This window comes from Molossus molossus, unplaced genomic scaffold, assembly GCF_014108415.1.
Source record: "Molossus molossus isolate mMolMol1 unplaced genomic scaffold, mMolMol1.p scaffold_m16_p_16, whole genome shotgun sequence".
Classification (NCBI taxonomy): domain Eukaryota; kingdom Metazoa; phylum Chordata; class Mammalia; order Chiroptera; family Molossidae; genus Molossus; species Molossus molossus.
Window position 1 is genome coordinate 37942214 of NW_023425351.1, and position 138854 is coordinate 38081067.

Genomic DNA, 138854 nt, shown 5'->3' on the forward strand with positions numbered 1-138854 from the left:
ACTTTGGGCTATAAAAACTACCCAGGATTGTGGCTGAATGACTTGGAGGTTGCTGAAGTCCCAGGCAGTTCCTCTTAAGGGCCCATGCACGAACTCACTCCCTCTGAGCTTGGGCGGAAGCTTGAAAGGAATCAGGGACATATGGGGAGGACCTAAAATATCTATGGCATCAGGGCAAAAGGGGGGGTAGCTTTCTGCCAGACAAAAGTGCTGGCAGAGGCCATTATTCCTTCACCAAGACCTTCCCCCTATAGAGCTAAGAGGAGCGCTGTGTCTGAGTCTCCATCAACATGGCTCACACTATTCCCCAACCCTGGTGACTTTCTGAGAGCTCAGCCCACCGAACTTGCAGGCTCATCCAAGCAGTTTGCAGTGGATTTTCCATACAACTGGACTCTTTTACCTCATGCTTCAAACTTTGCTAAAATCTCTCAAATGAGCAGCATCTGGCCTCTGTATACCCCCTACTTCTCTCCTGCTAAGTGGGCCCAGGCCTGGCACTAGTGGCAGCCCACCTTGGTTCACAGTTTGGCCTCTCCTGGGCACCTCCAAACCCAATACAAGTAGCAGCCATCTGCAGATTGCTCTGTAGCTTGTGCTGGGTGACCCCAGACAGAGAAAAGGTAGTGGTTGCTTTGTACCTCCCAGGAGGCCCCAGAGCCAGTGCACATGGTGGATAGCTTCAGACCATGCCAGAATACAACTCTACCACCTCCATGAGCAACACTCAAGGGGCGGACTCAGAGAACCCCAAAGCACCACTGAAGTAAGTCCTGCTCTGAAGAATTGACTCCTACACAACTGCTCCTCCACTGTAGTTGCAGCTGGTCCTCACAGCCAATTGGTTGAGGGTCAATCCCTCCCAGTGATGCCAACAATAATCAAGTCTCAACTACAACAAAACAGTGCACACACTACAACAGGACAGTGTACACAGCCCACAGAATGTTGTATCTAAAATTCCCAGCTCAGATGACTGGGGGATGCGCCACTGGGCCCTACAGGACACCTACTACACAAGGCCACTCTACCAAGTCAGGAGACATAACAGGTATACCTATTACATAGATACAAACACAGGGAAGCAGCCAAAATACAGAGACAAAGAAACATGTCCCAAATGAAAGAACAGGAGAAATCTCTAGAAAAAACAAAATAAATGAAATGGAGGCAAGCAAACTGCCAGACACAGAGTTCAAAACAACGGTCATATGGATTCTCAAGCAACTTAGTGAGAACTTTAACAGCATGAAAAAAAGAGATGGGAACCATAAATGAGAATCAGTTGGAAATGAAGACTACACTAAATGAAATGAAGAATAATTTGCAAGGAATCAACAGTAGAGTATGTGAAACTGAGAAACAAAACAGCTATTTGGAATATAAGGAAGAAAAAACACCCAATCAGAACAAACAGCAAAAAAATTTAAAAATCCAAAAATATGAAGGTAGTGTAAGAAGACTCTGGGACAACTTCAGGTATATCGACATTCACATCGTGGGGGTGCTGGTAGGAGAAGAGGAGCAAGAAATTGAAAACTTATTTGGGAAAAAAAAAATGACAGAAAACTTCCCTTATCTTGTGAAAGAACTAGACATACAAGTCCAGGAAGAACAGAGAGTCCCAAACAAGATGAACCTAAAGAGACCCACATCAATACACATCATAATTAAAATGCCAAAGGTTAAAGACAAAGAGAGAATCTTAAAAGCAGCATGAGAAAAGCAGTGAGTTACCTAAAAGGGAGCTCCCATAAGGCTGTCAGCTGATTTCTCAAAAGAAACTTTGGAGGCCAGAAGGAACTGGCAAGAAACATTCAAAGTGATGAAAAATGAGAACCTACAAGCAAGATTACTCTGCTCAGCAAAGCTATCTTTTAGAATTGAAGGTCAGATAAAGAGCTTCCCGGACAAGAAAAGGCTAAAGGAGTTCATCACCACCAAACCAGTATTACATGAAATATTAAAGGGTCTTCTCTAAGAATAAGAAGAAAAAGAAAGATCAAATATATGAACAATAAAATGTCAATAAATACATGTCCATCAACAATTGAATCTAAAAATCAAAATAAACTAACAAGCAGAACAGAAACAAGCTCATAGATACAGAGAACATTTTGACAGTTGCCAGAGGGCCTAACATAGGTACTCAGAACATATTAGGTAGCCACAGTCTTGAATGAAGCCCACCTCAGTCACTCTTTCTCACACTACACAGTTAATTTTCTTCACAGTATCTATTATTACCTACAATTATGTAATTTGTGTATTTGTGTGTTCATTGTCTGTTTGTTCCACTAGAACATAAACTCCATGAGATTGCAGACCTTGTCCATCTTTATTCCACATTATGTTCAACACCAAGAATAATGTGCGCTGGCCAGTTTGGCTCAGCAGTTAGAGTGTTGCCTGGGACCAAAGAGTCACGGGTTTGATTCCCAGTCTATGGAACATACCTCGGTTGCAGGTTTGATCCCTGGCCCCAGTCAGGTTGTACAGGAGGCAACAAAGCAATGTGTTTCTCTCATATTGATGTTTCTCTCCCATCCCTTTCACTCTCTCTAAAATCAATCCTCAGGTGAGGATTAACAACAACAACAACAACAACAACAGAAAAAGACTCCAGAGCCATCTCTGTTCTCCATCATGTGAGGGTACAATGAGAAGTCTGTAGTTTGCAACCTCAAAACTGATGCTGCTGTCACCCTGCAGACTTCTAGCCTCCAGAACTGTGAGAAATGATTTTCTGTTGTTTATAAGCCACCCAGTCTATGGCACTTTGTTATAGCAGCCTGAACAGACTCAGAGGTTTGTTAATGCTAAGAGCTGGAAAGGATGTGGAACATTAAGAGTTCTCATACTTTGCTGGGATTCACGCACTCTGCAGAGCAATTCAGCAACATTTAATAAAGAGGAAGTTGTGTGGTCAATCCACTTCTAATATATACTAATATTTTCAATGCAGCAATGTATATAATTACAAAAGAATTGGAAAAAACCTAATATTCAAATAGAAAAATTAGAAGTACATACATCAGCATGGGTAAATCTCTAAAATATTACACTGAGTGAAAGAAAACAATTTGCAAACATACGTACATGTGCACACTAACATATATACATATATTTACTTATTTACATATATATACATTTACTTATTCTTATATACACATTTCTATGAAATTTAAAAATAAGAGCAAACAATACTATATAGTGTTTATGTTACATAAGTATGCAGTAAAAGCATATGAATGCTTATAAAAAGTGTTAAACTTTGGAATTATGACTCTAAGGGAGACAAGGGAAAATAGAATTGGGGCTAGATACAGAACAGACTTTAACTGTATCTGCATTGTTTTCTTTCTTCTAAAAAATATCTATAACAAATATGGCAAAATACTAAGATTTGAAAGAGATGGCTGGTGAGTACAATTGACCCAACAAATATTCATGGTAAATGTGCTGACCACTGTTAGGGGCTCAGAATATAGCAATTAACAGGACAGCCAAGTCTTTATCCACACAAAGCTTGCATTCTACTGGGGCAGACAGACCACATAAATATAAAACCAATACTTATGTCAATTAGTAAGCACTATAAAAAAATAAATCAAAGTAAAAAGTTATGGAAGTGAGGGTATTTAAATAGGTTTGGCTCAGTGAATTGAGAATCGTCCCATGGACTGAGAGGTCCCAGTTCAATTCCTGGTTAGGGCATATGCAGGTTGCGGGCTCAATCTCTGGTAGGGGGCATGCAGGAAGCAGCCGATTGATGTTTCTCTCACATAGATGTTTCTCTCACTCTCTCTAAAAAATCAATAAAAACATATTTAAATAGGTTGGGAATTCTACTCTGAAGAGGCAATTACTGAACAGAGATATGAACTAATTAAGAGAGCCAGAAAAGTTTAATGTTTTTTTCCACATAAAGAAAAACAATAGATATAGACAAATGGCAGCAGAGTGGATGGAAGCTACACAGACAATCTCCCAGGACCAAACAGGAATTACAACTAAAATAAAGACAAATTGTTGGGGAAAAAAGCAACAAAAAAGCAGTGGGACAGGACCATATAACCAGGAACACTGGTAGGATCTGTGGAGGCACAAGAGGGTGGCGGGCTGGGACCCCACAGACAGCAATGGTCTTAGTTGTGAGCAGCGTCCTCGGGGTTAAATAATCAAGCCTGCTCCACAGCGCAGGGGGCCGGAACAGAGCACTGAATTGGCTACAGCCACTCACTGGGGACTCCGGCAGAGGGAGGGTGGACTGGACTGGAACTCCGGGATTTGAAGGGCACTCAGAGTTTTTGCTGAATCGTGGCCACATAGGACGGTGGCCAGCTTGCTTCTTCCCAGAGTTGTGGAGAAAAGCAGCGCCCCTCCCTTAGAGATTCAGCCCCTACCAGGTAAGGCAAAGAAATGCAAATTAAGACTCATTAAAAACCAGCATCTGTCCCACCCTCTGGAAATCCTCTTATGCAGAACACCAGGGCTACATTCCAAGGCCCTGAGTAACTGAGACTAATAGCCTCCAGGCTAAAAGCCAGAGGATAACTGAACCTTTCCAGGGCTTGCAAATCTACCAAGGAAAGTAAAAATTGACAGTGGTGTTTAATGTGGACCCTTCCATGCTCATCTAGACACAGTAGAGGGAGCCACAAAGAGCAGACACCAACACCCATAGGGAAAATTTGGCAGGCTCCAAAACCCACTGAGATAGCCAAAATGGTGAAACAAAGAAACAAATTCCAAGTGAAAAAACAAGAGAACTCTATCAAAGATCAGATCAATGAAGTGCAGTTAAGCAAGTATCAGAGGTAGAGTTCAGAGCCATGATCTTAAGGAAGCTCAATAGTATGAGTAAGGACATCAACACCATGACTAAAGCTATAGAAACCTTGAAAACCAACAAAGTGAAAATAAAGAATGACATAGCAGAAATAAGAACATATTGGAAGGACTAAACAGCACAGTAGAGGAAGCTGAGGACCGGATCAGTGAATTAGAAGACAGGGTAGAAAAAAATCAACCAATCAGAAAACCAAAAGGAAAAAACAATTAAAAAACAGAAAGACAGCTTAAGAGAACTGTGGGACAACTGGAAATGTAATAACATTTGCTTCTTAGGAGTCCCCAAAGAAGAATAGAATGAGCAAGAGTTAGAGAATATATTTGAAGAAATAGTGACAGAAAACTTTCCTAACTTGGTGAAGAAAGAAGGCATTCAAGTTCAAGAAACACAGAGAGACCCAAGTAAGAAGAACCCAAACAGGCCCACACCAAGACACATAATAATTAAAATTCCAAAAATTAAAGACAAAGAGAGAATCTTAAAGGCAGCAAGAGATAAGCAACAGGTTACTTTACAAAGGAACCCCCCATACGGCTATCATCTGACTTCTCAACAGAAACACTACAGGCCAGAAGGGAATGGCATGAAGTAATCAAAGTCATGAAAAACAAGGATCTGAATCCAAGACTACTCTATCCAGCAAGGCTATCGTTCAAAATAGAAGGTCAAATAAAGAGCGTCCCAGACAAAAAAAAAGGCTAAGGGAATACATTAGCACCAAACCAGCACTGCAAGAAATGTTAAAAGGACTGCTGTAATTAGCAGGAGAAATAGGAAGAAAAATAGAACCACACTAAACAAAAATGGCAATAAATAAGTAAATATCAATAATCACCATAAATGTAAATGGTTTGAATACTCTGATAAAAAGATATAGAGTGGCTGACTGGATAAGAAAGCATGACTCACATATATGTTGTTTACAAGAGACCTATCTCACAACAAAAGACTCACATAGGTTGAAAGTGAAGGGATGGGAAAAAATCTTCCAAGCAAACAGAAAGGAAAAAAAGCTGGGGTAGCAATACTTATTTTCAATAAATTACATTTCAAAGTGAAGGCCCTAACTATAAAGAAAGAAGGCCACTACATAATATTGAAAGGATCTATCCAACAGGAAAATATAACCTTGGTAAACATATTTACACCCAATATAAGAGCACCAAAATATATTAAAGATCTTCTGGAGAAAGTCATAGGAGAAATCGACAGCAATACAATCATAGCAAGGGACTTCAACACCCCATTGACACCACTGGATAGATCCTCTAGACAAAAAATTAGCAAGGAAACAGAGACTCTAAATGAAGCACTAGACCAAATGGATTTAGTAGATATCTACAGAGAATTACACCCCAAAACTACAGAATTCACATTCTTCTCAAGTGCACATGGGACATTCTCAAAGACAGAACACATGATAGGACACAAACTAAATCTCTACAGGTTCAGGAAGATTGAAATCATATCAAGAATCTTCTCAGATCATAATGGCATGAAACTAGAAATCAATTGCAACAAAAACATGCAAAGACATTTGAACGCATGGAAGCTAAATAGCATGTTTTTAAACAATGAATGGGTTACTGAGGAGATCAAGGAAGAAATTAAAAACTTCCTGGAAACCAATGAAAATGAACACACAACAACACAAAATCTATGGGATGCAGTGAAAGCAGTTCTGAGAGGGAAGTTCATAGCATTACAGGCCTACCTCAAGAAACAAACGAAAATTTTAATTGACTATCTAACCTCACAACTTAAAGAACTAGAAAGCAAACAAAAAGAAAATCCCAGAGCAAGTAGAAGGAAGGAAATAGTAAAGATCAGAGCAGAAATAAATGACATGGAGACCAAAAAAACAATTCAAAGGATCAATAAAACAAAGAGCTGGTTCTTTGAAAAGATAAACAAGATTGATGGACCTCAGCTAGACTCATCAAGAAACAAAGAGAGAGAACCCAAATACACAAAATCAGAAATGAAAGAGGAGAAATAATAACGGACACCACAGAAATACAACGGAATGTTAACAAATATTATGAACAATTATACGGCAACAAATTTGACAATCTAAGCAAAATGGATAAATTTATAGAAACACATAGTCTCCCAAAAATAAACCGGGAAGAGATAGAAAACTTGAACAGACCAATAACAACAAGGAAAATTGAAGATGTAATTAAGACACTCCCAGCAAACAAAAGCCCAGGCCCGGATGGCTTCACAGGAGAGTTTTACAGAGCATTCAAAGAAGAACAAACACCCATTCTCCTCAAACTATTTCAAAAAATTCAAGAAGAAGGAAGACTTCCAAACTCGTTTTACGAGGTTAGCATAATTCTAATTCCAAAACCAGAAAAAGATACTGCAAAGAAAGAAAACTACAGGCCAATATCCCTGATGAATACAGAAGCCAAAATCCTGAACAAAATACTAGCAAATCAGATCCAGCAACACATCAAAAAAATTATTCGTACCCTGGCCGGTTTGGCTCAGCAGTTAGAGTGTCGGCCTGTGGTCTGGAGAGACCCGGGTTCAGTTCCCACTAAGGGCATATACCTCGGTTGCAGTTTGTCCCCGGCCCTGGTTGGGTCATGTGGGTGGCAACCACTTGATGTGCCCCTTTCACGTCGATGTTTCTCTCTCTCTCCCACTCTATCTGAACAAAATATCAAAAAATGTCCCCGGGTGAGGATAAAAATATAATTATTCACTATGATCAAGTGAGATTCATCCCAGGGATGCAAAGCTAGTACAATATTTGCAAATCAATAAATGTGATACACCACATAAACAAAATGAAAGATAAAAACTATATGATCATATCAATAGATGCGGAAAAAGCATTCAACAAAATCCTGCACCCATTTCTGATAAAAATGCTCAGCAATGTGGGAATAGAGGGATCATATCTCAACATAATAAAGGCCATATATGAAAGACCTACAGCCAACATCATACTCAATGGCCAGAAACTAAAAGCATTTCCCTTAAGAATAGGAACAAGACAAGGATGCCCACTTTCGCCACTCTTATTTAACATAGTACTGGAAGTCTTAGCCACAGCAATTAGAAAGGAAGAAAAAATAAAAGGGATCCAAATTGGAAAAGAGGAAGTGAAATTGTCATTATTCGCAAATGAGATGATATTATGTATAGAAAACCCTAAAGACTCCATCAAAAATCTACTAGACTTAATAAATGAATTTGACAAAACAACAGGATACAAACTTAACATCAAGAAATCAACGTCATTCTTATACACCAATGATGAACTCACAGAAAGAGTAACTGAAAAAACAATTTTATTTACCATCACAGCAAAAAAATTAAGTTACCTAGGAATAAACTTAACCAAAGAAGTAAAGGACCTTTTTGCAGAAAACTACAGGACATTGAAAAAAGAAATAGAGGAAGACATAAAAAAGTGGAAGTATATACCTCGTTCATGGATTGGAAGAATTAACAACATTAAAATGTCCATACTACCCAAAGCAAACAATAGATTCAATGCAATCCCCATCAAAATACCAACAACATACTTCACAGAACAAATTCTTCAAAAGTTCATATGAAACCAAAAAGACCCTGAATAGCCACAGCAATCTTGAAAAAGAAGAACAAAGTAGGCGGGATCACAATACCGGATATCAGGTTATACTACAAAGCTACTGTAATCAAAACAGCTTGGTACTGGCACAAGAACAGGTACATAGATCAATGGAATAGAAGAGAGAACGTAGAAATAGACCCAAAACATTATGCTCAATTAATATTTGACAAAGGGGGCAAGAGCATACAGTGGAGTAAAGACAACCTCTTTAATAAATGGTGTTGAGGAAATTGGACAGCTACATGCAAAAAAAGACCATCAACTTACACCATATACAAGAATAAACTCAAAATGGATAAAAAAACTTAAATGTGACTTGTGAATCCATAAAAATCCAGAAGAAAATGCAGGCAATAAAACTTCAGAAATCATACTCAGCAGAATTTTCACTGATACATCACCTAAGGCAACAGAAACAAAGGGAAAAATTAATACATGGGACTACATCAAACTCAAAAGCTTCTGCACAGCAAATGAAACAACCACCAAAATGGAAAGGCAATCCACTGTATGGGAGAGCATAATTGCCAATGATACATCAGATAATTTCCAAAATATATGAAGTGCTCATACAACAAAGAATCCTATTTAAAAATGGGCAGAGAAGCCCTGGCCGGTTTGGCTCAGCGGTTAGAACGTCGGCCTGCAGTCCAGAGAGACAGAGGTTCGGTTACCGCTAAGGACACATACCTCAGTTGCAGTTTGTCCCCGGCCCTGGTTGGGTCGTGCAGGTAGCAGCTACTTGATGTGTCCCTTTCACATCGAGGTTTCTCTCTCTCTCTTTTCCTCTCTCTCTCTGCCATTCTATCTGAACAAAAAATGTCCTCGGGTGAGGATAAAAAAAAAAAAAAAAATGGGCAGAGGAGCTAAATAGACACCTCTCCAAACAGGACATACATATGGCCAAGAGACATTTGAAGAAATGCTCAACATCACTAATCATCAGAGAGATGCAAATTAAAACAACAATGAGGTATCACCGCACACCTATCAACAAATGGCCGCCATCAACAAATCATCAAACAAGTGCCGGCGAGGGTGTGGAGAAAAGGGGACTCTAGTACACTGCTGGTGGGAATGTAGACTGGTGCAGCCACTGTGGAAAACACTATGGTGTTACATCAAAAAACTAAAAATTGAATTGCCATTTGACCCAGTGATCCCACTTCTAGGAATATAACCTAAGAAGCCTGAAACACCAATCAGAAAGAATATATGTACCCCCATGTTCATAGCAGCACTATTTACAGTAGCTAAGATCCGGAAACAGCCCAAATGTCCATCAGTAGATGAATGGATAAAAAAGCAGTGGTACATATACACAGTGGAGTACTATGCAGCTGTAAGAAAGAAAAATCTCTTATCCTTTGAGAAGACATGGAGGGACCTGGAGAGTATTATCCTAAGCAAAACCAGCCAAGCAGAGAAAGACAAATATCACATGATCTCACTTATTTGTGGAATATAATGAATATAACAGTCTGAAGAACAGAGTAGTCCCAGAGACGTGGAAGTAGGATACAGACTGACAATCCCCAGAAAAAGGGGTTGGGGGAGATAAGCCACAGAACTTATATTCATATACGCATAACCAATGGACATGGACAACAAAGCTGGGGACAGGGCAGGGAGGGAGGGGGAGGAGGGTGTCAATTGGGGAAAAAGGAGAAACATTTGTAACAAAAATAAATTTAAAAAAAAGAAAAACAATATAACATTTCCTAGGAACATAAGAGAAGATATGAATATCTAGAGACATCTCATAACCCTGATGAATACTGTACACCATTTTTTCCCAAAATCAATTGACAAATAATTTTAGGACTATCTAATTGATATAGAAAAATTATTGACATAGAATAATAATAAAATATTGAGAAAGAAGAGTAAGAAGTAGGATATTGATCTACTAAATATTAATAAATCTTGTAAATCCATAGTAATTAAATATTGTATCTAAGTTCAAGAGCGTACAAATCAATAGTAATACATAAAACATCGAGAAATAAACATATAGGATAAATAGGTTTATGATATCAATGGGGGAAAAGGAGATTATTTAAGTGTTGTTACACCTGGCCAACTATTTTCTAAAACTTATACTTCTGACTCATTCCTCAGACCAAAATTACAGATGACGGAACCCACAGAATGAAAATAAGCATCTCTGAATGTAGGTGTTTAACAAAAATACCTAAAATATTATAAGTTCTCAAACAGTGCTTAGCAAATGCATGAATAAAAGATTGAGATGAGACATAGAGCTCCTTACTGAAGAAACAAAATACGTTCTCTTGCATTATATTTTTTGTTTTATTCATTCTTTTCTTCAATTCACATATATTGAGCATTTGCTTGGTGTCATCAACATCTCAGGGTACAGAAATGATTGAAGGCTCAACATGTCCTTCCAGGTCGATCCTATTTCTCCTTTAAAGAACTCCATCCAGATCCAATTCATGGGCAGGTCTCTTTTACTTACAAGGTACTCAGCATCCTTTAAGCCTCAGTATTCGGTCCTTCCATTAGGATTCTGAATGTTAATAAAGAGGGTGGCTCTTCTATCTCCTCTTCCTCAGCAACACTCGAGAATCAGAAACCAAGCTCCAAGGTAGGGAGACTATGGGGCTAAGCCACCCAGAGAGAAAGCAACAGCCAGGTAAAAGCATCGCTTTATGACATGTGACCCTTCTACACCTGGGCCTTCAAGGACACCAGTGGACATGAGACAGCTCCTGCCAGGGACCTGAGGCTGGCCTTCACCAAAGCTCAGAAACTGCAGAAATTCTTAGTTTTCTTCTTATGAGCACCTCCTTAGGCATACATAGAACAACCAAAAGAGTCATTCACTTTTTTCTACTTATGGAATAAACATCAGTGTTTCCAAGTTTTCAAATCTATCCGACAGTCGAAGAGTTTCTTAATAATGTTTATGGAAGGAAAATGAATAATTGTTACTGAAGATCTCTCAGAACATTCTCAGTAAAACAGCAAATCTTTTGTTCTGTGCAAAAGTCGGTTAATTAAACCTATCTTCATCCTACAACAAAATTAGAAGAACTAAGGTGTTACTGCTCTCAGCAGCCTAGTCATTCCATCAGTTTTTAAAAGGTTTGCTCACTTTTTATTCAATTTATAATGTAATACCTACCCCCACAACCCGGGGGGGGGGGGGGGCGGGAATAACTGTAAAACTCTGGTAATATAAAATGTTCTTTAAAAAAAAAAAAAAAACTGTCAGTCATATTGATAGCTAGAATGATTTGCCCGTTTTTATAGCCATCATAACAGCGGCCTGTGGTTTGAATTCGAACGAAAACAGAAAGCGCTCTGCTTTAAACAGGCCTGGAATGCCTATCGCGATAAGACGATTGTTATCCGCTGCTGCCACCTGCAGGTCATTCACACAAAATGATGTTTTCCCCTTTGCTTTTGTTTCCTTTCCTTTCCAACTCATCCAGACATTATTTCTTACCCACCAAATTCTTAGATGAAATAACAAATCTCTTTTCATAGGTATTCTCAGGAACAATTACTTTTTTAATATATACTATACATATGCTTTTCTATCTTTTGAGAAATAGAACTAATCTTTTCCTTGTCCATTTTTCTTCATTAGCCCCATAAGTCTTGCTTTTTTAAGATAATTTTTCTGGCTCTGGCCGGTTTGGCTCAGTGGTTAGAGCGTCGGCCTGCGGTCCAGAGAGACCCGGGTTCGGTTCCCGCTAAGGGCACGTACTTCGGTTGCAGTTTGTCCCGGGCCCTGGTCGGTCGTGTGGGTGGCAGCCACTCGATGTGTCCCTTTCACGTCGATGTTTCTCTCTCTCTCTCTCTCCCTCCCACTCTATCTGTACAAAAATTGCAAAAATGTCCTCGGGTGAGGATAAAAAAAAAAAAAAAAAAAAAAAAAATAATTTTTCTGGTAAATGTATCTTAATTTGGGAACAAGCAACTTTGGCGTAAAAGCTGGAGAACCACAGTCCATCACACTGATGACTACAAGATATTCCTTAAATTTTAATCTGTTTTACACGTTTATGGCTGGCGAGTTCTAAAGCCACATCGAACAGAATTAGTTCCAGCTTCTACCACTAACCAGCATTGTGCTCTTGGGAAGCAGCTAACTTTTCTAGGCCTAACTAAGTTTTATCCCTGTAAAATGGGGATAATAAAATGTACATCTCAGGATTATCAAGAGGAATAAATGAAATAATAAATATAAAGCATTTAGCAAATGACTGGCACATAGTAAGCAATCAATAATTGATTCATTATTATCAGAAAATGCAAAAATTGAGCAACTTCCATACACATTGAAAGCCAAGTCAATGGGAGAATTCTGGCTAGAACTTTTAGATCACTGATTCCCAAGCCAGAGCTTCGGCGGTCTCATTTTGTTCAATTAATATCAAGGCTGTGGTTCCCTTGCAATAGACACAGAAGTGCTTCCAACATCATTTTTAAAAAGTGAAGTCATTCATAAGCCCAGAGTTATACACACCATTAGGTCTACTGGACATCCTGCGAACACCTGATAGCAGCGTTCTCTTTTATTTGTTTCTGTCAGTTATAGTTGACATTCAGTATTATTTTATATGAGTTTCAGGTGTACAGCATAGTGGTTCCCAATGGATGACAGACGTGGTGTTTCCATAATTATATTTCTCCTAAGAATCAAGTATATGTGATTTCTCTTTAAGCTCTGAAATGTCTCTTTTGTGGAGATTCAAAGAAATAAACCAACTGTCCATTATCTGCTCCTGCCAGGTAACACCATTAAATATATTTATGATGGAGTGAGGTTGTTCTCCAGTGCAATTAGTGGAAATCATTTCTAATCTAGGTCAAGACAGTAACCAACGCCACAGAGCCTCTGTGCTTGATGCTGGTTGGGACCGATTCCTTGGGTGTCTCGCTGAGGAGCTTCCTTGCAGCACAAGACAGGACAGAGTGAATTCCCATCTAGCCTTGCTGCTAAAGATTCATGGATTCAGGAGCCGGGAAGACCAGAATGTCAACAAGGTCTACTTTGCTTCAAAGAGTGATGTGTTTGTCCCTCAATGATATCTCACATAGGTATCTTTAAATTATTATCCTATATTTAGATTCTCATTATATCTCCTTTTTTTATTTGAACATTAATCATTCATGATTTGCTGTCTGATCAAATTTTAAATTATGTTAATTATTCCTGTGTCTGCAAATGCTACCTAACCAAAGATCTCCAAAGGTTTTTCCATACTTTGGAGGTTAATTTACCGCATGGAAATTAAATACTGGAGGTAAGCAAGTTCCAGAACTAGGGAGGAAATGGAGGGTTTACATCTCAAACTAACTTTATTAAACCAGAGAGTTTTATAAAGAGTCATGGACAGTTACGTGGTAGAAAACTCTGGCTATTGATCTCAATCCCATCTCAGTACACAGACACCAGAGCCTTCTTTATTGCTCATGATTTTTGTTTGTTTTTGCTTTAAGAATAGTTTATTGATTTTTAGAGAGAGAGGAAGGGAGAGAAACATTGATGTGAGAGCTCAACATAAATCAGCTGCCTCCCGCACACCCCAACCGGGAATGGAGCTGAAACCCAGGTATGTGCCTTGATGGGGAATCCAACCAGCAACACTGCCCTGCACAGGACGATGCCCAACCAACTAGACCACACTGGCCAGGGCCTCATTATATTTTTTAAAGGCTCTGGTTCTCCACTGTTAACAGTGGTCCAAGTGTATGTGGGAGGGGAGCATGGACATCAATGCTCTTTGGCATCCGGTCAACCCTCTCAATTGAGTAATTTTTTTCTAATTGCCTTTCAAGGGTTTAATCACACCTATGAATTTTGTCACCAGAGGCAATATGACAATATGTGTAACTAATAACAAAAGCCATTTTTAGTGCCTTTACTTCAAATAAAACTTGGTACTCACCCAATTGTCTTTTCCTGTGCCACATTCCTCTTTGTTTCTCTAGAAATATTAGACGACATTGGCCACTCCTTCATTCAAGTTCCCAACCAGTTGCTGAGTATCTACTCACTGCATGCTCGACATTCAAGGAACAGCAAGGGGAGCAGAGAGAACAGAGTATACGTAGTAAAGGGAAGATGAGGTTATACAAATAATGGGGCCAGATCATGTTGACCTGTCGTGCGTTGTCAGGATTTTGACTAACACTCTCAGTGAGGGGAAAATGGGGTTCGGAGGGAAAAGTTGGAAGTTTTCTCCTTTTGGTGGTAAAGAGCAAAATTACCAAATAACTGTAAATGAATACCCCAGTATTAGGTATTATGGCTCCGTCACTCTGAACATTGTCACGGCTTCCACAGACACCCCAAGCACCCCCAGACTGAGCCAGCGGTTCAGAGCGCCCAGGGCCTGGTCTTATAAAGTAGCCCGTGGACTAGAGGCTGAACAAGGGTTTTGGCCTCAAGCCAATCACCTCCCTGTCGCTTTCTTACACTTGCCCACTCCTCCTTTTCCTTATCTCGTCTTCAGAAACTCCTCATCGCCTTTGAGAGGGAGCACGACAGGGGCCGTTCTGTGGGATGAGCCACGTCCCTTATTCCAGCTGGGATACCAGAGCCATGGGCCCCTCCTCACAGCCTTGGACCTGGTGCACCTGGGAGCTGTCCGAACTTAGCTTTGCCCCTAGGTGGACGAGAGCTTAAAGGTGAGAAAGGAAGAAAAGAGTGTCACTCACAGCAACCATTTTTGCTGGTACCCGAATTAGAACCTGATCTCAAAAGCCAACACTGGGGAAAATATGCCTGCATTTCCATCCCGACCATGTTTAATGAGGACTCATGATGAAAATGTGAGGCTTCTCCTTAATGGTTGATGAGAGCAGCTGGTTTCGTATAATAAGCTGGCAATGTCTACTTGGCCAGCGATTGAATTCTAAAGTATGAACAGGACTAAGAGAATAAAGGTTAATGTGGTACCCTACGGCAAAGCTTATTACTAACAATAGAAAATAGTCATTACGTGCTGTGTTAACATTTTCAAGGGTTGATAGAAGCCACAGTCTATCAGCACTACGGCTGCTCTCATGTACGTTATGACAGATTACATAGCAGTCGTATAAACAATCAGACTCCATCCACAACTTGGAAATAAATTCAACAATACCTTTTAAAGAATCTTAACCTATATGTACAGCAGCCTTCTTTACGAAGCCCTCATAATCTACTTTTTAAAAGCTTATTGGGGCCCTGGCCGGTTTGGCTCCGCGGTTAGAACGTCGGCCTGCGAACTCGAGAGTCCCAGGTTCAGTTCCTGCTAAGGGCACGTACCTCAGTTGCAGTTTGTCCCCAGCCCTGGTTGGGGTCGTGCGGGTGGCAGCCACTTGATGTGTCCCTGTCACGCCAGTGTTTCTCTCTCTCTCCTCCTCCCTCTCTACCTCCCGCTCTAGAAGATAAATGCAAAAATGCCCTCAGGTGAGGATAATATATATGTATATGTGTGTGTGTGTGTGTGTGTGTAAAACTTATTGGGTACCGCACTCCCCATCATCCCCAGTTGTCCAGGGAACGGTCTACATCTGTTGATGCTTACTAAGCCTGTGCTGACTGCCCCTCCTAGAGGCATGCGCCTCTTCCACCGCTCCAGTGAAGAGAGCTCAAGTCATGTAACTCCCGGCCTCCCTTTGCTCCTTTATTCACCACAGCCCTTGGGAGAAGGAGCAACTTATCTGATTGGTACATTTGTCAAGAATAGCTCCACCCTGGCACGTGACTAGTTCTGGCCAATGGGATGTAATTTAGAGTGGGGTGTGCAATGTCAAGAACAGGCCCTTAAGCAAAGGGCTTGTCCTTCTTGTCTGCTGAAATGCAGAGATGATGGCTAGAGCCAGCCTGGCCTGCAAGGTGAAAACTGCACAGTAAGGACAGAGCAGCACCGAGCTGGGAGCTGGGTCCCTGATGACTGAAATAAGCACACCAGCCTCGACTGCCAATCCAGATATTTACTTCAGTAATAAACCTCTGCTTCATTTCTGCCCCTGTTATTTTGGATTCGCTGACACTCCCAGTCACAGAATGGTAGCCAATAGGCTGGGAATACAGGGGCGGGGGAAGTACAGCCCAGGAAAAACACACTCAGGTGGATACATCCAAAAAAAGAATGAATTAATTAAAGATGCATAGAACAGAAAGTAGAGATTGAGGGGTGGGGGGACATGAATTTAGGGAACAACCTAACAAGTTATTATCTATATTCATACACTAAGATTTGTGTTCATGTACATATATAATGCATCCTCATGAATAAACAAAAATACATTAAATGAATTAAGGACTTAGAAAAGTTCTTGGCACACAGTAAATAAAACATGGGTGTTATTAACTATAAACAAATAAGAATGAATGGCGTAATGGTTAATTTTGTGTCAATTTGTTAGGCTATGGTGCTCAGTAGTTTAGTCAAACACTAGTCTAGAAGTTGCTGTGAAGGTATTTTTTCGATATGATTAACATTTACAATCAGTTGACTTTAAGTAAATACCCTCCATACTCCGGGTGGACGAATGAAGAACAAAAATGGAGGTTCTCTAAAGAAGGAATTCTGCCTCAAAATTACAACAGAAATTCTGCCTGCTTCTCCATGCTCTGGCTTGCCCTACAGAACTCAGACCTGCCAGCTCCCACAATCACGAGTCAATTCCTTAAAATAAGATAGATTACATAAATAAATGCTAAGGTAGAAAGAAGATAGATAGATAGATAGATAGATAGATAGATAGATAGATAGATAGATAGATAGATATAGATGAGAGAGAGAGAGAGAGAGAGAGAGAGAGAGAGAGAGAGAGAGAGAGAGGGAGAGAGACACTGATCCCCTATTTGTTCTGCCTCTCTGGAGAACCCTAACACAAATGGAGAGTTAAAACAGACATACATTAGAAACTGCTGGAATTTCTGTTTGTTGACAGCTGGGAGGTGGGAAGTCACCAGAGGCAAGTCAGACTGGAAGCCTTGCTCAGCACAACATCACTCCCCAGTCCTGACTTTCCTCCCACAGCCCCGAAGAATGACCTCTTCTGCACCCTAAATGTTCAGTCACCTTCCTTCCCTTGCCTGTAGTTTTGAGCAGATGATGAAAGGGACCAAGATGGTAAAATTCTATCCCAGCATTGGAAGTAAGTGTTTACAGGAGTGAAATTTTTCTGGGGTGATAAAAATGTTCTAGAATAAGATAGTGATGATGGCTAGGCAACACTGTGAATATATTAAATGCCACCGAATTGTTCACTTTAAAATGAATGATTTTTTTTCAATTTATCTTTATTATTGAAAGTATTACAGATGTCCCTCCTTGTTTCCCCCTTGACACCCTCCTCCCTGCTCTTGCCCCGTCCCCCGCCTTCACTGCCCTGTTGTAGGTGTCCCTTGGTTGTGCATATATGCGTGTAAGTTTTTTGTTTATCTCTTCCCATCACCACCCCACCATCCCTTTCCTTTGAGGTTTGTCAGTCTGTTTCCTACTTCCAGGTCTCTAGATCTAGTTTGTTCATCAGCTTATTTTGTTCATTATATTCCACAAATAAGTGAGATCATGTGATACTTGTCTTTCGCTTACTGGCTTATTTCACTTAGCATAATACTCTCCAGGTCTCTACATGTCATCTCAAAAGGGTGAGATCGTTCTTTCTAACAGCTGCATAGTATTCCATTGTGTACCACAATTTTCTTATCCACTCATCTAATGATGGACACTTGGGCTGTTTCCAGTTCTTAGCTATTGTAAATAGTGCTGCTATGAACATAGGGGTGCAAATATTCTTTCTGATTGGTGTTTCAGGCTTCTTAGGGTATATTCCTAGCAATGGGATCACTGGGTCAAATGGCAGTTTCATTTTTAATTCTTTGAGGAAACACCATACTGTTTTCCATAGTGGCTGCACCAGTCTGCATTCCCACCAGGTGTACTAGAGTCCCCTTTTCTCCACACCTTCGCCAGCACTGGTTGTTTGATGACTTGCTGACGGCAGCCATTCTGGCAAGTGTGAGGTGATACCCTAGAGTCGTTTTAATTTGCATCTCTCTGATAATTAGAACCGGTGAGCATTTTTCCATATGTCTCTTGGTCATTTGTATGTCCTCTTTGGAGAAGTGTCAATTCAGGTCCTCTACCCATTTTTTAATAGGATTTTTGTCTTCTTTTTGTTGAATAGTATGAGTCCTTTATATATTTTGGATATTAACCCCTTATCCAATGTATTACTGGCAAATATGTTCTCCCATACAGTGGATTCTTTTTTTCATTTTGATGCTGGTATCTTTTGCTGTGCAGAAACTTTTTAGCTTTAGTTTTAGTAGTCTCATTTATTTTTTTCCTTTGTTCCTCTTGCCCTAGGCGACATATCAGTGAAAATTTTGCCATGTGTAATGTCTGAGATTTTGCTGCCTACATTTTTTTCTAGGCTGTTTATGGTTTCACAAGTTACATTTAGGTCTTATCCATTTTGAGTTTATTCTTGCGTATGGTGTAAGTTGGTGGTCTAGTTTCTTTTTCTTTTTCTTTTTGCATGGAGCTGTCCAATTTTCCCAACACCATTTATTTATTTATTTATTTATTTATTTATTTATTTATTTAATCCTCACCCTAGGACATTTTTTGCATGTATCTTCAGATAGAGCAGGAGGGAGAGGAGGGGACGAGAGAGAAAGAAACATCGATGTGAGAGAGACACATTGACTGGTTGCCACCCACAGGACCCCAATTGGGGCCGGAGACAAACTGCAACCGAGGTATGTGCCCTTAGTGGGAACCGAACCCGGGACACTCTGGTCTACAGGCTGATGCTCTAACCGCTGAGCCAAACTAGCCAGGGCCCAACACCATTTATTGAAGAGACTGTCTTTACTTCATTGTATGCTCTTGCCTTCTTTGTCGAATATTAATTGAGCATAATATCTTGGGCCGATTGCTGGGTTCTCTGTTCTGTTTCATTTATTTATATGCCTGTTCTTGTGTTAGTACCAGACTGTTTTTTATTACAATGGCTTTGTAGTATAACCTGATGTCCAGTATTGTGATCCCTGCAACTTGTTCTATTTTCAAGATTGCTCTGGCTATTCGAGGTCTTTTTAGAGTCTATATAAACTTTTGGAGTATTTGTTCTAGATCTGTGAAATATGCTGTTGGTATTTTAATAGGGATTGCATTGAATCTGTACATTTTTTGGTAGTGTGGACATCTTAATAATTTTGATTCTTCTAATCCATGAACATGATATATTCTTCCACTTTTTTATGTCTTCCTCTTTCTTTTCTCAGTGTCCTATAGTTTTCTGAGAACAGGTTAAGTATATTCCTAGGTATCTTAATTTTTTTTGTTGCAATGGTAAACAGGATTTTTTTAGTTTCTCTCTGAGTGTTTCTCTGAGTGTTCAAAAATGTCGTCGATTTTTGGATGTTAATTTTGTATCCTGCTACTTTGTTGAATTTATTTATTAAATATAGTAGATTTGGGGGGAGTCTTTAGGGTTTTCTATGTAGAATATCATGTCATCCGTGAGTTTCATTTCCTCCTTTCCAATTAAAATGATTGACTTCATGCATGTGATTTCATGCCTCAATAAATTATTCTTTAATAGTTAACTTTATTTTAAACTTTACCTCATTAAAAATATGCAAAAAAAAAAAAAAAAAAGGAAATATCTGCACCTCCTTGCTCCTGGGAAGGAGCCCTGAACCTGCATATAGAAAGCACAAACTCTCCTCTGTGCCTCCACATCATAAAGCTTACCAGGGAAGCATTTCCTGGTGGACTGGACAGAGTTCAGTGTTAAGCACACTTTGATAACAGACCACAAGCCAAGTACATTAACTAGTTATCAATAATAAAAGATATCATGGCCTCCATATTCACTTTGTTTTATTTCCCAATATTAAAATGTTTTATTTCTCAATGACCCCTGGCCAGGTTGGCTCAGCAGTTAGAGTGTCAGCCTGTGGACCAAAGATTCGTGGGTTCGATTCTGGTCAAGGGCACATGCCTTGGTTGCAGTTCAGTCCCCAGCCCTGGTCGGGACCATGTGAGAGGCAATCAGTCGATGTGTCTCTCTCACATCGAGGTTTCTCTCTCTCTCCTACTATGTCTAAAAATAGGTGGGAAAATATTGAGTGAAGATTAAAAAAAAAAAGATTCAAGAAATCTAGAGCTGATGACTCAGTTTTTTTCTGCCATAAACACATGTATCCCAAATGCAGAACAAGTGGGACATTTGAAAGCCTTCCCTGAACTCATAAAAATTCTACTCTGCTTTTGCAATATATGCTTTCTAGTTGCCTGTCCTGTATGCTTCTTTAAAGATAAGTAAACTAAAGCTGGATGCAGCCTATTATGTCTTGAGAGTTTGATGGTTAATCTGAGCAATCTGGGCAGAATGGGTAGTGCAATGAAATCGACTGCATCAATTATAAAATGTTATTTCTATTGTTCTGTGAAAATATACACACCTATGTGTATGAAATATTTTCATAAAGATAACAGCAAGTATGAGGGATAAGATGTTGAAATGTGTTTCAACTCGCACTCAGTGCTATGTTATACACATTTAACCTGTGATGTTACACTGTTTATTTTTATTCAATTTATCAGGTGACATTGGTTAATAGAATGAAATAGGTTTTAGGTATGTGGATTTCTATGTTACAAGATCTGTACATTGCACTGTGTGCCCACCATCCAGAGTCAGATCATCTTCTATCAAAATATATTAGGCCTCCTTCACCCCTACCCCTCACCCGCCTCCTTCTGGTGACCACCACATGCTGTTTGTGTCGACAAGTTTTTGTTTTATATCTCATATGTGAGTGAAATCATGCAGTTCTTTTCTTTTTCTGCCTTATTTCTCTTAGCATAATACTCTCCAGGTCTCTCCATGCTCTTTCAAAACTCTTAATGTCAAAAATTACTACAGACACCCTCAAAATAATAGTTGAAAATTTATTCACTGTACAATGTTTGGTGAATATAGCTTTATAGACTTCATGTCAGTGCCCCATGAGTCTGAGGTCTCAGATGAGGAATTAGCGCTCTAAAGCGTCCCATCATCCTTCATCTCCTGCTGACCAACTCACTGACCATCACACTCAATCTGCCCTGTAGCAACTATTACCTCCAACTTCTTCAGCATCTGCAATTCCAGTCTGGGTCTCTTACTCCCTTGAGCTACAGTTTAAATTTATCAAGATCTGAAACGTCTGTATCTAACATTCCTAATCAGACTAGATTTCCCCAAGACAGGTATTTTACCTTTTTTAATATTCCTTAGTGGATACTTGATAAAAGTACATTAATTATGAAATTATTAATAAACAATCAGATGATAGATGTCTTTAATGTTTCAACACTTAAGTGTACAAAAAAATTAAACAACAGCTGACTGTGTATCAAAACAATGATACATTTTGCAACAAATTTTTAATTGGAATGTAAAGAATTCTATTAGTTTTCAAAATTTATATTTAATTACTGTTATTTTGTAAAGGGGGCAAAAAAATGTCATGAAGTGATCTTTCATTATAGAGTAGTAGTTTGATTGGTTATATTCTGAAAAAAGAATGACACATTTTCTCTTATTCTTTCAAGAAAAGGATCTTGAAGATTGCAATGATCTCCAGGAAAATGTTTCCATTGCTTCAGCTGTGACATGGAGAGAGGTTTCAGGGAGTCAGACTTCTTGTGATGAGGACCAAGCTGACACTTTCTAGACAGAGGGAATTCTTCCAAGGAATCACCTGCAGTAAAAGAATGGGAAAATCCTTAAGCCAATCAATATTCTATTATATACAATACTTTTTTATTTTATGATATAACAAACTTATGCAATTTATTACACTTCATTCTCTGATTTCAAGGACCTTATGGTCCAGTGGAGACATACACATTAAACAAATAATCATCCAAAGAGATATGCTACAGGTCTGCAATCCCTTTTCTAAAACCTTTGAGACTAGATATATTTCCATATTCAGAATATAATTGGAACAATCTGGGACAGCACTCCATAATCAAGTCCATTAATATTCTGCAGCAGCTCAATGACTAGTACTATGAAATGGGTTAAAGATTATTGATAAATTCACATCAATTTCAGTAAAGTTTTGGCCACCAAATGAGTTTGTTGCAAATTTATAAAGATAAAACAAGTTTTAGTCTTGCAAGTTTTCTAGATTTCAAAATTGAACATAATGAACTAGGGACCTGTATTATAAACAGAGGTAAAGGTATATAAACAGGGGATATATAAGATACAGGGATCTGAGAACATATAACAAGATAAACTGACTTTTTGTTTTTTAATTTTTTTATCTTTATTGTTGAAAGTATTACAGACATCCCTCCATTTTTTCACTGCACTACTGTCTGTGTCCGTTGGTTATGCCTATATGCATATAAGTTTTTTGGTTTATCTCTTCCCGCCCCAATTTGTTTTATTAAGACTGAAAAATGAGAAGGCAAGAACTAGATAAGGAAAGAAGGTAAAGCATTCCAGGAAAGGGAGATTTTAGGCTATGAAAAAGAGGAACATACAGCACAACTGAGGGACTGATAGGAACCTAATGCAATTAGAGCCTAGAGAGCAAAGGCAGAAAATAATGCAAGAAAAGAAGTTGGGTAATGCAAGGTGAAGCACACATTCGAGGGCTGGAGTATGCGAAATGCTATAATCAAATCATGACTGGAAGAGGCCTGCAGTTATTCATTAAATCCATTTCTCTTTGCTAGGGCACTAGCTACATTTCCCAGCCTCCATTACAGTTAGATGCAATCACTGAGTCTAGCCTATGGAATTTGGATGGAAGTGATCTATGGCAGTTCTAGGCTTGGCCTATAAAAATCTCCTCCACCACATGGTTTTCTACTTTCTCTCCTCTCACCTGCTGGCGGGCAGATGCAGGGATCCCGGAAGAGAACTCTAATACCTAAGGAGATGGTAGAGCCTGAAATGGAAGAAGCCTGGATCACTAAATAACCTTACAGAGGGCTGTCTGTCCATTATGTTACTACTATGTGACCTGTTACATTAGAGTGAAAAATATACTTCTGTTGTAGTAGGCCACTGTGCTCTTTTAGTTTCTTAAGTTACAGAACTTAACCCTACTCTAACTTGCCACTTCAAAGATTTTAGTCTTTAGCCTAAAAGCAATGAAAGCTATTGAAGGTTTAATTTCCTTACCATTTCATAAGAAATTTCAAATATATGACAAGACAGAAAACATAACCTATAGGTTTATATCCCCTACCTTCAGTAACTATCAACTAAGAACCAATCCTGTTTTACTTAGATCCCACTTTCTGCACTTCCTTATTATTAAATATACAGCATATATCACTTCACTGTAAATATTTCACTCTGCATTTATAAAAGATTAAGACTACACATTAAACTCTATCACATCTAAGAAAATTGAGTTTCCTTAATATCATCAAAATTCTGTCAATGTTCAAATAATAAGTTTTAAGAAAAGACAAGATTGCTTTGAGAATCTAGCAAACAATACTTTCAAAATATTAAGAAAAAATCCTATCAACTAGTATTGTAAACCTAGCAAACATTGCACTTGAGAGAAGAAAAAAAACAAATACAATTTGAAAAATCAAAGACTGAGAAAGTTTACCAATAATAGGCCCTTGTTAGAAAAAAAAATTAAAAGACAGAAATGAATCAAAATATGTCAATAATTATAATAAATGTAAATGATTAAATGCTGTAGTTTAAAAGAACATCAGACTGGTCCTGGCCAGTTTGGCTCAGCAGTCAGAGTGTCAGCCCATGGACCAGAGAGTCCCGATGTACGCTAAGGGCACATAAATTGGTTGCAGTTTGTCCCCGGCCCCGGTTGGGGTCAAGTGGGTGGCAACCAGTTGATGTGTTTCTCTCACACTGATGTTTCTCTCTCTCTCTCTCTTCTTCCCTCTCTACCTCCTGCTCTATCTGAAGATAAATGCAAAAATGTCCTCGGGTGAGGATAAAAAAAAAAAAAAAAAAAAAGAACATCAGACTAGATAAAAAAGAAAATCCAGCTTTATGTTATTAACAAAAGATATACCTAAAACATAAGAACACAGAAATATTTATGTTAAAAGAATGAGAAAAGACACATCAGACAAGTACTATAAGAAAGCCAATATATACTTCCGATCAAGATGGCTTTGTAGGTAAATAAGGTCTCACCTCCTCCCACAACCACATCAAAATTACAACTAAACTACAGAACAACCATCATTCAGAACCACCTGACATCAAGCTGAATGGAAGTCCTACAACTACAAAATTAAAGAAGCCACATCGAGGCTGGTAGGAGGGGTGGAGGTGCGATGGGCTGGTTCCACACCCAAGTGTGGTGGATAATAATCAGGACACCTTGGCTGGGAAGGTCCTCCTTGAGGAGCAAGGGGTCCCTGTCCCACACCAGGCACCCAGCCCAGGGTCCCAGCGCCAGGAAGAGAATCCCCATCACTTCTGGCTGTAAAACCAGCGGAAACTGAGGCTCAGGGAGGCTGACGCTGCTAGAGCCCCAGGCAGCTCCTCTTAAAGGGCCCGTACACAGACTTACTCAGACTCACTCCTTCTGGGCTCCAGTGCGAAGGGGAGGCAGCTTGAAAGGCACCAAAGATATACAGGGAAGAATTGAATTGTTCAGCATTGGGGCGAGAGCTGGGGCGAGAGCTGGAGCGGCAGCTTTCTCCTGGACAGACTTGCTGTGGGAGGCCATTGTTCCTTTGGTGAGCCCTTCCCCATGAGGCTGGCAAATGGCTACCATATCTGGGACTCTAGCAACCTGGCTCACACTGTTTGCCCCACTCTGGTGATTCCCTGAGGCCCTGCCCCACCCAATCTTCAGGCCTACCTAAGCTGTTTCCGGTGGTTTTACCATAGGATTGGCCCGTCTCGGAACCTGCTTCAGATTTTCCTACAATCTCTCAAACGAGCAGCATCTGGTCTCAGCGAGCCCTATACCTCTCATTAAGTAATACACTGAAACAAACACAGGGAGGCAGCCAAAATGAGGAGACAAAGAAACAGGTCCCAAATGAAAGAACAGAACAAAACCCCAAGAAAAGAACTAAGCGAAATGGAGATAAGCAACCTAACAGATACTGAGTTCAAAATACTGCTTATAAGGATGCTCAATGAACTTAGTGAGAACCTCAGTGAACTTAGGGAGTGCCTCAAGAGCATAAAAAAGGACCAGTTAGAAATCATGGATACAAAGTTAGAATTGAAGGAGGCATTAACTGAAATAAAGAATAATTTACACAGCTTCAATAATAGAGTACGTAAATCCAAGGAGCAAACCATTGATTTGGAATATAAGGAAGCAAAAAATGCCCAATCAGAACAGCAAAAAGAAAAAAGAATCCAAAAAAATGAGGATAATGTAAGGAGCCTCTGGGACAACTTCAAGCGTGCCAACATTCGCATCTTGGGGGTGCCAGAAGGAGAAGAGCGAGAACAAGAAATCGAAAGCCTGTTTGAAACAATAATGGCAGAAAACTTTCCTAACTTGGTGAAGGAAACAGACATACAAGTCCAAAAAGCACAGAGAGTCCCAAACAAGATGAACCCCAAGAGGCCCACACCAAGACACATCATCATCAAAATGCAAAAGATTCAAGACAAAGAGAGAATCTTAAAAGCAGCAAGAGAAAGGCAGCTAGTTACCTACAAGGGAGTTCCCATTAGGCTGTCAGCTAATTTCTCAAAAGAAACTTTGCAGGCCAGAAGGGAGTGGCAAGAAATATTCAGAGTGATGAAAAGCAAGAACCTACAACCAAGATTACTCTATCCTGCAAAGCTGTCATTTAGAATCGATGGCCATATAAAGACTTTCCCAGACAAGAAAAAGTTAAAGGAGTTCATCACTACCAAACCGTTATTATATGAAATGATAAAGGGTCTTTTTGAAGAAAAAGATAAAATGTATGAACAAACAAAATGGCAATGAATACATATCTATCAACAATGGAATCTACAAACAAAATGAACAGGTAGAACAGAAACATTCTCATAGATACAGAGAACATTTTGTTGGTTGCCAGTTGGGAGAGGGGTTGGGGGAATGGGTGAAAAAGGTGAAGGGATTAAGAAGTACAAATTCATTGCTAGACTGATAAACCTCAAAGGGAAAGGGGTTGGGGGGATGGGAAGAAATAAACCAAAGGTCTTATATGCATAACCAATGGACACAGACAATAGTGTGGGAAAAGGTGAGAGGGGGGTGGGACTGGGGAGAAGGGGGTCAATGGTGGAAAAATGTGGAACATCTGTAATACATTTTACATCCAACAATAAACATTAAAAAAAAAAAGAATTGAAAACCTATTTGAAAACAAAATAAAGACAGAAAACTTCCCTGGTGAAGTTTTGGTGAAGGAAATAGATATACAAGTCCAGGAAGCACAAAGGGTCCCAAACAGGAAGAACCCGAAGAGGTCCATACCAAGACAAAGTGCCAAAGTTTAAAGACAAAGACAGAATATTAAAAGCAACAAAAGAAAATCAGTTAGTTACCTACAAAGGAGCTCCCATAAAACTATTAGCTGATTTCTCAAAAGAAACTTTGCAGGCCAGAAGGGAGTGGCAAGATATTCAAAGTGATGAAAAGCAACAACCTACAACCAAGATTACATTATCCTGCAAAGCTATAATTTATAATCAATAGACATATCAAGTTTCCCAGACAAGAAAAAGCTAAAGGAGTTCATCACCAACAAACCAGTATTATATAAAATGTTGAAGGGTCTTCTTGAAGGAGAAGAACAAAAATATGAATAAAATGGCAAATCATACATATCTATCAACAATTGAATCTACAAACCAAATGAGCAAGCAGAACAGAAACAGACTCGTAGATACAGAGAACTTTTTGGTGCTTGCAGGATGGGTGGGGACTGGAGGGATGGGTGAAAAAGATGAAAGAATTAAGAAGTACAAATTGGCTGTTAGACTGATGAACCTCAAAGGGAAGGAGGAAGGGAGGGCGGGATGAGATAAACCAAAGAACTTCTATGCATATATGCATAATCAAGGAACACCGACAATAGTGTGGGGAAGACAGGAGGGGGTGGGATTGGGGAGGAGGGGGATCAATGGGGATAAAAAGGGGGACATCTGTAACACATTCAACAATACAAATGAGTTTAAAAAAAAAGAAAAGCATTAAGCTAAGCATTCAATTTGAAAAATACGAAAAAGGAGAGAGTAAATACAATGAAAAAGTAAGAGAAGATAAAATAAAAGCAGAAATTGTTAAAATAGAAACCATACAACAGGGAATCAAATATTAATTTATATGAAATATAAAGTTTCCATGTCAGTCTTGTAAAGTCTAACCTCCTAAACCTAGTCAATATATCAAGCGACGTGAAACTCTCGAACATTGCTTGCTCAAGTCCTATTTATGATCCATTTTCTACTTGAATGATGTTGATTATAGAAGACTGACATTTCTAGCTTCACTTAACCAGCAGTAGCAATTCATCAAGTGCTGGGAAGTATGGTGGCCCATGCTAACCACCTCAGAAAGTATGTCCCCTTTATGATTAAGGTCTAAACAAAATAAACAAAGAGTAAGATTATTCTGTCAAGTGTGCTTTTAGTGAAATAGAAATAAGGACTAAAAACATTTTTCTAATTTTGAAGCCATTATACCAGGATTTGAAAGATTTCTCTATTCTATATTTAAATATTTTCAACTGCTGAAGAGAGACAAATTAATTTTACCATCAAAACAGAATTAAAATACAACAAACCTGTATGATCTTGTTCTCTTGTACATTCACAGTCAAGCAGGTCATGAGTGACACAATGTGAACTTTCATGTAATGTAAACAAATCTTTAAGTTCCTCTACTGAAAACTGGATGTGTTCACTTGTCTTGGTTAGGTCTACAACTGCCCCAGAAAGACCTTGCTTACTGATCTGCCTTTGATAGATTTTTTCTTCTATTGTACCTGAAGAGAAAACATACATTAGATTTACTCCAGATCTTTATGCCTGTTATTTCTGTAGGGTAAAATATTTCTAGCATACTAGTTAACAAAAGAACAATTCCTCACACTGAAGCACAAATTAACAACAATAAAAATTTAATTATTCAAAGGGAATACATTGTTTGGCACATTGAAAGTTTATTACCTGTGGTTAGAAGTCTGTAAATATGTACAGGATGTTTCTGACCATCTCTCCACACTCTAGACATTGCCTTAGAAAATAAATGAGAATTCTGAGAGTACAGTTGAAACCAATAGCCTTTTCCACATAAGCAATTTGCATTAATACATTTAAGATTAGCAATTCTAGATTTTATTTATAGCTTCAAAAAAAAACAAAGCCCAGGCATGCCAAAGCATTCTCCATTTCATATCTTTTTCCTGAGAAAAAGAAAGGGATGGATACCCACTGTGGTACTGTAAAATAACTACAAGAGTGTCAGCAAAGTGAGAGGGTCTATCTGCATCAATGAATGGCACAGTGAGTTTAGACAGCAAGAAGGCAAAGAATCACATGTAGCATGAGCATGGAGGGTTTATTCCCAGTCCAAGCAGCTCATTATTCATCCCTAAGGAATCCTGAGAAGACCTGCAATCAGTTCAGGTTCTAGGCAGTTCCTTGTGGTTTTAAGATCAGTGATACTATACAGTAAAGAGTTGATGTTCAAACTCCATACATTTCAAAGAAAGTCTGGCCTTCCAACCAGCTCCTAGGAGATAGCCTCTAAGCCCTTGAAACATCCTGCCTGTTTACCTGGGGCCTTGTGCCACACTAGTTTATGCTAACAATGTGATTAAGGTGAGGACCTTGGGCCATGGCCAGTTAGTTTGACCTCTGGTGGGATTGGAGACTGAATACCTAAGGTCGTCACTCAAGAACTTCATACCTACATAACCAACCTCCAAGAGAAACTCTGGACACCACGATACAAATGAGCTTCTCTGTTTGACAATGCTCCATATGTACTGTCACTCACTGGTGCTAGGAGAATTGAGTGTTGGCCATTATAACTCACAACTCCAGTAGGAAAACTAGAAGTTTGTGCCTGGTCTCTTCTGGACTCTGCCCTATATACTTTTTACCTTTACTGATTTTAGTCTGTATCTTTTCACTATAGTAACAACTGAGGTGCAAATCTGTAAGTAGAAATCTCAAAATACATAAAGATGTACTATATTCTGAAGAAAACCAAAGGCTTCTTCTGAAATTTTACTAAATAAGCTAATTTTATATCTTCACTGTACTCTGCACATTGATCATAGCATCTATAATACTTTATTGTCTTCCCCTGATGGTCATAAACATCCTGAAGTCCCAACTGTGCAGTAAATTTGAGCCTAGAGACATAGGGTTTGAATCCTGGCTCTGCCTCTTATAAGCTTTGGGACCTAGAACAAGCTTCCATATCTTCATCTGCAGCAAAACAGGGTTATCTAAACTTACAAGGATTAGTGTGAAGACAGAAAAGATGTAAAGCACTTAGCAGAGTGCCCAATACAAAATACGGGCTCAAAACGCAGCAGTTATCATACATCATCATCTTTGTATCCCCCGCAGGTATATCCCCAGTAGGCATTCTATAATGTTTATTTAATGCATAAAAAATAGTCCTACCTGGATATCAGTGGCTGGATTCCAATCAATGTCATAGAGAACTAAGTGAGATCCTCCAATAAGGTTAAGTCCCACACCACCAGCTTTTGAACTTAATAAAAAAATAAAATCAGAAGAGTATTTACTATTGAAGCCATCAACAATCTGCTGCCTTTGAGAGATTGGTGTTTGTCCATCAAGTCTTGTATAAGCATATCCATGACGCTTGCATACTTCTTGTAAAATGTTCAAGGTTTGTGTGTAGTTGGATACCAATACCACCCTGTCAATCAAAAAGAAAGACTTGATATATATAATTTAAAGACAATATTAGATTATTTTAATTAAAGGAAAATAACAAACAATATTATCACTGATATTTATAGAACATGCAACAATGACTATATACATCAAAACACAGGTTCTCCTTCAAATTCAATTTTAAAATCAATACCTAAGAGACTTCCAGTTTTAAGACAGTGAAGTAAATACTTTTCAGCCTTCTTCACCTCTATGAAGTCACCCTAAAAACAGCAGGAGAATGAAAAACAGAAAAACAAACTCTATCTTTGACTTTTTTTTTTTAATCCTCACCTGAGGACATTTTTCCATTTTTTGTTCAGATAGAGTGGGAGGGAGAGAGAGAAAAACATCAATGTGAAAGGGACACATCAAGTGGTTGCCACCCACATGACCCAGCCAGGGCCGGGGACAAACTGCAACCGAGGTACGTGACCTTAGCGGGAACCGAACCCAGGTCTCTCTGGACCGCGGGCTGACGCTCTAACCACTGAGCCAAACCGGCCAGGGCATGACTTTTTTTTTTTTAAAGAGACGTTTATATACAAAAACAGAGAATGATGAAATAGTGACCTACTTATGAGTACAGAGGAGGTGAAACTTAAGTGCCAGAAGAGAGAGATCCCAATAAGAAACAATTGCAAGTTCATTCACCCCACAATCTTCTTAAGGTACCTCAGGAGGAGACTGGAGCTCTCATAAGAGCACTGGTAAGTAGAACCCAGGCCCTACCCCATGTAACCAGTTGACTTTTCTTTCTCAAATGCTATAATGTTTATTGTCTGAAGAAAGTAAACCAAAGAAACTTAGACTAGGAAACTTTAGAAAACAGGAATATAATGACTAACCAAAATGAAAGTATGCATAGTGGATGATAAGATCCCCATTCCCTTTTCCTGCCAACTCCCAGAACACCAGCAGCCAGGCATCCATTCCTCTTATACCCCTCCCCCCAGGACAGATACTATTGGAATATTCATCTCTGAGATGACATGAAAGACCCCAGAGAAAAGATCCACAGAGATAGGGAGTTCCTAAGTAAAAAAGCCAACTCACTGCCTAATTACCCAATGAGGGTGACCAGTCAACAAGACCTATCCATGCACACAGAACATTCAATGTTTTACTACCTCACTCTTAAATATAAATGAACACCATAGATCACCAGATATTTGAGGTGAGCCTTCCAACATTAAAAATAAAAACAAACAGCCCTGGCCGGTTTGGCTCAGCGGTTAGAGCGTCGGCCTGCGGTCCAGAGAGACCCGGGTTTGGTTCCCGCTAAGGGCACATACCTCGGTTGCAGTTTGTCCCCAGCCCTGGTCGGTTGTGTGGGTGACAGCCACTTGATGTGTTCCTTTCACATCGATGTTTCTCTCTCCTCTCCCTCCCTCCCACTCTACCTGAACAAAAAAATGGAAAAATGTCCTTGGGTGAGGATTAAAAAAAATAAAAATAAAAAGAATCCTGAATAAAACAGAGCAATGAGGAAACAGAAAACAACTTTAGAGAAAACAATATCCTTGAGTAAGAGATAACATTCAAAAGGAGAGGGGGCAATAAAAAAAAAAATCAAGAATAAGAGAAATATCTTATAAATTTAAAATGATAGCCAAAATATAATTTTCACTGGAAATTTGGAAGGTAATAACAAGAGAGTCTGCCCAGAAATACTGATTAAAAAGGAATGTAATGACCAATAGGAGAGAAAAGATAAAAATATTAGAGAATAAATCCATAAGGTCCAATATCTGACTGATAAAAATTATCCCCAAAAAAGAAATAAAATGTTTAGGTAAAAGGAGAGATGGGGAGAGAAAAAAGGAGTGGGGACACAGACATTAGGCTGGGAATGAGGGAGACAAGGAGACAGGGAGGGGGGGAGGGGGCAGGGGGGAGGAGAGAGAGAGAAAGACAAACAGAAATTTCCCAGACATGAGGATCTTCAGATTAAAAAGACCTACTAAAAAGTTCCCAACTCAGTAAATGAAAAAATGATCCATATTAAAGATTTTAATTCAAATTATGAGGAATAAAGAAAAGCTGCTAGAGCTTTCATGAAGAAAACACAAGTTACTTGCAAAGAATGGAAATCAGAAAGGCACCAGACTTCTCCAAACAACTCTGAAAGCTAGAATACATATAAAGCAATCCTTCAAAATCCTAAGAGAACACTATTTCAATCTAGAACCTTATAACCAGGCTAGTTGTCAAGTGCTAGGGTAGAATAAAGAGAGTTTCAGACAGGAAATAAGTCTAAAGTATTTACCTCCTATCATCTCTTTCTTAGGAAGCTACTACAGAATGTGCTCCAGCAAAACGTGACACAGGAATCAGGAGATCCAACACAGAAAAGAAAAAAAGAAATTTATAGGTGACTGTTAAGCAAAGTTCCAGGAAGGCGGCCATGAAGGAAGATCAGAGAATAACCAGTTCAAATGGCAGCAGGAGGGCAGAGGACTGCAAGGGGAAAGACAAAGAAAATACAAAGAAACTTAGAGACTGACAACTTAGAAACTTAGTACTGAAAGGTACTAACAAGCATAGGAAAACTTTTTAATACAAAGAATAAAGCAAATGGGGAGATGGGTAAAAGGCAATAATGGCTCCAGGAGAGGAAGTTGTTCAAGAAAGGAAATGTAATCATGAAAGCTATCTGTCCGAGCAGTAAAAACAACTTAGTTGTAACACCATAAGTATTAAATATTAATTTAACCAGAAGTTATGTAACTGTCTTGGAAAGATGGAAGATGAAGGGAGGACATAAGAGTGCTAAATTCTCATGAATCATAAGAGGTGGTCATTAGATAATGTCAAAAATCATAAGACAAGTGATATCAGCAAGATGTCACTGGACTAAGACACTCCAGGTCAACACCTGGAAACTGACGAAAAGAACTTTGTAGGAGCTCTGGAAATCTAAGATCTACAGGAACCCAGTGAAGGCCCAATTAAGAAAAAGCCATAATTTCATGGTGTTTTTAGCTGCTTTGGGACATATGAAGCTTAAAGTCTGACAGGACATCAGGATAGATTTAGATGTCCATTAAACAGTTAGAAAGAAGGATGTGGAAACTAGACAGACTTGGAATATATGGGTGATGGTTAAAACTATGAGGAGTACAGATGACCCAGGGAGGGTGCTCAGAGTAGGAAGGAAGCTACAGAGAAAACCTTAAGAAGTATCAACAGTTAAGGGACAGTAAAAGGAGGATTCTGAAAGAGAGTAAGGCACAAGTGAGATGTTATATACCAAAAGACATCTCTAGGGGTTTTTTGTTTTTTTAATGTATGTATTTACATTTAGTTTCTTCTTAAATAGAAACTTATAGACGCATTGTTGATGGTAAGTTTAACAAATATTTGGAGCTGATTATGTCCCCAAAGAAAACAAGTTATTTTCAATGTTTTCTTCTTTTGAAAGATAGGAGGGATGGGGGAGTAAAGACACACTCTAGGCCAAAATTCCACAAGCACTTACAAGAAGTTTATGAAACTGATCACTTACCTTTCAGTAGGACGAAGTTCTAGGATAACAGCTAAGAGCTTGGTCAGCACTTGTAGTTTTCCTGACTCCTTCTCAGCAAACATGAGAGGGTCATAATTAGCAGGGAACACATTTATCAAGCCTTCATATAAACTCCTCTCTTCATTTTCATCCCAAGTTGAGCTACATTCTTTTTCCTGTTCAAAAAAATAATTAACACTGGTTCATGTTTGTTTGTTGGAAGAGAAAAATGCAAAAATTATGGCGGGGAGGGGGGTGAATATTAATAGCTACCTGAAAAGACCAAGCTATCACATAAATCTTTTTTTCAATGTTAATCCTCATCCGAGGACATTTTCTCCATTGATTTTTAGAGACAGTGGAAGAAAGTGGGTGGAGGGGGAGAGAAGGAGAGGGAGAGGGAGAGGGAGGGAGGGAGGGAGGGAGAGAGAGAGAGAGAGAGAGAGAGAGAGAGAGAGAGAGAGAGATATCAATCGGTTGCCTCCTGAAGCGGATCAAACCTGCAACCCAGGCATGTGCCTTTGACCGGTAATCGAACTTGTGACCCTTCAGTCCAACGGTCGATGCTCTAACCGCTGAGCAAAACCGGCCAAGGCTCACAGATTTTCTTTTGTTTTCAAATTATTTTACTGTTTAAAGAAAAATATGTAAGAATAAAAATTTTTCATAACCAATGGACACAGACATTAGGTTGGGAAAAGCAGAAGGGTGATGGGAGCAGAGAGATGGGGGGGTTAATGGGGGAAAAAAGGGGGGCATATGTAATACTTTCAACAGTAAAAAAAATAAGAATAAAAATTGTTAAGGGCAAGCTAAAGATAACAGCCTATTAATAGTTGCTGTGAACTCTACATACTATTTCATCAAACTGCCCAATAACATCAGCAGGAAATTACTATTGTTTGCTTTCCAGTTAAGAAAGCTAAGGCTCCCAGATACTTGACCATGATTAAAAAACTAGTAAGTAGTAGTGGGAACTGGTACACAGGTCCAACTCTAAAACAGAAACCTCTTACTATACTTCAAACTGCCTATGTTCATTAAATATCCAAATTTCAACTACATAGCCATTAAAAACCATACTTGTAGAAGGTGTCTAATTAGGGAAAATGTTCATAATTTATTGAGTGGAATAATTTTAGATAATAAGCACAGTATCATTTTAGATGATAATAAGCACAGTATCATTAAAATTAAGTTTCTTTTTAAAAAGATTATATATACATATCTCTGAGCCCCTATTTCCTCAACAAAAAATTGAGAATAGTAATAATAGTACCTATTACATAGAATTTTATCAAGAATAAATAAAATAATTCTAGAAAAGTACTTCATGTTTGGTATATGATAAGTGTTTAATAAGTGTTAGCTAAGATTATTATTAATATCAAAATGTGGTTTTCTCTGGTTAGAGAACTTTATTTATAATAAATTTCAAAAAGTGGTATTCCCACCCTGACCGGTTTGGCTCAGCGGTTAGAGCGTCGGCCTGCGGTCCAGAGAGACCCAGGTTTGGTTCCCGCTACGGGCGTGTACCTTGGTTGCAGTTTGTCCCCAGCCCTGGTTGGTCGTGCACGTGGCAGCCACTCAATGTGTCCCTTTCACATTGATGTTTCTCTCTTTCTTTCTTTCTCTCTCTCTCTCTCTCTCTCTCTTCCTCTCTCTCCCTCCACTCTATCTGAACAAAAAATGAAAAAATGTCCTCGGGTGAGGATAAAAAAATAGAAAAGTGGTATTCCAAGCCACAAAATATACAAAATTATAAGGCTTCTGATAGATATTACCAAACTATCGTTCAGTTATAGCAATTTACACTTTAACAAGTATATCATTTTTACTTTCTTTGTGATCTTCTGAATTTCACACAAAAATCCTATTTTACTTTTATAATGAAGAAAAAAATAAATGATTTTTAATGGTAAATTGTATTTGTTAGCACCAAACAAAACTGATTGGCTATATTAATAAAAAGGGAAGGGAAACCATGACAAAGTACTAGACAAGGTACCAAAGGGCAAGGCACACACACTCTAGAAGGCAGAACCTCAAACCAATTTCATCCCTAGTTAAGCTCCATGACTGTGGACATGTTCTGAAGGACAAATAGGAGGCTGGATCTGTTCTACAGCAGAACCATACTAAAGACACTAGAATCTTGAGGGAAACCCACAAATACAGTCCCAGGGATTTGTCCAGTTTTCCCTCTTAGATTCACAAGACTGAGAACCCTCAGCTTACACCCTGCCACAGTCTCACAGTCTCTTACCTTCACAGAGTTGAACAAAAGGCAGGGGTGGTTGCATAGTTTTTTAAGAGCACCTATGCATATTAGATGAGGACTGTTTTCCAACGACCCTTGAAGACAGAACCTGACAGCCTGAGAATTCAGCAGTTTTTTATAAAGTTCAATCTGTAGTGCCCCTGGTCGGCAAAAGACTACATTCTCTATTTTAGGTGGAAGATATTTATTTATGACTTCTTGGGTTCTTCTAAGGAAAAAGAGTCCAGTGACGCAAATAAGTTCAGCTGCTCTTTTCTCTCCTAACTCTTTCTCTTCCTATGAGAAAAAATAGCAGATTTAAAGTATTATAGACAAAAATACTTGCAGTTAAAATGAACATTAAATATTTTGTAATGATAAACTAGTTACTTCCACTCAGATTTTTGATTTAACAGAATAAATGGGGAAAGAAAAACCAACTATCATCTCTTTAAATGTTCAGCATAATCATTTAATTCAGTGAAGCCACAGTCTCCTACATTTTTGTTTTGGCTATTTGGCACCAAGGAGAGCCATCAGAAATCAATAATCTAAAAATTAAATTACTCTGAAAGTAAGCTTTTATGTGAATACTGTAATGGTACATAGTTTTAAAATTAAAGCAAAGAACTGATACACAGCAAATTCTTTTTTTTTTTTTTTTTATCCTCACCCGAGGATATTTTTCCATTTTTTGTACAGATAGAGTGGGAGGGAGAGAGAGAGAGAAACATCGACGTGAAGGGACACATCGAGTGGCTGCCACCCGCACGACCAACCAGGGCCGGGGACAAACTGCAACCGAAGTATGTGCCCTTAGCGGGAACCGAACCTGAGTCTCTCCGGACTACAGGCCGACGCTATAACCGCTGAGCCAAACTGGCCAGGGCCACAGCAAATTCTTATAAGCAAATATTTTGACAAGTTATTGTTACTAAAATTAGGCCTACAGGAAATTATTGGCACAAAGCACTGCTGATTCTTTCTAAATTATTACACATTACTCATTAAATAATAGTACAGTTTTAAAATAAAAAAATAATGAGAAAAATAGATATTCAAATTCTCTATACAGAATCTTTAGACTATATAGAACCTCACAATTAAGTTTAAAATAAATCCCATATGTATATATTTGTTTATATATAAATAAGAAAACTTCCCTTATATTTTAAAACTATTTTCAATTTGTATTAAAAAAAATAGGTTCAGTGAAGAAAAGTCTTTAAATACAACTAGGTAAATATAAGAAAATTAAAACCAGCTTTCAACCAGAATAAAACACTGCTGTCAAGACTTCTATCAGCTGGACGGAGGTACTCTGGTAGGAGCCAGGTAAAGGGCCAGGCTGTTCATCCTGCCTGGAGACAGCAGGTGTCTGGGATTAAAGCAGGCCCAGAAAGATCTATGAGGTCTTCTAATATAGTAGCTGCTATATTAGAATGTAAATCAAGATGGCAGAGTAAATAAATGTGACACTGGCATCCTCCCAGGACCACTTCAAAATTACAACTAAACTACAGAAAAACCATCATTAAGAACTGCCTGAAATCTAGCTGAACAGAAGTCCCACAACTAAGTGTATACAGAAGAAGCCATGTCAAGACTAGTGGGATGGGTGGAGACCAGGAACAGACTGGTCCCACACCCACATGTAGTGGTTAAAAATCAGGAGGAATATCTCAGCTTTGGAGGTCCCCCTGAGCAGCAAAAAGTCCCAGCCCCACGCCAGGCTCCTCAGCAGAGGGTTCCAGTTCCAGGAACAGAAGTCCCCAAAGCTCCTAAATTTGAAAACACACAGAGATTAATGCTCAGTGACACAGAGAGCTGCTGAACTCCCAGGGTTTCCTCTAAAAGGGCCCGCTTACGCCCACTTCCTCTGAGTCACTTGCTATCAGCACCAGTGTCAGAGTGGCAGCTCTAAAGGCACCAAGGATACGTGGGGAGGAACTGAATTTTCTGGCTTCAGGGTGAGGGCTGGAAGGGCAGCTTTCTTGCAGACCAAAGTGCTGGCAGAAGCCATTTTTCCTTTGTTGAGCCCTCCCCTTGCAGGTGTACGGAGAGGTCACATTTAAGTTTCCATCAACCTGGCTGTTTGACTAGCCCAAACCACCCAAACCTCTCCCCTTGGCCTGTCTTGCTTGTCTCATGAGTCAGGCTTTCCTAAAATCTCACAAAAGTTCACAAACACCAAACAAATAACATCTGGTCTCAGTGTGCCCCTTACCTTTTGCTAAGAAGCCCCAAGCCCAGCACTAGCAGCAGCCAGCTTTGGTTCACAGCTTAGCCTCTCCCAGGCACCTCCAAGCACAGCACAAGTGGCAACATCTGCAGACCACTTTGTAGCTTATACCAGGTGGCTTTGGACAGGACACAGGGAACATCCTGCACCTCTGAACACACCCTGTGACCAGCTTCAGACACAAGAGCACGACACAACCACCTCCACAAACAACACATACCAAAGGCAGAGTCAGCAGGCACCAGAGTCCTGTGAAAGCAAATCGTGCTCTGTAGAGTGAGCCCCTGCACAACAGCTCCTCCACTGTTGTCAAGGCTGGTCCTCACAACCATCAGTCTGAGGGTCAATCCCTCCCACTGATGTAACAACAGCAATCAAGACTCAAATACAGCCCGGCCAGTGTGGCTCAGTGGTTGGGCATCGACCCATGCACCAAGAAGTCGCCAGTTCGATTCCCAGTCAGAGCACATGGCCAGGTTGTGGGCCAAATCCCCAGTGGGGGGCATGCAGGAGGCGGCCAACTGATATTCTCTCCATTGATGTTTTCATTTCTCCCTCTTCTTTCCTCTCTCTCTAAAAAATATCAATAAAGAAAAAAAAATTGTTTAAAGGCTCAAATACAACAGAAGGGCATACACAACCCTCACAACTGACAAACCTGGAGAACCCACTTCAGGTAACCAAGGAGAATACAAAGGCCACTGGGCCCCACAGGACATCTACTACATAAAGCCACTCTACTGAGACTGGGAAACATAACAGCTCTATCTAATACACAGAAACAAACACAGAGAGGCTGCCAAAATGAGGAGGCAAAAAAACATGTCCTAAATGAAAAAACATAACAAAACTGAAGAAAAAGAACTAAACAAAATGGAGACAAGCAATCTACCAGATGCAGAGTTCAAAACACTAGTTTATAAGTAAGCTTAATGATCTCAATGAGAACTTCAATAAAAAGATAGAAAACATAAAAATGGAAATAGAAAACAAAACAAAAATAAATGAAGAATACAATAACTGAAATAAGAACATAATACAGGAATCAACAGTAGATTAGATTAAGCAGAGAATCAAAACAGCAATTTGGAAGATAAGGTAGCAGAAAATACCCAATTAAAACAGCAAAAGAAAAGAATCCAAAAAGATAAGGCTACTTTAAGGAGCCTCTGGAATACCAATATTCACATCATAGGGTTACCAAAAAAGCAGAGAGAGAAAGCAAGAAACTGAAAACATATTTGAAGTAGTAGTAATGAAAAAGTTTCCTAACCTGTTAAAAGAAATAACAAGTCCAGGAAGCACAGAGAGGGTCTCAAATGAGATAAACCCAAAGAGGCTCACACTAAGACACATCATAATTAAAATGCAAGGTTGCCCTGGCTGGCTTGGCTCAGCAGTTAGAGCGTTGGCCTGCGGTCTGGAGAGACCCGGGTTCAGTGCCCGCTAAGGGTACGTACCTTGGTTGCAGTTTGTCCCTGGCCCTGGTTGGGCTGTGTGGGTGGCAACCACTCGATGTGTCCCTTTCATGTCAATGTTTCTCTCTCTCTCTCTCTCTCTCTCTCTCTCTCTCTCTCCCTCCCTCCCTCCCTCCCTCCCTCCCTCCTACTCTATCTGAACAAAATAATGAAAAATGTTCTCCGGTGACAAAAATGCAAAGGTTAAAGATAAAGAGAGCAGCAAGAGAAAAGCAGTTAATTACCTACAAGGGAGCTCCCATAAGACTGTCAGCTGATTTTTCAACAGAAACTTGAATTGCAGGCCAGAGGGACTGGCAAGAAATATTCAAAGTATTGAAAACCAAAAACCTACAATCAAGATTACTCTACCCAGAAAGGCTATCATTTAGAATAGAAGGACAGATAAACAGCTCCCCAGACAAGAAAAAGCTAAAGGAGTTCATCACCACCAAACCAATTTTTTAAGAAATATTAAAGGGTCTTCTTAAAGGAGAGAGGGGGAGATATATATATATATACATATATATATATATATGTATATATATATGGTTATAACTATGTATTTATCAATAATCACTTTAAATGTGAATAGTTAAATGTTCAAATCAAAAGACCAAGGGTAGCTAAATGGATAAGAAAACAAGACCCATACCACTTCAGATCAAAAGACATACACAGACCACAAGTAAAAGGATGGAAAAAGATATTTCATGAAAATGGAAAAAAAAAAAAAAAAGCTGGGGTAGCAATACTTAATTCCAGACAAAAAGAACTTTAAAACAAGAAACAAAGAAGGACCCAACAATTCTACTTCTTGGAATTTCTCCAAAGAAATCCAAAGCACTAATTCAAAAAGACATATGCATCCCTATGTTCATTAGAACACTGTTTACAACAGCCAAGATATGGAAGCAACCTAAGTATCCATCAACAGATAAACGGATAAAGTGGTGCAGCCCAGCTAGTGTGGCTCAGTGGTTGAGCATCAACCCATGCACCAAAAAACTGCCGGTTCGATTCGCGGTCAGGGCACATACCCATGTTATGGGCCTGATCCCCAGTGGGGGGCATGCAGGAGGCGGCCAATCAGTGTTCTCTCTCATTGATGTTTCTCTCTCTCTCTCCCTCTCCCTACATCTCTCTAATATTAATAAAGAAAACAGAAAAAAAAATTTTTATTTTTTTATTTTTTAATCCTCACCCGAGGACATTTTTCCATTTTTTTGTTCAGATAGAGTAGGAGGGAGAGAGAAGAAGAGAGAGAGAGAGAAACATCGACGTTAAAGGTACACATCAAGTGGCTGCCACCATTGCCGGGGACAAACTGTAACCGAGATATGTGCCCTTAACAGGAACCGAACCCAAGTCTCTCTGGACTGCAGGCTGATGTTCTAACCGCTGAGCCAAACCGGCCAGAGCGAAAAAAAATTTTTTTAAAAAGAAGTGGTGCATGTATACAATGGACTAAGACTCAGCCATAAAAGAGAATAAAACGTTGTCAACTGCAACAACATGGTTGACACTAGAGGGTATTTTGTTGAGGTAAATAAGTCAAACAGGGAAAGACTAATGCCATATGATTTCACTTATATGTGGAATTTAAAAAACAAAACAGAAACAGACTCATAGATACAGAGAACATTTTGATGGTTGCCAGATGGGAGGGGTTTGGGGGCTTGGGTAAGAAGTGGGAAAGTATTAAGAAGTACTGTCAATTATAATTATTTATATAAGTACCTATTTATGAATTTTTTAAAAGTGTAATGTTGTTTTCTAAAATAAAGAATACAGGAGTTGAAGGATTATGAGGGGAAAAATTCATTATACTAAATTTTTCCTAAATTAAAATTACTCAAGTGATATATGATTTTCCCAGACATACTGTTCTTATTTTATTCATACTGTTAATTTTAAACTTAAATTTATTAAAATAAATTATACCTCAGAAGCAGAAGGTTGTCTTGATATAATGATGGGTTCTTCATATATTTTTCTATAAGATGACAAAGAGCCTAATATTCCTGGATTTACAAAATCAATTAATGCAAAAAATTCTTGCAGATCATTCTGAACTGGAGTACCTAAAAAAGTAAAAGTGATGAGGTCATGTTTGTATTTTACAATCACAGGTCTACATAGAAATTTGTACTTTCTTCCTTAAGAGGATTAAATGTAAGCAAAGTCCCTAAAACTGAGGACAAAAGAACAGCCAAATCAAGTTGAAAAAAACAGATTCATAATTATATAAATTTTTAACTCTGGTTTTAAACTCTTATTTCGTACAGCACAATGGCTGAATGCAGGTTCTGGAGTCTGTTTGGGTTCAGCTCTTACCTACATCACTTATTCTCTGACCCTGAGCAAGTTACTCACCCAGTTTTATTATTTGTAAAATGGGGATAACAATAGTAGCTCCTAGGGTTGTATGGATCAAAAGAAATGATCCATATACTATACTTAGAATAGGGCCTAGAGCACAATAAATGTTCCATAACCCTTAGTAATTCTTATTATTATACCTGTGTGACTTTGGACAAATTGCCTTAGCTCTTTAAGTTAAACTCAGGATTTTTTTGTTTTCACTTATAAAAGTGAGAAGCTAATTTCCCAGTGGTATTACCAAAAAAAAAAAAAAAAGACAATACATGTGAAGTAACCAGCACAGTGCCTGACACTTAGTAAACACTTGGTAAATGGCATCTATAATTATTATTACCTTTCAAAGTTACCAGATCAAATTGGGATATTCACTAATCCTAAAAGTTGGCACAGACTGGAATGAATTAATAAACCCTGCATATATTACATACTCAATTACTTTGGCTAATTAATTTTCAAAAAAACATTAGCATGCTTTGCCCTAGCTGATTTGGCTCAGCGGTTAGAGCATTGGCCTGCGGTCCAGAGACCCGGGTTCGGTTCTTGCTAAGGGCATGTACCTCGGTTGCAGTTTGTCCCCAGCCCTGGTTGGGTCATGCGGGTGGCAGCCACTCAATGTGTACCTTTCATGTCAATGTTTTGCTCTCTCTCTCTCTTCCTCTCTCTCCCTCCTGCTCTATCTCAACAAAAAATGAAAAACATGTCCTCGGGTGAGGATTAAAAAAAAAAACATTAGCATGCTTCAATAATTATAATATCAAAAGAACATATAAGTCAGCATAGTCCAACAGTATAATGTCAGATGACTTAAATAACAGACTAGAAAAGGTTGTCCAAAGATATAAACAATAAAATTAGTTTTTTTTTAAAAAAGCACTCATTTCATTAACGTAAATGATATGAATTTTACAATGTCAGAGAGTTTAATGATTACTTCCCTCAAAACTAAACAGATCAACCCCAGGTTGGAGCAATGCTTACTAATTTTTTTAACACATCTAATCAATTCTACATGTTTAAACACATCATAAAAAGGCTAGAGAAAATATATTTATGTTGGTATGCATTTTGTTAAGCTTTTAAAAGAAAATACAAGACAATGACTAATAACAATAGGGAGAATGGGAAAAGCAAGAAGGGGAGGGAAAGGTATAAGGATGACTGTGGTTGGCTTCCAGACATTCATCTAACCCCAACTGATGAATCCAAGCCAATCATGATAGTTCCACCCTTTGTCAATGATTGATGTAGTAGCAAGGGTTTGTGTCTCATAGTGGGTTCCCCACAAGCAGAGCCTGAGATAAGTAATTGGCTGCACATGATTTATAGAGGAAGTGCTCTCAGAAGAAAGGGAATAATGGAATCAGAAAACAGCAGGGGAGAAAATGAACAAGGAAAGCCACCAGCTAAATTATAGGGAGGCTTAGAGTGTAAATTGTACCATAAAGTTGGTCCAGAAATTACTCTGAAGCAAGGAGGCTGGCATTTTTCACTTACCCCTTTTTATGAGTCAATCACTGACCAAGCTATAGGTGAGAGAGTAAGCTCTTATTCAACCAGGGATAATTCTTCAGAAAAGACAGGAGACATGAGTTGTTTAACCAATAGTCCTAGCAGCTAAGAGATGAGTGCAACCAGAAAAGGGGAGCTAGGAACAGCACCAACAGTTTCCACCAATGTCATGTAACCCACCCTGTCCAATGAGACATGAGAGGAAGTGAGGGGGGGGGGGGCTTCTGGGAAAGCTTCCTCACTCTTGAAAATAGAAAAACAGGAAGAGCCTGACTCTTTTCTTCTTTGGATATCACCACACCACTGGATGTGATGTCTGGAACTGCTGCAGTCACCTGCTTCCAATTGAGGATGAAGCCAACTCTGGCATAGCAGAGGACAAAAAGAACCATAATCCTTGATGATATTGTTGAGCTGCTGTCACCACCCCTGAGCCTGTACTAGCTCTAGACTTCCAGTTAAGTGGGAGAATAAACACATAAGATGTCTGTTACTTGTACCTGAAATCACCCTACCTGACATACGAGAAAGAGGCAAAAGCAAAACTACAAAAAGGAAAAAAGGCAGAATACAAAAAGCGGAAAAGAAAAAAGGATTTAGGGAAGAAAAAAGAGGAAGGATGGAAAAACAGAAGAGAAGGGTATGTGGCTAAAAGAGAAAGCAGTATACTAACACAGTATCATTCTATAACGTCACAGAGGCTGTCAAGACGTAGTTTAGTCCTAATTCACTGCTTTTAGTCCTCTTCTCTAATTCTAGACCAGATACAATTCGTAGAAGCAGCTAAATAACTTAATGTTAATAAAAGTCGAGCATCAATGTTCTGTGACAAGAAAAAAAGGAAACACTAATGATTTTCAAATCAAGTTGGCAATGTTTACTAAAACTATATTCAGAGCTCTGGAAGAGAAACTTCTAGGGAAATAAAAGACCCCTTTCTCTTTCCCTACTTTCATCCCAACACACACAAAAAGTACTTTTTTTTTGGTTTTACTGTTAGTTTCTAAGACATAAATCTACCACTCAACCCAAGTACTGCCATTCTATCAATAACCTACACCTATGGCTTCCTCTATAACCCCCATAAAAAGCTCTAAGAGTTCTTTATACATATTCATATATATGTTTTTCCTTTGGATCCTGTAGTTTGTTACCCTTCTAGAAAAATATATAGAGAACATATATGCTTATAGTCATTCATCACCATATTAGTTTTCAATATAATCCAATATCTAAACATGTTTACATTAAGTATATTTTGATATGCATGTGTGTATATGAATAAATATATACTTCATATGTATATATAAAGAATAAAGAAATATGCACGTATATTCTGTGTGTGAGAGTATGGGGGGTTATTTTTAACTTTCAGTCTTTAATAAGAATTTTGCTTCAAATCTCAGATTATTCTTTTTTATAAAATAATAAAAGGACATCTAACATCTTGTAATAATCATTTGCCTCTTGTTCGGGACTGAATTGTATCCCCCAAAATTTATGTTGAAGCCCTAACTCCCAATGTATTTGGAGACAGAATATTTAAGGAGGTAATTAAGGTCAGATGAGGTCATAAGGGTGGGGGCTGACGTCCTTTTCAGAAGAGAAAGAGAAAGGCACCAGAGATATGCACACACAAAGGATAGGCCATGAGAGGACATAGTGAGAAGATGGCCATCTACAAGCCAAGGACATAGGCCTCAGGAGAAATCAAACTCCTGACACCTTAATCTTGAACTTCCAGCCTCCAGAACTGTGAAAAAATAAGTTTCTGTTGTTTAAGTCACACAGTCTAGTATTTTATTTATGGTAGCCCTAGCAACCTAACACACCTCTATTCATCAAAGTGAATCCTAGCCATTTTCCAATAACTGTTAACAAAATGTGCTACACAGCACTAAGCAAGACAATACCAGGAAACAAAATCAAAATTATTTTCATTTGATTTTTAGATAGTTTTGAGCACCTAATATGCATGTAGCACTGTACATACTCATACAGAAATGTTACTTCCACAAAGAGAAACAAATCGCCTTGGGAGTAAAATATCCTGCCTTTATAAAAAATTTTTAAAAATCATTCAGGCAAGTCTAGGGAGATAAAAGCCAACGCTCTAACTGCTGAGCCAAACCGGCCAGGGTAGGATATTCCTTTTGAATAAAGTCCCAGAATCAATTTTCTACTGCGCATATTAAATTTAATTTGGAATGCTGGTTGAATTAGTATTTGCTTATCACTGAGAATATTAGTAAAACTGTCCATGTTTGCTAAAGAAAAGTATCTAATTTTCAAATGGGGGAGAATTCAATTTTTTTCCTTGCCTCGATTTCTCAATTTTCTTTTTTCTCTCTTTCTTCCCCTTCTAATGCCATTTTAACTACATAGCTGCTACTATTCTTCCAACAAGCAATACTGACTCCACATTGAGCAGTAAAAAGGAATAGTCTCCATTTTTCTCTTCCAACACAGCATAACTTCATTTCTTTAATATGACCTTTTCTCCTTGCTTTCCTTTTGATTCAAACTGGCCTCATCCATCACCCTGACTTACCTGCTTCCTCTTCCCTTGCTGATCTACTCCCTTAATCACTAAGCCCTCAGGACAATTAAGTTCTGATCAGCATCAAATAATCTTAGGGACAAATCCTCAGGTCTGTTGACTCCAGAGACAGAGTTTCAGTCAAACTAGAGATAACATTTAGGCCTCAGTGGTTTCTCAGCTCTAGGCCCAGAAAAGAAACAAAACCGGAGGCAGCAACACTATGGCTGACATCAGGACCAGATGCACTGATCCACTACCCCCTACCTTAGCGAGGAACAGTAGACTCTGACCATGACTCTGACTCCCTTAGTCACCATGATTAATGATTTTTCTCCTATAAACCCGTTCTCTGGAAACCATCGAGGAGCCAGGTCTTTGGGCATTAGATCACCTGTCTCCAGGCGTGGAACACTTCCTAAAAATAAGCCCTTACTTTCTTTGCTGCAAACTCCTGTTCATGTCGTTTTAGGCTTGGATGCATGCAGGCAAACGTACCCTTTTTAGTCCAGTAACATAACTAAATTCAACTAAATCTTTTTTCCTTTACTTTTCTAGCCTTGTAGTTTCAAAATCAAAGGGCAGCCAAGAAGTTTAACTGCAACTTGAAGTATCAAATAGAAAGAATCCACTCAGTTCTTCAAACAATCAAAGACACATAAACCACTAGACTAAGTGTTCCATTTCCTCAACTCATTTTTTTCTTTAAAATAGCCTTTTATAGCCCTGGCCAGTTTGGCTCAGCGGTTAGAGCGTCCACCTGCGGTCCGGAGAGACCCGGGTTCGGTTCCCGCTAAGGGCATGTACCTCGGTTGCAGTTTGTCCCCAGCCCTGGTTGGTCGTGCGGGTGGCAGCCACTCGATGTGTCCCTTTCACATCGATGTTTCCCTCTCTCTCTCTTCCTCTCTCTCCTTCCCACACTGTCTGTACAAAAAATGGAAAAATGTCCTCGGATGAGGATTAAAAAAAAAAAAAATAGCCTTTTATAAATACACAACACTAGTTTTTCTCTTCTCTGGGTTCCACGTTACTATTATCAATGGCAAACATTTGTTGAGCATCTACTAAATCTTGGAGATATAAATAATTAAGAGATTCCATCCTTGTCCTTTTTATGTTTATAATCTTTAAATGACTAAATCTGAAGAACATAAAGGTCATTCAACGTTTCTCAAAATCATTTTTTAAAAAGCATAGTTTTATTTATTTTTTTTAAAAGCTAGCTTTTTTTTCTTTAATTCCTGTTTTCTTTATTCATTTTAGAGAGAGAGGAAATGAGAGAAGAGACAGATAGAAACATTGATAAGAGAGAACATCGACTGGCCGCCTCCTGCATGCCCCCCACTGGGGATCAGGCCCAGAACCTGGGCATGTGTCCTAACCGGGAATCGAACAGGCGACCTCTTGGTGCATAGGCTGATGCTCAACCACTGAGCCACACTGGCTGGACAAAAGCATAGATAGTTTTAAAAGTCACTTTTGGTAATGGTTAATACAATCCTTCTACACAAAGTCAAATGACCATGAATTACTTAAAGATAGGTTACCCTCCCCACCCCAACTCAGAAAGAACAAAAGAGGGGAAGTTTTCTCTGTTGCTCCAGGGCACACTTCTACTCTAAAGATGCTGAGTGGAGGAATAAGCTATTGGTCACACACCCTTCCCTCTCCTCATTTTAACTTCAAAGAGTACTGATGGTGCATAAAGGACACAAGAGGGACAAAATGATACAAGAGATCATGACAGGGACTGCCATGCCCTGACCATTACTTCCAAAAGAACTGAGATGACAGGGAAACGAAGCCTTGAGTAGAAAATGGAAGGCTGTAAATATTAGTCATAAACAGAACCCTCTTTCTTCTGCCAGAACAGCCACTGAAAAGGCCACACAAGATCAAAGTGAGGTGTGGAATAAAAGCTACATTGGCCCTGGCCAGTTTGGCTCAGCAGTTAGAGCGTTGGCCTGCGGTCCAGAGAGGCCCGGTTCGGTTTCCACTAAGGGCATTGTACCTCAGTTGCAGTTTGTCCCTGGCCCTGGATGGGTCATGTGGGTAGCGACCACTCGATGTGTCCCTTTCACATCAATGTTTCTTTCTCTCTCTCTCTTCCCCTCCCACTCTATCTGAACAAAAAATGGATAATAAAAAAAAAAGCTACACTGATCTACTCAGGCCTGATTCTAGTGTAAGCCTTAAGCTAAAAAGGAGTGGGTAGCAAAGGACAGTCCATCCCACCTTTCTCAACAGTGTAGACCAGAAACCTTGGCTAGCAGTAAACTATATGTGTATGTAGCACATACATAATATAAAAATAACAGATATTTTATAAAACACCATGTGTCAGGTAGTCTTCCAAGAATTTTTTTACATGGATTAACTTCTTTACCTTCACAACTCTATGAAGTAGATGGTATTATTATCCCTATTTCACAGATGAGAAAACTGAGGCACAGAGAAGATAAATAACTTGCCCTAAGTTGTACAGCTGTAAATATAAGACCTGGGAATTAAGCACATACAGTCCAACCCCATCTCCTACAATCCTCAAAATCCTAAAATCTGAGTTGCAGAAAATTACATACGAATTTGAACGTTCAATCCTATCAAGGCTCAATTATCACAGGTTTATTAGTATGACCTCCGTCCAACACCATGGATTCTTTGGATGCCAAGCATCATAAGACAAGTCTTACATGTTCAATAGGCAACAATTCTATCAAATCTACCCAAAAGTAAACACTGACCAGTTAGAATTATTCTTTTCTCACAAGTGAGGCTAATGAGGGCTGTAGTTGTCTTAATGGCACTATTCTTCAAACGATGCCCTTCATCACAGATTAGAAGATCAAATTTTACATTCTTAATTTGATCCAGGGAACGAAGTAACATTTCATAACTGATAATCATAACAGAATAAAGTGGAGATTTGATGAATTCTTCTACTTTGTGGTCCTATGGGGGGAGGGGAAGGAAAATATAACATTTAACAAATCATGGGCAGAAACTGTGTGAAATGAAATTTAAGCAGTATATTTCTCACAGCCACTAATTAAGTATTAGAATACGTTAACTCAAAACCAAATTGTATGCCACGATTCCATTTTTCTGCAAAACAGATGGAGAATTACATACACTTGAAAAACTGCTACATAGAGAGTGAAAAACTGCAGAACTGATTTGAAAAACTACAGATTTAGAAAATGACCAAGGTTAAACTTTTAAGTCTCTTACCTGATCAACAGTAAATATCTTGATTCTTTCACTTCCTAGCCATATTTTAAATTCTTTTCTCCAGTTATTCACCAAGCTTCCAGGTGTGACAATAAGTGTCTTCTTTATTACTGGCTTGCCTCCATAGGGTCCCTGACACTGTAGAGTCCAGATGAGTGAAATACATTGCAATGTTTTCCCTAAACCCATTTCATCAGCAAGAATAGCTCCACATCTGCCATTCACTCTGTTAGAAATAATTATACTTCTTTAATCACAATAGGAAAACATTGTATGCCCCAGAATCACCACTTGTTAGTCAAACACCAGAAGCTGGTATTTTGTAATTAAAACAAACTCTACCCCCAAAATACTTTCTCTAGTTTTTCATTCAGCTGATTTACAACATATCTCTTTTGCATCTTTGATACTTGTATTCATTATATATTTATTGCCTAATTAATTACTAAAACAAATCTGAAATTAGAGAGTTGAATCTAAATCATCTGTTACTAATATGTATGTATGTAGAGTGACTAGAAATGAATCCCAGTTTTACATCTACATTTGAATACTTTAACTGTGCTTCTCATCACTAACAGCAATTTTCATCAGTTTTGGTATTGGGTATCAAAACAGTTTAAAATATATTGTAATCTTAACCATCAAGAGCTATCAAGCTGTATTTATGATTCTCTGATAGTAAATAAAAACCTCAACCAAAATATCTCCTTGCACTATAAGAAATATTAAAGACTAAATACTTAATCTAATACACATAATTTAATATGAGTCTGTTATCCTACAGATGTACTAGATTAATACAATTTAAAATTAAATTGAGAAATATTATAAGTGGTATTTCATGCCACTTTATAGTTTTTAAAGCCCTTTGACATATATTTGGTATATATTTAAAAAGTCACAAAGTCCAGGGGAATTAAAGTTATTACCAAAACCTAAGTATAGTGTATTAGTCATTCTATTCCTTAATGCTAGAATACCAACCAAAAAGCTATTTTAAATGTTTTCCATTATTAAGTACAGAGATAAAACTACAAACATGGCCCTGGCCAGTTTGGCTCAGCGGTTAGAGCGTTGGCCTGCGGTCCAGAGAGACCCGTGTTCGGTTCCCGCTAAGGGCACGTACCTTGGTTGCAGTTTGTCCCCAGCCCTGGTTGGTCGTGCGGGTGGCAGCCACTCGATGTGTCCCTTCACGTCGATGTTTCTCTCTCTCTCTCCCTTCCTCTCTCTCCCTCCCACTCTATCTGTACAAAAAATGGAAAAATATCCTCAGGTGAGGATAAAAAAAAAAAACTACAAACATGAATTATAGTCACTATTATCACTTTTGATCAACAATTTGCAAAGGCAAGACCAAATGCCAGTTGAGATATATTGAGTGGTAGAGAGAAAATAGTAATCCATCCTGCCATGGTGAAAGGAAGAGAGCAAGAAAAGCTTCACTGCGAAGATGCACCATGAGCAGAGTTCTCAAAGGTGAATATGAATTCACTACACAAATTGAAATGAATTCCAAGCAGGGAAATACAAGGCTATGAACCTGGCAAGACAGCCAGAAGACAAAAGGATACTATCCTCTTGTGAGTATCTTATAGGTCAGTGTCCCCCAAACACCAGTCTTTCATGACTACCATCGCAATTTTTGCTATATGTGTTTTTTTTTCTTTAAATAGGCATACTTTTTTTTTTTATCCTCACCCGAGGATATTTTTCCATTTTTTGTACAGATAGAGTGGGAGGGAGAGAGAGGAAGGAGAGAGAGAGAGAAACATCAACGTGAAGGGACACATCGAGTGGCTGCCACCCGCACGACCAACCAGGGCCGGGGACAAACTGCAACCGAAGTACGTGCCCTTAGCGGGAACCGAACCCGGGTCTCTCCGGACCGCAGGCCGACGCTCTGACCGCTGAGCCAAACTGGCCAGGGCTAAATAGGCATACTTTTTATTTAGATTTATTTGAAAAGAAAACTCCATGCATAATTTATTTGTGAAACCAAAGTAAAATGTGCTATTTTTTTCTAATAATTCACTGGCTAAAATATGCTACTATTAAAATTTTAAAAAACAACAAGACTTGTACATGTATACCTAAAATTACCCAACACACAGCAGTGGAGTGCGTACCACAGATTAGGAGACACCGCTCTAAGTTCTGAGAGTCTGAATGATATTAAGCAAGGGAATGCTATATTCAGAGCTGTTTTTACAGAAATATCAAACTGGTGGAGATAAGCAGAATAGATTTAAGGAGCATGAGAAGCAGATATATGAGTTAGAAGTCACTGCCAATAGTCCAGATAAAATGTAATTTTATGACATTGGTTACCACAGCTACTACAGTGGAGTGGCAGAAAAGTTAGGAATCAAATGATATTAGGAGGTCAAAATAATTAAAAGCTTGGTTTGATTAGATTGAGAAGGTGAAAGAGAAGAAATCAAAGATGATTCCCAGGCCAAATGAGATAAGATCTCCAAAGAGAAGAGCAAATCTGAGAGAGAACAGGAGTCTGGACAATTTCTTGGAGATAGCATTCCCTTAACTTGTCACCATTCGAGGGGTTCCCAGAGTTTGGGGCAACTGACATTTCCAACTCCCGATTAAATGACCAATTTAAAAATCAAGGGCCTATGCACTAAAAAAAAAAGAAGAACTAGAAGGAAATAAAGAAATATACCAAGATGTTAGCAGGGACCTTTGATTCTTTTTTATTTCCTTTGTCTGAATTGGGGGGTGGGGGGGGTTGGAGGGATGGTCTTCTACCATATCTTTAAGAAAAGATACTACAATTCTTTAATCAAAAATTCAATTTAAAACGAAGGGGGAAATCCAGGGTTTTGTGAGAGTTTTTTTGTTTTTGTTGTTGTTGTTTTTTTAAGTAGAGGTGAGATAAGAAGAAAACCTTTTACTAAAATTCTCATAAGGAGAATTAAGGCTTCTTCCATTTTGCACCCGTACCCCTTTATCATACTAGTGAACTCTTATTGTATCACATTAAGGCTGACTGTATTTATTTGTTTCTTCAAATAAAGAGTGAGGACCATGGTCCTGACTTTTGTGTGCCCAGCTCCTAGGGCTATGATCCTGATGCCTGTATGCCCAGCTTCTAGCAAAATGGCTAGTATATGGTATCTATCAAGAACCACTTTTGAAATAAATGTACACATTAAGTATCACTCATCATTCCAACTAAATTCATAACGGACCCTCTGAGAATCATTCTATCAGACTCGTCCTAGAAAACCACTATGTTACAGGCTAAATCAAAACTCAGATTAGACTCAACAACTAATTTATTTTCCTACCTCATTCCCATCACACATTCATAAAGGAATATGATTCCTTCTTTCTGATGTGGTCGAAGATGGCATACAAGGTGAGGATCTATTACAACATCCACAACAGGGAAACAGTTCTTATTGAACATCCACTGATGATTATTATCTGGTCGTGGCATAACAAGGGAATCTTAAGAAAAAGGTAAAACAATAATTATAAATGAATTGCAATTTCTCTTTGTTAGCAACTACATTATCGTGCTTTAATTATTCATAAGATAGAACTGCTTGCCATCATTTGTGGAAAAAACAAAACTTCAAATTTAGTAACACTAATGCTAAGCAAAGGTACCAAATTTAAAAATAAAATCTTATGCCTTATTGATGTAAGGTTTCATGCAAAGAATTACAAAGAGTTCTCCAAACTTCATATATTCAAAATGCTCTAAACCAGTGAAATTCACTACTATCTAATAAGAAATTCACTAAGCCACAAAATTTAATAGTTCAGCCCTGGCCGGTTTGGCTCAGCAGTTAGCGCGTAGGCCCACGGATCAGAGAGACCGGGTTTGGTTCCCGCTAAGGGCACGTACCTCAGTTGCAGTTTGTCCCCAGTCCCCATTGAGGTCACGTGGGTGGCAACCAGTCAATGTGACTCTCTCACATCGATGCTTCTCTCTCTCTCTTCCTCCCTCTCTCCCTCCCGCTCTATCTAAAGATAAATGCAAAAATGTCCTCGGGTGAGGATAAAAAAAAAATTAATAGTTCAGTACTCAAAGCAAAGAGAACGATTTCCAGCAGAAAGCATAGGTTGGAATTTTGCCAAGATACACTTGCTAATGCTCACAGCTTCTTATTCTGGAAAGGTTCCCTAAAGTTAACATAAAGGATCCCTTTATTTTCAGTACTGTACTTACTAACAATGACCACTACTTCCTATTAATCAGAAGAATTAAGAATTTTCCATTGACTTCACCCCCACTATTTACTTCAAATTAATTACTACATTCATGAATGTCAAAAATCTTCAGAAAGCAGCATGAAGTAACCATAAAATAATAATGTAATTCTTTAGATATATGCTAATACAATTTTAAAGATTTATTAAAATACCACCAAAATACAAAATCAAATATAACTAGATAGGAGGACTCAAATGATAAGTCTGAAGTCATTTAATAAACTCATCAAAATTAATTTTTGAATATATTTATATATTATACACCATAGTTAAAAATGAAATATTTTAAATATAGAGAAATGAGCCCTGGCCGGTTTGGTTCAGTGATTAGAGCATCGGCCTGCAGTCCAGAGAGACCCGGGTTTGGTTCCCGCTAAGGGTATGCATTTCAGTTGCAGTTTGTCCCCAGCCCTGGTTGGGTCGTGCGGGTGGCAATCACTCGATGTGTCCCTTTCACATCAATGTTTCTCTTTCTCTCTCTCTCTTCCTCTCTCCCTCCCCTTCTATCTGAAAAAATAATAATAATAATAGAGAAATGAAAAGAAAAAGACAGAAGGACAGGAGATGAAAGGGGAATATAAAAAATATGTTCCAGTAGATTAAATAAGTATCCATCAATGAGGAAATAGATGGTCACAGGAATGAAAGTTAAGTCGCATTTACCATTAGCAATTACCCTGAGAAACGTTTTCTGTAGATCTTTCTAGGTTTCTGAGCAAGTAAAAAGAACTAAACTCTCAATTTTGAGGTTAATTCCTGGCAGGTAGGGTATTAAGGCGTGAAAATGGAAAACTTAATACATGACCTTCCTCCATATCCCAGTAGCAAAAGCAAGAGTGCATTCCTTGTGCATTTCCAACCAAAAATATAGCCCCATTTTTTCTATCTTTTTAAAAGGACAAAGGGGAAAAAGAAAAGATAAAGAGCATACAGTGCTCAAGCAAGAAGGACAGAATCATCCAACAAAGTGCCCATCTTCAAGAGAGAGAAAGCCACCATGATAACGGGACACCAAATTTTAAGATGCCCCTCTACCTTCACAGTGAGGCATCATATAATGCAAACAAAATCTCTCATGCTTTGGTTTTAAGTCTACAACCCAATTTTACCCTTGGCAAGATAAAATAAATGAGAATAATCAATTATTTATCGTTTACACAATGGGTTTTCATTTATATATACATGTACAAGATAAATAAATTATCACAATAAAATTTTTCATTCACTCAGTCAGCAAATATTTATTGTATGCTGTATATACCAGGCACTCTAAGTCTTTATAGTAGTATTAGAAACCACATTTTACACTCACAAAGGTGAAAACATTAGTGAGGTAAGTAGTCAAAGAACCAGTTAGTTCAGTAACAAAACCAGGACTCTAACTCAGGTCTCTGAATAAGCACAGTGTTCTTTCCCATTCCCCAAATCCTCTATTATCTGGCAGGGGTGGGGAAACTTTTTTCTGCCAAGAGCCATTAGGATATTTATAACATTGCTCTCAGGCCATACAAAATTATCAACTTTAAAATTAACCTGCTATATTTGGTCAGGCTAATTTGGTGAGGCAAGTGATAGTAGCTGGTACTGATTTCACAGGCCGTCTAGGGCCCAAACGTTCCCCACCCCTGGTAGAGAAAGAATAAAGGAGAGAAGGAAACTTGTTAAAAGAGTTGGTAAGACAAAATATTTGGATAAAGAAAAAAATCAGAAGCATAAACTTCTACTGTCTATATTTTAATTCATTCTCAATAAGCTCATCTAGAGCTAGACATTCTTAAATTGGGGTTTTTATCCCAATTATGCCAATCATTATTTCACTTGAAGTAAGTCAGTTCATCTTTCTGGGCCTCAGCTTCCTCAAATGCAAAGAGAAGTGACTAATCTAAATGATCTCAAAGGTTCCATTTTTTTTTTTATTATTATTATTATTACTTTTTTTTTTATCCTCACCTGAGGACATTGTTTTCATTTTTTGTTCAGATAGAGTGGGAGGAAGAGAGAGAGAAAAAGAGAGAAAGAGAAACATCAACGTGAAAGGGACACGAGTGGCTGCCACCCGCACAACCAACCCGGGCCGGGGACAAACTGCAACCGAGGTACATGCCCTTAGCGGGAACTGAACCCGGGTCTCTCTGGACCACAGGCTGATGCTCTAACTGCTGAGCCAAACCGGCCAGGGCAAAGGTTCCTTTCTTTTAAAAAGTTTCCATAATATTTGCAAGAAGAGAAAATACTTAATTATGTTTTTTTATACACTTTCATTTTACTGCTATTATGAAAGAAGCCTATTCTATTCTCCAACTTTTCCACTACACTACAATTCAACTTTACATGTCTATCTCCTCACCAAATGAGAAGCTTTCTAATGAGTTTTGCCTTTGGGCCCAACACACACACACACACACACACACACACACACACACACACAAAATTCACTCAAGAAATATCTGTTGAGTGAATAATCAAGTTTAAAAAAAAAAACTGTCAAAACCACTCCAGGTTTCATTTTGTAATGTGATTTTCAAATTCATTAAAGTGACGATTATCTGATTGAACTAATTTCTCACAAGTAAAATTTAAATTCTTTTTTTTTTTACATTTATCTTCAGACAGAGTAGGAGTGGGGGAGAGAGAGAGAAACATCACTGTGAGAGAGACACATCGATTGGTTGCCACCTGCACACCACCAACTGGGGCCGAGGACTAACCGCAACTGAGGTACATGCCCTTGGCCAGAATCAAACCTGGGACTCTTCCGTCCACAGGCTGATGCTCCCACCGCTGAGCCAAATCGGCCAGGGCAAAATATGAATTCTTTACATGACATCTCATTATTCAGTATTTTAATATGATGATGCATGTAATCAAGACACAGTCTTCAAAATGGAAGTATAAAAAACATAATCCTGACTCATGAATTTACTAATATTTCTCCTTACCAAATGTCAGATTTTACCCAAAATCATACACATGGATGTATGTGTGTATACATCTAACATTTTCCTTCAATGCATGTACATTATCCCTTACATCAGGTTGTGTATCTGAAGAATAATATATACATGCTTCTACCTGAAAACTTTATTTTTTTGGTTCTCACTTGAAAACTTTAAAAGAAAATTTAAAGTTTAAATTCACATACCAAAACTATTTTGACAGGAAAAAAACAGAATATTCAAACTATTTTTTAAATCTTACTTGGTGCACATGGGTCATGCCGTGGTTTGCAATTTTGTAAACTATTCTGCCTATTTTCCTTTGAACTTGGTTTATAGATACTTTTTAAAGGGTTAGAAAAACACTTCTTGGCAGCTTGAGAAGAACTTGATATAGTAGGACTTCCTCCTCCAAGCTGAAAACATCTGCCACTGTTGAAATCATCTGGGGAGATCATATCCATGACTTCTATTTCTTTTCCACCAATCATCATTGTTTGGCCCTCTTCAATCTTTTCAAGCTCTTTCAATTTATATCCAGTGCCTTTAAATTAAGAAAAAGGAAAGTTAATTTAATGTCCTGACACTCTAAGATGACTTAATTAGTGATATCACAGTCACCTTCCCATAACTGTACCTATACTTTAAATGCAAATAGGCTGGTATAACCCATTAGCCAGAATGAAAACATAATATATCATCTTGGCAAAAAAAAAAAAAGAAAAAACATAGAAATCAGAAAAATTAAATAATAATATAGCTATAATATTAGCCAAGTTTTAGCTCTGGCTGGTGTGGCTTAGATGGTTGGAGAGTCATCCCATGCACTGGAAGGTCGCAGGTTCAATTCCCAGTGAGAGCACACATCCAGGTAGCCAGTTCGATCCCCAGTTGGGGTGCATGCAGGAAGCAACAGATCAATGTTTCTCTCTCTCTCATTGAGGTTTCTTTCTCTCTCTCTCTCTCGCTCTCCTTGTCTCTCTCTCTCTTTCCTCTCCTAAAATTAATTTAAAAGAAATTTTTTAAGTGGGATTCTTTGTTCTGGCTGGTTTGGCTCAGCGATTAGAGTGCTGGCCTGCGGACCAAAGAGTCATGGGTTTGATTCCAGCCAAGGGCATGTACCTTGGTTGCGATTCATCCCCGGCCCTGGGTTGGGGTCATGCAGGAGGCAACCAATCAATGTGTCTCTCAAACATCAATGTTTCTTTCTCTCTCTGTCTCCCTCCCTCCCTCCCTCCTTCCCACTCTATCTGAAGATAAATGGAAAAATATCCTCGGGTGAGGATTTTTTTAAAAAGTGGGATATTTTATATCAAGCCTGTTTGAATTACTATTAATTCAACAGACATTTATTAAGTGTTGCTATGTGTAAGGTGCTGATGGAATGTAAATATTAGTAACTCAGTCATAGTCTGTTCAAAATGAGCTCATTAATCAGATATATAGTGATGAAATTTTAGACTCCTATGCCTGTCTACATTAAACACATAGTTATTGAGTGATTACAAGAAGGCAAGAACTGTGTATACCATAAACTTTTTTAAGGCTCCAAAAAATAAAACACATTTTAGAAAATATGACCTTTTTAAACTAGCTGGAAATTGCTACAATTTGCACTACTAAAATTAGACTAAAACTTACTATCTGTACCAACTGGTAACATATATATATATATATATATATATATATATATATATATATATTCTTAAATGATCTTCAATGGGGCACTTATAAATTTTATTGCTCTAATATAGGAAGAAATTAGTTAGCTGGTGTTCCTAAATGCCAAAGACCAATTGCTCTATTCCCCAAACTATCTGAATTCAACAGTAGTCTTGACCTCTCCACATTAACAAAGATTACAGTTTTAGCTTCGTATATAGTATTCCCCCCTTTTCCATGGAGGTTATGTTCCAAGACCCCCACTGGTTGCCTAAAACCATGTATAGTGCCAAACCCTATATACACTATGTTTTTTCCTATACATACATGCCTATGATAAAATTTAATTTATAAATCAGGCACAGTAAGAAATTAACAATAATAAAATAAAACAACTAAAATATACTATGATAAAGATTATGTGAATGTCGTTTCTCTCTCTCCCTTCTTGTGATGATGTGAGATGATAAAATGCCTTATTAAGTCAAGAACTTCTACCATTTCACTTAAAGAAAGCACCCACACTCTTGTGCTTTGGGGCTATTGTTAAGTAAAATAAGGATTACTCAAAAACAAGGACTATGACCTAGAGGGCTACTAAGGGACTAAAGGGACAGTAGCATATACTAGTTTTAGGCCAAATCATAAACATTAAGTAATATCACAGTACCTCTTCCAATGTCTTTGCCTCCCAGGTCCTTTAATATAAGTGCATTTCCTTTGACAATAAGAACAGCATCACCTTCCCACTTTTTGTGTTTTTTCTTTGAAGCCTTACACCACACAACAGAGAAATATTTAACCATACTATCAGGTTCCACTTCTTGTCCCTTAGACACTGTTATGTCTTTAGGGGGTGAATAAACTAGAATAAAAATATAAAATAAAAACCACATTACTAAAGACCACTTTAATATTTAAAAGCAAAGCCATTCAAACAAAAAAAACACACAAGAAAATCAGACTGTATATAGAAGTATGAAAGAATATTTGACTATATCATGTTAGCATTTTATAAACTAAGAAATTCATATGTCAGATGCTAGCCGTCAGTACAATGAAAATAAATTTCTTATCTCAAAATCATATAAACACGCCCTGGACATTTTGGCTCAGCAGTTAGAGCGTCAGCCTGCAGTCCAGAAAGACCAGGGTTCGGTTCCCACTAAGGGCACGTACCTCGGTTGCAGTTTGTCCCCGGCCCTGGTTGGGTTGTGCAGGAGGCAGCCACTCGATGTGTCCCTTTCACATCAATGTTTCTCTCTCTCTCTTCCTCTCTCTCCCTCCCACTCTATCTGAACAAAAAATGGAAAAATGTCCTCAGGTGAGGATAAAAAAAAATCATATAAACACAGTTAAAGTAAAATAACATAATAATCACTGCAAACATTTTAAAACTCTAAGAAGTAAAATTTCAACATCCATGGGAAAATATCTAAAATCACATTTTGAAAAACTGATTTAATTAACAGTGATATGATATTTCAGAAAACTAAAATAAGATCACAGATTTCCCTGGAAGAAAAATCTGTAGTTTTTTCAAATAAGAACAAATGTAAAACAGCAAAGAGAAATGAGACTAAATTTTATTAAAATATTTTTGTGTCCCGTTAGAGAATAATCAATCTGGGCCACTGATTCTAAGATTCTAAGTTCCTTCTTACAAAAGCCTGTATTTTTCTCAAAAACATTTCTAGAATCACCTTATAAAACTATATCCAATGTTAACTAGACATACTGTGATGATTATTTCACTATATAAAATATTACATTGTATACTTAAAATTAGTATAATGTTATATGTCAGCAATTTTCAACCTGTATTGCAAGAATTTTTAAAACATGTAATACCTGCTGGACTCCCTCTCACCCCACACTTTGAAGCTTACCCCTGCTGAGGAGTACAATCAGAGGCTCTTCTATGACTGAGCCTGACAGGCAGTCGGCAGGCAGAGGAAGGCAGAGGCAGATTTCCAGGTGCCTTGGGACTCTTGCAGACCTGCCCCCAGGTCCAGTGCTGATAAAAACCAGCCTTGGTGCACAGCTTGGTCCTTCCCAAATGCATTAGGCCCAGCAGAGGCAGCCACAACCTACGGATTGCTTGTAGCTCCAAACAGGTTGCCGAGGGCCAGTCATAGGTAGGGTTTTAACATTGGCTTGCACAAGAATCCCTCCCAAGAGACCCAGAACCAACACACCCAGTGGTCAGCTTAAGACAAGATCAGAGCAGGATCCAATAAGCTTCGCAGCAGCATATCCAAACAAGATCTCGGCAGATACCAAATCCTGCTGAGGCAAACTACACATCATGTGGTCAGCACCTGCACAGCAGCGTGCATGCCATGGCCAAGGTTGAGCCTCACAGCCTGAGGGTCGATTCCACACAGGAATGGGGCAACTGAAATCAAAGAGGGAAGAAGCTTGGACGCATCAAGGCCACCTGGCTCACACAGACAGGTGGGCAGGGAAAGCCAGATATGCCATGCAGAAGATTTCAATGTCAACATTCTTACTCCTGGTGGCCCTCTCTTATACCCTGGCCAAAGATACCACAGTGAAAGTGGGAGCTAAGAAAGACAAAAAGGTATCTCCACCCTCTCCAGAGGTTGGGGTGATCAACTCATCTGTATGTAGACATATGAAGAAGCTTTATACAAATCCAAGACAAGCAACAAACCCCTTGATTATTCATCACTTGGATGAATACACACACAGTCAAGCTTAAAAGAAAGTGTTTGCCAAAAATAAAGAAATCCAGAAACTGGCAGAGCAGTTTGTCCTCCTTGATCTAGTTTATGAAACCACTGACAAGCACTTTTCTCCTGATGGCCAGTATGTCCCCCAGGATTATGTTTATTGACCCATCCCTGACAGTTAGAACTGACATCACTGGAAATACTCAAATGGCCTTTATGTTTACAAACCCTTGAATGCAGCTCTGCTTATTGACAACATGAAAAAAGCACTCAAGGTGTTGAAGACTGAACTGTAGGAAAAAAATAAAATTTGCAAGCTCTTCCCTACGTGTTTGGCCTGACCAGGGGACTTCAGAAGACTCTGGGGAAGGCAGAAGCACGGGTGGATATGCTCATTAGGTTATGGTTTAATGTTACAACAGCTATTTTTTTTTTACTTTGGTTTCAAGTATATATGTATGAAAACAATATTGTATACTACCATAGTGAGCCACACTTTTTAAAAAAATAAATCCTCTGAGGGTGTTAAAAAAAGAAATCAAGGAGGGCCCACATAACCAGCATGAGAGACATTCCTGGAACACCCAGCTCAGGTGATCAGGAAGACTGCACCACTGGACCCAACAGAACACCAACTACATAAGGCCACCCCAGGAAGACTGGGAATCACAGCAGTTCTATCTAATACATAGAAACAAACACAAAGAACTGGTCAAAATGGGGAGACAAAGAAACAGGCCCCAATGTGAGAATTGGAGAAACATCCAGGAAAAAAAAAAAAAAGCTAAATAACATGGAGGCAGGCAATTTATCAGATATAAAGGTCAAAGTAATGGTTATAAGAATGCTCAACAGCATGAAAAATGACATAGAAACCATAAAAAAGGACCAGTCAGAAATAAATAATAAAATATCTGAAATGAAGACTACACTGGAAAGAATAAACAACAGGTTGGATGAAGCAGAGGACTGAATCACTGATTTGAAAGACAAAGTAGGAAAAAAACACAAACAAAGCATTAAAAAGAAAAATGAATTTTTAAAAATGAGGAGAGTTTAAGGAATTTTTGGGACAACATGAAGCATAACAATATCCACCTCATAGGGGTACAAGAAGAGAAAGAACGAGAGATCAAGAACCTCTTTGAAGAAATAATGACCATATATTTTGCTAACCTGGTGAAGGAAAAACACACACAAGTCCAGGAAGTGCAGAGTCCCAAACAAGATGAACCCAAAGTGGGCCACACCAAGACACATCATAATTAAAATGGTAAAGGTTGCCCAACCAGTGTGGCTCAGTGGACTGAGCATCCTCCCATGGACTGAGAGGTCCTGGTTCAATTCTCAGTCAGGGCACATAACTGGATTGTAGATTCGAGCCCCAGTCGGGGGCATGCAAGAGGCGTCTCTCTTGCCCTGGCCAGTTTGGTTCAGCGGTTAGAACGTAGGCCTGCGGTCCTGAGAGACCCGTGTTTGGTTCCCGCTAAGGGCACGTACCTCGGTTGCAGTTTGTCCCCGGCCCTGGTCGGTTGTGCGGGTGGCAGCCACTCGATGTGTTCCTTTCACGTCGATGTTTCTCTCTCTCTCTCTGTTCTTCTCTCTCCCTCCCACTCTACCTGAACAAAAAATGGAAAAATGTCCTCGGGTGAGGATAAAAAAAAAAAAAAAAAAAGAGGCATCTCTCTTATATTAAGGTTTCTATCTCTCTCTCCTTCCCTCTCTCTCTCTCTCTAAAAAAAAAAAAAAAAAATCAATAAAAACTATTTTAAAATAAACAAATAAAAATAAAATGGTCAAGGTTAAAGAAAAAGAATCACAAAAGCTGCATGAGAAAGACAGTAACTTACAAGGGAGCTGATTTCTCAACAGAAGCATTTCAGGCCAGAGAGGAATGGCATAAAATATTCGAAGTGATGAAAAGCAAGGACCTACAACTAAGACTACTTTATCCAGCAAGGCTATCATTTAAAATTGAAGAAGACCCTGACCAGTGTGACTCAGTGGTTGAGCATCAAGCCATGCATATAGAGGTCACCGGTCCTATTTCCAGTCAGGGCACATGCCCAGGTTATGGGCCCAATCCCCAGTGGGGGGTATGCAGGAGGCGGCCAATCAATGTTCTCTCTCGTTGATATTTCTATCTTTCTCTACCTCTCCCTTCCTCTCTCTCTATAATCAATAAAGAAAAAATTAAAATAAGTAAATAAATAAAATAATTAATTTTTTTAAAAACTGAAGGAGAAACAAAGAGCTTTCCAGACAAGAAAAAGCTAAAGTAGTTTTTAACCACCAAACCAGAATTATAAGAAATGTTAAAGGCCCTGTTTTAAGAAGAAAAAAGAAACAGTAGAACATACAGCCATCTCTCGCCACTTCGTGCTTTGACTTTTACAACTTCACTCTATGACGGTTTTTTCAAATATATTCATTAAAAAGTTGATCGAGCCCTGGCCAGTTTGGCTCAGCGGTTAGAGCGTCAGCCTGCGGTCTGCAGAGACCCGGGTTCGGTTCCCGCTAAGGGCACGTACTTCGGTTGCAGTTTGTCCCCGGCCCTGGTTGGTCGTGCGGGTGGCAGCCACTCGATGTGTCCCTTCACATCGATGTTTCTCTCTCTCTCTCCCTTCCTCTCTCTCCCTCCCGCTCTATCTGTACAAAAAATGGAAAAATGTCCTCGGGTGAGGATAAAAAAAAAAAAAAAGTTGATCGAGACAGTGAAAATAATACAGCACGTGCTCGGTTGTCTGAGTCAATTATATACCCCCGTGTTACAATTAAAATTAAAATTACTGTACGTATGGACTGTAGGCTATGTATTCGAGCACCCCAGGAATCCTTCAACGCCAGGTGCAACCACTAGAGTCTGGAACAAATTAACCGCAATAAACGAAGGACAACTGTTGTTAGAAGAATAAAATGACAATAAATATGTACATATCACAATATAAATAACTTAAAATGCTCCCATCAAAAGACATAGGGTAGCTGAATGGATACGAAACAAAACCCATGACCCTGGCCAGTTTGGCTCAGCGGTTAGAGCATCAGCCCATGGACTGAAGGGTTGCAGGTTCTATTCCAGTCAAGGGCAGGTACTGGGGTTGCAGGTTCAATCCTCAGTCCTGGTTGGGTCATGCAGGATACAACCAATCGATTTGTCTCTCTCACATCAATGTTCCTCCCTCCCTTCCATTCTTTCTAAAAATCAATGGAAAACTATTCTTGGGTGAGGATTAACAAAAGAAAAAGATAAGACACATCTATATGCTGTCTACAGAGACTAAAAGTAAAGGGATGAAAAAAAGATATTTCATGCAAATAAAAATGAAAAAATAGCTTGGGTAGCAATACTTACTTCTGACCAAAAAAAAGACTTTAAAACAAAAGCATTACTAAAAGACAAAGAAGTACTCTACATAATGTTAAAAGGAGCAATCCAACAAGAAGATATAACCTTTCTAAACATTTATGCACCCAACGTAAGAGCACCTGAATATATAAAGCAAATCCTGATAGACAAAAGAAATTGACAGTAAAACAGTCATAGTAGGGAATTTTAACACCCCATTGACATCAACGGATATATCTTCAGACAAAAAAATCAACAAGAAAACAGCAGCTTTAATTCTCAGTCAGGGTTCGTAACTGGATTGTACCAAATACACCAAATTAGATGTATTTAATGGATATCTTCAGAGCATTTCACCCCAAATCAACAGAATATACATTCTTTGCAAGTGCACATGGAACATTTTCTAGGATAGACTACAGTTTAGGACACAAAACAAGTCTCAATAAATTTAAGAAGACTGAAATCATATCAAGCATCTTCTCTGACCATAATGATATGACACAAGAAATCCAATACAAAAAAAACCCTGAAAAACACACAAAGACGTGGAGGCTAAATAACATGTTACTAAACAATGAATGCGTTAACAATGAGATCAAGGAAGAAATGAAAAGATACCTTGAAACAAATGCAAATGAGAATACAACAACCCAAAATCTACGGACAAAGGGAAAGCAGTCCTAAGAGGGAAATTCATAGCATGACAAGCCTATCTCAAGAAACAAGAAAAATCTCAAATAAACAATCTAACTTTACACTCAAAGGAACTTATAAAAACCCAGCAAACAAAGCCCAAAGTGAATAGAAGAAAGGAAATAACAAAGATCAGAGCAGAAATAAATGAAATAGAGTCTAAAAAAAACAATACAAGGCAATGAAAACAAGCACTGGTTCTTTGAAAAGATAAACAACACTAATAAACTTTTAACCAGATTCCTCAAGAATAAAAGAGAGAAGACCTCCACTAGCCAGTGTGATTCAGTTGGTTTGGCATCATCCTGTTCACCAAAAGGTTGCTGGTTCAATTCCCAGTCAGAGCATGTGTCCCAGTTACCAGCTCAATCTCCAGTAGGGGGCACGCAGGAGAAAGTTGATTGATGTTACACTCTCACATCTATGTTTCTGTCTCTCTAAAAATCAATAAACTAGTCTTTCAAAAAGAAAGAGAGAGAGAATACCCAAATAAATAAAATCAGAAATGAAAGAGGAGAGGTAACAACTGACATCAAAGAAATATAAAGGACTGTATGAAAATATTACGAACAACTATACACTAAAAATTGGGAAATCTGAAAGAAATGGATAAATTTCTAGCAACATACTATCTTCCAAAACTGAATCAAGATGAATCAGAGAATCTGAATAGACAGATAACAACTAGTAAAATTGAAGCAGTAATAAAAAATTTAAAAAAAAAAACTCCCAACAAAAATCCTGGACCACATGGTTTCACAGGTGAATTTTATCAAACATTCAAAGAACTGACATCTATCCTTTTCAAACTATTCCAAAAATTCAAGAGGAGGGAAGACGCCCAAAAGTTCATTTTATGAGGCAAGCATTATCCTAATTCCAAAACTATATAAAGACATTACAAAGAAAGAAAATTACAGGCCAATATCCCTGATGAACATAGATGCCAAAATCCTCAAGAAAATATTAGCAAACCAGGTCAAACAATACCTTAAAAAAACCATACACCATAATCAAGTGGAATTTATTCCAGGGATGCAAGGTTGGTACAATATCTGCAAATCAATAAACGTGATATACCACATAAACAAAATGAAGGATTAAAAACCACATGATCGCCCTGGCCGGTTTGGCTCAGCAGTTGGCCCATGGACTGAGAGAGAGAGGTCTTGGTTCAATTCCTGGTCAGGGCACATGCCCAGGTGGGGGCTCAAACCCCAGTAGGAGATATGCAGGAGGCAGGCAATCGATGTATCTCTCTCACATTTAAAATGGGACTAAATGCCCTGGCCAGTTTTGTTCAGTGGTTAGAGCGTCGGTCTGCGGTCCAGAGAGACCCGGGTTTGGTTCCCGCTAAGGGCACGTACCTCAGTTGCAGTTTGTCCCCGGCTCTGGTTGATCGTGTGGGTGGCGGCCACAAGATGTGTCCCTTTCATGTCGATGTTTCTTTCTCTCTCTCTTCCTCTCTCCCTCCCACTCTATCTAAACAAAAAATGGAAAAATGTCCTCAGGTGAGGTTAAAAAAAAAAGGAACTAAATAAGAAAGGGACAAGGGCAAGATGATAATGACGGTAGGTAACATTTAGGGAGCACTTATTATATATGGCAAGTACTGTTCTAAGTGTTTTATATATATATTAGCTAATCTAATGCCCATAAATCTGTGGGTAGGTGTTAGCATTACACTTATTTACAGATTTATAAACTGGCATAGTGGGGTAACTTGTTCATACAATGAAATATTACTTGATCATAAAAAGGATAAAGTACTGAAACATGCTACAACATGGATAAACCTTGAAAACATTACACTAAGTAAAAGAATCCAGTCACTAAAGACCACATATTATATGATTCCATTCATATGTAATGTCCAGAACAGGGAAATCTATAGAGAACGAAAGCAGATTGATTAGTGGTTGCTTAGGGCTGGGGGTTGAGGTTAGTAGAAGGTTTGGAGGTGGGGTGTGAAAGCTATATACAGGGTTTCTTTTTGAAGTGTTGAAATTTTCTAAAATTGTGTGTAGTGTTAGATGCATATGCCTGTGAATATACTAAAAACCATGAACTGTATACTTCATATGGGAGAATTATATGGTATATGAATTATATCTCAATAAAGCTGTTAAACACACACACACAATAACACCACACACCCACTAGATTGACTAAAAGCAAAAAAACTGACCATACTAAGTGTTAGCAAAGATATAAAGACAGGAAATAATACATTCTGCTGGAAAAATGTAAACAGTACAACATATACCTACTACAACCAGCCATTCTATTGAAGGTATTTACCAAACAGAAAAAAAAAATTAAGTCCACAAAACAAAATTGCATATCTTCAAACCAGGTAAACCTATCTCCCCAAATCCTGAAAAATCCACTGAATACTAGAATTCAGATAATCTGTATCTTCATTATTGGCATTCTTGGATTTAGAGTGAGTCTTGACTATCTTCCAACAATAAATTATCCTCAGAACTATCAGTTTTTTTCCTAAGAAAACAATTGATTCATATGCAGCCTCAATCAACTGTGTCCAGAATGCATAGCCCTATGAACTCTTATCAGTCCCTGAAAGGATTCAAGCTGCTGTAGCCCTAAGCATAAGCCAAGCATCATTTCTGAACTACTGCACTATTGTAGGATCTTCCCAACAGGTCCCCTGAGATCTTCTCTTGCCACTTCTATGCCCTAATACCATTTCCATAATGGTATATTTACTATATTTATCTATATATTTACTATATATTTACTATATTTACCTATTTTTAAACGTAAATATGACCATGTATCTCTCTTGCTTAAAATCCATTAATATTTTTAATTTTTTAAAAAAATTTTCCCAATTTTTATTTATTTTTGTTACATGTTTCTCCTTCCCCCCCCAGACACCCTCCTCCCCATCTGCCCCTCCACCCCCCCTAGCATTGTTGTCTATGTCCATTATTTATGCATACATGCATATAAGTTCTTTGATTCATCTCATTCATCCCCCGTCCCCCTAATCTGAGGTTTGTCAGTCTGAATCATACTCCTTTCTATGTCTCTGGGTCCATTAATCTTAATGGTCTTAAAGAAAACATGCTACTGCCAACAAAAGGATCTTCTGCTTCTCTTCCTCCCATGTGTTATACTAAATTAACTTTTACTCACCCTTCTGAACATTTAAATTTCCCTGACAAACTGGATCAAGTTGCCGTATTTCCTCAGCAATTACTTATGTGACAAGTTCTTCAACGTCAACCTTCCCCATAAAACAGACCCTGAGGAGAGGGTCTGTTTTTGTTTTTTTCCTTTATTGATTTTTAGAAAGAGAAGAAGGGAGAGGGAGAGAGAGATGGAAACATCGATAAGAGAGAACATCAACTGGCCGTCTCCTGCATGCCCCCCACTGGGGATTTGGCCCACAACCTGGACATGTGCCCTGACTGGGAATCGAACCGGCAACCTCTTGGTGCATGGGTCGACGCTCAACCACTAAGCCACACCGGCCAGGCAGAGGGTCTGTTTTGATTGTGTTCATCACCATATTCCCAGAACAGATACTTTTCAAAACTGCCATTTTGATTCTAGGTATATTTTGATTTCATGTTTATAAAAATCCAAAGAGAATAATCTTAAAAGTAATTTTCATTAAGAAAGTAGCTTTAGAAATTAACTTTGAACTCATCTCCAATACTGTCTATTTTTATTTTCATTTTAATGAACTGTTACTTTCAAGATTATTTTTCAATTAAACTATATAACAAAGATTTAATTCATCACTTTTTTATGTGTATTTTACTGATTATGGTTTTGCCAACATGAGTTTTCTTATAAAAACTTAATTTCTACCAAATGCACTTTTGCTAAGTCATATTTCGAATACCTAAATATTATCAGAATTTATCACTCCATCAGTTTTTAGTCAAGAAAATTTACCAGTTTTTAGATAAATTGATAGTTGTCAAGCATTATTTTGGTTGTTTTACCAACCTTGATTTTCTCAAAGTTTTTGGTTTTTAGCATTAACAGAAAAGACAGATACTTGATTAGTTTTTGAATTCTAAAATACTTCGTGGTTTGCAATTTTTAGTCAATTTCAATTCATTTTCTTTTTGCATTATTTCTACTGGCAGCAATTATTGTACATATAAATGAAAGACTGACAATATCTTTCTCATTTTAAAAATTTGTTCCTGTTTTATATTAGGTTATCTAAGAGAAAATTTTAATTCCTCAAGATTGTTGTAACACAGGGGGAAAGGGGAATGTGTTCATCAAACTGCTGGAAAAAACATCCTAGAGTCAAATATCTTGTTATATTCCCAGGACCTATAAAAGTGACTCTTATGCCCAAGATCCTCCCCCTGCCAAAAAACAAACGAACAAGCAACAACAACAACAAAATGGAATACAACAAAAGACAATAAATTCTGAGATTTCAGAAATTTCCTATAATTAACTTTAAAATACCATGAGATACTCAGATTTAGATTTATCCTTTCTTTGGTAGAAGAGCAGGAGGATTAAGAGCATGAACTAATCTGGCTGGGTGTGAATCTTGGGTCTGCCACTTACTAGCCCTGTGGCCCTGGACTAGTTATCCCCCATGCCAATTTTTGAATCTGTAAATAAATGTAATACTAACCCCAACCTCACAGACTTGTTGTGGGCATTATATTAGCTAATATATATGTAAAACGCTTAGAACAGTACTTGCCATATATAATAAGGACTCCCTAAATGTTACCTACCATCATTATCATCTTGCCCTGTTCCCTTTCCTATTTAGTCTCATTTTAAATGCAGGACTTAGGGTAGGAAAGGGAGAATAAATAATTCCAAAAAGCAGAATGAAGACAGTTGGAAATTAAACATGTATCAAATATAACCTCTTATATCTACCCTACTTGTATTATATAACATATTGACTAATTTGAAACATCCCACCCCTAACAATTCCACTGTAACTCTTTTTTATTTCTAAATTTGATTCTATGTCCCCCTTGACCCTATAATGTACTTCCCAAATCAGTAACAAAAAATAGTCTACATAAACAAGAGACTTGAAGGCCTATCAGGATGATTCACAAGATAAAGCAGCTTAATACCATGCTTTGAAAAAACAAAAAGAGGTAGATAATTTCATTCTTTAATATTGATGGTGGACATCATAATCTTAATGATTCATAAGCAGAGTCACTCTAGGGTTAGATGGCTTAATTATGCATTGCATAAACCCCAGTCATTAATATTCTTTCTTTCCTTTCAAAAATTCTAAAAAAATACATTGTTTTCAATTGAGCATATGAAATTTAAAACGTTTTATATAATCAAATTCAATAAAGAATGTAAATACTCTTGCAGACTGTATTTTTTTAGTTTTAATATGCATTAACATAACTGCAATATAAATTTAAGATTTGAAGTATTTTTATTACACTAAAAATATATAAACATTAATACACAAATTCCTTTAAACTGATAATCATCCATAGTTTTCTTTAATAAGAGAGATTGAATGTCAACTAAGTACAATTATCATTTTATGTAAAATAAACCTAGAAGGTACTAATTTGCATTGAAGGTCATTTTCAGAATGATGCTTTATGAGCATAACAGGGACTATACATTTCATCATATTTCTCAATACCTCTTGTCAAAGCATATATGCAATAAGTGCTAAAATAAGAAAATTAATAAAACGATATTTCCAGATATCTAATTGCTTGCTCAGCATTTTGAATTCATTTAAATATCAGAAGTTATTCATCAATTTCAATTCTGACATTCCAATCATTGAACATGCAAAACTTTATTTTTAAAAAAATAACATATACTGCAAATGGAAGTTTAAATGGTACAATCACTCTGGGAAAAAAAATTTGTCTCTTAAAAAGTTAACTGCATAACTTCCCTAATCAAACATTATATCCACAACAAAGTTATACAAGAATATTCATATAACCTTTATACACAATAGCCAAAATCTGAAAATAGCCCAGAAGTCCATCAAAAAATAATAAACCAACTGTGGTATATTTATATAATGGATCCTACTCAGCAACAAAAAGCGATGAACTACTGACAAGATGGATGAACATGAGTGAATATTAGAAGTGTTAAGATGGATGAAAGAAAACAGAAACAAAGGGTACATACTATATGATTCTAAGTACTAAAGTTCTAGACACACAAAACTCATTTGTGATTTTTTAAAAATAAGAACAGTGGTTGCCTCTGGTGCCAGAGGAATGATTGATTAGAAAGGGACAAGAGAAAACTATCTGGGGTGACAATAAGTTCTGAATTTGAGAGGGCTTTAAGCTACACAGGTATAGGTAGTCATCTATCAACACTCATAACTTAAGTTTTGTGCATTTCACTGTTTGTAAATCTTACCTTAAAAAAAAAGCCCTGGCCGGTTTGGCTCAGCGGTTAGAGCGTCAGCCCACAGACCAGAGTCCCGGGTTCGGTTCCCGCTAAGGGCATGTACCTTGGTTGCAGTTTGTCCCTGGCCCCAGATGGGGTCGTGTAGGTGGCAACCAGTCGATGTGTCTCTCTCACACTGATGTTTCTCCCTCTCTCCCTCACGCTCTATCTGAAGATCAATGGGAAAAAAAAATGTCCTCGGGTGAGGATAAAAAACATACAGCCCAGCCAGTGTGGTTCAGTGGATTGAGCATCGGCTAATGGACTAAGAGGTCCTGGTTGGATCCCTGGTCAGGGCACATGCCTGGGTTGCAGACTCAATCCCCAATAGGGGGCGTGCAGGGGGCAGCCAATAGATGCATCTCTCTCACATCAATGCTATCTCTCCTTTCCTCTCTCTAAAAAAATCACTAAAAACATATTTTAAAAAAATACATATGCAAATACTAAACTCCAGTTCATAAAATGTTGAAGTGTTTAGAAGTATTCTAATGCTACAACTTGTTTTAAAATAAGTTTTATTTAGGATTCTCTATATACAGTGTCATGTTATCTGCAAATAGTAAGTTTTACTTTCTTTCCAATTTGGATTTCTTTTATTTCTTCTTCTTATTTGATTGCTGTGACTAGGACTTCCAGTACTATGTTGAATAAGAGTGGCAAAAGCGGACATCCCTGTCTTATTCCCAATCTTGTAGTTTTTGCCCACTGAGTATGATATTAGCTGTGGGTCTGTCACATTATGTCCTTCATTACATTGATGTATGTTCCCTCTACTCCCACTTTGCTGAGGGTTTTTATCGTATATGGGTGCTGGATTTTATCAAATGATTTTTCTGCAACTACTGATATGATCATGTAGTTTTTATCCTTCATTTTGTTTATGTAGTATTATTGATTTGCAGATATTGTAACAATTTGTAATCCCAGAATAAATCCCACTTAATCATGGTGTATAATCTTTTTTAATGTATTGCTGGATCCAGGTTGCTAGCATTTTGTTGAGGATTTTAGCATCTATGTTCATCAGGGATACTGGCCTATAGTTATGGGGAGGTGCTGAGGGGTTGAGGGGATGGAGGAACTGAACAAAAAAGAAAAAAAAGGGAAAATATTTTAAAATATAATAATAATAAAAGTTTTCTTTAAAAATGAATTGATAGCCTTTTGATTGAGTGGTGTCCCATGCTCTAAAAGGTCGCCACTTCAAGTCCCAGTCAGGGCACATGCCCGGGTTTGCAGGCTCGATCCCCGGTAGGGGGCATGCACGAGACAGCCGATGGATGTTTCTCACTCTCACCCCTCTCCTTTCCTTTTTCTCTCTAAAATCAATAAAAACATTTTAAGAAATGAATTTATGGATGGGTAAGTAGGTAGATGGATAAATATATAATGAAGGAAATACAGAAATAAATTAATAGCAGAATTTAGGCGACAGACATGTTTACTGCAAAATGCTTTTGATTTTTTCTATATGTTTAAAGACTTCCTTAATCTTTGTAATAGAAGTGAACTCACACTAAATTTTAAAATATGAAAGATCTACTAATTTAGTGTAACTCTAATGATACATACACTTTAGTTTAAACTGGGCTGACTTGGGTGATATTTTTATCTTATTTATTTTGCTTTCCACTATTTACAAAACAATTGAAAATTAAAAATAACATATTCAAATTATAGCTACTAGTTTTAATCAAATAAATCAAAATCATATGCAACAATTTAGCATAACTGTTGATGATTAGACTGCATATTTTAAGATTTTAATCTTTTGAATTAAGTACTGCAAACATATTTCATCTAATTATTTTTTAATATTTACAATCAAATTTAGTATCAAATATTTGACTTTGAGAATTTGTGGATTTTACTATTTGAAAAATAAATACATTATGATGTTTAGACAGTACATTTGGTATCTATTATAACACAATCATGTAAATACATTTACTTCAATTATGCCTCATCATAAAATTTTACCTCAACAGTACTGAATTCTTTCTTATGACACATAAAACAAGTGCAGTAATCAATACAATGTATTACCTTGTATTTAAAAGAATATGTGTTAACAAAACATTTAACCATTATCGACAGTATATATTAAATACATTTTATAACACTCTAAATAATTTAAACATGTCCATTTAAAATTTGACATTAAAAGAAGGCACATGGAAAATAATTAATATTTTAAACATTTCTGTATAAGTAAAGATGGCAACAGGATAGTGAATCTTTCAAAAATGAAATAACTCCAAGTTGATGTCTCATTATTATACATAAAAGTACTTGATTTGAGTATTTTAAGAAATTCACTGGCATCTTTAGAAATGGAAGAACTTCATTATCTTTTTCAGGATGTCATTATAAATCATACATAGTTTAGAAAAATAAGTTGTAAAAATAACAATGTACCTCCATTGGAAAATAAAGGGGAAAAAATAATTATAAAAAAATTTTAAAAATTAAATTAAAAAATAACCTTTATAAAAAGGACCATTTAAGTTCATATGCGTAAGAAAAGATATAGCAAGGCAGCAAAACTAACCTACCCACTATTCAAATGTTAGATGAAATAATATTTGACTTAGGATATTTTCAAATTTAATGTATTTCTACAGACCCAAGTCTACATTTTCAAAATAAAATCACTCTTCGCTATGTTTTCTCAGCATTACATTTCATAGGTAAAGCTCATGGCCCCCAACAGTTCTCCAATGTATGTAGGATGTCCAGTGGCTTCGGTTGTATTCCACTAGCAGAATTTGCCCTTACACATTACAACACAAACTGGAAAAAACTGCTACCGTAAACTCACTGCAATGATTGAGATTCTGGTGTTTAAAAAAATATATAAAAATAAGATTTTTTATTCTACTCAGTCCCTAAGAAGTACTAATGAATCTGCCACCTGACACAACCAAAGAAACAACAATCTTAAACAATATTGGAGAGAAATCTGACTATAGCAGACTATGTTTACAACTATTTTATGGGCAGCAAAAGAACTTTCAAGGGCAATTTTGTATATACATTTTTACTTTCAACACATTTCAGAACCTAATTACCAAAAAAGATGTATGTTGTACTTTTTCAAATACAAAACTCTTTCCGAAAAACATCTCACAGAATTAATTTCACAGAACACATTTTGGAAAATTCTGATTTAGATGCACAGAGTCAATATTCAAATTAAATATTCATCATCAATTCTGAGTAGTAGCATGCTGAGATTGTAATATGAATTACTTTATATATAGTAATTTGCTTTTAATAATCTCAGAATTAAAGTTGACTACTGTACAAATGCATTTACTAGAATTATATTATAAAGACATTACCTCAAATTAGAATTATAAAATTCATTAGACTCAAAGAAGTCATAGTACAGATTAAAGATGATGAAACTGTCAAAAGGATATATTATATTATACACTCAAGGCATTTTTATAAAATATTTAACTCTAATAGCAGATATAAAATATCAATGATATTAAATAATCAACAAGCTAAGATAATACCATAAGTCCATTTTGTTTTTATTATTTCTATTTCTACAGCCATAACCTTAAATTTCAGACTTCCTTTACTCTCACTACAATGCCCATTCCTAAAAGATGGTATTATAACACTAACTTGAGGCTCCAATTTATATGCCCCTAATCAAAAGCCTTTAATGGCTTCCCACTGTACATTCAAGTTTGATTCCTTAAAAATAGTTTGTTATTTATTGATTGATTTGAGATAGAGGAAAGGAGAGAGAAAGAGAAACATGGATCTGTTGTTCCACTTATATATGCATTCATTGGTTCATTCTTATATTGGGTGCCCTAACTGGGGATCAAAACTATAACCCTGGCTTATTTGGGGGGACATTCAAACCAACTGAGCTACCCAGCCAGGGCTAAAAATAGTTTTTAATGTAATCTATAATCTGGCACCAACCAACTTCCTCTTTCCAACAAATTTTGAGAATCTAGTATGATTTAGGCACCAAGCTAGGTTCCAAAATACTCTATTCCAGGGGTTCTCAAACTTTATAGGGTTTGTTAAAATAATTGCTGGGCTTCACCTCCAGAGTTTCTGATTCAAAAGGCTTGAATTTACATTTTTCACAAGCTCTCAAGTGATGCTGATACTACTGGTCAGGATATACTCTTGGTGAATTATTGCTCTACTCCATAAGCCACAAAGGAAGCCCACTGACTGAATAAGGCCCACTCACCTGTTTTGTCTGTATAGTGTTTTAAACATTTTGAATTATTTGCAAATATTTTTAGATTGGAGAATTTTCACATACAGTGCAGATCTCTGGCCTATTCCTGCATGTAAAAATCCTCCTGGAGCTAAACAGTAGCTATCCCATTTAGTCAAGGGAAATATCCTAGGTTCAGATTACCACTGTCCTAATCAGCCCTCTACACTCATGTAAAATCATCTGGCTTAGCACTGTATTTGTGCTTGTACAGGATGATACACTTTTCCCCATTCTCTAGGCCTTTTTTCACGCTGCTCACTTTGACTTAAACATCCTTTCTCCACTATACTGCTAAAATTCTACCTACCCCATTCTAAAGTGTGGCTTAAAATTCTTCCTCAACAAAGCCGCAGCAAAAACAGAAATCCTTTAAGTAGTATACATACTAAAAATTTAACTTAAATTTAATACATGTGCTTTAAGAATGAAGGTTTTATTTCCAAAAATACTAAAATAGCAATATTTATCTCAAAAATTACAGATTACATCATAAACCATAAACATACTTGTTGCTTTTTTTAAACTATGTAAAATTTTAATTTTGTTCATTAAAATTTTACTGAGAAATCTTTTTCAGAATAAAACATTAAAAATGAATTAAGACATTAAATCTTACAGCCAATATATACCAGCTCCAAGACAATATCTTATTTTGCTGGCCAAAAATAAATAAATGGGAGGATGGGGTAACTGATAAAATTCTCCTGATTTCATAACTTCCCAATCTTTAAATACATTTTTAATGAAATAAATACTTACAATTTTTTAAATATGGAGGGTATTTTCATGGATATTTACTTGTATGGAACAGCGTGGAGGGAAAATTACAAACAAAACTCAGTGGTCCTTGCTCTGCCATAAATAGCTTGGTTACATTAAGTAAATCACTGAGTTCTCCCTGGACCTCAGTTTTATTAGCTCCTAAATTAAAGAGGTGGAAAAACGTGATCTCTAAACACCTGCCATCACTAAAATTGTAGCATTTACTCCTTCAAAAAATGAAAGTATAAAAATCAATGTCATAAAAACAAGATTCTGTTATTAGGCTAGTATTGCTTCTAAACTAGACTGACATAAAAACCTTGAACTACAGCTTTCGAAACTCTAAGTTAAAACGTTGAAGACTCAGAGCTTTGAAAGAAAATGTATGTTTGTGTATATATTTATATTTAAATAATCAGAATATAACATCTTTTATAAAGCCAACAATTAAACTTCTTAGAAAAAAAAATTGAGGAAAGACAAAAATATATAACCATGCCATCCAATCAATAAATTAGAATATATTTGAAATGAAAATTAAATAATTAGAAAATGTCAAAAAAAATTTTTCATAATAGAGATTAACGACATTTTATAAGAATCCGTATTCTGCTTTCACAAATGAAAGACATTCACAAATGAAAGTAATTTGGCCAAAATTAAAATTATCAAATTGTGAGACTGAAAAAAATTTAGAAACTGTTATATTCAGGCAGATCATGCCGTAAGCGAATTGCTTTCAGTTTCTCCACTTCAATTTTTGCTTGTAGCAGCTCTTCTTCTAGCTGCTGCCTCCTTTTCAATCCATCCCTCTTCTCTTGAACATATAATCCAAAATTTTTTTGATTTTCTAAAATTATCTGATGTTCCTCTTTCAGCATTTGCAAAATCTGAGGATCATACCCTAAGTGTGACCTAAAGTGTCCTCCACTCTCCTGATGAAAAAAATCATCTCTCCTTGGGATGGAAGATGGAGACGATGTCATTCTCATATCAACAGAGGAAAGTGATGGCGAAACAGATCTTTCCATAACATGTACTAATTCATGGTCTTCTCCTCTTTGCTCTAAAGTATAACTCTGTTCAGAATTTAAAACCAGTGGAGGAGGGGGCTTAATGTCTTCTTCTTGCTTCACCTCCACTGTAATAGCAACTGGATGGTGATCCAACATTACCTGTAGTGAACTGGTACCAGCCTGTGCTTCCTCATCCAAGTTTGCACTACAGCACACAAAAAAGCATTATAAAATATAAATCAAATGAAGGCAAGAGTATATTTATACCATAATTTCATATTTAATATACATTAAATTATTAAGCTTTAAAGCTATAAAGAAATTATGAAACAAAAAGAAATTTAACCCTTAGAATAACAAATTAAAAGTGAGAGACTAAATTTAAGGTTTTAATAACATATACATATAGCTTTTTCCCATCCTTAACTTTAAAATCAGGCTCCAAAAAGGAGAGAATATACAAATACTACACAAGAGTAATGAGGTAAATAAAAAAGAAAAGCCATTTTTAATGGTCTCAAAGAGATACCAATTCTTCCCACAAGCCTGACATTCTTTAATGGAATAGAATGTCATTCAGTGTATTCTGGGCGTGGTTATCCCCACACCTTAGCCCTTGATCTGCTTCTGCTCTCCTGGACTGATCTAAAAATCACCAAGATCCGCCCAGCCGGTGTGGCTCAGTGGTTGAGCATCGACCAAGAAGTTGCCAGTTCAATTCCCGGTCGGGGCACATGCCCAGGTTGTGGGCCAAATCCTCAGTGGGGGGCATGCAGAAGGCAGCCAATCAATATTCTCTTTCATTGGTGTTTCTCTCTCTCTCCCTCTCCCTTCCTCTCTCTCTAATATCAATAAAGAAAAAAAAAAAAAAACTAAAAATCACCAATGTCTAAGACTTCTAGGAGGACATAGAAGGCCATCTAAGAGAAGCAATGATTTCTGCATTGGTCAAAAAAAAAAAAAAAACTCAAGATTTTTGTATAGTTTTCAGATGCCCGACTATCAGAGTTCTCCTAAATACCCAATTTCAGAAGCAATGGTGCTTAGTCTTACCTATCCTAAACCACATGACGGTTGTTCTCTCAGCCTTTTAACCACTGGTCAGGTAAACCACATATCCCCAGCACCTAGCATAAGACTGTAACTTGAAACCTAGTAGGTGCTCAGAGAGAGAAACATCTATGTGAAAGGGACACATTGAGTGGTTGCCACCCACATGACCCCAACCAGGGCCGGGACAAACTGCAACTGAGGTACATGCCCTAGTGGGAACTGAACCCGGGTCTCTCTGGACTGCAGGCCGACGCTCTAACCACTGAGCAAAACTGGCCAGGGCTGAAATGGGTTTTTGAGTGCAATGTTTTTAAATAGTCTATATATAATATATTGAAAGTTTATTAAATTTACACGTAATTTCCATAAAACCATAGAGGCATCTACAATTTTAGCATAATTTATTAATATTTTTATGATGTAAATACAATGTACCTCAAAATTCTACTTTTAAAAAAATAATTTCCTGTATAACATGAATTGAGCTTTGTCCCATGCATGGACTGAGAGGTCCAGGTTCGATTCGTGGTCAGGACACATGCCCAGATTGCAGGCTCCATCCCCAGTAGTAGGGTGTGCAGGAGGCAGCCCATCGATGTTTCTCTCTCACATTGACGTTTCTCTCTCTCTCTCCCTTCTTCTCTCTCTAAAAAAAATAAAATAAAATAAAAACAGTGAAACATTAAAAAAAAAAACACTTTTTTTTAAAGAATATATAATCTTGTGTCTTGAGAGTTATTTTTTGCCCTGGCCGGTTTGGCTCAGTGGTTAGAGCGGCGGCCTGCGGTCCTGAGAGACCCGGGTTCGGTTCCCGCTAAGGGCACGTACTTCGGTTGCAGTTTGTCCCCGGCCCTGGTTGGTCGTGCGGGTGGCAGCCACTCGATGTGTTCCTTTCACATCGATGTTTCTCTCTCTCTCTCTCTCTCTGTTCCTCTCTCTCCCTCCCACTCTACCTGAACAAAAAATGGAAAAATGTCCTCGGGTGAGAGTTATTTTTTAATTTTTGCTTCTAACTTAATAAAAGTTAGAAAGGAGAACAAGATTATTGGAATACTAATGGGAAAGTGCTATGTTAACATTATTTAGAGAACATTTTACAAATGATAAATAACATAGTTAAGATATATTCTACATAGATGATTACTATGCTGAAACAAGTTGAAGTAGAAAATAGGAAAAACTTTAAAATTGCCATGTCACTTACTAATGGCATTAAATTGCCAAAAATATCAGATATTTGTCTAACGGATACAAATGAAATAATAAGACATATAGTATGTTATGGAAAACCTATTTGTAGATTACATAAATTCATTTTCATCCTTAACTTTTTTTATCATCTTATGATTTTCAAAAGCAAAACAATAGAAATGTAATTCAAATTCGTAAGATGTGCTTTCATTAACAACTCTAAAACCTAGAATGAAAAAATATTAAAACTACAGATGAAAATTAAATTTTAAAACCTACACAATTACTATTCCAAATTAGTATGTAGAGTATAATACAAGTAGACATAAACATTATACTTTTATGTGAATAAAAAATATGCCTTATATCTGGAATATTCCATTCCATTTTAGTTGAAACATTACAAGTAAGGTTATTACATAAAAAGTGGTTTAGAGAAAGTCACAAAAATTATAAACAGAAGGACTTCTAAATTTATAAATATGGATTTTAAGGATCAAGTGGGTTACAAAAATACAAAATATAATTTGATATCAGAAAGAAGTAAAAATAAGGACATAAATCAATGTGCTATAGGGATAACCTTACCAAATAGGTGTATATTTTTAAATACATTTAAATAATATAAACACTAAGACTTTCCTGATTAAGAATGAAGAGTTTGGTGAGATTAACAGGCACATTTATATAAAAGCATAATTAAAATTATAAAATAATTATTAACTTCTGAGATTAAGACTCAAGATAATGTCAAATAAATATAAACACAATATATAAATATATTAAATGAAAACACTAATATAGAAAAATGGCAGTATAGACACTAACATAAGCAAGCATTTAAATGGCTTATTTCTAATAGTCTTCACTTTAAAATATGAAAAATTGTTATTGTTTAAATATTAGGTATAAAACTATGCAAATCAATTAATTCCTTCTATCAGAGAAATGCTGTTGTCCCAAAAGATTGTGTATGTAAAATACACACACATAAAAATGGTCAAAATATAAACAGATACTTGTATCTTATTTCTCTTCCATACTCACTATATTTTTAAAATATTCAGCTAATTAGAACTACAGTTTCTGTGTATAGTTTTCAAATTATAAAAGCCTATACTTTATTCCCAAAAAATGGTTTTATATCTGAAATGCCAAAGTCACTTTTCCCTATGGTTTGAAGAGAAAAAAAAATGTTATAAGCAACACAGTATAAAACAGTCTTACTGTGGAGTTTTTTCAACATTCAGCATTTTAAGATTTAATCATCTATCATCACAGTGAACATTTTAAGCAGTGGTCCCATGATATAATACACTGTGTATCCATGTCCCGATTCCCACTAGTGATCTTTTTTTACTATGCTATCAACTAGAAATTAGCAGTATATAGAAGAAGCTGGGCTCAAAAAATTATCTCTGTAAATTATCAAAATAACAAATATATTGGCTAAAAGGCTTTTTCCCGTTTCTCTCCTAACTTCAAAAATATTTCACAGATATCAATAATTTGCTTATAATGACTCCACTAATAGGAAAGTACATGGTAAAGTTTTGTTTGAGAGGTCCCTCAACTAACAAGAAGTTTACAACTTGTTTATATTACCCTAAACAGTTCAGAAGACTGTAGCTGCCATTTTTATCTTTTGCCAGGGGTTAAAATTTGAATTAGTAGTAAGATAGTAGATTTCCAGGCAAATAGTTATGTAGAGCATAAATTTAACCAAAAAGAAAAAAAAATTTTTTTCTAACATTTTATGAACCAGTTGCTCTTATTGGTATATTAAAATTCAGTTTGGTATCCTTGCAAAGCAATTTGTGAAAATCTGCCCTGTCCTATGTGACCCAAGATCAAAGTGAAATTATATCATTAATTAATAAAAACACAAACACTTTGAATTTTATTAAATAATCTGAATCCCTAATTAGGCATTAACTCCTTTCCTTGTATTATTTATTTTAAACATAAGTTAGAAAAATAATGCAAACTGTCTTAATATATGCAATAACACCATTAGTAAGTTTAGTTAGTTATTGATTTTAGTTTTTTAGCTAAAAAAATATTCAATAAGTGGGGACAGTGACAATTTCGTATAAAAGAAAGGGTTCCATTTCTCCTGCAACTAACTTCTTATGAAACTGAAAATTCCAATGAAATATAATCTTAAGTGAAATTTTAAAAGGTCTCTCTCTCTCAGCTAATTAAATAATTTAATTTTAAAGCCCAAAAAGTTTATGAGGTGATGTCACAAATTTCATCCCATTTATTCCTCCCTAACCTTTACTTTTTAGAAACTACAGAAGGAAGGGGGAAGGGAAGACAATAAAAAGTGGCTTAAATGAAATGCAGCAGAAAAATTCTTTATAGCCTCACTTTTCTTTTTTTAGAATGCAAAACAAAGACACTATTCATTACTCCCTCGTGGGGATGCTTACTATGCATATCTCTATCACAACTAAGCCAAAGCCCAATAGATAGGAGGCGCCATAATTTTCCACAACAAAATAAAATAAAGCTTACCTTTGTATGTGGTTCCTGTCTCTTACCAGGCAAAAACTGGAAATCTGGGGAATCATCTCCATAACTTTCTTGGTTGGCTCAGAAATATTGCTTTTAAAATCTGATTGGGTATCTTTTTGCTGCAATAGCTCCTGTTTGGCATATTCTTTGAGCCTTTTGTAAAGGGTGCGTAGGCCCTGCGCTGTTCGAGGAGGGCGGTCTACTCCAATTGCATTATAGTTAACTGCTATAATATCCCAACATCTATTCTTTTCCACTATTACTGAATGTTTATTAGTGTGTTCTTCGAGAATTTTCACATATGGCTTCACAAGCTTTAGCAAATCAAGCTTTTCAGATAAGGTAAAATTGGAAGATCTAGCCTTTCCTACCATTGTTCTTTTCAAATTAAGTAGGCAGTTTCTGAAACCACCATGCAGCCTTCAGCTCTCTGCTTCTTTTCACAAACGGAAAAAGATCAGGCTTAACTAGGCTAGCCTCATTTAGGCCCACGCCTACAGGGGAGGGTTTATTAAAATTCCTCCAGCTTAAGCTGACGCAGGTTCAGGAAATCTGCTTAAGCCAAGCCTGACCTACATAAAGCTTCTCACTGAAAAAGACAGGAAGGCACAAGCAAAACACACTTGTGTATAAAGGAGAACAGCTCAAGATAGAATTTAATACACAAAGGTCTAGAGATAAGCATGGAACACAGCTAAAAATTAGCTAATTTGGTGAGAATATCAGATTTCCATATATGTATGCCTAGCTGATAGACTGAAACTGCATTGCAGTATCACTTCAATAAAAACAAATGAGGAATTGTTTTGTCCTATTTGTTTACAAATCCAGTAGACAGGAAAAAAAAAAAACTAAAGATATGAGTGGTGAATGTAGTGATTCCTACTGAGCAGGGCCCTTAATCACTGTTTCTGAGCTGCTATTCTCTCTTACAAAATCTGCATAATGCTGGTCCTGCTGTCAATCAGGAAATGCATATCCTCTAGCTAGTTAGGTTACACCCAGACTCAGACTTCACAGTAAAGCTAAGCTTCTCCTTCATTTTACAATCTACAGTATCCACTGTGTTGGTTTTTTTTTTCAATTACTTAAGAAATTTTTGTCGAACACTGAATCTAAAAAGCAGATAAAAATATGTTTTAAAGTAACGTATTATTCTAGCTGTAACGTGTGAATAAGCGAGCCTGCTCTATCATGTGTAAAAATCACCATCCACAGTGAGAACAACATAATCTTGCCTTAAGACTACACACAACAAAATCTCATTTGCTATTATTAAGGGTTGGGATTTTTATTTAGGTATACTCACAGAATTTCAACTATGAAAGGAAACAGCTAGTCTAGTCATTTGCAAGGGTACCAGTTTGCATGCTTAGAATATATTTTCTAATCCCTGTCTGAAAATATGATAAGCAATGTAAGCAAAATAAGCCTATTTTCCCCTGATATATACATGCTTATCCAGATAGAAGAATGAATTAGAACATATTTGAACACAGTTCCATTCGACCAAACAATTACTGAATGCCCATTAAAAATGCTCCCAAGCACTACGCCAGGCCCAAGGAAAACAAATGGGAATCTAGCTGATATAGCCCCTCCCTATCCAGGAAAGTGTAATTCTGCAGAAATGCCATAAATTTTCAATTCCTTGTTTTTCATTCTTTCAATGAAGGAGAAGCAAATTAAATGTACTGAGTTCTTATCATGAGCCACACAATGTGCAAGAAACTTTAAATGTGTATCCATCAGGAAAAAATGAAAGACTGCTGGATGTTCTATAGAATGCTAGGTGTTTGTTGTCTGGCATAACCTACTGAGTAATTTGATTTGTTAGTAGTACTAGTCTTTCATCGCCTTTGGGAAATTTTATTGCTCAATAAATTGTTGCAAATAATAATGCAAATGATTCTTGTCCATACAGATGGGAATTAGAAAACTGACCCGCCTCAGCAACCTGACCACAGGTACTCAAAGAAAAACGAGAACACAATATATGTACTGTCTTTAAATAATACTTTGTTATTTTTGGAAGAAATACAGATAGTGTACTAAGAAACAAAACACTAATAAAAATATAAAAAACCATTCAACCTTACTAAATACTAAATTATCAAGAAAATGTATACCAAAAATGATTTTCATCCATAAGATTGGCAAAATTCTTAAAGACTGAAAATGTCAAGAGTGGCAGGGCAAAGAGCACTCTTCTGTACTGTTAACAAAAGTGTAATATGGCATTCTGGACATCGATCTGGGAGTATCCATTAATATTTTACATGTGTAAAACCTTCCAAAACTGTTATCCTAAAAATAAATGACCAAAGTAAGAGGCAACAAGCATTTATCTGAGAAGCACAATAGCTATTCAAGAAGCAATGATTCAGGCAGAAACCCAAAGTCTTCCAATTAGGAGGTGAGGGCGAAGAGTATTTATGAGACAGAAAAGGGGAATAATAACATGGACAGAAGCAAGGGTGCTAATAAGCTAAAGAATAAATTTCTGTTGGTGCTGATAAGCTAATATAGTGATGCTGATTCTTAAAAATGTCTTTAATTTTCAGTACAGTAGTCATAATAAATGCTTTCTTGTTATCTTTGCAAATAGTTCTTTGGAACACAATGTTGCTTTAGGCTCAGACAAAATATTATTTTGCCCAGTTTTAACATTCTAAAGGTTTGAGGAATAAGACAGGCAAGGCAGTTCCTCTGAGATGACAGCTCCAACTCCATTTTAATATGGCTCCCTTTATATTATTTTTACTGTACTATGGTCTACACTAGGCAGCATTAAAATGAAAGAGGCAGATTTCTACTTATTGACATACAAGCTCCAAAACATATGATGAAAAGAGCAAGTAAAACAAAATTAGTTGACCCTTGAACAACAGATTTGAAATGCATGGTTCCAGTTATATGCAGCTTTTTTCAATAAATACAAACAGTGTTAAAAATGTATTTTCCTTATAATTTTCTTAACATTTTATTTTCTCTGCTTATTTTATTAGAATACAGTGTATAATACATATGACATACAAAATATGTGTGAATCAACTGTGTTATCGGTAAGGCTTCCTGTCAACAGTAGGCGATAAGTAAAGTTTTGGAGAAGGCAAGTTATATGTGAACTTTCAGAGAGCTTGGCTGGCAGAAGCAGCAATGGCATCAACTCCTGCCACAGAGCAGAGCAGCCAGGGCATAACTTCCCACGCCAAGTGAACTGTGTGCACTATTCCTTAGCTATTATTTTAAGGAAGAATAATCCTGAAGTACAGATTAACCAAGAACCTGTCCAAATAGTATACAAATCTAGCCAAGAATCAAGTCCAAATCTTTGGACACACATCAATAGCTGTGAGGGAAGGCAAATGGAGGGCATGTATCTACACCACAGAACTGCATTATCGCTCTGGTCAAGGTGGTGACATAGGTAAATGCAGTACTCTCATGCTCTCATTGCCACTTCAAAATTACAATTAAACTACAGAACAACTACCATTCAGAACAACATGAAATCTTGCTGAACAGAAGTCCTGTAACTAAGAATACAGTATAAAGAAAAACCATATCAAGACTGGTAAGAGGGTCAGAGATGCAGATAGGGCTGCCCTCAAACGCAAGTGTGGTAGTTAAAAATCAGGAGGGCTATGTCAACTGCAGAGATCCCCCCACCCCCCAAGTAGCAGGGACCCCCAGCATAGGGTTCCAGTGCTGGGAAGAAAAGTCCCCATAACTCTGGCTAGAAAAACCAGTGGAGATTGTAGCTGAGTGAGACAAAGGGTTTCTGGAGTCCCAGGCATTTCTCTTAAAGGGCCCACTCACAGAATTAAACTCACTCTGAGCTCCAGCACTGGGTAAACAACCAGAAAGGCATCAGGGACATATGGGGAGGAGCTGAATTGTTTGTCTTTAAGGCAAGAGCTGAAGGAACAACAGCTTTCTCCCAGACACAAGTGCTGCCAAAGGCCATTGTTCCTTTGCTATGCCCTGCCCACATACAGCTGGCAGGTAGGTGCCATATCTGAGTCTTCATCAACCTGGCTAACACTCTTTACCCTGCCCTGCTGATTCCCTGAGGCCCTGCCACACCCAATCTGCAGGCCCACCAAAGCTGTTTCCAGTGGCTTGTCCATACAAATTGCCTATCTTGGTTCATGCTAAATAGAATTTACTAAAATTTCTCAAAGGCTCACAAACACCAAACAAGTAGTAACTGGCCTCAGACTGCCCTGTACCTCTTGTTAAGCTGCCCCAGGCCCAGACCTAGCATCAACCAACCTTGGTTCACAGCTTGACCTCTCCCAGACACATCCAGGCCTAGCACAAGTAGCAGCTATCAGTATGTAGCTCATGCCGGTTGGCTCCAGACAGGGCTGACCTTGGCCTATAATACCCAGGAGGGCCCAGAGCCAGCCTACCCATTGGACAGCTTCAGACCATGCCAGAGCACCACACAAACAACTCCAAGAGCAATACCTGCAAAAAAAAAGGTGAACGCAGTGAAAATAGAGCCCAGCTGAAGAGAGTCCTGCTTCATGAGGTCGACCCCTGCACATCAGATCCTCTGTGGTCATGGCCAGTCCTCCAAGCAGATCAGCCTGAGAAAAAAAAAATCCACCCACTGACGTGACAACAGCAATCAAGGCTCAACTATAACAGGAGGGTGCACATAGCCCACATGAGGAATGCACCTGGAGTGTCTAGCTAGAATGACTGAGGAGGCTATACCACTAGGCCCTATAGGAGAACTACCACATAAAGCTACTCTACCAAGACCAGGAGACATAGCAACTCTACCTAGAAAGAAATAAGGGAGGCAACCAAAATAAAGAGACCAAGAAACATGTCCCAAATGAAAAAATAGAACAAAACTCAAAAAAAAGAACTAAACAAAATGGAAACAAGCAATCTACTAGATGCAGAGTTCAAAACACTAGTTATAAGGATGCTCAATGGTCTTAGGGGAAGAGTAAATGAACTTACTGAGAACTTAAATGAAGAGATGGGAAGCATAAAAATGGAGATAGAAAATATAAAAAAGAACCAGTCAGAAGTGAAGAATACAATAACTGAAATAAATATATTACAGGGAATCAACAGTAGAGTAGATGAAGCAGAAGATCAAATCTGTGTCTTGGAAGACAAGGAAGCTGAAAACAACAAATCGGAACAGCAAAAAAAGAAAAGAATCCAAAATAGGAAATTAGTTTAAGTAGCCAACATCAAGCATAACAACATTCATATCATGGGATTGCCAGAAGAGAAAGAGAGAGCAATGAATTGAAACCTTGTATGAAAAAATAATGAATGAAAACTTCCCTAATCCGGTGAAGGAAATAGACACACAAGTTCAGGTACAGCAGAGTCCCAAACAAGATGAACCCAAAGAGGACCACACCAAGACACATCATAATTAAAATGCCAAATCTTAAAGACAAAGAGAATCTTAAAAGTAGCAAGAGAAAAACAGTTTGTTACCTATAAGGAGCTCCCATGAGAATGTCAGCTGATTTCTCACCAGAAACTTAGCAGGCCAGAAGGGATTGGCAGGAAATATTCAAAGTGATGAGAAGCAAGGACCCACAACCAAGATTACTCTACCCAGCAAAGCTATCATTTAGAATCAAAGAACAGCCCTGGCCGGTTTGGCTCAACGGTTAGAGCGTTGGCCTGCAGACCAGAGAGTCCAGGTTCAGTTCCCGCTAGGGGCACGTACCTCAGTTGCAGTTTATCGCCAGTCCCGGTTGGGGTCGTGTGGGTGGCAACCACTCGATGTGTCTGTCTCACATCGATGTTTCTCTCTCTCTCCTTCCCACCCTCTCTCCCTCCTGCTCTATCTAAAGATAAATGCAAAAATGTCCTTGGGTGAGGATAAAAAAAAATGAATAAGCCCTGGCCGGTTTGGCTCAGCGGTTAGAGCGTCGGCCTGCGGTCCCGAGAGACCCGGGTTCGGTTCCCGCTAAGGGCATGTACCTCGGTTGCAGTTTGTCCCCAGCTCTGGTCGGTCGTGCGGGTGGCAGCCACTCGATGTGTCCCTTCACGTCGATGTTTCTCTCTCTCTCTGTTCCTCTCTCCCCCTCCTACTCTACCTGAACAAAAAATGGAAAAATGTCCTCGGGTGAGGATGAAAAAAAAAAAATGAATAAATAGAATCAAAGAACAAATAAAGAGCTTCCCAGACAAGAAAAACCTAAAGGAGTTCATTACCACCTAATCAGTATTACAAGAAATGTTAAAGAGTCTTCTTGGAAAAAAAAAGGAAGAGAAAAGATTTTTAAAAATGTGAATAATAAAATGGCCATAAATACATATCTATCAACAATTACTTTAAATACAGATGGGTTAAATGCTTCAGTCAAATGACATAGAGTGGATGAATGGATAACAAAACAGGATACTTACATATGTTGCCTAAAAGAGACTCACTTCAGATCAAAAGATACACAGTCTGAAAGTTAAGAGATGGAAAAAGATATTGCACGAAAATGGAAATGAAAAGAAAAAAAAAAAGCTAGGGTAGCAATACTTATACCAGACGAAACTGACTTTAAAACAAAGGCTATAACAAGAGATAAAGAAGGAGCCAGGCCCTGGTCAGGAGGCTATGTTTGTTGGAGCATCATCTTCTACAATAAAAGGTTGCAGGTTCAATTCCTAGTCAGGGCACACACCTAGGTTGCAGGTTTGATCTCTGGTCAGGGCATGTAAGGGAGGCAGCCAATCAATGTTTATCTCTCACATCAATGTTTCTTTCTCCCCTCCACCCTTCCTCTTTCTCTAAAATCAATAAACATATCCTCAGTTGAGGATTTAAAAATATATATCTGAAGAAAAAAATAAAGAACTAGCAATTCCACTTCTGGGAATTTATCCAAAGAACCCAAAATACTAAATCAAAAGGACATATTTACAATAGCCAAGATTTGAAAGCAACCTAAGTGTCCATCAATGATGAATGGATAAAGAAGAAGTGATGCATATCAACAATAGAATATGACTCAGCCATAAAAAAGAATGAAATCTTACCATCTGGAAAACATGGATGGACCTAAGGGGTATTGTACTGAGCAAAATAAGTCAGACAGAGAAAGACAAACACCATATGATTTCACTTATATATGGAATCTAAAAACAAACTAAACAAGCAAAACAGAAACTGACACATAGACACAGAGACTATTTTAATGGTTGCCAGATGGAAGGGGAAAGGACAGGTGGGTGAAATAGATGAAGGGATTATGAGGTACAAATTGGTAGTTACAAAACAGTAATGGGGATGTAAAGTACAGCAGAGGAAACATAGTTAATAACATTGTAATAACTATGTACAGTGTCAGATGGGTACAAGATTTATTGTGGTGATCACTTCATAAGTTATATAAATGTCTAATCACTGGGTTGTACACCTGAAACTAATATAATATTGTATGTCAAGTGAAATTAAAAAATAAAAACTTATTTTTAAAAATTTCAAATAAGGCCCTGGCCAGTTTGGATCAGCAGTTGGAGCGTCAGCCTACAGACCAGAGAGTCCCAGGTTCGGTTCCCGCTAGGGGCACATACCAAAAAAAAAAAAAATTCAAATAGGCAAGATGGCTAAAGCTTAAGAAACTTCCATCCTCTTGCTCCTAGCACAGACCAAACTTGAGACTAAACTGCAGAGCATTCAACTTGAAAAACCACCTGAAAACAGCTGATTGGAAACACTGCAAGCCGGAGCTGGAGAGGGGACAGCTGCACAGTGCAGGTAGAAAGCTGGAGGGAAGGCGTGGCAGCATAGCCCCTGCCCCTGGGAGTGGCAGGACTCATCCCCACAGAGAGATCCCCAAACAAGAGCACAGAGAAGGGAAGGGATGCTCACAGAGCATAGCATCGGAGCATCACAGTGAGAATCAGAAGTGATTCAGCCAACTGGGGGACTCAGACAGCACTATCCCGGGCTAAAAGCGAGTGCTCCATTACACCAACCAGGGAAGCTGGTGCTGCAAAGTTCTGCAAAGCAGAACTCTGGACCTGCAGAGGTCCAGCCTTGTGCGGATCACCCAGCCATGAATCTGAGGGGCTGATTATTCGGTGAAAGAACTTACACAGGGGCTAGTCAGAGTGCCCTGGGAAAAAGGCATGATCCTCCCCCACCTCGACTGAACAGGAGACATCTCTTCCCCTACCGGTGGAACAGCTCTGGGCTGGAAATCAGCACCCAGCGGCTGGGGCAGGTAGCACTGGGGATTCAGATGTCTGGCCAGGTGGGAGCCTGGGAAGAAGCCCTGCCCAGCAATAGTGGCCCTGCTGAAAGATTAGAGAACCAAGCAGAGCAGTTTTTTGTTTTGTTTTCCTGTTTTTTTCTATACTCCCCTGCTTGGGACAGTGACCAGGGGATACCAGCAACCCAGGCAGAGCTGAGGCATTGGGAGAGGAAGCGAATGCCTGCTCCTCCTGCAAGATACAGGCACGACCTCGTATGCAAAACTGTTTAAACCACCTTAACCAGACTGTACACCCTGCATAGCCAGTGCCATGGGGGAAGGGAAAGCAGCCGAGAACAAATACCTTCAAGGGGTGAGCTCTGAAGTGGACCCAGCCTCTCAACTAGGGAAGCCCCGCCCGCTGTACTACTTGGGGTCCTGCCCTGGAGGGCTTCAGCCAGGTGGCCCAGGGCCAGGCAGGGAAAGCAATTCACATTAGCCTGTACCAGAGAACTGCCCAAGAGGACAGGGAATTAACACATCAAGGGGCCAGATCCAACATCAGAGCAAAATCCAGTGAGGTACACAAATAGTAGATCCAAGATTTTTTGTTGTTATGGTGGTGGTGTTTGTGTGTGTGTATGTTTAAAAAAAAATTTTTTTCTTTATTGATGAGAGAGTGAGAGGAAGGGAGAGGGAGAGATAGAAACATCAATGAAAGGGAACATCGATTGGCCACCTCCTGCATGCTCCCCACTGGTGATGGGCCCACAACCTGGGCATGTGCCCTGACAGGAAATCGAACCAGAGACCTCTTGGTGCATGGTTCAAGGCTCAACTGCTCAGCCACACTGGGTGAGCTGTGTGTGTGTGTTTTTTTTTTATCCTCACCCAAGGACATTTTTCCAACTTTTGTACAGATAGAGTGGGAGGGAGAGAGAGGAAGAGAGAGAGAGAGAGAGAGAGAGAGAGAGAGAAACATCGACGTGAAAGGGACACATCAAGTGGCTGCCACCCGCACGACCAACCAGGGCCGGGGACAAACTGCAACCGATGTACGTGCCCTTAGCGGAAACTGAACCCGGGTCTCTCCGTACCACAGGCCGACGCTCTAGCCGCTGAACCAAACCAGCCAGGGCAAGCTGTGTGTGTTTTTTTAATTTCATTTTTAATTCCATTTTTTTTTTTTTTTTTGCTTTTCCCATTTTATACTTTCCTATTACATACTTCATTTTATTTAGCATTATTACTTTCTAAAAGTATTATTATTTCATTGATTACTTTCTAATTTTTATTCTTTATACTTATCCTGTTTCTGATCTCTGCCTTCTTTGCTTTCATATTCTTGTTTTTCCCCTCCTTTAATTCTTTTAGTCTTGCACCTTCTTGAATTCATGTGTGTGCATGTGTGTGTTTTCTGTTTGTTTCTTTGTATTTAAATCTTTTGGTTGAGGTTGTTGTTTTTATTATTTGTTGTTGCTGATTTTTTTAGGTTCTTTTTCGTTTGGTCCGGTTTCACCTTATTTTGTTCTGTCAGCACTTATATAACAGTTGGCACGACAGGGTTGGGGTTGAGACTCACAGTCAACAACCCTGAAAGCTGAGCCCACCCATAAACAAACATCAGCAATCAAGATCCAAATTCAGTAGGAGAGCCCACATAACCAACACAAGCAATTCCTAGAGTTCCCAGCTTAGAAGAACAAGGAGACTACTCTACCAGTTCCCACAAGAAGTCCACACCGCACCAAGACTGGGAGGCATAGCAGTCTTATCTGATACACATCATATCTGCCTAGGTGTCCCAGTGTACCACACCTGGCCCCGAACAACCAGACTGCTAAAATGGTGAGACAAAGAAACAACTCCCAAATGAAAGGAGGAATCACCAGAAAAAAAAAAAAACTGAATGAAATGGAGGCAAGCTGTTTGTCAGATAAAGAATTCAAAGTAATGGTTTTAAGGATGCCCAGACAACTCAGTGAGAATTACAAGCAACTTAATGAGAATTATAAAGAACTCAGCAGAAACTACATCAGTAAGAAAAAACAAGTATAAGCTATTAATAAAAATCAAGTGGAAATGAAGAATGCCATAACTGAAATAAATAACAACCTGGAAGGATTCAATAGTAGATTAGAAGAAGCTGAAGACCACATTAGTGATTTAGAAGACAAAGTAGACAAAAACACCCAATTAGAACAGCAAATGGAAAAAAAAAGTTAAAAAGCAGGAGAGTTAAGGGAGCATTGGGACAATACAAAATGTAACAACATTTGCATCATAGGGGTACCAGAAGAAGAAGAATTGGAGAAAGAAATGATGGCAGAAAACAACCCAAAACCGGTAAAGGAAAAAGTCATACAAGTCCAGAAAACACAAAGAGTAAATCAAGATCTACCCAAAAAGGCCCACAGCTAGACACATCATAATTAAAATGGCAAACGTTAAAGACAAAGAAAGAATCTTTTTTTAAAATATGTTTTTATTGATTTTTTTAAAGAGAGAAAAGGAGAGAGAGATAGAAACACCCATGTGAGAGAGAAACATTGATCAGCTGCCTCCTGCTCACCCCCTACTGGAGATTGAGCCCACAACCCAGGCATGTGCCCTGACCAGGAATCAATCCAGGATCTCTCAGTCCATGGGACAACACTCAGTCCACTGAGGCACAAAGGATGGGACATAAAGAAAGAATCTAAAAAGCAGCAAGAGAGAGACAGAAAGTTACCCACAAGGGAGCTCCCACTAGACTGTCAGCTGATTTCTCAATAGAAACACTGCAGGCCAGAAGGAAGTGGCATGAACTATACAAAGTAATGAAAAGCAAGGGACTGAATACAATACCACTCTATTCAAAATTGAACGTGAAATAAAGAGCACAGATTTTTTTTTTTTATCCTCACCCGAGGACATTTCTCCATTTTTTTGTTCAGATAGAGTGGGAGGGAGAGAGAGGAAGAGAGAGAGAGAGAAACATCGACGTGAAAGGGACACATCGAGTGGCTGCCACCCACACGACCAACCAGGGCCGGGGACAAACTGCAACCGAGGTACATGCCCTTAGCGGGAACCGAACCCGGGTCTCTCCAGACCGCAGGCCAAGGCTCCAACCGCTGAGCCAAACCGGCCAGGGCGAGCGCAGATTTTTTTTTAACCAAAAATGTACTTATTTAATATATTCATTACAGGGGCTCAACCAGAGACTTAATTTAAAAAACAAACAAAACAAATATGACATCACAGCTGATGATACAGAGTCCTTCGCAGATTTAAAAAAAGGCTAAAGGAGTTTACTACCACCAAACCAGCACTGCAAGAAATACTAAAGGGATTGTTGTAAGAAGAAGAAATAGAGATAGAAGAACACAGGCATAAAGAATTAAAATGGCAGCCCTGGCTGGTCTGGCTCGACGGTTAGAGCATCGGTCCACAGACCAGAGAGGCCCAGGTATGGTTCCTGCTAAAGTCATGTACCTTGGTTGCAGTTTGTCCCTGGCCCATGTGGGTGGCAACCAGTCGATGTTTCTCTCTCTCTCTCTCTCTCTCTCTCTGCCTCCCTCTCTCCTTCCCACTCTATCTCAAGATAAACGCAAAAATGTCCTTAGGTGAGGGAGAAAAAAAAGAATTAAAATGGCAACAAATAACAACCTATCAATAATAACCTTAAATATAAATGGCTTAAATGCTCCAATTAAAAGACATAGGGTAGCTGAATGGATAAGAAAACATGAACCATAGCCCAGCCGGTGTGGTTCAATAGTTAAGCATCGACCCATGCACCAAGAGGTTGCCAGTTTGATTCCTGGTCAGGGCACATGCCCAGGTTGTGGGGGGCATGAAGGAAGCAGGCAATCGATGTTCTCTCTCATCAATATTTGTATCTCTCTCTCCTCTCCCTTCCTCTCTCTCTAAAAATCAATAAAGAAAAAAAAAAAAGAAGGAAAACATGACCCATATATATGTTGTCCAAGAGACCCACCTCAGAACAAAAACTCACCCAGGATAAAAGTGAAGGAATGGAAAATTTTTTTCCATGCAAATGGAAACAAAAAATACTCATATCTGATAAACTAGACTTCAAAATGAGACCATGATAAGAGATAAAGGACACTTCATAATATTAAAAGGATCAATCCAGCCCTGCCCGGTTTGGCTTAGCGGTTAGAGCATCAGCCCACAGACCAAAGAGCCACGGGTTCAATTCCAGTCAAGGGCACATACCTCAGTTATAGTTCAATCCCTGGCCCTGGTTGGGGTAATGCAGGAGGCAACCAATCAATGTGTCTCTCTCACATCAATGTCTCTCAATGTCTCTCTCTCTCTCTCCCTCCCTCCTTCCCTCCCTCCCTCTCTCTTCCTCTCTCCCTGCCTCCCACTCTATTGTAAAATTAATGGGAAAATATCCTCGGGTGAAGATTAAAAAAAAAAAAAGGATCGATCCAACAAGAGGATATAACCTGGTAAACATATAAGCACCCAATATAGGAGCACCAAAACGTATTTTAACACTTCTGGAGGACTTCTAGGGAGAGATCAACAGTAATATAATAATAGTAGGGGACTTTAATACCTCACTGACATCACTGGATAGATTTTCTAGACAAAAAATTAACAAGAAACCCTGACCAGTTTGGTTCAGCAGTTAGAGCGCTGCCTTGAAGACCAGAGTTGCAGGTTTAATTCCCAATCAAGGACATGTACCTGGGTTGCAGGTTTGATCCCTGGGCCCAGTCAGGGTCATGTAGGAAGCAACCAATCAATGTGTCTCTCTCACATCAATGTTTCTCTTTCTCTCTCTCCCTCCTTCCCTTCCACTCTATCTAAAAAAAAAAAATCAATGAGAAAATATCCTTGGGTGAGGATTAACAAGAAAAAAATTAACAAGGAAACTAAGACCCAAAATGATAAACTAGATCAGATAGATTTAACTGCTATTTACAGAACAATCCACCCCAAAGCTGCAGAATATACATTTTTCTCAAGTGCACATGAGATATTCTCAAAGATAAACCACATGTTCAGTAGGACACAAACTAAGTCTCTACAAATTCAATCATATTGAACATCTCAGATCACAATGGCATGAAACCAGAAATCAATTACTCTAAAAATACTCAAAAACATTCAAATACATGGAGGCTAAATACCATGTTACTAAACAGAGAATGGGTTAACCAATGGGATCAAAGAAGAAATTAAAAATTACCTGGAAACTAATGAAAATGGACACACAACAACACAAAATCTATGGGACACAGCAAAAGCAGTGCTGAGAGGGAAGTTCATAGCATTACAGGCCTATCTAAGGAATAAGAAAAATTTCTAATAAACTACCTAATCCTACAACTTAAAAAACTTAGAAAGAAAATAAACAGAAAAATCCAAAGTATAAGAAAGGAAATAATATCAGGGCAGAAAAAAATGACATAGAAACCAAGAAAACAATACAAAAGATCAATGAAACCAAGAGCTGGTTCTTTGAAAAGACAAACAAGATTGATCAAACTTTAGCCAGACTCACCAAGAAACAAAAAAGGCCTAAATAAAGTCAGAAATGAAAGGGGTGAAGCAAAAACTGATACCACAGAAATATAAAAGATTGTAAGAAAACACAATTAACAATTATATGTCAAAATTGGACAACCTAGGTGAAATGGACATTCCTAGATAAACCACATGATTGAGTCTTCCAAAACTCAATCAGGAAGAGTCAGAAAACCTGAAAGACCAATAACAACTAAGGAAACTAAAGCAGTAATCAATAAATGCCCAGCAAACAAAAGCCCTGATCCAAACGGCTTCACAGGGGAGTTTTACCAAACATTCAAAGAAGAACTAACACCTATCCGTCTCAAACTATTCCAAAATATTCAAGAGGAAAGAAGACTTCCAAGCTCTTTTCAGGAGGCCAACATAATCCTAAATCCAAAACCAGATAAAGATACTACAAAGAAAGAAAATTACAGGCCCATATCCCTGATGAAGATAGACACCAAAATCCTCAACATAATCTTAGCAAATTGGATCCATCAATATATTAAAAAAATTATTCACCACGACCAATATGCCCTGGCCGATTTGGCTCAGTGGTTAGTGTCAGCCTGCAGTCCAGAGAGACCTGGGTTCGGTTCCCACTAGGGGTGCGTACCTCGGTTGCAGTTTGTCCCTGGCCCTGGTTGGGTCATGCGGGTGGCAGCCACTCGATGTGTCCCTTTCACGTTGATGTTTCTCTCTCTCTTTCTCTCTCTCCCTCCCACTCTATCTGAACAAAGGGTGGAAAGATGTCCTCGGGTGAGGATAAAAAAATAAATGTGATATACCACATAAACAAAACGAAGGATAAAAATCATATGATCATATCGATAGATGGTGGAAAAGGATTTGACAAAACCAAGCACCCATTCTTGATTAAAACTCTCAGCAAAGTGGGAATAGAAAGATCATACATCAATATAATAAAGTCGATATATGACAAATCTACAACCAACATCATACTCAATGGGCAAAAACTAAAAGCATTTTCCTTAAGAACAGGAACAAAATAGGGATGTCCACTTTCACCACTCTTATTCTACATAGTACTAGAAATCTTAGTCACAGCGATTAGACAAAAATTAAAAATAAAAGACATCCAAATTAGAAAGGAGGAATTAAAACTGTCATTATTCTCAGATGACATGATATTGTACATAGAAAATCCTAAAGTCTCCACCAAAAAAATACTAGATCTAATCAATGAATTTGGCAAAGTAGCAGGATACTAAATTAATATCCAGAAATTGATAACATTTTTATATACCAATCATGAAAACTCAGAAATAGAAACTAAAGAAACAGTCACTTTTACCACTGCAACAAAAAAATTAAGATACCTAGGAATAAACTTAACCAAGGTGGTAAAAGACAAGACATTGAAAAAAGAAATAGAGGAAGACATAAAAAAGTAGAAGCATATACCTTGTTCATGTATTGGAAGAATTAACATAATTAAAAATGTCCATACTGACCCTGGCCAGTTTGGCTCAGCAGTTAGTGTCAGCCCAAGGACCATAGAGTCTTGAGTTTGAATCCCAATCAAGGGCATGTACCTGGGTTGCAGGTTCAATCCCCAGCTCTGGTAGGGGTCATGCAGGAGGCAACCAATCAATGTGTCTCTTACATCAATGTTTCTCTCTCCCTCCCTCCTTTCCACTCTAAATAAATAAGTAAAATTTTTAAATCTCAAACTCCTTTTTTCATAGTATTTACAACTAATTTTGGTCCGTTTTTGGTAGACTGGTTACAAGTGAAATTAGTAAATAATTAAATATATTTAGGATAAAGATAACCAATTTTTTCACTATCAAAGAAGTGGCTGAAACTGGAAAGAGTAAAGACTAAACTTAATTCTGTGCCAGTGAATTGGAATTGGAGTATTTGTATGAACTCATGATTTCTAATATAAATAAAGACATATAAAAAATATATGTATTACATATATGTATGTGTATACATATACATATTTCTGAGCACTGGAAGAGCTAAAAGCAGTAACACCGTAGTATCAATAAGCATAACTAGGGCTCAGATCTTGGTTTTGAATACCATTCATTCTCCACTAACAGGAATCAGGGCCCATGACTAATTTTAAGAGTTGGGACAAGGAAGATCATATTGTGGCAGAAAGTACAGAAGTGCTCAAAGATTAATGGGAATTGTCAACAGAACTCAGAAACTCTTGTAAAGGGGCATTCAATGGTCAAATCTGAGGCAATCTGAGCATCACAATAAATGACAATAACAGATTATAACCATTAAATAAAATAGAAATTTATAAATCTGTAAAAATTAACAAATAAATGGGGAGAAGAAAAGCTCTTGCTTACAGCTGAATGTCAACTAATAAATACAGATGGAATTAGAAAATCACCATTTGGCAACAACAAGCACTATAATCACATTTAGGCAATGAAAGCTGAAATTACTGGATAAAAATCTGATTAAATACAAGATATTTATATAGTTTCAAAGTATCTCCCCATAGATACTTAATAAGTACAAAGGCAAAAATGATCATTTTATAGTGAAGAAACCCAGCAGACACCAATTTATAATAATTACTAGTAAGTTTATCCAACAATAGGATAGACTGACATCATATTCCTCCTGATGATATACCAAGAATTATTCCTGCGATATTCCTGCCAAAAAATGGATAGCTTGACTCTACTCATGAGTAAACAACAAACCCAAACCAATGAATTTTCTATATATGATTAGACTGTACTCTTTCAGAACATTAAAATTCTGCACAAGCCCTGGCTGGGTGGCTCAGGTGGTTGGAGCATCGTCCCACACACCAAAAGACTACAGGTTTGATTCCTTGTCAGGGTGCATACCTAGGTTGCAGGTTTGCCACCCAGTCAAAGCGCATGTGGGAGGCAATGTTTCTCTTACATAGATGTTTCTCTCTCTCTCTCTCTTCCTTCCTCCTCTAAAATCAATAAAAACATATCCTTGAGTGAGAAATCAAAAAAAAATCTATACAAAAGAAAGAAAAGACTAAGAAATTGTTCCAAATTAAAGGAGACTAATGGAACATGACAACTAAATACAACACATAATCATGGACTAGCAGGCATCAAAGTAACATTAATCTTGGACATGGTCCATCAGAGCTCTTGGGTGACCAGGTTCATCATCAGTGAAAAGTAATATTTTGAAAGGAATCTTTTTTTTCTTAGCATGTCTCAACGGTGGGCTTAAAATACTCAATAAATCATGTTGTAAACAGATGGGTTGTCATCCAGGCATTCTTGTTCCATTTACAGAGCACAGGCAAAGAGTAGATTTCGCATACTTCTTAAGGGCCCTAGGGTTTTCAGAATGGTAAATGAGCACTGGCTTCAAATTAAAGCCACCAACTACATTAGCTCCTAACAAGAGAGTCAACCTGTCCTTTGAAGCCAGGCACTGACTTCTCCTCTCTACAGTATCTATAAAAGTCCTAGATGACACCTTCTTCCAATATAAGGCTGTTCTGTCTACAGAAAATCTGCTGTTTAGTACAGCTACCTTCATGAATTATCTTAGCTAGATCTTCTGGATAACTTGCTGTAACTTCTCCAACAGCACTTTGCTGCTTCACCTTGGAGGTGGCTTCTTTCCCTAAACCTTATGAATTAAACTCTGCTAGCTTCAAATTTTTCTTCTGAAGTTTCCTCAGGTCCCTCAGCCTTCATAGAATAGAAGATAGTCAGGGCTTTGCTCTGGATTAAGCCTTGGCTTAAGGGAATGTTGTGGCTGGTTTTTTCTTCTGTCTAGATCACTAAAACTTTGTCCGTATCAGCAAAAAGGCTGTTTCACTTTCTTTTCATTCACTGGAGTAGCACTTTTAACTTCCCTCAAGAACTTTTCCTTTGTGTTCACAAGTTGGCTAACTGGCACAAGAGGCCTAACTTTTGGCCTATTGTGGCTTTCAACATGCCTTCATCACTGTTTAATCATTTCTAGCTTTTGATTTAAAGTGAGATGTGCAACTCTTCCTTTCATTTGAACACTTAGAGAACATTGTAGGGTTATTAACGGACCTAATTTCAATATTGCTGTCAAGGAATAGAGAAGCCCAAGAAGAGGGAGAGAAATAAGGGTATGCTGTTCAATAAAGCAGCCAGAATACACACAACATTTATGGATTAAGTTTACTGTTTCTTATGGATGCAGCACGTGGAGCCCAAAACAATTTCAATAGTAGCATCACAGATCAAAACAACTATAATAATAATGAAATAGTTTGAAATATCATGAGAATTACCAAAATGTGACACAGAAACACAATGTAAGCAAAGGCTATTGAAAAGTGGAGCCAACAGAGTTGCTCAATACAGGGTTGCCAAAACCTTCAATTTGTAAAAACACATTATCTGCAAAGCCCAATAAAACAAAGTGCAACAAAAGGAGGTATGCCTATATGTACTTTCATATAGACTGAACATCACATAAATGATATATACATTGTTCATACCTTGCTGGTGGGAGTATAAACTTGCAGTATCTACAGAGGTCAATTCACCATTATCCATCAAAATGACAAATGCACATACCTTGAGACCAGCACCCTACTCCAACATATTTATCCTATGGATATAATCTCACATATGTTCATAATACAGATATTCACTCTAACTCTGGTAATAACAAGAAGCCAAACAACCTAAATATCCATTAGTAAGGCCCTGGTTAAATACCTTTGGCATATCCATACAACAGAATTATTATTATTTTTTCTTATCCTCACCCGAGGACATTTTTTCATTTTTTGTTCAGACAGAGCAGGAGGGAGAGAGAGGAAGAGAGAAACATTGACATGAAAGGGACACATCGAGTGGCTGCCACCCGCACGACCCAACCAGGGCCGGGGACAAACCGCAACCGAGGTACATGCCCTTAGTGGAAACCGAACCCAGGTCTCTCTGGACTACAGGCCGACGCTCTAATCGCTGAGCCAAACCGGCCAGGGTCAGAATATTATTTTTAAATAGAAAGAGGTAGTTCTAAATGTACTGACAAAGATTTCAATGAAAGACTATTACAGTAAAAATGTAAAGTATAGACCAGTGCAGCTAGTGAAGAATAATTTGTATGGAGAAAATATATTACATACAAATGTTTCCAAATGTATAGAATATCTCAAAGATATCCAAATACTGGTAACTGGTTGCCTCTGGGGAAAGAAACTAGATGGCTAGGGATCAGGGAAGGGGGACTTCTTACTGTGTTCTTCGTGATTCTAAATTTACCATGTGCATTCATTAGCTTTTTTTTTTTCTTTATTGATTTGAGAGAGAGAGGAAGGGAGAGGGAGAGAGATAGAAATATCAATAAGAGAGAACATCAATTGGCCACCTCCTGCATGCTCCCCATTGGGGATCTGGCCCGCAACCTGGGCATGTGCCCTGGCCGGGAATTGAACCAGAGACCTCTTGGTGCATGGATTGACGCTCAACCACTGAGCCACACCGGCCAAGCTATTCCTATCATTTTTTGAAAAAAAAATACAAATGAGGGAAAATGTTAACAACTACTGAACTTATCATAATTGGATTATTCTCATCTGTATATGAAGGATATTTTTCAAAATAAAAGGGCGATGGGGGAAACAAAGATGTATTTTAACTGGGACATATAGGCTTGAACCTCACCTCAATGTGGATTAGATCTAGGATTGAAAGGTTATCAAAAGGTGACTGTACGCTATACAGGTCTTTCATCTCCATACTTTTCTATATGCAACATCCCTCTCCAGCAATCACCAGAGAAAGAAAGATGCTTCTTACAGTGCTCTTTCCCCCAGTTAACCTCTCTCTTTGAATGACAGGCAGGAAGGTATCAGGAGGCTGGCATAGGTTCCGCAGTCTAGTGAATGTATTAAACTCAGAGAAGGATTAAGGGATTAAGGGTTGAGTAAATTAACTCCCTCTTCAATTTATCTTAACTCTTAACTCTTTTCTCATATTTAACAGGGAAGAGAATAAGAAACCATAGTAGAACACAAATGAAACCCCAAACCAGTAACACGGAATGTATCATACTGCAGAGTCTAAATAGCATTCTCTGGGGAAGAGAATAGCTACCATGATAGAAAAAAAACAGCCCGGCTGGTGTGGCTCAGTGGTTGAGCATCAACCCATGCATCAAGAGGTTGCCAGTTCAATTCCAGGTCAGGGCACATGCCCAGGTTATGGGCCAAATCCCCGGTGGGCGGCATGCAGGACTTGGCCAATCGATTTTCTCTCTCATCAATGTTTCCCTCTCTTTCCCTCTCCCTTCCTCTCTCTCTAAAATCAATAAAGAAAAAAAAGTTTTTAAAGAAAAAAAACAAAAACAGGCACACATGGATCATTATCTGCCATAGGCTTGATAGCAGAGAAGAAAGCCTGGGAAAACAGGATAGAAGGAATAAAAGAGGGAGGACAGTAAGGTAGAAAGAAATAAGGAGACAGCAAATCAGTGGAACATAGCAGCAGCTAAACTGCCATACCAAGAGCTATTTCTACAAATCTCCCTGAATTGGTACCAGCTCCAACAGTGCTTCCCAACTTTTAAATTATGAGGAGCATAAATAGTACCAAGGAGCCTGGTCAGTTGGGAAAATACAGAACTCATTTCTGTCCCAACAAGAAATGAACTCATTTGTAGGTAAAGTTAATTCACCATCACCAAGCTCAAGAACTTCCTTCAAAAGGGTTAAGTGCTTAAGGCACTTTTTGTAGATTTACACTGGTATCTTTTCATTCTTTTAATTTATCTTTATTGTTGAAAGTATTACAGATGTCCCTTTTTCCTTCATTGATCCCCTCCTCCCTCGATTCCCTACACTATTGTCTGTGTCCATTAGTTATGCATATATGCTTATAAGTTCTTTGGTTTATCTCTTCACACACCCCACCCACCCCCTTTCCCTCTGAGATTTGTAAGTCTGTTCCCTGCTTCCATGTCTCTGGATCTATTTTGTTAATCAGTTTATTTTGTTTACTGGATTCCGCATATAAGTGAGATCATGTGATACTTGTTTTTCTCTGACTGGCTTATTTTGCTTAACCTACTACTACACTGGTATCTTACAGATGGCAGTTACAATTCTATAGACCAGCAGATGGGGTTCTCTCCCTGAATATGCTTATTCAACCAAAAATTAATGAAATACAATTTGGAAAACTGTAGTCTTGATGATGGCTTTCAGAAGGCCAAATAATCATCTGTGAACAATCCTAATTATTTTTTTAATCACCAGAAAAATACTGGTCTATTACAGATACAAAAAAAAAACCCATAGCCAGAATTTTTTTTTAATTTTTAAAATATGATTTATTGATTCTTTTTTTTTTATGAGAGGAAGGGAGCCCTGGCCAGTTTTGCTCAATGGTTAGAGCATCTGCCAGTGGACCAGTGAATTGTGGGTTTAATTCTGGTCAAGGGCATGTACCTAGGTTGCAGTTCGTCCCCGGCCCTGGTTGGGGTCATTCAGGAGGCAACCAGTCGATGCGTCTCTCTCACATTGATGTTTCTCTCTCTCTCTCTCTCTCTCTCTCTCTCTCTCTCTCTCTTCTCTCTTCCTCTCTCTCCCTCCCACTCTATCTGAACAAAAAAATGGAAAAATATACTCGGGTGAGAATTTAAAGAGAGAGAGAGAGGAAGGGAGAGATAGATAGAAACACTGATATGAGAGAAAAACATTGATCGGCTGCCTCCTGCACACCCCCTACTGGGGACTGAGCCCAAAACCTGACATAAGCCCTGACCAGGAATTGAATCAGGACCTCTCAGTCCATAGGAGGATGCTCAATCCACTGAGCCACAGTGGCTCCACCATAGCCATTATTTTAACTCAGTTCAACAAGGGGAGGAGGTAAATGCTTGGTTTTCTTGCAATTATATACCTTCACAATTCCCATCTAACTGATTTGAAGTTACTCCACGGACTATAATGAATTAACAATTTCACTTATTTCAAGTTCACCTTTCCAATTTTAGTACTGTTAACATGTTTTTTTAGTGAGTTTTTTTCAAATCTTTAAACACACTTTGGTACTTGAGGCAAAGACCGTATTTGACCAGTAAGTTTACAATGAACAGTATTAGACATACACTTGTTATAAAGTACAAGATTTGAATTTTATGGGCATTAATCCAATCATTAAAGGTACATGATGACAGCAAAAATCTGAATTGCCAACAATCTAGTGGTATTACATTAATAAATTTCAAATGTAACATATTCATTCTTTTAATCATTTTAAATAATACTCTAATAAAAATGGTCAAGTGTAAACCCAGTTAATAAAAAGCACAGTCATACCTGTTTGATGTAGGTTTAATGTAGATGTTTCAAAACAGTCTTTTCCCTTGGAATTATCCCCATGACTCATTTCTCTACCACTTTCTTCAGCAGGCAAAAGATTTAAACTATGTATTCTGGGATCAGCTTGTGATTGGAAAAAAGTATTATCTGCAGCAACCTGAAAGAACAAAATATGTATTTTATGCAGAAATTCAATCTAATTTTCTACATTTTTACATAACAGATTCCTAATTTAAAACATTAGCTGCCACCCTGGCCAGTTTGGCTCAGCAGTTAGAGCGTCGGCCTGTGGACCAGAGAGTCCTGGGTTCAGTTCCCCTAAGGGCACGTACCACAGTTACAGTTTGTCCCCGGCCCCAGTTGGGGTCATGTAGGTGGCAACCAGTCGATGTGTCTCTCTCACATCGATGTTGCTTTTCTCTCTTCCTCCCTTTCTCTTTCCTGCTCTATCTGAAGATAAATGCAAAAAAAAATGTCCTTGGGTGAGTATAAAAAAAATTAAATAAATAAATAAAACATGAGCTGCCAATTTAGTTTCTCTATATGTAAACAGGAAATAGATATTTAAAAATACATTTAAAATCCAACTTTTGCTTTTTATTTTTCTTTTTTTTCAATCCTCACCCGAGGACATTTTTTTTGTTTGTTTTTTGTTCAGGTAGAGCGGGAGGGAGAGAGAGGAACAGAGAGAGAGAGAGAAACATGATGTGAAAGGGACACATCGAGTGGCTGCCACCCGCATGACCAACCAGGGCCGGGGACAAACTGCAACCGAAGTACGTGCCCTTAGCGGGAACCGAACCCGGGCCTCTCAGGACCGCAGGCTGACGCTCTAACCGCTGAGCCAAACCGGCCAGGGCCAACTTTTGCTTTTTAAAATTGGTGTTAATTATGCCAAAAAGCTGAAAGACAGGAGAATAAAAATTGTGCTTATAATTATAGTGTATATTAAAAATATTTTGATTTTTTTTTTTTTTTTTTTAGCAAGAGGGGGAAACATTAATGTGAGAAAGAAACATCAGTTAGCTGCCTCCTGCATGCTCCTACCAGGGATGGAGCCCACAAACCAGGTATGTGCCCTGACAAGAAATAAAACCGGCAACCTATACATGGGACAACATCCAACCAACTGAGCCACACCTGCCAGGGTATAGTGTATTTTTAAAAACATATCAGAAGAGCCTTTACAAGTCATACATGCTATTCTTGTAGTCAGTTGCTCTTTTTCTTGCTAAATTTCTCAATATTAAAATCAACACTTAAATATTGCTATTTTTTGTTTGTTGTTGTTTATCATGACCTGAAGATAGTTTTCCATCAATTTTTCTTTTTTAGATAAAGTGGAAGGGCGGGAGGGCGGGAGGGCGGGAGGGAGAGAGAGAAAGAGAGGGAGACAGACACTGTTATGAGAGAGAGACATTGAATGGTCGTCTCCCACATGACCCCAAACAGGCCAGGTATGGAACCTATAAGCCAGGTATGTGCCCTTGACCTGGAATCAAACCCTTCAGTCCATGGACTGATGCCCTAACTGCTAAGCCAAATTTGCCAGGGCTAAAAATCGCTAATTTTAATGATACTGTCAGTGTGTTGGATTTTGTTTTTTTAAGAGCTCTTACATTTTAGAGACAAATACCAAAATGTTTATAAATGAAAAGATATTATTGAGATTTGTATCAAAATAATGAGTCGGAAGGAATTGGGGAGGGAGCTGGAGAGGTAAAAATGAAGCAAGATTGGTCAAGAACTGACAATTGTTGAAGCTAGGTAATGGGTACATCAGGTTCTTTAAATACTATTTTCTCTCTCTCTTTCTCTCCATATATATATATATATATATATATATATATATATATATATATGTTTTCTATTGCTGCTGTAAGAAATTACACACACTTAACGGCCAGGGCTTCCTCTTTGACTTTTAAGGATGATTATATTGGGCCAACGCAGACAGTCCAGGATAACTACTCCATCCAAAGGTCCTTAACATTAATCACTTAGTCCAGGGGTGGGGAATGTCTGGCCGACAGGCCTTATCATTGGTCTGGCCCTGCCAAAGGCAACCACAGGTGGGACTCAAAAGTCAATAAATCTAGGAAATTTTTCATTGCAACATAAATTTATATTAAGTGAATCATAATAATAATAATGTACATTTGGAGGGACAAGCAAGGAATGTCCATTATAGGATAGACAGAACAAATATAAGTACAAGACAGGACAGACACATATGCTTCTTGTTGGCTGCCCCAGGCCCATCTGCCTGTATTTCAGTGACTCAGAAGACAGTCAGTGCCAGGCAGGCTGGAAATGTACACGGTGCGAAAGTGTTAACACTCTGTGGCAAAAACAGCAATCTGGTGATGATGAGACGAGATGATTCCTCATGACATTGATGACCTATCTCCTATGACTGACAACAATGCTGTCAAGTTCTTTGTCGATAAAGACCGTAACTATAGTCCAACCTTTATCCACATATCCACGATCAACAATCTTCACAAAAAACTGAATCTCAGATGAAGATTAAGGAAATCACAATACACATAAAAGACCTCAAGAGTCTATGATACAAACATTGGATATGTTCTAAATCCAAGATGCAGGATTAGAACACCAATCAAAGCAAAGTAATACTGTCACTGGTGATGTACACACTGGATAGTTATTAAAACTTAAGGGATGTAACAGCCTACAAATGGTGACTACAAGGAAAAGAAAAGTTGATACAGAGTTTCAATCTTTCCAAGAGAAATGGACAAATAATTATTTTTTGTTGAAGACAAAGGCAAACTTGTGTGCCTAATTAATGGCAATGCGTTAGCAGTAATGAAAAAGCCAATCAGGAGCATCATTACAGCTCAAAACATGCTAAACTCAATGAACTGGGAGGCCAAATGTGTCTGGATAAAATCAATGCTCTTCATCAGAGTTTGGAGTCACAACAAGCTGCTTTCACTACACCTTGTTGTGACAGATACAACATTATTCAGATGAGTTATGTTGTAAGGGAGCTAATCAAAACGAAGCCGAGGTGTCATGTAGAGGGAAAGTTTGTGAAAGAGTGCAAAGCTGTTAGCAGCAGACAAAGTAAAACTGTTCCAGAGTGTCAGTTTGTCTCAAAAAACCATCTCAAATCGGATGACTGATTTAGCACAAGATATTGAAAAAACACTGAAAGATTCTGCAGAAGATTTCCAATTTTTCTCTCTGGGTTCCGACGAGACAAAGGATATAACAAACATTACCCAACTGGCTGTTTTCATTCGTGGGATAACTGCAGTGTTTGACACACGAGAGGAACTGCTGTCACTGGAAGCCATGCATGGCACTACAAGAGGTGAGGACTTGTTTGAGATATTTGTTTTATCAATGAAAAAAACCTCAGCTAACATTTGAAAAGTTAAGTGGCCTTACTATAGATGGAGCTTCAACCATGGTTGGCCTGGAAAAAGGGTTAACTGCATTTGTCAAGAAAGAACTGAATTGCCCGGCCTTTGTGGCTCAGTAGTTGAGCGTCGACTCATGCACCAAGAGGATGCCAGTTCGATTCCCAGTCAGGGCACATGCCTAGGTTGTGGGCCCAATCCTCAGTGGGGAGCATGCAGGAAGTGGCCAATTGATGTTCTCTCTCATCAATGTTTCTATCTCTCTCTCCCTACCTCTCCTTTTCTCTCTCTAAAGTCAATAAAGAGAAAAAAAAAGAAAGAACTGAATCATCTGTCTTGAGCCAAGTGATTTAATTATGTACCACTGCATCATACAACAAGAAAGTCTCTGTGCACAGTCACTATGGTTCAACAATATGATGGCAACAGTACTGCCATACATAAATTTTTATCAAAAGCAGAGGGTTTAACAGCTGCCAGTTTAAAGAGTTACTGAATGATCTTGACTCTGAGTACGGTGATCTTGTTTATCACTGTGAAGTGCAGTGGCTGAGTTAGAGGAACATGCTCATGAGGTTTTACAAACTGCGGAATGAAGTCGTGGTTCATGGAGATGAAGGAAAAACCTGTCAGGGAACTCAATGATAGCAAGTGGCTGTGTAATTCAGTGTTCTTAGTGGACATTACCAAGTACCTCTCAGAGCTGAACATCAAGCTGTAGGGTCCCAACCAGCTTCTCAGCTCCCTGCTTTTAAATATGAAATTATTTGAAGCTAAATTAAGGCTGTGAAAAGTGCAACTCAAGCCCTGGCCGGTTTGGCTCAGCGGTTAGAGCGTTGGCCTGCGGTCTGGAGAGACCTGGGTTCGGTTCCCGCTAAGGGCGCGTACCTCGGTTGCAGTTTGTCCCCGGCCCTGGTCGGTTGTGCGGGTGGCAGCCACTCAATGTGTCCCTTTCACATCGATGTTTCTCTCTCTCTCTCTCTTTCCCTCTATCTCTCTCCCTCCCTCCCTCCCTCCCACTCTATCTGAACAAAAAATGGAAAAATGTCCTCAGGTGAGGATAAAAAAAAAAAAGAAAAGTGTAACTCAAAAAGAATAACATGGTGCATTTCCCCATTCTGGAAGGACAAAAGCTTTATACAACACTTGAGTATGCTGGTGAATGTACGAAACTAATTGAGGCATTTAATGAAAGATTCAAGGACGTGAAAAGTAAACAAATAGAACTGAACATCTTTGCTACACCATTCAATGTGGAACCAGTTGATGTGCCTGATAACCTACAACACAAAATCATTCAGCTACAAAGTGATGATGAGCTGAAAATTAGTTACAACCACCTCCCACTGCTTGAGTTCTATAAACATTTTATAAGCAATGATGAATTTCCCACTTTGAGGAGACATGCACTGAAATATGCATCTGGCCCACGCCTATGTGGCTCAGTGGTTGAGCATTGACATATGCACCAAAAGGTCACAGGTTCAATTCCCAGTCAAGACACATGCCCAGGTTGTGGGCCAAATCCCCAGTGGGAGGCATGCAGGAGGTAGCCAATTGACGTTGTCTTTCATAGATGTTTCTATCTCCCTCTCCCTCTCCCTTCCTCTTTCCCTAAAAATCAATAAAGGAAAAAATTTAAGTAAAGAAATATGCATCTGTGTTAAGAATAATTTACTGCTGTGAGCAGTTCTTTTCAAAACTTACCATCACAAAGAGTCAACTACACTCCAGACTGACCAATGCAAACCTGGAAAAGCAGTTGCAAGTAGCAATATCATCAATACCAGCTAATACCACACACCTCACCAAAGAGAAGCAGTTCCAGCAATCACATTAGAGGTGAGTTAATTAAATGTTTGACCAAACACAGCAGGTTAATTTTTAAGTTGATAATTTTGTATGACCTATAAATGTTATAAATATCCAAATGGCCCTTGGCAGAAAAAAGGTTCTTCACCTAACTTAGACAAAGAGATCCTTGTGCCATGTGAGGTAACTATGCACAGGTTCCAAGGATTAGGACATCGACATTTTTAGAAAGCCATTTTTCTGCCTACCATAATATGTTTGAATTTTTTTTTAATAATAACTCGCAATAAAAAAGAAAAAAATATTAGTAGACTTTAATCTCTAAAACATAAATGGATCAGAGAATTGTAGAGTAGCTGAAGTGTGGATTGCCCATTTTATATATTTTCTATATACCTAAGACCAAAACAATCCTTTCTCTTAGTAGTAAAGAGCATATATTAAGACTGCTTCAAGCATTTACTTTTTTTTTTAATATGTCTGTACTGATTTCAGAGAGAAGGGAGAGGGAGAGAGAGATAGAAACATCAATGTGAGAGAGAAACATCAATTGGCTACCTCCTGCACTTTCCCTATCAGGGATCGAGCCTGAACCCCAGACATGTGCCCTGAATAGGAATTGAACCTGCAAACTCCTGGTGCATGGGACGATGCTTAACCAACTGAACCACTCTGGCCAGGCAAGCATTTACTTTTTATAAATAAAATGAAATGTCCACAACAGTGATATAAATCATTATTTACATGTTTCTCTTTAAACTGCCTTATCTAAAGTTTTCATTCATTTATATGGTATCTAAAAGAAAAACACTAATCAGAATAATTTTTTTTACAAGACTCTCCACCCCTTCCCTCACAAAGGCATTTTTTACTGTTACCAAAATTTTGTGTATGGACCCAAATGCATGTCATTCCTATTTTTAAAATGTTTGTAATTATTTCTAAGATTTTGGGAAGACTTTGTTAGAAATGCTGAAAATTCCCATAGGCAGTAAGTATTGTTAACTCTTTAGATGGTATTTTTTAAATAAATACATGCTTCTCTATATTATGCTTCCTTTATTTATTTATTTTTACCTCAAATAATTGTGTATCTGGATTCAGCTTTGTAATCTCTTCATTTGGACTTAGATTACTTGTTGGTGGTATAAATTTTGGTCTTTTGAAGAGTTTCCCCAGCAACTGACTTGGTGCTGCAGATCGTCTCATATTCAGCAGTACTATTCTGAAAAACACCAAAAACAAAAATCATCCATAAATCTGATTAGAACCACCTTCAAATATAAAAATAGCTCATTACTACAACCATATTATCTTTTAAAATATGAGAGAATAAGCCTGTAGGTAGCTTTAAAAAACAAATTCAATAGCTCATAAGATTTTATTTTCTATCACAAAGGGCTTTGGAAAAGAATTTAAGATTTAAATTAAATGGTGTAAACTTGAGCATATATATATATATATATTTTTTGTCTTACAGATACATTTATTCATGCCAGCAAGGAAACGGTACTTCTACAATATACAGTGTGTCCCACGTTCCCATATAACAGAGCTGAGATTTACAGCCGGGCCACTGCAGTGCACTGCAGGTTCGGCTGATCAGTGATGACCGTGGGCAGGTGCAGGATGCGGAGCTTTTGCTGTAGCTCTTTTATAAGCACTCCTGATTTTGGAAATAATGACGCTCATCAGCCCCATTCCTACCCAGATCTTCTGGCAAACCTGGGTGTAGTAGGGCTTCATGGGGACCCAAACATTTTTAACAAGGCTCTGAAACATCTCGCCACAGGACCAACGGCTCATATTATATCAATTTTGACAATACCATAAATTAGATATGATGATATAGTCTTTAAATGGAATTTAAATAGTAGTTTCAAAATCAAAAGAAACATAATTCTTCACATACAAATTAAGCAGGTTGCTGTTTTTCTATTCCACTAATCCATAAACTGCATGATAGCAATCATGCTTGTTTCCTCCTGCATTCTATAAGCAGCATTAACCACTATGCTAGATACATTACAATAACTAACAAATATTTTTGAATGAATGAATGAAGTCCTGGCAATTCAAAAGACAAATTTACAATTCAATTTATTTTTATTATCCTATTTCCTTTCAACACAGTGGAATTTTTTAAATATATAAATCAAGAGACTAACACTAGGTTTCCTAACTTTTTTTTACCTTTTTTTTTATTGATTGATTTTATTGTTTTATTGATTTTTTTCTTTTTCTTTTTTGGTATGTGCCCCTAGTGGGAACCAAACCCGGGACTCTCTGGTCTGCAGGCCGATGCTCCAACCACTGAGCCAAACAGGCTAGGGCTCTTTATTGATTTTAGAGGGAGATATAGAAACATTGATGAGAGAGAATATCAATTAGCCACCTCCTGCATGCCCCTCACTGGGTACTGGGCCCACAACCTGGGCATGTGCCATGACCGGGAATCGAACTGGGACCTCTCAGTCCATGGGATGATTCTCAATCCACTGAGCCATACTGGCCAGGCTCCACCCAAACTCTTAAAGGCCCTTCCTATGTGTGCACTATCCTAGCACTTTTCATACTGTAATAAAATTTTCTATTATTTGGCCTAAGCTATAAAGCCTGGATCGGACATGAAGTCTTATATTCCATTCATCACTATATTGCCAGTATCAAACACAAAAAAGGCTTTCAGTATTTTATATGAATGATACTACAGCCATTAATAAGGGGGCGGGATCACGTTTTAAAAGAATGTTTAATGACATGAGAAATGTTTTTGATATAGCAAATAAAAAATTCTTACAAAAAAGGATTATACCAAGTTGTAGGATACAAGGTTAATATACAAAAGTCAATCACTTTCCCCTTTACCATCTACAAACAAGTGGAATTCAATATTAAAGGCACAATACCATACCAACTCACACCTTTTAGAATGGCAATAATCAACAAGACAAGTAATAACAAGTGTTGTAGAGGTTGTGAAGAAAAATGAACCCTCATTTATTGCTGGTAGGAGTATAAACTGGCACAGTAACTATGGAAAACAGTATGGAGGCTCATATAAAAATTAAGACTAGAATCACCATATGACCTAGCAACACTTCTTCTGAATATCTCCCTGAAAAATTTGAAAACATTTATTCATAAAGATATTTGCACCCCTATATTCACTGTAGCATTATGCAGGGTGGCCAAGACATAGAAACAACCAAAGTGTCCTTTGATAGATGATTGGATAAGAAAGATATAGTACATATATACAATCGAATACTATGCAGCCATAATAAAGATAAAATACTGCCATTTCTAAGAGCATAGATGGATTTTGAGAATATCATGCTAGGCAAAATAAGTCAAACAGAAAAAGTTAAGAACCATATGATTTCACTCATATGTCGGATATAAAACTGAAACTCATAGACATAGACAACAGTATGGTGGTTACCAGAGGGAAGGGGGATGAGGGAATAGTACAGGGGAAAAGGGGTCAAATATACAGTGACAGAAGAAAATATGACTTTGGGTGGTGGGCATACAATGCAATATACAGATGAGGTATCATAGAATTATATACTTAAAACCTATATAATTATATTAAGCAATGTCACCCTAATAAATTTAATTTAAAAATATACAATACCATTTACATTGCAACCCCAAAAAATAAAATACTTAAGTATAAATCTAACAAAATATGTATAAGACCTATATGAGGAAAACTATAAAACTACTGTATACTGAATGAAATCAAAGAATTAAATAAATGGAGAGATATATTCTATGTTCATGGACAGGAAGACTCAATATTGTCAAGATGTCAGTTCTTCTCAATTTAATCTACAGACTCAATGCAATCACAATGAAATCCCAGCAAATTATTTTGTGGATATCAACAAACTGATTCTAAAGTTTATCTGAGGAGGCAAATCACCTAGAGTAGCCAACACAATATGGAAAGAGAAGAACAAAGAGGACTGATTTCAAGACTTACTATAAAGCTACAGCAGTTATTTTCAACCCTTTTTATCTCATGGCACATATAAATTGATTACTAAAATTCTGCAGCACACCAAAAAATATATTTTTTGCCAATCTGTCAAAAAAAAAGGCATAATTTTTATTCATTCATACTGGACAGTTATGTTGTGTAGGCTGTTGTCATTTTTTTTATTTGATAATCTAAGGGAAAAGATGTCAGTGCCCCTGACTAAATAGACTAGGTATTGCATGATTTAAAAATTCTTGCAGCACATGGGTTGAAAATCACTGAGCTACTGTAATCAAGACAGTGTGGTTCCCTGGCAGGTGTGGCTCAGTTTGTTGGGCATTGTCCCATTCACCAAAAGGTTGCTGGTTCACGTCCCAGTCAAGTCACGTGCCTGGGTTGTGAGTTCAATCCTTGGTAGAGGGCATGCAGGAGGCTGCCTATCGATGTTTTACTCTCACATCAATGGTTCTCTCTCTCTCTCCCTCTCCTTTACTCTCTCTCTAAAAATCAATTAAAAATCTTAGAAAGAAAAAAAAAAGTGTGGTATTGGTGAAATAATAGACCAGTAGAACAGAATAAAGAGCCCAGAAGTAGACCCACGTGAAGACAGTCAGCTGATCTTTGACAAAGGAGCAAAGGCTGTACAATAAAGCAGATAGTCTTTTCAACAAATGGTTCTGAAACAACTGGACATTCACATGCAAAAGAAAAAAAAAGGAGAATCTAGACAGACTTTACACTCTTCAAAAAAACTAACAATAGATCCTAAATTTAACTGCAAAATACAAAACTCCTAGAAGATAACATAGGAGAAAAACTAGATGACCTTGAACATAGTGATGACTTTTTAGCTACAACATCAAAGGCACAATCCATAAAAGAAATCATTGACAAGCTACATTTAATTAAAATTAAAAACATGTGCTCTGCAGAAAGGCAATGTCAAGAGAATGAGGAGACATGCCACAGACAGGGAGAAAACATCTGCAAAAGATGTATCTGATAAAAGACTGCTATCCAAAATATACAAAGAACTCTTAAAACTCAACAATACAAAAACAACCCAACTAAAAAGTAGGCCAAAGCCCTGGCCAGTTTGGCTCAATGGTTAGAGCATCAACCCGCGGACCAGAGAGTCCTGGGTTCGCTTTCCGCTAAAGGCACGTGCCTCAGTTGCAGTTTGTCCCCAGCCCCAGGTAGGGTCGTGTGGGTGGTGACCACTTGATGTGTCTCTCTCACATCGATGTTTCTCTCTCTCTCTTCCCCCCCTCCCTCCTACTCTCTCTGAGGATAAATGCAAAAATGCCCTCAGGTGAGGATAAAAAAATAATAATAAAATAAAATAAAAAGTAGGCCAAAGACCTTAACAGACATCTTACCAAGAAGATATACAGATGGCAAATACACATATGAAAAGATGCTCCCCATCATATATCATCAAATAAAAGAAAATACAAATTAAAGCTATGAAACAGTACTACACACCTATTAGAATAGCCAAAACCTTAAACACTGACTACACCAAATGCTGGTGAGGATGTAGAGCAATAGGAACTCTCAATCATTGCTAATGGGAAGGTAAAATAAATAGTACAGCCACTTTGGAAGGCAGTTTGGCACTTTCTTACAAAATTAAATATACTTACCATACTATCACTCCTTTCAACAAGGAGTTGAAAACATGTCCACACAAAACCTGCACATGCCCTGGCCAGTTTGGCTCAGCAGTTAAAGCGCTGGCCTGTGGACCAGAGAGTCCCAGGTTTGGTTCCCGATAAGGGCACATACCTTGGTCGCAGCTTGTCCCCGGCCCTGGTTGGGTCATGTGGGTGGCAACCACTAGATGTGTCTCTCTCACATCAATGACTCTCTCTCTCTCTCTCTTTCTCCCTCTCTCCCTCCTGCTCTATCTGAAGATAAATGCAAAAATGTCCTCAGGTAAGGATTTAAAAAACAAAACAAAAACCTGCACATGATATTTATGGCAGTTTTATTCATAATTTCCAAAACCTAGAAGCAAGCAAGATGTCCTTTAGTAAATAAATGGATAAGTAAACTGTGGAACATCCAGACAACGAAATATTATTAGCACTAAAAAAATGAGCTTCCAAACCACTGAAAGAGGAAGCTTAATGCCTATTACTAAGTGAAAGAAGCCAGTCTGAAAGGGTACATACTATATAATTCCAACTATATGACATCCTAGAAAAGGAAAATTATGGAGACAGTAAAAAGATCAGTGTTGTCAGGGGTTAAAGGCAGGATGAATAGGCAGAGCACATAGGATTTTTAGGGCAGTGAAAATACTCTGTAAGATACTATAATGATGGATACATGTCATTATACATTTGTCCAAATCCATAGAATGTACAACTCTAGCTGTAAAACACAAAACTATAAAACTCCGAGAAGATAACACAGGAGAAAACCTATGTAAACCATGAACTTGGGTGACTGTAGGTTCATCAACTGTAACAAATGCAATGCTCTGGTAAGAGACGCTGATAATGAGGAAGGATATGCTTGTGAGAGGGCAGGGTGTTTATGGGAAATCTCTACCTTCCCCTCAATTTTGCTATGAACTAAAACTGCTCTCTAAAAAATAAAGTTTCAATTTAAAAATGGATACAAAACATTTTAGCATCACTTCAACTTTATAAAATAAAAAAAGACCAAATAGTATATGTATATGTTTGGTTTTTTTTAACCCTCACCCGAGGACATTTTTCCATTTTTTGTTCAGATAGAGTGGGAGGAAGAGAGATAGAGAGAAACATCGATGTGAAAGGGACACATCAAGTGGTTGCCACCCACACGACCCAACCGGAGCCAGGGATAAACTGCAACCAAGGTACGTGCCCTTAGCGGGAACCAAACCCAGGTCTCTCCAGACCGCAAGCCGATGCTCTAAACACTGAGCTAAACCGGCCAGGGCTGTATATGTATTTTTTAAAAGAGTAGAAAGCAAAGAGGTATGCAGAAAGTTTGAGGGTGATAGAAGTAATCTGTATCAGATTGTAGTGTAACTACAAATTTGTCAAAACTCAAACTAGTATACACACTGAACTATACACTGTAAATTATACTTCTATAAAAAAATTTTCTTTATTAATTTTAGAGAGAGGAAGGGAGAGGGGGAGAGACACAGAAACATCGATGAGAGTGAACAATTGGCTACCTCCTGCATGCTCCCTACTGGGCATGTGCCCTGACTGGGAATCGAACCGGCGACCTCCTTGTGCATGGGTAGACGCTCAACCACTGAGCCACACCAGCTGGACTCTATAAAGACTTTTAAAAGACTAGAAAAACAAATGCCAAAGCATTAACATTGATTATTTCTGGATGTTAAAATTATCGTAATTTTTTTAAATTTTTTTCCTGAGTTCTTTGTTGTATATTTCAACTTTTCTACAGTGAAAATGTTACCTCTATAATAGGGAAATTGTCATTACTAGATTTTTTAATTACTATATGTTATGAAACGTAAGATGCCATCAATTGTAAGATACACCAGTATTCTATGTAGCAAGAAAGAAATAAGTGCAGCAAATTAAGCTGTGCCATACCATCACTGGTGGTTTAGAAATTTCCCAATATCAGCAATGTTAAAATGATAAAACACATGAGTATTTGATAAATAATAAGCCTTTATAAGTTTGAGGGATTAGCAGTGGAAGGCATTCTCTGCTGTTTCTTATTTAAGGGCAAAACAGAGCACATTAATGGTTTTAATTAAACGTAAAAATGGTTTGGAACCATGTTTACTTTAGAAGAGGTATTTACCAATACCAGTGATCAATACAGATTTTGTCCAAATAAGTCATGCCAAAATAATCTCATTTCCTTTTTATAATAGGTCAACAAAATACTATGTCTCTAGATACATAACTGACACAAGCTAACTACAACAAGGTAAATTAAAAACACAAATATTAGGCCCTGAACTTACACTCAAATGAAATAGTTACTTAACAGTGAAATGAAATAGAACAATGGGAAGTTTAGATGAAAAACTCATGGCTTTTAGATAATACTAGTTCAACTGAAATAAAAAGATAAAGATGAGCCTCCTTAAAGTAATAAAGTCTAGATGTAATTAATAAAAATGACGTCTACATCATGAAATGTACATTTTATTTTCTGCCTTTAGTCAGATCCCACTGTAAAACTGAGAATTCTGACCAAAACCATTTTAAAAGTAACACTAGAAAAATACAGCTGCTAGAAACTTTGGGCAAACTATTTAAACCCTCTAGATAACAATTTCCTCATTTGTAAAATAAAGAGAATGAACTAAATGGTAAAGTTTCTTTCATCACCAATCACCACCTTAAACTCTGAAACCCTTCCAGTCCTAATACATGCCTATAAACTTTTTTTTTTATCCTCACCAGAGGACATTTTTGCATTTATCTTCAGGTAGAGCAGGAGAGGGAGGAAGAGAGAGAGAGACAAAGATTGATGTAAGAAAGTCACCCACAGGACCCCAAACTGGGCGGGGACAAACTGCAACCGAGGTATGCGCCCTTAGCAGAAACGAAGCCCAGAGTCTCTGGTCCGTGGGCTGACGCTCTAACTGCTGAGCCACACCTGCTCAAATAATGAATTTGAGAATGTAGGCCAGTGAGAAGCAGCACAGAGTGGCAGTGATTCAGAAAACAGACTCTGGAGCCAGCCTAAATCGGCTTGAATTCCAGCTTTGCCATTTACAACCATCAGCCATCGAATGTGTTAATACATTTAAAAGTAAACTGCAGACGCCAGTATATTTCCCCCTAAATACTTCAGCTTCCTTATTACCTCTTAAATTAGAGTCCTTTTCCCAGGCCCTAGAAATAATGCCTATTTGGCAGTCCTACTGTGCTGCTACAACTTCTGAGATGATTCTAACACCCTATCTGCTTCTGTCCTCCCAAGTAAAATGTCAAGTCCAAGCCGACAGCTGCAACACATCAGAAAGCCTACATTTTTTTGGCAATGTAGTGAATAATTAAGAACATGACTTTGAATGTAACAATGCAGTGTAATAATTAAGAACACAGCTTTAGCCCTGGCCAGTTTGGCTCAGCGGTTAAAGCGTCGGCCTGCGGTTCAGAGAGACCCGGGTTCGGTTCCCGCTAAGGGCACGTACTTCGGTTGCAGTTTGTCCCCGGCCCTGGTTGGTTGTGCGGGTGGCAGCCACTCGATGTGTCCCTTCACGTCGATGTTTCTCTCTCTCTCTCTCCCTTCCTCTCTCTCCCTCCCACTCTATCTGTACAAAAAAAAATGGAAAAATATCCTCGGGTGAGGATAAAAAAAAAAAAAAAAAAAGAACACAGCTTTAAAGGTAAATACCTGAATATAAATCTAAACTGACACTTTCTAGCGTGTGATCTTAGTTTACTTAGCTTCTCTGTCTCCATTTCTTCATCTATAAAAAGGGGTACAACAATCATCATTACTCATAGTGCTGGATTAAATGAAATACTTCAAGCACTTGGAACAAAGCTTACACATAGTAAGCACTCAATGTTATCTGTAATATTACTATGTATAATTATCATTGGATGTTTAATACATAAAGTCCTATCATGAAGGTCCCGTGAGGTGTGACAGTGAAGAATGTAGTTCGACAAAGGGGATCATGACCAACATCTACGGGTTTGGGTTTCGATGCGCGCGGGCGGGGGGGGGGGGGTGCAATCATTAAACCTCTGGGAGCAAATATGTAAATAAACCAACCAAGAACCGGCAACAGACCTCTGCTGCTGTTTCTGCATTTCGTGGCTTCAGCTGCTCCTTTGATTTTATGGCCCGACTAAGCCCGCCTACAGAACTTCCGTTAAGTACTAGCTCCACGCAGCAGAGGACACACACATAAACTAACCCTGGGGGAAAGAAACCCAAGCCGGCAGGAGTGGAGCAAGTGGAGGCATCACTGCTCCAGTCCCCGCCCGCCGAGGCCGCTCCACCGCCCGCCCTCCGCCTCCGGCCACCCCGGGACCAGCAGCGAGGGCGTCCTCCGCACTTCAGAACGCACTCGCGGGCGCGCAGGGGGCGGCCACGGCCGCTTCGCCGCCTACCTTCCCTCCTGCCTCGGAGGCCTGCTCTAGCTCCTGTCCCCGCTTACTGCCGCACGAGCCTACAGGCTCTCGCCTGGCGGTTCTCCTCCCGGACACAACGGCTAGGACCTGAAAGAGACCGAGTATTCTGAAGGAGGAACCGGGAGAGGAAGCACTTCCCTCACCACCAGAGGAGCTCAAGAGTCCCGCCTCCGCGCAGCCAATCGCGCGAGAGCCTGCCGCGCGTGCGCACTACCAGCCCGACTCTGATTGGACATCCTTACCAAACGTGTTCCTTTGCATTTCTGTGTAAGCACTGCCAAGTTTCATCAGGTTTATGGTTCCGTTCAAAAGAATATTTATGTGGTGCTTACAGAGGATGTAGATGCTGAGGCTACAGATATCATTTTAGAGCAGATAGATGAACACACATAATTCTTAAATCTGAGAACATCTACATGGATATGTTCATGCAGTTTGATGATACGCATAGCATTATTTGCTTTGAGAAAAAGTATGCAGTCCAGCTGATGTGGCTCAGTGGTTGAATCTGGACCCACGCACCAAAAGGTCCCCAGTACCATCTGGTCAGGACACATGCCCAGGTTTTGGGCCCAATCCCCAGTAGGGGGCATGCAGGAGGCAGCCAATCTATGTTCTCTGATTAATATTTCTCTCTCTCTCTTTCTCTAAAATCAAAAAAGAAAGAAAAACAATTTTTACATGATTTTACCATAAAGCTCTTAAATTATGTTGGTGTTTTAGTAATAAAATGACTTCATCAACTTTGTTAGAATAATGTATCTCTTTAAAGTACCTGGACCAGTCCTGGCTAGTTTGGCTCAGCGGTTAGAGCGTTGGCCTGCAGTCCAGAGAGACCAGGTTCTGTTCCTGTTAAGGGCATGTACCTCGGTTGCAGTTTGTCCCTGGCCCTGGTTGGGTTGTGCGAGTGGCAGCCACTCGATGTGTCCCTTTCATGTTGATCTTTCTCTCTCTCCCTCCCACTCTGTCTGAACAAAAAAATTGAAAAATGCCCTCAGGTGAGGATAAAAAAATAAAATAAATTAAAAAAATAAAGTACCTGGCCCACCCCTGGCTGGTGTGGCTCAGTTGGTTGAGCATTGTCCCATGCACCAAGAGGTCATGTGCCATTCCTGGTCAGGGCACCGGTGGAGGTTGCAGGCTCCATCCCCAGTAGGGGCGGTGCAGGAGTGGTGCAGGAGGCAACCAATGAAATTTTCGTTTGCGCATTGATGTTTCTCTCTCTCCACCTCTCTCAAATCAATTAAAACATACATATTTTTAAAAATTTTAGCCCTAGCTGGTATGGCTCAATGATCAGAGCCTCCACCCAAGCATGGAAGGGTCAGGGGTTTCTTTCCCAGTCAAGGGCACATACCTGGGTTGTAGATTTGATCCCCAGCCATGGTTGGGGTGTGTGTGGGAGGCAATCTATCTATGTGTCTCTCTCACACCCATACTTCTCTCTCTCTTCCACCCACCCCTCCCTCCCACTCTCTCTAAAAATCAGTGGAGAAAGTATCCTTGAGTGAGGATTAAATAAATAAATAAAATAAAAGTGTCCAAACCAGGCCACCGCCTGCTGTATCTAGAGAAAAAGATTCTGGTTTAAACAAAACACTTAAAAATGTGTGACTAAAATAATTTTTATCTAGCCTGATTTTCAAAACCCATTAAAACTCTAAAAATATGTGAATTGGAGAGTATTAAATTTTACTAAATTGTGGTAGAGTAGCTATCCTTTTTTTTATGTACTAAATTGTTACACTGTTTAATTTTTATTTTGGCAAAATTCATGTTTCAAATAAAGATGTTATTAGTTATAGTTTTAAAAGTTAAGGCTAATTTTCTACAACAAAAATAAGGACAAAGACTGGTGCAGCCGCTATGGAAGACAATATGGTGTTACCTCAAAAAGTTAAAAACTGAACTGCCATTTGACCCAGTGATCTCACTTTTAGGAATATATCTTTAAAAGCCTGAAACACCAATCAGAAAAAAGTATATGTACTCCTATGTTCATAGCAGCACTATTTACAATTGCTAAGATCTGGAAACAGCCCAAGTGTCCATCAGTAGATGAGTGGATAAAAATGCTATGGTACATATACACAATGGAATACTATGCAGCTGTAAGAAAGTAAGAAAGATCTCTTATCCTTTGAGATGACATGGAGAGACCTGGAGAGTTTATCCTAAGCAAAACAAGCCAAATAAAGACAGACAAATATCACATGATCTCATTTATTTGTAGAATATAATGAACAAAACAAACTGATGAACAAAATAGACTCAGAGACATAGTAGTAGGGTACAGACTGACAAACCTCAGAAGGGAGGCTAGGAAGGAGGGGAGGGAAGAAGTAAACCACAGAAGTTATATGCATGTATGCATAACCATGGACATAGAAAACAATGCTGGGGACAGGTGCAGGGGGCAGGATCAGCAGGAGGGGATCAAAGGGGAAAAAAGGAGAAACATTTGTAACAAAAATAAATTAATAAAAAAAGAGTAAAATTATAACTGATGAGTATAATCAAAAAGAAATATAATCCTAGTTAGAACATAGAAAATAAAATGCTTTTTTTGAAACAGTAAATTTTAAGAGTTATTTATATTTTATAGGAATTGTCTATGAGGAGGAGAAATCAACCTCACTTTTTATTTTTTCTAATAAAAATTATTATCATGAAATATTTACATTACTTGATTATTTTATGATATTAGATACAGATGGGTTAGAAAGGTATCTGTCATTTTAGTCAGGAAGAGCACAACTGTTTTTCAATGTTAATATAATTTTTCACATAAATATGTGATTTGTAACTATTCGCCTTTCAATCACAAAGTCAACCAGTAAAGTCAGATATCTTCATGCAGCTCACAACGATGTGCCAGTCACAGTAGCTGCTGGGGATATAGTAGTGGGCAAAATAGACAAGAATTTCTATCTTTATGGAACCTGCGTTCTACAAGGGAGACAATAACACTATATAGTTGTTCAATAATGAAAAATGGTAAGGAGATGAGTAAGTCAGAGATGTAAGTGTTGACATTTTAGACAGGGTAGTCAGGGAAGGCCTCTGGAACAAAAGTCCTGTGGCAAAAATGTACCATTAGGAACAGTGGGGAGGTGGTAGCTGAAGCAGAGTGAATTCAGAAAGTAGTAGATGAAGTCAAAGAGATAACGAGGGGGGAATCCTGTAGAAACTTGTGGACCATTGTAGGAACTCTGACTTTTCTGAAATGGGAGGCCGTTGAAGGGTTTTGAGCTGAGTTGGGAGACTATTGACATAATTCAGGCAAGAGACAGACAATGGTGGCTTGGCCCAGGGTGGCTGCAGCTAAGGTGATTAACACTTGGAGTTCAGCTAACATTCTGAAGAGAGAAGCTAGATCAGATAGATGTAGAGTGTTTGAGAAACAGAGCAGGTAAGAATGACTCTAAGGTTTTTGGCCTGAGAAACTGGAAGTATGGAGTTGCCATTTATTGAGAGAAAGAATGTAGCAGAGGAGTAGTTACCATCGGGGGAATATCAGAAGCTCAATTTGAATATGTCAAATTCGAGGTCCTTTTTAGACATTAGGTAGAGATGTCAAAGATGTAAATCTGGGGTGTCACAGGAGAGGTTTAAGTTGTAAATCCAGAAGAATCAGTTTGTAAAGATGCTATTTAAAGCCATGACACTGAAAAAGGACAAGAGAGTGAATGCAGTTTTGTTTGTTTTTTAATCCTCACCTGAGGACATTTTTGCATTTATCTTCAGATGGAGCAGGAAGGAGAGAGGGAGGAAGAGAGAGAGAAACAACAATGTGAGAGAGACATATCCTGTGGCTGCCACCCACACGACCCCAATCAGGGCCAGGGACAAACTGCAACCAAGGCACATGCCCTTAGTGGGAGTCAAACCCGGGACTCTCTGGTCCGTGGGCCGATGCTCTGACTGCTGAGCCAAACCGGCCAGGTCTGAATGCAGTTTTTTAAAAATCTTCATCCAGGCAATTTTATGAATACAGATATCTTTGAAACAAATATTCCAGTAAACTTTAGTTCATTTCCATTCCTTCTTTACTTGTTAATTAAATACTAGTGTTATCACCACTAAATACTTTTTGCAAGGACATTATATTGTATCCTCAGGTTCAGTTAACATTTGAGCCTTTGGAGGTAAAAGTTTCTGTAACTCTTGCCCTGGTCGGTTTGGCTCAGCGGTAGAGCGTCGGCCTACGGTCCAGAGTAGACCCAGGTTCGGCTCCCACTAGAGGCATCTACCTCGGTTGCAGTTTGTCCCCAGCCTTGGTTGGGCCCTGTTGGGCCCTGCGGGTGGCAACCACTCGATGTATCCCTTTCACATCGATGTTTCTCTCTCTCTCTCCTTCCCCACTCTATCTGAACAAAAAATGGAAAAATGTCCTCGGGTGAGGATAAAAAAAAAAAGTTTCTGTAACTCTTAATTTTGAATTAACGGTGATTAGTTATTAGTAATGTTGGGTAATTGACTAGTCAACACCAACATCAGAGCTAAACATTTCTCCTGGGGGTGGGAATAAAAAGGAGAAAAAGAACTTGAATATCTCCTTTTAGTGTGGTTACCATTCTTTTTTTCAGTCATGTTTATTCCATTTGTCTCGTAGCCACTACTTTTCATCAATTCTGGATTGCCACTTTTTACTTTAACTCTACAATAAAAATCTGTAATAATATTTCTCTTCTGATTTAAGCTCTCCTCCACACCATACACATTCTGAGTTCTATTTTATATTTCAGAATATATGAGAAAACAGAGGTCCAATGATTATTTAATTTGTTCATATTACATAACAAGTTAATGAATTAGAAACTCAATATTAGTGCCTAGCTGTTTTCATTTATAATTTTTCTGACTTTTCACTGAAATAAGCTTTGGAGATCAAGTTACTGAACAGCTTTTTAAAGTTTCACATGCTTGTGGAGCAGCTTTGGATAATATTTGTTTTAATGATTTTGGCTTACAGATGATTGATTCTGATTCCTTACTTAACTAAAGAAAACAATGAGTCCAGAGGACCCTAAGTTGTAACATTTCACGACCAGGTGAAATGTTTAGTCAGGGTATATAGCAATTATACTGTTCCAGAGCTACCAGAACATCAAAAATCATAATTTCTAGAGTAAACAATTTAAAGCAGCTGCAGACTTACGGAGGTCCATTAGGCCTGTTTTAGTTCAAAACTTTACCAAAATATTCCCAAAGCCTCTCTATAACAAATGAATAATATACAGTTTGTCAACCGAAGTACTTATTAAGATTTATGAACTTGAAATAAATGTAAGTAAGAATTTTCATTTGGCTATTTTAGTTTTGCCCTTTGCTTTCAAATGAAAGCCATGCATATCAGACTTTTTTTCTTCCAAATTAATACCTCAAAACTTCATTACATTTAAAACCAAGAACATATAATATGATAAATATACTAACCAGAATAGAGTCATTTAAAAATTACACTTCAGGGAGCCTGGCCGGTGTGACTCAGTTGAGCATTGACCCGTGCACCAAGAGGTCACTGGTTTGATTCCTGGTCAGGGCACATGCCCAGGTTGCAGGCTTAATCCCCAGTAGGGGACGTGCTGGAGGCAATCGATGTTTCTATCTCATCAATATTTCTATCTCTCTCTCTAAAAATCAATAAAAATATATATGTTTTAATTACACTTCAAGGAAACTTAGGCAGTGTGAAACAATGCAGCACACTTAAGAACATCTTAGATATGAAAGAAGCAGACATAAGAATTTAGAACACAATATTCAGAAATGGAATTTCCAAAGCAGTCTGCAGTCAAAAGTATGGAAGCACCAAAAAAAAACCCTAAATTCCACACATACATTCCAGGACCACAAACCCGAAGGCAATCTTTATATATAAACCATTGGGGGTAGCTTTTTAGCAATCTCTCCTCTGTTCCCCACGAAATAAAAAAAAAAAAAAAACTTTTGTTGCCTATACTTTCTTCTCAGTTATGCAATACATAGCATTATAGATTCTGCTTGTCTTCCCCCAAATTCTCACTCCAATTAAATTGCCATCGCAAAAGTTATACAGTCTTCCAAGTTGCCAAATCTAGTCATCTTTTCATTTTCACCTTTTGTGGTTCACTTGCATATGGCACTACTTACAATCCCCCAAACCTCAGGTCTCTTGAGCTGCTTCAATTCTGCTTTACTGAAATGCTAACTTTTTCCTCTTTCTGCTCTCCAAGTACATGCCCCTCTCCTTTCCCACTTCAAAGTACTTTCAAAGCAGTAACTGCTTTGTACAGTTTTATGCAATCATGGCTTAATATAATTTAGAAGTATCTATTTGATCCCTCCATTTCTATTACCACGTGTCTTAGCTGAGGACATTACTTTTCATATAGATCACTGGATCCAAATCTGGCTGATTATCAGAATCTCTTGAAATCTTTTAAAAAGAGATTTGTAGGCCCCTGAAACCTGCATTTTTAATGACCTCCACAGGTGATTCCTATATTTGAAAGCAATTGATATACAGTCATTGTTTCTCAAACTTTAGGATGCATCAAATTTTAACAGAATCATTTGCAGGGCTTGTTAAAGCCCATATTGCTGGAGTCCACCTCGCGTTTCTTAGGTCTGGAGTGGTGCTTGAGAATATGCATTTCTAACAAGTTCCCATGGGATGCTGAGTTGCTGGTCTGGGGAATCACTCTTTGAGAATCACTGAACTACATTGTTGTAACTGCTTACTTGCTCTTTCTGTCTCAGGCTCTTCCCTCTCTAATGCATGCTCCCTGCTGCACCAGAGTTCTTTCTAAAGCACAGGTCTGATTGGGAGTTAATTTATTGAAAACATCTTTCACAGTGCCTGGCCAATAGTAGACGCTCATAAAAGTGAACCTTATTTGAAAAAGCCATTCATATTATTATTTTTTTTAAATTATCTTTATTGTTGAATGTTTTATAGATGTTCCTCATTTTTCCCCTATTGACCCCCTCCTCCCCACTCCTTCCCCGCTCCTGCTTTTCCCTACACTGTTGTCTGTGCCCATTGGTTATGCCTATATACATATAAGTTCTTTGGTTTATCTCCTCCCACCCCTCACCCCCCTTCCTTTTGAGGTTTGTCAGTCTAACAACCAATTTGTTCTTCTTAATCCCTTCACCTTTTTCACCCATTCCCCCAACCCCCCTCCCATCGGGCAACCAACAAAATGTTCTTTGTATCTATGAGAATGCTTCTGTTCTTCCTGGTCATTTTGTTTGTAGATTCAATTGTCAATAGATATGTATTCATTGCCATTTTGTTTGTTCGTATTTTTTATCTTTTTCTTCAAAAAGACCCTTCAACATGTCATATAATAATGGTTTGGTGGTGATGAACTCCTTTAGCTTTTTCTTGTCTGGGAAACTCTTTATATGGCCATCGATTCTAACTGACAGCTTTGCAGGATAGAGTAATCTTGGTTGTAGGTTCTTGCTGCGCTGGCATGTTTATAACCCCATAATTGATGATTGGTAAATTATTGTGCTGACTTGTTTATAGCTCCATAATTGATAATTGAGAAAGTCACCTCTAGCTGAACCTGTTTTGTAAAGACCCCCTGAACCAAGAAGTTGCTGGGAACCGGCTACGTGTCTGACAGAGTCCACAGAGCCTGGAGGTCTTGAGTCAGAGACTCAACCTCCCCCACAATCTCAAGAAATCAGGCTTGCATGGTGTTTGTGCATCTCGGGGCTAAGTGTGACCCAATGTACCTTGAAATACCTGGGTGTGCCTGGGTGTTCCTGGGTGTGCCTGGGTGTGCATGAGTGTTCCTGTTATCCACAAGGCAAACAAATTCTATACAGCATTGTTGTAGACCAGGGCATTCTATCAAGAAGATCCTATTTTCTTATACCATTAAACGTTTGCTGTAATATGTAAAAGGCATGTAATAAAGGATATCAGGGCTGATTCTGAAGACTGTCACAGGAATGTTTGGAATCAGATGCTGGCGGGCTAATAAATGGCTCTTATTTGGATTTTAATTCTCTAGTGGTCTTTTTTTGACTCTGTCGCACCACAACATTGCTTTTCATCACTCTGAATATTTCTTTCCACTCCCTCTGGCCTGCAAAGTTTTTTTGTGTGTGTGTTTTTGTTACAGATGTTTCTCCTTTTTTAGCCCATTGACACCCTCCCCCCCCAACCCTCCCCCCCCCCGCCCTGTCCCGGGCTTTGTTGTCCATGTCCATTGGTTATGCATACATGCATATTTCTGTGGTTTATCTCTTCCCAACCCCCACCACCCCCATTTTCTGAGGGTTGTCCGTCTGTACCCTACTTCCGTGTTTCTGGGTCTACCCTATTCCTCAGACTGTATTCATTGTGTTCCATATACAAGTGAGGTCATATGGTATTTGTCTTTTTCTGCTTGGCTTGTTTCACTTAGGACAATACTGTCCAGGTCCCTCCATGTCGTCTCAAAGGATAAGAGATCTTTCCCTCTTACAGCTGCATAGTACTCCATTGTGTATATGTACCACTGCTTTTTTATCCATTCGTCTACTGATGGACACTTGGGCTGTTTCCAGATCTTAGCTATTGTAAATAGTGCTGCTATAAATATGGGGGTACATATATACTTCCTTATTGGTGATTAAGGCTTCTTAGGGTATATTCCTAGAAGCGGGATCACTGGGTCAAAATTGAAATGGAAATTCAATTTTTAATTTTTTGAGGTAACACCATATTGTTTTCCATAGTGGCTGCACCAGTCTACATTCTCACTAGCAGTGTACTAGAGTCCCCTTTTCTCCACACCTTCGCCAACACTTGTTCGATGATTTGTTGATGGCGGCCATTCTGACAGGTGTGAGGTGATACCTCATTGTTGTTTTAATTTGCATCTCTCTGATGATTAGTGATGTTGAGCATTTCTTCATATGTCTCTTAGTCATTTGTATGTCCTGTTTGGAGAGGTGTCTATTCAGCTCCTCTGCCCATTTTTTAATTGGGTTCTTTGTCTTCCTTTTGTTGAGTTGTATGAATACTCTATATACTTTGGAAATTAACCCCTTATCTGATGTATCATTGGCAATGATGTTCTCCCATACAGTGGGTTGCCTTTCCATTTTGACGGTTGTTTTATTTTGCTGTGCAGAAGCTTTTTAGTTTGATGTAGACCCATGTGTTCATTTTTTCCTTTGTTTCTGTTGCCTTAGGTAATGTATCAGTGAAAATTCCGCTGCATATGATGTCCGAAATTTTGTTGCCTACATTTTCTTCTAGAATTTTTATGGATTCACGGGTCACATTTAAGTCTTTTATCCAGCCCTGGCTGGTTTGGCTCAGCGGTTGGAGCGTTGACCTGTGGTCCAGAGAGACCCGGGTTCTGTTCCCGCTAGGGGCATGTACCTCGGTTGCAGTTTGTCCCTGGCCCTGGTTGGGTCGTGTGGGTGGCAGCCACTTGATGTGTCCCTTTCACATCAATGTTTCTCTCTCACTTCCTCTCTCTCCCTCCAGCTCTATCTGAATAAAAGGTGGAAAAGTGTCCTCGAGTGAGGATAAAATAAAAATAATTAAAAAAAAAAAAAAAGTCTTTTATCCATTTTGAGTTTATTCTTGTGTATGGTGTAAGTTGATGGTCTAGTTTCATTTTTTTGCATGTAGCTGTCCAATTTTCCCAACACCATTTATTAAAGAGGCTGTCCTTACTCCACTGTATACTCTTGCCACCTTTATCAAATATTAATTGAGCATATTGCCTTGGGTCCATTTCTGGGTTTTCAGTTCTGTTCCACTGGTCTATATGCCTGTTTTTGTGCCAGTACCAGGCTGTTTTCTTTACAGTGGCTTTGTAATATAACCTGATACCTGGTATTGTGATCCCACCTACTTTGTCCTTCTTTTTCAAAATTGCTGTGGCTATTCGGCATCTTTTTTGGTTCCATATGAACTTTTGAAGTATTTGTTCTAGTTCTGTGAAATATGTCATTGGTATTTTGATGGGGATTGCATTGAATCTATAGATTGCTTTGGGTAATATGGACATTTTAATGATGTTAATTCTTCTAATCCATGAACAAGGTATGTGCTTCCACTTTTTTATATCTTCCTCTATTTCTTTTTTTCAATGTCCTGTAGTATTCTGCAAATAGGTCCTTTACTTCTCTGGTTAAGTTTATTCCTAGGTGTCGTAATTTTTTTGCCGCAGTGGTAAATGGGATTGTTTTTTTCAGTGTCTCTTTCTGTGAGTTCATCATTGGTGTATAAGAATGTCATCGAGGACTTCCGGTCAAGATGGCGGCATAGGTAAATGCGGTATCACGTCCTCCCACAACCACATCAAAGTTACAACTAAACTACAGAACAACCATCATTCAAAACCGCCTGAAATCAAGGTGAATGGAAGTCCTACAACTACGGAATTAAAGAAGCTGCATCGAGACTGGTAGGAGGGGCGGCGGCGCCAACGGGCTGGTCCCACACCCACGTGTGGCGGATAAAAATCAGGAGGACACCTCGGCTGGGAAGGTCCTTCCTGAGGACTGAGGGGTCCCTGTCCCACACCAGGTGCCCTGCTCAGGATTCCAGTGCCAGGAAGAGAAGTCCCCATAAATTCTGGCTGAAAAAACCAGCAGGAACTGAGGCTTAGGGAGGCTGACACGGCTGGAGCCCCAGGCAGCTCCTTAAAGGGCCCACGCACGGACTTATCGGACTCTCTCCCTCTAAGCTTGGAGGGGAGACAGCTCGAGGGGCACCAGAGACATACAGGGAAGAGCTGTTTGGCACTGGAGCAAGGGCTGGAGAGGGGGCTTTCTCCGGGACAAATGTGCTGTCAGAGGCCTTTGTTCCTTTGGTGAGCCCTTCTCTGGGGCGGCAGACAGCCGCCATATCTGGGACTCCAGCAACCTGGCTCTCACTGGTAGCCCCGCCCTGGTGACTCCCTGAGGCCCCGCCTCGCCCCACCCAACTTTCAGGCTCACCCAAGCTGTTGGCACTTGCTTAAGCATAGGATTGGCCTGTATTGGATCCTGCTTCAGGTTTTCCTAAATTTTTTCAAACGAGCAGCATCTGGTCTCAGCTAGCCCCATACCTCTCATTAAGTAATACACAGAAACAAACACAGGGAGGCAGCCGAAATGAGGAGACAAAGAAACAGGTCCCAAATGAAAGAACAGAACAAAACCCCAAGAAAAGAACTAAGCGAAATGGAGATAAGCAACCTAACAGATGCTGAGTTCAAAATACTGCTTATAAGGATGCTCAATGAACTTAGTTAGAACCTCAGTGAACTTAGTGAGGGCCTCAAGAGCATAAAAAAGGACCAGTCAGAAATCATGGATGCACAGTTAGAATTGAAGGAGGCATTAACTGAAATAAAGAATAATTTACTTCAATAATAGAGTACCATTGATTTGGAATATAAGATAGCAAAAAATGCCCAATCAGAACAGCAAAAAGAAAAAAGAATCCAAAAAAATTAGGATAGTGTAAGGAGCCTCTGAGACAACTTCAAGCGTGCCAACATTCTCATCTTGGGGGTGCCAGAAGGAGAAGAGGGAGAACAAGAAATCGAAAACCTGTTTGAAACAATAATGGCAGAAAATTTTCCTAACTTGGTGAAGGAAACAGACATACAAGTCCAGGAAGCACAGAGAGTCCCGAACAAGATGAACCCCAAGAGGCCCACACCAAGACACATCATCATCAAAATGCAAAAGGTTCAAGACAAAGAGGGAATCTTAAAAGCAGCAAGAGAAAGGCAGCTAGTTACCTACAAGGGAGTTCCCATAAGGCTGTCAGCTGATTTCTCAAAAGAAACTTTGCAGGCCAGAAGGGAATGGCAAGAAATATTCAGAGTGATGAAAAGCAAGAACCTACAACCAAGATTACTCTATCCTGCAAAGCTGTCATTTAGAATCGATGGCCATATAAAGACTTTCCCAGACAAGAAAAAGTTAAAGGAGTTCATCACCACCAAACCATTATTATATGACATAATGAAGGGTCTTTTTGAAGAAAAAGATAAAATGTATGAACAAACAAAATGGCAATGAATACATATCTATCGACAATGGAATCTACAAACAAAATGAACAGGTAGAACAGAAACATTCTCATAGATACAGAGAACATTTTGTTGGTTGCCAGATGGAAGGGGGGTTGGGGGAATGGGTGAAAAAGGTGAAGGGATTAAGAAGTACAAATTGGTTGCTAAACTGACAAACCTCAAAGGGAAAGGGGTTGGGGGGATGGGAAGAAATAAACCAAAGGTCTTATATGCATAATCAATGGACACAGACAATAGTGTGGGAAAAGGTGGGAGGGGGGCAGGAGTGGGGAGGAGGGGGTCAATGGGGGAAAAATGTGGAACATCTGTAATACATTTTACATCCAACAATAAAGATTTAAAAAAAAGAAAAGGGATTAATATGTACATATGGGCAGTTATAAAAACAGTCACAGGAATGTAAGGTACAGCATAGTGAATACAGTCAATAATATAATAACTGTGTATGGTGCCAGGTGGAGACTCGACTTATCAGCAGAATCACTTCATAAGGTGTATCGATGTCTGATCACTGTGCTGTACACCTGAAACTAATGTAAAATTATGTTGAATGTCAATTGTAATTGAAAAAGAAATGTGGGCACTTACTAAAAGGTAATAATGATTAAAAAAAAAAAAAAAAAGAATGCCATCGATTTCTTGACGTTAATTTTGTATCCTGCTACTTTGCCAAATTCATTTATTAAGTGTAGTTGATTTTTGGTGGAGTCTTTAGGGTTTTCTATGTATAATATCATGTCATCTGCAAGTAATGACAGTTTCACTTCCTCCTTTCCAATTTGGATCCCTTTTATTTTTACTTCATGTCTGATTGCTGTGGCTAAGACTTCCAGTACAATGTTAAATAAGAGTGGTGAAAGTGGACATCCCTGTCTTGTTCCTGTTCTTAAGGAAAATTTTTTTAGTTTCTGCCCATTGAGTATGATGTTGGCTGTAGGTCTTTCATATATGGCCTTTATTATGTCGAGATATGATCCCTCTATTCCTACATTGCTGAGCGTTTTTATCAGAAATGGATGCTGGATTTTGTCGAAAGCTTTTTCAGCGTCTATTGATATATCATGTGGTTTTTATTCTTCATTTTGTTTATGTGGTGTACAACATTTATTGATTTGCAAATATTGTACCAGCCTTGCATCCCTGGGATGAATCCCACTTGGTCATGGTGAATAATTTTTTTTGATGTATTGCTGGATCCGATTTGCTAGTATTTTGTTCAGGATTTTGGCATCTATGTTCATCAGGAATATTGGCCTGTGGTTTTCTTTTTTTGTAGTGTCTTTTTCTGGTTTTGGAATTAGAATTATGCTGGCCTCATAAAGCGAGTTTGGAAGTCTTCCTTCTTCTTGAAGTTTTTTGAAATAGTTTGAGGAGAATGGGAGTTGGTTCTTTTTTGAATGTTTGGTACAATTCCCCCGTGAAGCCATCTGGGCCTGGGCTTTTGTTTGCTGGGAGAGTCTTGATTACCTCTTCAATTTCCTTAGTTGTTATTGGTCTGTTCAAGTTTTCTATCTCTTCCCAGTCCAGTTTTGGGAGACTGTGTTTCTAGAAATTTGTCCATATTGCTTAGATTGTCGAATTTGTTGCCATATAATTGTTCATAGTGGCTGTTAACGATCTTTTGTATTTCTGTGGTGTCAGTTGTTACTTCTCCTCTTTCATTTCTGATTTTGTGCATTTGGGTTCTCTCTCTTTGTTTCTTGATGAGTCTAGTTAAGGGTCCATCAATCTTTATCTTTTCAAAAAACCAGCTCTTTGTTTCATTGATCCTTTGAATTGTTTTTTTGGTCTCTATGTAGTTTATTTCTGCTCTGATCTTTACTATTCCCTTCCTTCTATTTGCTCTGGGGTTTTCTTTTTGTTTGCTTTCTAATTCTTTAAGTTGTGAGGTTAGACAGTCAATTAGAAATGTTTCTTGTTTCTTGAGGTGGGCCTGTAGTGCTATGAACTCCCCTCTCAGAACTGCTTTTGCTGCATCACATAGATTTTGTGTTGTTGTGTGTTCATTTTCATTGGTTTCCAGGAAGTTTTAAATTTCTTCCTTGATCTCCTCGGTAACCCATTCATTGTTTAATAACATGTTATTTAGCCTCCATGTGTTCAAATGTCTTTGCATGATTTTGTTGCAATTGGTTTCTAGTTTCATGCCATTGTGATCTGAGAAGATGCTTGATATGATTTCAATCTTCTTGAACTTGTAGAGATTCATTTGTGTCCTATCATGTGGTCTATCTTTGAGAATGTCCCATGTGCATTTGAGAAGAATGTGAATTCTGTAGTTTTGGGGTGTAATTCTCTGTAGATATCTATTAAATCCATTTGGTCTAGTGCTTCATTTAGAGAATCTGTTTCCTTGCTAATTTTTTGTCTAGAGGATCTATCCAGTGGTGTCAATGGGTTGTTGAAGTCCCCTGCTAAGATTGTATTGCTGTCGATTTCTCTCTTGAAGTCCTCCAGAAAATTTTTAATATATTTTGGTGCTCCTATATTGGGTGCATATATGTTTATCAAGGTTATATCTTCCTGTTGGATAGATCCTTTCAATGTTATGTAGTGACCTTTTTTGTCTCTAGTTATGGTCTTCATTTTGAAATCTATTTTATCAGATAGGAGTATTGCTATCCCAGCTTTTTTTTGCTTGGAAAATTTTTTTTCCATCCCTTCACGTTCAACTTCTGTGAGTCTTTTGTTGTGAGGTGGGTCTCTTGTAAACAACATATAGATGAGTCATGCTTTCTTATCCAATCAGCTACTCTGTCTTTTTATCCAAAATTTATTTTAAGAAATCAGCTAACAGTCTTATGGGAACTCCCTTGTAGGTAACTAACTGTTTTTTTCTTGCTGCTTTTAAGATTCTCTTTTTGTCTTTAACCTTTTGCATTTTGATGATAATGTGTCTTGGTGTGGGCCTCTTGGAGTTCATCTTGTTTGGTACTCTCTGTGCTTCTTGGACTTGTATGTCTGTTTCCTTCACCAAGTTAAGGAAGATTTCTGTCATTATTTTGAATAGGTTTCGATTTCTTGTTCTCTCTCTTCTCCTTCTGGCACCCCCAAGATGCGAATGTTGGTACCCTTGAAGTTGTCTCAGAGGCTCCTTACACTATCCTCATTTTTTTGGATTCTTTTTTCTTTTTGCTATTCTGATTGGGTGTTTTTTGCTTTCTTATATTCCAAATCGATGGTTTGCTTCTTGGCTTCACCTACTCTACTATTGAATCAGTGTAAATTATTCTTTATTTCAATTAGTGCCTCCTTCATTTCTGACTGCTCCTTTTTTATGCTCTTGAGGTTCTCACTAAGTTCATTGAGCATCCTTATAAGCAGTATTTTGAACTCAGCATCTGTTAGGTTGCTTATCTCCATTTCGCTTAGTTCTTTTCCTGGAGATTTTTTCTGTTCTTTCATTTGGGACCTGTTTCTTTGTCTCCTCATTTCGGCTGCCTCCCTGTGTTTGTTTCTTTGTGTTACTTAATGAGAGATATGGGGCTAGCTGAGACCAGATGCTGCTCGTTTGAAAGAGTTTAGGAAAACCTGAAGCAGGATCCAAGACAGGCCAATCCTATGGTAAAGCAATTGACAACAGTTTGGGTGGGCCTGAGATTTGGGTGGGATGGGGCCTCAGGGAATCACCAGGGTGGGGCAAACAGTGTGAGCCAGGTTGCTGGAGTCCCAGATATGGTAGCTGTCTGCTGCCCCAGAGAAGGGTTCACCAAAGGAACAAATGCCTCTGATAGCATGTCTGCCCAAAAGAAAGCCACCTCTCCAGCCCTTGCTCCAATGCCAAACAACTCAGTTCTTCCCAGTATGTCTCTGGTGCTTTTCAAGCTGCCTCCCCCACGCTGGAGCCTGGAGGGTGAAAGTCTGAGTAAGTCTGTGTGGGGGCCCTTTAAGAAGAGCTGCCTGGGGCTCCAGCTGCCTCAGCCTCAGTTCTCGCTGGTTTTTCCAGCCAGAAGTTATGGAGACTTCTCTTCTTGGCACTGGAACCCTGAGCTGGGAGCCTAGTGTGGAATGGGGACCCCTCACTCCTCAAGGAGGACCTTCCCAGCTGAAGTATCCTTCTAATTTTTTTCTGCCACAGATGGGTGTGGGACCAGCCCCTCCACCTTTGCCCCTCCTACCAGTCTCGATGTGGCTGTTTCTTTTTTTTTTTTATCCTCACTCGAGGACATTTTTCCATTTTTTGTATAGATAGAATGGGAGGGAGAGAGAGGAAGAGAGAGAGAGAAAAGCATCGACGTGAAAGGGACACATCGAGTGGCTGCCACCCGCACGACCCAACCAGGGCCGGGGACAAACTGCAACCAAAGTACGTGCCCTTAGCGGGAACCGAACCGAGTCTCTCCGGACCGCAGGCCGACGCTCCAACCGCTGAGCCAAATCGGCCAGAGCTTGGCTATTTCTTTAATTCCATAGTTGTAGGACTTCCATTCAGCTTGATTTCAGGGGGTTCTGAATGATGGTTGTTCTGTAGTTTAGTTGTAACTTTGATCTGGTTGTGGGAGGACGCAATACCGCATTTATCTATGCCGCCATCGTGACTGGAACCCCATTCATATTATTTTTAAAAAGCTTTAGTTACTGTAATAACCTGCTCCTATCACTTTGTCTTGATTAAATAAACAAAAGGCCAACTATGAAGCTTTCAGAGGCAACCTGAGGAAGCACCAGATGGCCTGATACTCCTCTAAATGAATGTGTCCTCTAAGCGAATTTGTTAGTTTTTAGAACTTAGATAATAGAATGAATAGCAGGATAGATGTGTGCTGACCCAGTTCACCCAGTTCCCTTGGCCTCAGTTCCCTCCCGCTTATCGCTAACTGCCTCCGCTTCTGTACAAGCAGCTTGCTTGCTCTGCTAAACTCTTGAGTGACCCCTGTCCTATATAAGCAACCCTCCCCCTGAGCTCGAGGCTGCAGTTCTCCTCTGTGTAGGTTGGCTGCAGTCCCCGCGCAGGTAATAAAGCTCCTAATATTCAAAATTACTTTGTGTCCGAGTGAGGATGACTCTCCTGGGTTACAACAGTTACCATGTATGGCTTAGCATAGCAAATAATAAAGATCTTCATAATTATAATAATTTAGCCCCAATCTCCTAGTCCACCTTTCCTCCACTTCCTATATATCCTACACTGCATCCTACATTGGTCAAATGAACTACTCACTGTTCCCTGCATAGTCATACTATCAACCACCTTTAATATTTTAAAATATAAATATTATATTTTGAAAATATTACCACATAACCCCAAGTATCCTGTGGATTCTTAGACAGAAAATGGACTATCTTCACCTTGTCCAGGTAGTCCAGTTGGTTAGAGCATTGTCCCAACGTGGCAGTTGTGGGTTTGATCTCCAGTCAGGGCACATACAAAAATCAACCAATGAGTGCATGAATAAGTGTAACAACAAATCAGTGTTTCTCTCTCTCTATAAAAATCAACTTTTTAAAAAAGAAAGAAAATGGACTATCTTCACTATTATAAAATAGTGTCCCCAAACTAAAAATACATCAAAATTATCTGTTAGAGCTATACATTGGTATAATTCTATTTCTGTAACTTTCACAATATTTCTCAAGCAGGCACTAATTTCTATGCCCTCAGAAATAATTTAGCAAGTATGTTATATTTAGTACACATTTTTCCAGGCAGGAGAGGCTCTCATTTAAAACAATATTGCTCGAAGCAACTGATTCATGAATTGCTAAATAAAGCCAATTAGATCTTCAAATGTACTCCGTTGAATTTTGTTTTTTAACACTTTCTTAAGTCAAGTTAGATACTCTTACAATGAATATTACAAAACGAATGCACAGATTACATTTTTAAGAAATAATTGTTCAACTAGTATGTTGTATTTTATTTTATTTTTTGGTATGTGCCTCTAGCGGGAACCGAACCCGGGACTCTCTGGTCTGCAGGCCGCTGCTCCAACCACTGAGCCAAACCAGCCAGGGTAGTGTGTTGTATTTTAAAATAGTTATCTAGCCCTGGCCGGTTTGGCTCACTGGTTAGAACATCGGCCCGCGGACCAGAGAGACCCAAGTTTGGTTCCTGCTAAGGGCACATACCTCTGTTGCAGTTTATCCCTGACCCCGGTTGGGGTCGTGTGGGTGGCAACCAGTCCATGTGTCTCTCCCATGTTGATGTTTCTCTCTCCCTTCCCCCCTCTCTCCCTCCTGCTCTATCTGAAGATAAAAATAAATAGATAATATAAAATAAAATAGTTATCTAGTCAGCTTTATGTCACCTTGCATGTAAAGGTTCCCACTGCCACTTACTGGCTATGTGACTTTGAATAAATTTTGTAGCACTTCCCAAATCCTTTGCATCTTTTAAAATGGGAACTTCAAATGAGATAAATGCTGCACTTACCCTGGTGCCCAGCTCAGTAACTGTTACTGACATAGTAAACAATAGTGCCTGGAGTCTCAATCTCTGTACCTTTGAGAGACTAATCTTATGATCAGTTTTTCACTTCCTCAACTCATTTTGCAACCCAATCCACTATATTTCTTTGTCCTTCCTGAAACTAACTGTACAAGTAAATTATAGCTACTAATGTCGTACCCGCCTTTTTTCTCCTACTTACATTTTCCATGATATTGACCATAAATTACCTCTTGAATCCTCCAACGTGATTTCAAACATTGCTTGCTCCTGATTCTTTTCTAATCTCTCCTAGGCCTTGCTTTTTGTTTTGTTTTTAAATTGTCTTGTAATATTGGGAAAATTGCTTCACTACCTGTATAATGGGATAATTGTACGTATCTATTGTGAGGATTAAATGAGCCATAGAAAGTACTAGGTTAATGATAGCTTTATTGTTTCTTAGGAAACCTCTTTTCTTGATTTATGTTCTCTCCCTGGGAGATCTTCCTGTGCCTTGGCCTTACCTGCTACTCATACACTGATGAATCCCAGATTTTCATCTTCAGTCCAGACTTGTATATTCAACTGCCTATGGATCATCGGTCATCATCACTTGGCTGACACACACAAACATCATATTAAACTTATGTACTCCTTTCTCTTTTCCTATCGTTACTTAGCTTAATGGCACATCCATAGATTTACCCACTTAGGATCTACACATATTTCCAACTGCCTTCTGGATGTAGCCGCCTGGACATGCCTTTGCTTAATGTTTGTAACTTTATCTTCATCTCTCTCCTTTCTTCATGAAATCAGTTCTGCATTCA

At 38.4% G+C, this 138854-nt stretch overlaps 2 protein-coding genes and 1 pseudogene across 7 annotated transcripts; 1 reads left to right on the plus strand and 2 right to left on the minus strand.

Annotated features, from left to right (window-relative positions):
* Window positions 1–21819: 21819 nt before the first annotated feature.
* RAD54B (RAD54 homolog B) lies at window positions 21820–119727 on the minus strand. Of its 6 annotated transcripts, none has more exons than XM_036263964.1 (15): window positions 119599–119727; window positions 110623–110770; window positions 104339–104498; window positions 59013–59207; window positions 56943–57224; window positions 52811–52973; window positions 49503–49728; window positions 49016–49223; window positions 41783–41922; window positions 36146–36436; window positions 33880–34055; window positions 30093–30354; window positions 28623–28689; window positions 28238–28438; window positions 21820–22215 (listed from the first exon to the last, which is right to left on the minus strand). In XM_036263964.1, the coding sequence occupies exons 2-15, from the start codon at window positions 110752–110754 to the stop codon at window positions 21998–22000; spliced, it is 2721 nt and encodes a 906-aa protein (XP_036119857.1). In that variant the 5' UTR covers window positions 110755–110770; window positions 119599–119727; the 3' UTR covers window positions 21820–21997. The 6 variants fall into 6 exon arrangements, with proteins under 6 accessions (XP_036119857.1, XP_036119859.1, XP_036119861.1 ...); XM_036263966.1 differs by lacking the exon at window positions 119599–119727 and adding an exon at window positions 109441–109483 and having other exon boundaries at window positions 110623–110723; XM_036263968.1 differs by lacking the exons at window positions 110623–110770; window positions 119599–119727 and adding exons at window positions 77708–77753; window positions 86591–86788 and having other exon boundaries at window positions 104339–104421.
* On the plus strand, window positions 60825–61334 carry LOC118631536 (annotated as a pseudogene).
* On the minus strand, window positions 111148–111344 carry LOC118631537 (ATP synthase subunit ATP5MPL, mitochondrial-like). Its single transcript, XM_036263970.1, has one exon. The coding sequence runs from the start codon at window positions 111325–111327 to the stop codon at window positions 111148–111150; it is 180 nt and encodes a 59-aa protein (XP_036119863.1). The 5' UTR covers window positions 111328–111344.
* Window positions 119728–138854: the final 19127 nt, after the last annotated feature.

Excerpts from the sequence above, each read along its gene's own strand:
- LOC118631537 (XM_036263970.1), bottom strand. The coding sequence starts at position 111,327 with ATGTTTCAGAGCCTTGTTAAAAATGTTTGGGTCCCCATGAAGCCCTAC.
- RAD54B (XM_036263964.1), bottom strand. The coding sequence starts at position 110,754 with ATGAGACGATCTGCAGCACCAAGTCAGTTGCTGGGGAAACTCTTCAAA. Across the intron at positions 104,499-110,622 it reads CAGATACACAATTATTTGAG|GTTGCTGCAGATAATACTTT; the intron begins GTAAAAATAAAT and ends TTGTTCTTTCAG. Across the intron at positions 34,056-36,145 it reads TTTTGTTCAACTCTGTGAAG|GAAAAAGAATGTAGCTCAAC; the intron begins GTAAGAGACTGT and ends TTTTTTGAACAG.